Here is a 144179-nt window from a genome sequence, read left to right as displayed (position 1 = left end):
CATGTCAAGTATAATTACACAAACACAATTAATTGCAAATTGGATCAAAATGAAATATGAACACACAAAAAGGCTCTGTATACTTTTGTAAGCAGAGAGGTGCAGGCCAAAGTACAATGATATGTCAGTAATATATGGCCCGTAAACAAATCATGAAGGGATTAAGATACACCTACGCTTTGAATGTTTCAATAAATGCAGTTAGTTAACATTAAACCTTTTGTTACATTTGATTTTTCTCCACAAACTGGGTTCACAGGGAACCAATTATCTTGTCTGATGGAAAAGCAATTGCTTCTGAAAAGAAATTCAAAGGAGGATAACATTTTGGAGGAATTCTCATGGGTTGGTTTCAGGTTTCTGGTGCCTTATCCTTGCTTAGAAGGAGGCTGAGGAGTGTGCATGAGTATCCTGTCTTACATTGTACAACCATCTCTTTAGCATCCTGTAGCATCCTTGGCTTCCCACACTTCAATTAAAGCCCAGGGGAAGACATCATGAGGCAATTCCTCCCATAGCACTTTTTCAGATCAGGAAGCACAGGCAGCCTGAGAGGCTGAGGAGCAATGGAGAGATGTGTAACAGAAAGAACACACACAGCATCTTTGCCTGCCTCTCAGTGATTCGGTAAGCTCAAAAATACCACCAAAATACATTATAAAACACGCTGAGAATAAGGCAGAACAATGGAAGCCTCCTTCATGGAGGAAGAAAACTTTCAGAAAATTGGAGGGCAGATTTTGACTCTCCACCTGTTCCCTGGAGATAGATTCAACACTCCCCGCTGCATCGTGGAGGATGCAAAATGGGAGCTAGGCTGTAAAGAACCAGGGTGACTCCATGTTCTTTTATTCTGTTGGGATATTCATGTTTTATTCTACGGGTTATAGATTGCTGGCTGGTGAGAGACCCAAGAAGGGAGAACTCTGGCACAGAGACCTTGTGACACTGATTGATCTGAAAAGTATATGGCCCTGCTGTCTCCAGGCAAGCTATTTCCAGCCTCAAGGGCATCAACTACTCTGGCCTGAAAGGGAGAGAAGAGTGCTTACAGCTAGGTTGGTGTGAATCACGCCACCTCCTCCTTTGACCCTCCTTTCTGGAGGGAAGTTGGGAGAACACCAGAGTCAGGCCTGGATGTAGTATAAATCTGGGGAGGGCTTTTTGCCTTTGTTCTCATCCTGTCTCAAGGAGATTTCAGGTGTGGTATGGCTTATGACTAAGGGCCCTTACGACCAGTAAGTAGCATAGGCCAGTTAGCATGTTTTTATTTTGTCTGTACATGGGTTTCCAGTTGTTTGATGCATTGTAGATCTCTTTGCATTTTGACTAGTTATTGTATTCTCTTCACACCCCTTTTCCCTCACTTGTGAATAAACAATCCACCTCTAAGACTTATGCTGCTATTTTCTGCCTGGGTCAATGCGGAATCCAGTGTAATTGTGGTTGGTGCTACTAATCCTTGATTGTTCTGGATGCAAGATACTAGGAGAACAAGTTTGGTCTCTACTCCTTGTGCCCATTGCCAGGTCTACCTGGGGATTCCCCCCATACCCAGGTGTGGTGCCAGTTTGGAGGGTGGTGGCAGCAGCATGCCAAGAGTGGTTCAGTGGTATCACATCCCCCTCTGCCTTCCATTACACCTGCCAACATAGTTGATACTGCTGCTGTCACTTGCATGGCAGCACAAAAGAATGGGGGGAAAAACCCTTAGGAAAAAAAGAGAGAAGCTGTACTGCAACCTCTCATACCTGTGAGAAATTGTTGAGTATTTTTCGTGCTGCTGGAGAAATTGTGCAAATGAGGTGCAATTTCTCTGCCCACAATAAGGTGGAGAACTTCAAAAGGCCATTGTGCATAACTCTACTTAAAACTGCTTTCCATAAGCGCAGTTTTCAAAGGGAAATCTCCTTCCAACCCATTTTCATCAGATGCATATTTAGTGCACTAGATTTTGACAGCTGGATCATACTCCCAAATTATTTATAATCCCAAATACCAGCTGTTCTAGACTATGCTCATATTAAGTTATACTGTAACTAGCATTCCCAAGACATCCATATGTATAGTGGCTTATACTTTGGGAAAAATCTTATATAAATCTGTCTTGAAATGCTTTTGTTAGTAACTAGTCAGTTATAGGTCATGGGAAGGTTAGAAAGATATTGGAGGGAGCAATCCTATGTCCACTAGTCAGTGACTAGATGGCCATATGATATCTGGTTTTCCAAGAACTGACCTCAGAGCCCATGCTCCAAGGTCGGTTCCTGGAGAACTGACCTCTGCCCACTTCCACACTGCAGAAAAGCCCCGTGCACCATGCTCACAAGAGGAGCGCAGAGTGGCTAAAATGGGGTGTTCCCGAGGGGCGTTCAAGGGTGGGGAGGGTGGAAATGCCTGTACGATGCATCCAATGTGTTGTATGGCAGCCTCCTCCCCCGCTCTGCCCTCCTGCAGCTAGACAGCCACAATCAGCTGTCTAGCCAAAAATGCAGGACAGGAGAAGCGCAAGGGGAATGATCCCCTCCATACTTCTCCTGCCCTGCATTGGATAGGCAGGTGCCTCTGCATAGGATTGCTCCCTAAGAGCACAATCCTATACATGTCTACTCAGACATAAGCCCCATTGAATTCCAGCTTACTGCCAGATAATACTGCAATCTAAGGAACCAACATATATTAGGAGAGAGGCCATAGCTCACTGGTAGAGCACATATGCCTTCAGAAGGTCCCAGGTTCAGTCCCTGGTGTCTCCTTTCAAAAGATCTGGTGATGTGAAAGACATCTGCTACTACCACTCAGAGTAGACAATACTGGGTTAGATGACTAAATAGTCTTGAAAACAAGACCTGTTTGTAAGATGGATCCAAATTCCTGTCCTGGGACTGGGTTAGTCATACACAAGATCTAACTGGAGGTTAGTTTACTACAATGGTAACTGGAGCAGTGAGACATGAGCAAAAGCAAAGACGGAATAGGATTTAGAGGTGGTGAAGAAGAAAGGACTGCCATCAAGACAGAGCAGGTGTTAGGCGTGGAGATCCAGACTCTATGGAGGAAGCATACAGAGGAAAGGATTCCATCAGAGACTGGGGGAATCAAGCCAAACTGCTGATAGGCAAAAGAGAAAAGCCCTTGGGAACAAGGTTTCTAAACTGGCTATATGGTGGAGTTTGTGATGTAAGATTAAAAGAATATGGCTAAGAAATGTTTAATCCAGCAATTTAAAAGTACAGCACTGAATGGAAAATTCAGCAGACAAACCAGATGCTTCCAGCACTCCCACAAGTTCCATTAAAATAACCCATGTAACATTTTAAGTCTTGAATTGAAAAGGTCAATTTGTCTTATTTGCTTTGCAAGACAATAATCCCTTGTTTCCATTTCCAGAAGAGGAAAAAAAAATTGTGGAAGAAGTTAAATTAAGGCTTCGGTCCCAAACACAATTAGAGATTAGATAGCTGTAGATTATAATATTCCCCAAGGAAAATGTCCTGATCTCAGCTACTCAATCAAATGTCCTGGTTACCTGCCAATTTTCTCTCATCCTGTGCTAAAGTTGTGCCCTGTATGCTACTGATGCATAATATTATAAAGACTCCATTTTGCTCTGCATTCATTCATCAGTGTCAGAATTACTTTACATGTGACAGCCACCTTCAAAAAGCACTGAATCCCATATGTGAGATTATAATGAGCAACACAGCAAGGTTCAAGTGTAATGAAGCAACCCCTCTTTCACAGATGTTAGCTGACAGGCAGCTGAATTATCCTGTCAGCTGTGTCTTGTTCTCGCTCATTATCACCTTTTGGAAGATATGGTACTGAAACATAAGTGAAGAACCTTTTCCTCCTCTGTGATCCAGTACAGGTGGAAAGATCCATACTCTTCTCAATCTATTACTCTCCTCTTCTTAATATATTCAGTCCTCCTGTTCCAACTGTCAGGCTTAATAAGGGCTTTAGGGTGTCTTTTTCCAGGGCAATGTGCTTCTTAATCACTCTTCAGTATTCACAAAGTCACAATCTTCAACTCTGATAGATAATTGCAAAACAGCACCTTGCAGGCGACTCCCACTGGGATCCCATTGGGTCTTCAGCCTTCCATCAGTTTATTATCTTTTTGCCTATCCCAGTTGCAGTTTGAGTAGGATATGAAGGGGTGCAGAATGGCTATGAACATTCACTTACCTTCCATCTGTTCTTATCAGTTGCACCCAGGTTTTCTAGAGGTTTATCACAGAATCATAGAATAGTAGGGTTGGAAGGGGCCTACAAGGCCACTGAGTCCAACTCCCTGCTCAATGCAGAAATCCAAGTCAGAGCATCCCTGACAGATGGCTGTCCAGCCTCCTCTTGAAGGCCTCCAGTGTGGGAGAGCCTAGGTCACTGGTTCCATTGTTGTATTGCTCTAACAGTCAGGAAGTTTTTCCTGATGTTCAGCCGGAATCTCGCTTCCTGTCACTTGAGCCCATTATTCCGTGTCCTGCACTCTGGGATGATTGAGAAGAGATCCTGGCCTTTCTCTCTGTGACAACCTTTCAAGTACTTGAAGAGCGCTATCATATCTCCCCTCAGTCTTCTCTTCTCAAGGCTAAACATGCCCAGTTCTTTCAGTCTTTCTTCACAGGACTTTGTTTCCAGTCCCCTGATCATCTTTGTTGCCCTCCTCTGAACCCTCTCCAGTTTGTCTGCATCCTTCTTAAAGTGTGGTGCCAGAACTGGACACGGTACTCAAGATGAGGCTTAACCAGTGCTGAGTAGAGGGGAACTAGTACTTCCCAGGATTTGGAAGCTATGCTTCTATTAATGCAGCCCAAAATGGCATTTGCCTTTTTTGCAGCCACATCCCATTGTTGGCTCATATTCCACTTGTGATGGACAACAGTTCCAAGATCCTTCCCACTTGTAGTGTTGTTGAGCTACATATCCCCCATCTTGTAACTGTGCATTTGGTTTCTTTTTCCTAGGCACAGAACTTGGCATTTATCCCTGTTAAATGTCATTCTGTTGTTTTCCGCCCAGCACGCCAGTCTATCATGATCACTTTGAATTTTGTTTCTGTCTCCAAAGTATTAGCTATCCCGCCCAATTTTGTGTCATCTGCAAATGTGATCAGCATTCCCTGCACCTCCTCCTCCAAGTCATTAATACAAATGTTGCAGAGCACTGGGCCCAGGACTGAGCCCTGCGGTACCCCACTCGTTACCTCTCCCCAGTTTGAGAAGGTCCCATTGATAAGCACTCTTTGAGTCCGATTCTGTAGCCAACTGTGGATCGTTGTTTCATCTAGCCCACTTTGAGCTAGTTTGCTCATCAGGATATCATGGGGCACTTTGTTGAGAAAAAGTGTGCCTCAACAGTACTTTAGATATTTTGAGATGATCCCGAAAGAGGCATTAATATGATCAATAGCCCAAATGGGATAAGATGGGGCACCCTTCCTGCAACAGCATTACAGAAAGAGAGAGAGGGTGGGGTGAGGGAAAAGGCTTTTTGCCATGTCAAATAAAATACAGATGGTTCATTTGAGCTCTGGCGAAACAATGTGCAAAATATGTAAATAACAAGAAAAATGCATGTGAGACATAGTTCTTCTGTGTGTGTGTGTGTGTGTGTGTGTGTGTGTTGGGGGGGGGCAGGTAACATTCCAAGCAGGAGAGAAAACTTCCTTGTAGTAGTTCTTTCAACTTAAAATATATATATATATTCCCATAACGTGTATTACTGCAGGACAGTGCTCAGCCCTTTAAAATGTACATCAGCCAGGTGAGAATTCTAAGTCATGCAGGGAGTTTTCATAAGTAGAACAGGCTTCCCAGTTCCAGTGTTATATTCCCAGTGCATGGATGTGTGGGGCCAGTGGGCTCATCCCTGCTTTCCCCCTCCCACCATTCTAATCACCTGGGGGTGATAAGGATGCGACAGAGAGGGCTGGGCCAACGGGCGTGCACTGCTCTCCCCGTCATGCGATTCTAATGTAATTGCATCTCATATGTGAACAGGGCTAATATGGAAAAAAAATAACTCACACTGCTCATCACCAGTAATGTCACAAGAACCGTCCAGCACTAGGTGCCCATGATCCTGTGCAGTGCTGGCTCCAGGTTTCTGGGGGCCCTTGGGCAAGACACCCTCAATGCCTCCCCTCTACCTTCTCATTATCATTGTCACCCGCGGCTGCTCCTCTTTCCATCATTGCTTCCACTTGCTTGCTTGCCAGGCAGAGAGCCAGGGAGCAAGGAGGCTGCAGCATCTGCTGCCCCTCCTTCTAACCACCACTGTTGTCCAGGCCAGAGCAAGAGACAGATGAACAAGCAGGGTGCCATGGAGACGAGGAGGAGCAAGGCCAGGGGGTCTCCTCAGCAAGTGCCTGACCATGCCTACCATTGATGCTGCCTCTGCCCCTGTGTAACCACATTCCCTGTAACACTCATAACACAATCAAAATACTTGCTGGAGGGGGGAAATGTCACATTTTTCCAGGAACACAACATCGCATTTAGCTATTTGCCTGCAATAGACACATTTCCTTAATTCTTTGGATTCCTTGGAGATGGTAGCGGGGGGGGGGGTCTTTTTCTTTTTCCCACCTGCTTTCCCAGGTGTAACTACAACATGTGAAGGATCTGATTTGGTTCAGAACACAGTGCACAGGGAAAAGAACCCTTCCCTCCCCAGCCATGATCCTGATCCAAAGCAAACCCCATGCACAGCAGTTACCTTTAGGAAAGCATGTCCCATTAGCATCAATGGGGCATGCTTTCCTAGATGTAACTGCAACACATAGGGGATCCAATTTGGATTGGGACTGCAGTATATGGGGAGGGGGAAAATTAATCCTCCCCATGTGCTATGGTCCAGTCCAAATCAAGGCACCCCTACCTTAGTACTACATTTTTATACATCCAAGAGAGGAGTTTAGGAACATAGCTAGTTCTTCTTCCTGATATGGCACAGGAAGAAGAACTTGAGAGGCTGCAGTAGAGAGTCTCTACAAGTCCGTGTTTGTGTAAAATATCAGTGGTAATACAGTTGCAGTGACCCCTGAAATGCATGTTGGCAATCCCTTTCTCTTCTGGATGACTCTCAGATAGGCTTTCTCTTAACATAGCCCTCAAATGGAAAGTGAAACTAACTACCAGCTGCTTGTAAGGCTGTGTTTCATCAATGTAGCTTGACAATATTCTTTTTGGAGCTTGCTGTTGTTGTTGTTCAGTCGTTAAGTCGTGTCCGACTCTTCATGACCCCATTGACTATAGCACGCCAGGCCTTCTTGTCCTCTGCTCTTTCCCGGAGCGTGCTCAAGTTCATATTCATCGCATCGGTGATGCTATCTAGCCATCTCATCCTCTGCCATCCCCTTCTCCTTTTGCCTTCAATCTTTCCCAGCATCAGGGTCTTTTCCAGTGACTTTTCTCTTCGCATTAGGAGGTGGCCAAAATATTTGAGCTTCAGCTTCAGTATCTGTCCTTCCAATGAGCAGTAAAGGTTGATTTCTGTTAGGATTGACTGATTTGACCTCCTTGCAGTCCAGGGGACTCGTAAGAGTCTTCTCCAGCACCACAGTTTGAAAGCATCAATTCTTCGGCATTCAGCCTTCCTTATAGTCCAGCTCTCACAGCCATACGTTACTACTGGGAAAACCATAGCTTTGATTATATGAATCTTTTTCAGCAAGGTGATGTCTCTGCTTCTTACTATGCTGTCTAGGTTTGCCATAGCTTTCCTCCCAAGGAGCAAGCGTCTTTTAATTTCATGGCTACAGTCACCGTCTGCGCTGATCTTGGAGCCCAAGAAAGTAAAATCTGTCACTGCTTCCATTTCTTCCCCTTCTATATGCCAGGAAGTGATGGGGCCAGATGCCATGATCTTAGTTTTTTGAATGTTGAGTTTCAAACCAGCTTTTGCACTCTCCACTTTGCACTTTCACCCTCAACAAGAGGTTCTTTAGTTCCACTTCGCTTTCTGCAATAAGGGTGGTATCGTCTGCGTATCTGAGGTTGTTGATAATTCTCCCAGCAATCTTAATTCTGACCTGCGATTAATCCAACCTGGCATTTCTCATGATGTACTCTGCATATAAATTAAATGAGCAGGGTGACAATATACAGCCTTGTCATACTCCTTTCCCAATTTTGAACCAATCGGTTGTTCCATGTCCGGTTCTGACTGTTGCTTTTTGACCCTCGTACAGGTTTCTCGGGCGACAGGTAAGGTGGTCTGGTACTCCCATCTCTTTAAGAATTTGCCAGAGTTTGTTGTGATCCACACAATCAAAAGCTTTAGCGTAGTCAATGAAGCAGGAGTAGACATTTTTCTGGAATTCTCTTGCTTTCTCCATGATCCAGCGTATGCTGGCAATTTGATCTCTCGTTCCTCTGCCTCTTCAAAATCCAGCTTGTACTTTTGGTAGTTCTCGGTTCGCATACTGCTGAAGCCTGCTTGTAGGATTTTGAGCATCACCTTGCTGGCATGTGAAATGAGTGCAATTGTATGGTAGTTTGAACACTTTTTGGCATTGCCCTTCTTTGGAATTGGAATGTAAACTGACCTTTTCCAGTCTTGCGGCCACTGTTGAGTGTTCCAAATTTGTTGGCATATTGAATGCAGCACTTTAACAGCATCATCTTTTAGGATTTTAAATAGCTCAGCTGGAATACTGTCATCTCCGCTAGCTTTGTTGTTACTAATGCTTTCTAAGGCCCACTTGACTTTACTCTCTAGGATGTCTGGCTCAAGTTCAGTGAGCGCACTATCATGGCTATCAGGGACATTAAAATCTTTCCTGTATAGTTCTTCTGTTATTCTTTCCACCTCTTCTTAATCTCATCTGCTTCTGTTAGGTCCCTGCCTTCTTTGTCCTTGATCATGCCCGTCTTTGCACAAAACGTTCCCTTGAGATCTCTAATTTGCTTGAAGAGATCTCTAGTCTTTCCCATTCTGTTGTTTTCCTCGATTTCTTTGCATTGTTCATTTAAGAAGGCCTTCTTGTCTCTCCTTGCTATTCTCTGGAACTCTGCATTCAATTGGGTATATCTTCCCCTTTCTCCCTTGCTTTTTGCTTCCCTTCTTTCCTCAGTTATTTGTAAAGCCTCATCAGACAGCCATTTGGCTTTCTTTTCTTGCATGTCTTTTTCTTGGGGATGGATTGAGTTGCTGCCTCCTGAACAATGTTACGGACCTCCGTCCATAGTTCCTCAGGCACTCTGTCTATCAGGTCTAATCCTTTAAATTTATTCCTCACCTCCACTGTAGATTCATAAGGGATATGATTTAGGTCATACCTGAATGGTTCAGTGGTTTTCCCTACGTTCTTCAATTTCAGCCGAAATTTTGCAACAAGAAGCTCATGATCTGAGCCACAGTCAGCTCCAGGTCTTGTTTTGACTGACTGTATAGAGCTTCTCCATCTTTGGCTGCAAAGGACATAATCAATCTGATTTCGATATTGACCATCTGGTGATGTCCATGTGTAGAGTCGTCTCTTGTGCTGTTGGAAAAGAGTGTTTGCTATGATCAGCGTGTTCTCTTGGCAAAACTCTATTAGCTTTTGTCCTGCTTCATTTTGTACACCAAGGCCATGCTTGCCTGTTATCCCAGTGATTTCTTGACTTCCTACTTTAGCATTCCAATCCCCTATGATGAAGAGGACATCTTTTTTTGGTGTTAGTTCTAGAAGGTGTTGGAGGTCTTCATAGAACCAATCAACCTCAGCTTCTTCGGCATCAGTGGTTGGGGCATAGACTTGAATTACTGTGATGTTGAATGGTTTGCCTTGGATTCGTACTGAGATCATTCTATCATTTTTGAGATTGTACCCCAGTACTGCTTTTCCCACCCTTTTGTTGACTATGAGTGCTACTCCATTTTTTCTAAGGGATCCTTGCCCACAGTAGTAGATTCGATGGTCACCTGAATTAAATTCGCCCATGCTTGTCCAATTAATTTCAATGATTCCCAAGATGTTGATGTTCAATCTTGCCATCTCATGTTTGACCACCTCCAGCTTACCTTGATGCATGGATCTTACATTCCAGGTTCCTAAACAATATTGTTCTTTACAGCATCGGACTTTCTTTTCACCACCAGACACATCCACAGCTGAGTGTCCTTTTGGCTTTGGCCCAGCTGCTTCACTCTTTCTGGCGCTACTTGGAAATTCCCTCTGCTCTTCCTCAGTAGAATATTGGACACCTTGTGACCTGAGAGGCTCATCTTCTGGCGTCATGTCTTTTAGCCTTGTGATACGTTCCATGGGGTTTTCTTGTCAAGAATACTGGAGTTAGGGATGTACGAAAGTCACTTACCTTTCCGCGGATTATGTTGATGGTGGGGGGGAGGCGTTCCGTCCCTCCCCCCGGAATCCTGGCCAGCCGAATCCGCTTCACAGGGATTCGGCGGAGCCGCCAGCCGGCTCCGCCAGCAGCTGGACATCTGGCTGCTGGCTAGCAGGGATGCAAATGGCAGCGGCCGTAGCCGCCGCCGTTTGCGTCCCTGCAGTCAGCCATGATAGGCTACGTAAATGTTAACGTAGCCTATCACGTCTGACTTAAAAAACAAGAGCAACGCACATAAGCAAAAGCGTCCGCTACGCTATTTGCGTTCCCCTTATTTTTGCCGTCTTAGTCTATGTAAATCTTGACGTAGACTAAGATGTGCCAAAATAAGGAACTGAAATGGCGGTGGCCGTGGCTGCCGCCATTTGTTTACGCGCGTTGTTGTTCTTGTTTTTTAAGTCAGACGTGATTGGCTACATAGGGATGTACGAAAGGTACTTACCTTTCGGTGATTATGCTGATGGCATGGGGGGAGGCATTCCGTCCCTCCCCCCCAAAAGCCTCGCCGGGGGGGAGGTGCTCCGTTCCTCCCCCCCCCCAGAATCCTGGCCGGCCGGCTGTGCTCTGCAGCGATTCTGCGGAGCCGCCAGCCAGCTCCACCAGCAGCCGGACATCCAGCCGCTGACTAGCAGGGACGCAAATGGTGGCGGCCATAGCTGCCGCCGTTTGCGTCCCTGCAGTCAGCCGTGATAGGCTACGTAAATCTTTATGTAGCCTATCACGGCTGATTAAAAAAAAAAACCCAAAAAACCTGCATATGCAAATGGCGGCGGCCATGGCCGCCACCATTTGCGTTCCTTATTTTGGCACGTCTTAGTCTATGTAAACATTTACGTAGACTAAGATGGCGAAAATAAGGGGAACACAAATAGCGTAGCATCTACGCTATTTGCATTCCCCTTATTTTCACCGTCTTAGTCTACGTAAATGTTTACGTAGACTAAGACGTGCCAAAATAAGGAACGCAAATGTGTTTTGGGTTTTTTTTTAAGTCAGCCGTGATAGGCTACGTAAAGATTTACGTAGCCTATCATGGTGTTTTTTTAAAATCTAGCCGTGATAGGCTACATAAATCTTTACGTAGCCTATCATGTTGTTGTTGTTGTTTTTAAACCTGGAAATGGCGGCGGTGGCAGCCAGTCGGAAGACCGGCTGCTGCAGCCGCCACCGCACCGCCGCCGCAGCCGCCGCAGCCGCCGCCAGGAAGATCTGCCCCAGGTAAGTCCTGTCCCGGGGGGGTGGCGGACCATTCCACCACCGATTTTGGGGGGGCGAATGCTCCGGTATTCGGCCTCCCCGAGATCCATGGCGGAACTTTCCTACATCTCTAAGGCTATGTAAACATTTACGTAGCCTATCATGGTTTTTTTTTTTTTAACCTAGCCGTTATAGGCTACGTAAAAATTTATATAGCCTATCACGTCTTTTTTTTTTTTTTAACTGGAAATGGTGGCGGCGGCTGCTGGTCGGAAGACCGGCTGCCGCAGCCACTGCCGCCGAACCGCCACCGGAGCCACCGCCGGAGCCCCCGCCACCCGGAAGATCCGCCCCAGATAAGTCTTGTCCCGGGGGGTCGAGGGGTGGCAAGCCGTTCTGCCACTGATTTTGGGGGGCCGAATGCACTGGCATTCCGCCTCCCTGAGATCCGTGGCGGAATTCTCTGACATCCCTAATTGGAGTGGGTTGCCATTTCCTTCTCCAGTGGACCACATTTTGTCAGAACTCTCCACCATGACCTGTCCATCTTGTGTGGCCCTGCACAGCATAGCTTATGGCTTCACTGAGTTACACAAGCCCCTTCGTCACAACAAGGCAGTGATTCATCGTATTGCATTGGAAAGGTAACTGCTTCATACAGTGTTCATTCAGCAGCAGAAATCTGTTACTCTGATTAATGGAATATTACAATGCTTTGCAATACGGAAGTGACTGTATAAAGGGAACCCACAATTTGCATCCATTTCTTTCTTTAAATGGTTGTACAGTAAGGAAAAGGGCACCTAGGCCTCTCTGGTTTCTATGCACTGTTCTTGTTGTGAAGAAACAGGTACTTTATGTAGGCATATTGCTGTTGGCAAGATGCAAAAGCTGACATCCAAAGGACTGCTTAGGCCAGGAGTGGGGAAACTTTGGGCAGTACCCAGTGTCATTGACTTAGTACTAATGCAGGGATAGGTAACTTCAGGAGGTCTGGGAGGCATTTTTCCTCTTCCCATCCCCCCAGCAGACTGCACCCTCCCCCCTCACTGTGCCAAAATAATAAATTATACCTGGCACCTATTTTCAAGCTAATTTTGACCCTTTTGGTGCTCTGTAGTAGTTGGGATGGCGTACTAAATGGTCAAAAAGACTTCAAAATGGCTACTCCAGATGCCATTTTGTTTTTTTTAAGAAAATATATAATATTTCTTTACCATTTGGGGGGGCAGCAGGGGTGAGGGGGGCTGCAGCAAGGGTTGCATGCAGCCCATGGGCTGCCTATTGCTCACACTGCACTAGCAAAAGGGATCTCTAACACAATGCCAATTGTGTTAGTGCAACAGGATTCCTGCATTGAGCAGGGGGTTGGACTCGATGGTCTTGTAGGCCCCTTCCAACCCTACTATTCTATGATTCCCAGAAAATCCATTGTACCAGCATACACTATTAGCATTGAGCTAAAGGTTCCCTATGCTAGCACTACATCAATTGCCCAACTGGAGTAGCGGCATTGGCTACTGCCCTTTATCCTATAAAGAGCTGTAGACTGACAGAAAAAGTCAATTGGGGGCCACGGCTGATAAAGGCAGAGCCAGAACCAAATGTGGGCAACATTTCTGCAGCACTGTAGGATTGCATTGTGTTCTCTTTCAATCTCTCTCTGTGGCACTGCATCTCTCTCTCTCTCTCTCTCTCTCTCTCTGCCTGCTACCCCATGTGAAATTAGGCTGAGGTCCACATGGAACAGCCCATGGGCCACCCAGCTTCCCTGTCCCATACTTAGGCTCATGTAAGAGACTTGTGCTAATAGAGTGAGATGTTCCTACTCTCACCTTTGGATAACTGATTACCCCATGCTTCATAAGTTGGTTTTGAAACTGCCTTCCAAAGCAGTTTTCCATATGGCATGAGATTCTGCAGTTGTGGAAAACCTTCGTCTAAAGCCCTGTTGAGCACATACAAAACTATATGCATTGGTTCTTGGCCCATGTATTATAGCTATACCAGGCTTGACTGGATGATTTCAAGATAGCACTAGGGGTGTGCACTGCAAAAAGTTTTTGGTAGTGCTGTGCCAAACATTTCTCCCACATCTTATGGGTGGGGTCTGGGTTTCTTGTGCTTACCTAACTTAGGAGGTGGCCAAAGGGTGTGTACAAGTGTTAAAATAGGTTTTTTTAAAAAAAAATCTCAAGCCTATTATCGCTTTTATCAGACCAGACCAGTAAACCATACTGTCACTATTAAAAGCATCTCTGCTTATGTGGTTTTTGTCCCTGAGGACAAGCCAATAAACTATTATTTGGCATCCTTTAGATCGGGGTTGTTGAGCCTCCATACGTGGCCTACTGTGGGTCCCAATGTGGCCCATGGAGGCTTCCATCCCATGCCCCACACCCTCCCCAGGCACCACCCCCTTCATGGCAGAGGACTCCCCGGTGTTATCTCTTAAGAGAGAGAACATCAGGGTGTGCGGTGTGTGAAGGAGGCACCCAACTTGGCTGGCACATGGAGCTTTTGTTCTTACTCTTGTGGCAGCAACTGTCTACATCTAAACAAGCTATGTCATGGGCATGGTGGAATTTTGTTTTGTCCTACATAAAATGTGTTTGTCTTGTATAAAACCCTGCCAGCACTGGGGTTCAGCTCTTTTCCCTTAACTGCAAGATTGCTAGCCGTGGTCCTGAATCCAAGCCAAGATTTTCTGGGCCAGTACTGGAGTACTGTCCAGGGTCCTGAACCTAATCTGTACCCAACATCTACCTTACTTTGCACCCTCACCTGAGCTGCCACCTCACCAGGACAATGGAATACCCAATGGAGCAGGACACACAATTTTGAATGCACAGCATTGATTGTACATGGCTGCTATAAGTGACAGAAATTTTATCAGTGGTGACTCTATGGTTGTCCTTGGGAGGAGGAAGATATCTTATGTATGAGCTATTTTGTCCCATGAATCTTTTGCCTAAAAAGTAGAGATCTGTACATTCAGATTTGTCCTCCAGTATGAATTCATTAGAGGGACTGGATTTTGTCTTATTCCAGAGGCAAAAAGATTGGGGAGGGGGGAGCTGGGGTAACATCTGACAACTCCTGGACCCTTACATCTCAAGGAGGTTAGAAAAAGGATGGTCCCAGTGATTGGCTTGTTGGCAAGCAGGCCTTGTGGCTTGGCAAGATTTTCCTCATTTCCTCCTTGCCTATTACAAGGCTTTTAAAACTTCAAATAGAGGAAGGACAAAGTGTCTAGCAGAGGGTTCTGTACCCTTCTCCTCCCGCAGGAGCCCTCACACTTTCCCCTTATCTCAAAGAGGAAGCATTCTGGAAGGAGAAAGGCTGTTGACATTTCTCTCAGCTAACAGAGAGGATGGTAGATTTATAACTTCCCTGCATGGGACATTTACACAACATCATTTATTCAGCCACAAGCATCATTCCTGTGTGGAGAAAATGCCATGTAAATAAATGGGCCCTGTTATTTTCTTTTTCTGACAATTATGTTATTAACAGATGGAATGGGGGGTCATTAATCAAATGAAGGAGCAACAAACTTCTCCAGAACAAAATAAGATATGCTCTTGGACACTTTGCTGAAAGTAAATATTAGATGAGAAAAGCAGCCAATCTGTAGTGGCATCCCCACCCCACCCCAATGATCTTGTTTTGCCCATGGAGACAATATAGCAGTAATGGAATAAGACTTAATAGGAAAGGGATGTTTAAAACTGGTTATTTGGTAAATTCCCCTAATTAAGAAAATCACAGACAACATATCCAGAAGCCTTTTCTGTGCTTTTATTACCCTCAAATAAAATGCAATGGGAATTAGTTTTTCTGGAGCAGCACATTCTTCTGACACAAATTTTAAAAGCTCTTTCCTCCAATACTGACAAGTGCTGCAATATCTCCCTTTGAAGCTTTCTGGAAACAAACTAAAGACAGAAATATTGTGAGGTACATAAAACTCATGGCTGCTTCTCACAGTGTGACTTCACTATAAAAGTCACACTACCCTGTTTCAAAATGCATGCAAGCATCCTTAAATGATATTGTACTGGTGTCAGCTCTGAGGCTGCTTTCACAAAACATGGCAAAACCATTATTTGACCATTCATGTAGACTAAGGACGCTCTAGGATTTTGTTCAGTCTGCATTTGGAAATGAAACAACCTGATTTGCACCTTCTAAACTTTTGAATTTTGCGATGCAGTGTTTGGGGGAAAAATGCACCGAAATGTGTATAAAAACTTATATTTAACCTTAAAATGTGTACAAATTTTCATGCATGTCTTTTAAAAATAACAAAAGTGATGTGAAAATGGGACGGAATGGATTTATGAACTAAAACACATGCAAAACTGACATGGCCTGAAAATTGTCTGACCTGTCCCATCCATACTCCACCAATTTCCACTGCTGTCTTCTAGTGCCCATATGAGTTTTGGTAGTATGGAATGGGATTATTTCTTACTATGGCAAAACATACTGGAGTGGAACCATGTCATTATCTCATTCTTGAGCACAAATGTGACATTTAGGATGGCTTCAATTTCTGAATAATATAACATGAATAGAGGTAACTTTCAATGGATTAAGGGCACAATCCCATGGGGATAGTTGGCCACCTCCAAACTCAGAGGTGGCCAACTATCTAATGCAGGCTGGGCAGAGCACAGAGGGGATCCTCTCCTCCATGCTCCGGCCACCCCACATTTGCAGCTAAATGGCTGATTTCAGCTGACTAGCCAGGGCACGTCAGAGCGGGGGAGGGGGGAGGCCAGACGGTGCATAGGAAACATTGTAATGGCACTTCCATGGTCTCCTCCCCTCCCCACCCCCAGGAATGCCCCCTTTTCTCCCATCCATGCTGCTCTTACGAGCATGGAGCTTGGGATGCACTGCACTGCCTAAAAGGTGACAGGGGAGGGGGAGGGGAGTCAGGTTCCCAGAAACCAAAAAATCCTATGGCCGTCTAGATGCTGTCCAGCAGTCATAGGATAGTCCCCTAAGAGAAAGAAGCAATACTGAAACTTTTAAATGACAATAGAAATATTCTCAAAGAAATCAAAAGGAGTTCACAGTAGTTTCAACAAACAGTCAAATCCACACAACCCACCCTAACAGGAAGGCTTGGCTTTGGGTTTAAGTCAATTAGATTCCTTTGATCTCAGTCTAACTTCAGTATTCTGTATTATCAGACTGTAACAATAGCTGAGTTTGAACAAGCGGATGGCTCACAATGGTATATTATCCATCATTAACTGGAATATTTGATGTCTGACTCAAAATATTTTTGTCCTATCACTAAACATTAAATATGTCATATTTCATTTCTTCCTTGACATCTAGCAAAGGTTCTTGGATGTTAAAGTACAATATCACAAACTGAATACAATCAGAATAGAGATTTTAATTTAGATTATGCATTTTATCAAGACTGTTGCAGCACATTATTGCATTGTTTCACACTGCACTGTTATTGCTTGAATCTTTAAACACCAACAGTTCAGAAGGCTGAAGAATAACTGATAAGGTTTAAAAGCAAAATATTTTAGCCTTTTTTTGTTTAACGACAACTTACTGCTAAGTTAGCCTCACTGAAATAATAATTAGGATTGCATATTGAAAGAAAGAAAGAAAGAAAGAAAGAAAGAAAGAAAGACTAGCGTTAGTGTATACTCATTGAAAATCTCTCTGACAAATGCAAAGTTAATGCACAATATTTAGATGAATTAGAAGACATACAGTGAGGAAAGAAAAGGAGTAAAGGGATGTAAGAAAAATTACCTTCCTCCCTCTGCCATTCCCATCCACAAGATCTTGTAGATCTCCAAATGTAAGACATTTTCACACTTCCATATCTCTTTGTGGTGCCTGCTCAGGGTCTTAATTTCCCTTACTATCTCATGTTATAGAACAAGGTTCTGAGGAAGTGAGGTCTGCCTCTGGCCCACAAAAGCTTATTTAATAATACATTTCTTAGTCTTTAAGATGCCACCAAAGTATTCTTTGTTGGTTTTAGAGAACAACGTTAGAGCTACCCCGCTGGACACTGAGGATTATGGAGGAGGTACTAGGCTAGAACTAATCCAAGAGACAGAGAAAATACTGAAGAGCAAGAGAGATCATGGCCTACTTCCTGCCTGCCGAGCATTTCAATTATTTCATCATCCAACAGAACCCCATGAGCCCGGCAGATGGAATTACAAGATAGCTATCATGTGTCAGCAGTTCGAGGAGGGAGATCACCCATACCATTTTGAGGTAGAGTTTAAGGACCATTTTTGTCACATTTCTTTCTCAGTAGAAGACGACTCTCAAATGCTGGGTTCATGGTGTGGGATGGAGGGGGCAGGAATAACAGGCGAATAACCTGTAGCCTCTATCAGTCTGTTCCCAGAGCCCTTGCTAAGGATCCATGAGAAATTCCTTTCCGTTCATTTTGGACCACAGCTTCCGCAGTTCCCATATCCTGGAACCAAATGTCAATGTCAACACAATGTGCATTTGAAGTCTACACATTTCCAAGCATGCAATACAATTCAAGGAACCAAAAAAAAAAAAAAAAGTGTTCAAAACATACATACATTTGAAAAATGTGTACGAACTTCCTTCAATCAATGGGAGAAAAATGCGTACATTTCAAAAATGTGCACAATTCATGCATACATATGGGAAAATGCACACAAAATTACACACAATTTTTCATACAAACAGAAAACAAACAAACCTTACAATCTGTTATGGACATGAGTGGAATTCAGAGAACTTCCACAAGCTCAGGTTTTACTGATTTCCACATCCTTAGCTGTAGCACATCTTTTATCATATGCCACAAATAATGTTTTTTTGTTGGGGCAATCCACCCTAAAATCCAAGCATTAAAAGGCATAAACTTGTCGCACTGACTCATCCTAAAAATTCATTTGGAAATTTAAATATATTATATTAACACATTTCTTCATCAGCACTCTCAGGGGGAATTTTGCCCCCACCATAACATGTCTTGAGAGTATTCACTAAGAGAAATGATGCTTGAAGGAGATTATTACTATACTTTATTCCCCTTAGTGAATACTTTCAATACAAAGGAGATAAAGCCTTCAAAAACAGCATCAATCTGGTTGCTACTAATTGCATTTACAGATTCTGGAAAATGAAAAGAAAAAGAGGGACTAACATTTGTTTTTCAGAGCAGTTGAACAGCTGCATGTCATGGCCATACAAACACCTTCTTATTTTGCAGGAAAGAATGCTCATAAAGGAGTAAACTTGTGTGCAGTTTAATTCAGGGGAGTCATTTGTGGTAAAGAAAGATAGCATCCATAAGATAAGCCAAAATGTTACTGTCAGGTTAAACAACTCCTCGTATGCTTCTTAAAACCACATGAAAATGAGGTGGTAAAGTCACCATCTGAGGACCTTATGCAATAATGTAACTAGGATGGAGCAATAGGGACATCTACTTGGGCAAACTTGGACAATACATTAGAGTTATTAAAATGAAGTTAAAGTATGTAATTCAGCTATTCTTTACTTGTCCTGGTGCTGATTCCCTCTGTGAAGGAATCCTAGGTGTAGATTCTCCTGGTATGATATTACCACCTCAGCAATAAACTAGGAGAGCAATCCTTTGGACCCTAGGCAGCATCGGGGGTGGGGGGTGGGGACAGGATATTTCAGAGTCCTGGATCTGAGCCCAGAGAAAGCACTCCAACCTCTGACCCAGGAGTCTGAGCTCCCCACCCGCTCCCCTGCACAGCCGGTGTGGAGAGAACCAGACTGGTGCCTCTCTGAGGTCGCCAAGGTGACCTTGGACAGAAGGAGGCCATTCTATGATTGGGGAGGGGAGGGGACAGGGGAGGCCATCTTACGAAGAATCCTCCAGCCTCCCCAGCCTCCTTCCCTCCCACCCTGCAGAGCCCCAGCTAGACAGAAGAAAAAGTCCATCTAGCAAAAATGCAGAGTGGGAGGAGCATGGAGGTGAGGATCGCCTCTATGCTCTTCCAATTCTGCATAAGTTGCCTGTTAGCCTCTGAGTTTGGAGGCTGACAGGCATCCTGAAAGGACTGTGCTCTAAGGGAGACTCTATTTAAAAAACAAAACAAAATAAACATATCATGGTATTGCTTTCTATGGAAAAGTCCTTTTCCCCAGCTCATGAAACTCAAGTTATTATATTATCTATTCTCATTCCTGAACTGTTTCCTTAACTTTTAAGACTGTCTTCTTATACCATAGAGAGGGTGGGGAGGCACAAGAAAGTTGATTTTCCTAATCTCAAATTCCTCCGATAATGTGGCATGTTTAAAAGGCCTTTCATTGCCATTTGACCCCACTGCTGACATTTCCCCCCTCTGCACTCAACATATACCTGACAACTTAGGAGAATGCTTTATGTATCTGATAAAGTGAACTCTAGTCATGGAAGTTTACATGAGAATAAATTTGTTAGTCTTTATGGTGCCACAAGACTCTTAGTTGTTTTTGGAAGACTTCAAAACATTTTATCATTCTGTTAGACTAATACCCTAAGATTCAACTCTCTCAATTTTCTCCTTTGGTTCCAGAGCACAGAGAAAGAGCAAGTAAGATTCTCTTTTAAAAATCAAATTGCTTTGAAAGCTTTCCTATTATTTTGGTCTTCATTAAAACCCTACCGAGATTCATTAGCTTCAGGAGCACGTCTTTAAAGTCATAGGGCTAAAAGGCTATTTTCAGTTTATTCTTCCAAGTACTAATGATTTGGCAGATAAGTGAGGTGTATTTGGTTTCTGACATCAAATCTGAAGATATGGTGTGAGGAGATATGAAAATGGGGGCAAAAAGATCCCCACCTGCTTCCCAATTCCCTAAAACATCTATGTTTCTTTTGCTAGCAGACAAGGCTTTGAATGTAACTTCTAATATAAGCTTAAACCATTTTCCTTTTAACTGAAGTCAATACATGGATATCGTGATGTCATCAGTAGTATCTCAACACACACACAGAGAGAGAGAGAGAGAGAGAGAGAGAGAGAGTTTGGGGCTATTTCCCTGAAGTGGATTCATTTTCTTCTTCCTTGGCTTCAAAATCTTTGGGCTCTTCTCTTGAAATGTTTGTTCAGATTTGAACTGTGTGGATTTTCTCAAACATGTAGTGACAGCATCACATGATTATGTGCCTGTTTGACAGAATGTTGGTGTCAGCATCCTATTTATTGATTTTAACAGTTATATATCAACTTTAGGTACAAACAAATAGGACCTGAAAGTTGCAGTGTGGAGTGCTGCTGTTCAGGAATCTAGCATCTTCATTCCATTCCCCCTCCTGCTCTGGTTTTCCATTCCTCCCCCACTACATATGCTAACAGGCAGATAGCATTCAGTGGTCAATGAGCGCACTCAGGCCTCTTTGGGTTTATGGGGTTCATTCATTCATATTTTAATACTGCTTAATAGTCAAAGATCTCTTGGTGGTTCACACAATGCCAGAACATAATATAAAACCTTTAACGTTAAAAATAAAAAAAATTACAACAGTTAAAAACAATTAACAATTAAGGAGGGTCCCCTCCTTAGGGCTTTTTTTCTTAATATTTTTTGTACTTATGCAGAACTGGATTTTTTCCCCCAAACCTGCTGATACTTCCCTATTGTTTAGGGAACTTGTACTTTGGCAACATAAGGAGCAACACTCATAACTTCCACATCAGAAATAGAGTGAATGATATTCCCAGGGTGGCTAATGCTAAAATTATTTCAAACAAGAAAACAGTCAGAAATAATTAGAAGCAGCAGAAGATATTATGAAGCCCAGCAGATGGAATACCAAATTCTTTAAGTCTTTAAAGATCCCCTGGGAGAATATAAAATGTATTCCCCTCTAACTAACAGGACATGAGAACAGGCGTCAGGAGAACATCCAAGTGGGAAAGCATTCCGCAAATGGGGCGCAACAACCAAAATGGCCCTCTCCCTAGTTGCAAACACAGATGGGTGAGAATTTTGTTTAATTTCATTTCTGATAAGAATTTACCAGAATATGAAGAAGTGCTCCATATTCAGCACAAAAAGAGCTTGAGTTTATGGGAGAAACTGAAATGGACAGATTAGTTCATCCAGGTCCTGGGCTTTGAGTGTTGGGGAGAGCACTCTTTTGGCCACTAGACAGTGCCTAGATGGCCATAGGATTTTTTGGTCTCTGGGAACCGAGCTCGGAGCCAGGGCTCCGACCATGGTTCCCAGAAACCACGCTCTCTGCCCCCGCCCCCACCCTGCCCCCTCCACCTTGAACATGGCACAGTTCTTCCTCATCCCTGGGCTCATAAGAGCAGCACAGAGCAGATGAAAAGGGGCGTTCATAGGGCTCATAGGGCTCTTTCTGACAGGCTCTCCATCTCTGACAGCTATATGGCAGGCATACCATACCATGTTCCTCTCCACGCTGGGAATAGCTGTACCTATTGAATTTGGCCAGGGCATATGGGTGAGAATTCCATTTCAGATCATTTTTTATCAGAATTTACCAAAATTTGCAAAGCTCTTCATAGTCGAGAGAGAAAAAACTTGAGATGTTTAAATATTTGAATGTGAAACTGACAGAATTGCCCATGCCAAGTTGCCACCTGCCAAATGCCAGAAGTTAGGAACAGCTGGTCAGGGGTCTCAATGATGTTTATAATAGATGGGCAGATACATATGGAATGATTAGCTGTGTTGTCCGGCATGACTTTATGTGCAAGCATTCTGTGATGCACAGCATCACACAAAGTTATTCTGTTTCTTACACCATGTCCTGTTGGCTGAGCTAAACTGTAATATTTACAGAAGATATAATTGATGAAAAAGGAGTTGGGATAACCAGGCTGTTCTTCACTGGTAGCTCCAATGGCATGAGAAGCCACTTCAGTCCGAATTCCCGTGGCCTATCTCATCTCCACAGTGGCTGGGGAGAGTCTGAATTACTCCAAAATATAATTCCAGTAAGTCACTGCTGCTAAGTGGATTGGGGATGTGCAAGAAGCCGGGGGCTGGAGGACGGAGAACGGTAAACTGTTCCACTAAAAGGGGTATCAAGATATTTGCAATTTTATTTTATTTTTTGTCCAAAGGGGTCAGCATATTTAGGAAATAACTGCATCCCTTCAGGGCAAAAATCAAACCTTAGGAAAGATTTGTTCAGTCCTATTTGAAACAGCATCTTTGTCTAGCAAAGGAAAGACAAAAATAAATTTTTCGAACAGTTGAGGACATTATGGTGGCATTTAAAATACATTTCCCCCTTTTCTGTGAGACCAAAGCTCCACCAGTTCCCTTTTCTCATGCAGCTCAATTGTTCTTTAGCCAGTTGAGAATGGCACCGCGCAAGACAGTTCACGTTCTGTGCGGAAGCAAGAGATGAAGGAAATTAGAGCTGCAGTTTTCTTTAGCTTTTGCTGCTTCTCTCCACTTCCATGCGTTTTGTTACAATGTGCTTAGTAAGTTGATCGAAGGTTTCTCCTCTTCTTCATCTCAAGCTCTAGCTGTGCTGTAAGAGAGCCCCAGGGTGCCTGTCAGTGTCATCTGCTATAGCTGAGGGCCATCAGGTTAGTTTGCATGCTGAAAACAAATTCCAAAGCTGGTGAGACTTCTCTGCAGTATCACGGTGCTGCTAAATGGCAGCCATTGATCACTGAATGGAGCAGGGATGGTTCAAGCTATGAATGAGAGTTCTCTAGTGACTTTTTGAAATATAAACATATATATATATATATATATATATACACACACACACACACACACATGTGTGTGTGTACATATATGTATGTATGTATGTATGTGTATATATATACATACATATACATATGTATGTATGTATATGTATATGTATATGTATATGTGTGTATATATATATGCATGCTTTTGGTGGATGAATGGGGAGGGATGTCAGTTACCCAGAGTTATTAGATTTACTAGATGAATAGCAAAAAAGGGTTACAAACCAAGTAAATTAAAGCTTTTAAATGTGGCATAAAAATAAGCCATTGCATTTTATGTGAGTTACAGCAAAAAACAAAAAAAAAAAGGCGGGGGAGGGAGGGAGGGAGAAGAAAAATAAGGAAAACAATGTTACTGATAACGAGCTATGGACTGAACTGAGTGGCTCACCCCTCACCACCCACCACCCTCTCAATGCTGTTTTCATGCTGGAGCCTCCAACATCCTAAAGGAGTCTCATGCTAGGTTGGGTTTATGTTACTTTTTGTGACCTTTTAATACAGGGGTGGGCAACTAATGGCTTTCCAGATGTTTTTGCCTACAGCTCCTATTAAAGCACCCCTGCTTTAATAGTACATACGTCTTAAAGGCTGTGCTTATACAGCAGGGAGTTTCTTCAACCCTATGATTGGAACCCAGTCAAATATACAAAAGCAAAAAACAAAAAAACAACCCTAATCAGGAAAAACATATGCAACTGGTTATGGGTGTGCTCCAGTCCAGCAATGCCATCTAGAAGTAAGGAAAGCCCAGTGTGTACGCCACACCCATAAATCTAGGCAATGACTGCCTCACCCCCCCCCCCCAAGAAAAAGTCCAGAGCAGGGGTGTTGATCCTCTTTCTATCTGAAGGCTGAATTTCATTTTGGAGAAGCTTTTAGGAACTGTATTCCAGTGGTGCGCAGGACCAAAGGCAAAGGGGAGGGGTCAAAAATACCAAACATACCACCACATTTTAGCTTAAAGCCCTTATTGCCAGCAACTGAGCCTTAGAAGATGCATTTCCACCTTTTAGAATAGGAAAAAGCTTCACAAAAGCTGGAAAAACACCATATAATTGGCCATTGAGGGAAAGGGTGTAGGTCCAGGGAAAAGGAGCATCTAAGGAACCCTGAAGGGCCAGATTGTCCCCAAGGACAGCCAGTTTTGGCCCCTGGCCCTGAGGTTCTGCACACCTGCTCCAGAATCTTAGACTGCAATCCTATGCACAAGTACTTGGGACTCTGGATAAGTCTCACTGAACTCATTGAAAGTCACTCCTCAGTAGATATGCATAGGAGTGTGCTCTTGGAAAGGGTCAGGTAAGGACTGAGCGACTGAACAAAAACAAGAAGGTAAGGAAGTCTAGGTCTCGGAGGTCTTTGTATTCTTTAGTTCCTGACCTTCATCTAGAACTGCATGGGGTATGTGTGGGATGATGATGTGTGGGATTTTAGTCAGATTCAGGACAAGGGAATTACAGTACGAGATTCAGGTGGTACACTTTAACTCGCCATTAAAATATCACAGTATATCATCATCATCTTTCATTTTATTTCTATACCACCCAATAGCCAAGGCTCTCTGAGTGATTCAGAATGATTCACCAACAGTTTTACTAACAGGAATTGCTGCTTGTACCCTGTTCTTCACCCCCATTCCAGCCCTTGTCAGTGTCCTAACCTCCATGAACAGCCTAGTTGCCCTAATGTCCCTTCTTGCTGGTGCTGCCATATCCCCAACTCTACTCTTTAAACTGTGCTGCACATGAATATTCAGAAGTTCTGATTGGGTCTTATTTGAAGTTCATGTAGAACAGGAGTGAGCAATATCTGGCCCTGCAGACATTGTTGGACTGCATCTCCCATCAGCCCTAGCCAGCACAGCCAATGGTGAGGGATGATAGGACTTGTAGTCCAACAACAGCTGGAGGGCTACAAGTTGCCCACCCTTGAAGTAGAACCTCCATTTTGCATACCTAGCATTCACAGACACTGTGGACCTTCTACTATCCCTCCTCAAAACATAAAGCAAAACATAAAGTAAAGTTACATAAAGTAAGTGCAATTTTATATACACTAACCTGGTACTGAGCGCCCTTAAATGCAGTGGAGCTTTCTTCTTAGTAGGCCTGCAGAAGATTACACTGTAATAGAACTAGATGCACATCATGCATAGAGTTGGTTTTATATTTCTTTTTTCATGTATGGATCACTTTTTCATGAAGGACGGACAAATATTCAATTAATGCCAGAGCCTCATGACTCTACTGAAACGTATATTGATTATACATAACTATTATTAGCACTAAAGCCCTGAATTTGGATCCATGAATAGGAGAGTTGTCAAGTTTTATCACTTGGAATATTTTGAGAGTATAATAATACCCTCTCTGTCCAAAACTAAAATCCTCAGACTCATTGCATTTACTGTAATATCAGAAGAAAAAGGGGATTGAGGGGGAGGCTAGTTCAATGTTAAAGGTTCCATTAAAAACACTTCATGTTATTACTGCATTAAATATTCTATTCAATAGATGCACAAAAAAGGAGTTTGAAAAATCAAATTTGAATGATTCAGGTGTCTTGATTAATACATATTTTAGGGATAGCCCAGAACTGAAAGAAAATTGCCATTCAGATTAATGATATTAATCCTACTTGAAAAACCAGAAATTTGATGAGACAATCTAAGTAGGCCAGGGATAAGTAATGTTCTTCTGAGCAGCAATGAATTTCATGAATAACGTACCAAAAATTAGCATTAATCATCTGTGGGAAACTAGTCAAAATAGTTTTAAAGAAGTAAATGCTATAGGATTCTGCAAAATGCATATTACTAAGTGCATTACCAGGGGCCGCGGTGGCTTAGTGGTTAACATGCTGAACTGCAGACTGGAAGGTCAGCAGGACAGCAGTTCGAGACCCGAGTGCCGCGTGACGGAGTGAGCTCCCATCTTCAGTCCCAGCTCCTGCCAACCTAGCAGTTTGAAAGCAAGAAATTGCAAGTAAATAAATAGGTACCACTTCGGCGGGAAAGGTAACAGCGTTCCATGCACCTCGGTGTTCAGTCATGCTGGCCACATGACCATGGAAGCATCTTCGGACAGCGCTGGCTCTTCAGCTTAGGAATGGAGATGAGCACCACACCCTAGAGTCAGACACGACTGGTTGGGGACACCTTTACCTTTTTACCTTTTTAAGTGCATTACAGTGTCCCAGACAGAAGTAAAAAATGGATCAATCCAATCTATTGAATAATAAGGGGGGGTGTCCATTATAATAATGCAATTATGATAAAACTATAGATAAGACATAGGAGTTGAACAAAAAATCGACTTGCAGCTTGTACAGGGTACATGATTTTGGTGTATATATACTTTAATCAAATTGTCTGAAAGTAGCTATCAATACATGTTGAAGAGTAAGCCATCGATACCAGTTGATATGGACAGCAGAGTGCAGGATAAGAATGGACTAATCTTTGACCTTCAGGAAGCAATAGTGCTAATCTACCTGGTTTGGGTAAGGCCTCATCTATGTTGATTTCCTAGCATTGCAAGGTCAGTACATACAGTTCTGCATCTGAGGATCATCTTTGCATGCTAGAGTAGTGAGCACATTCCCAACTGCATGTTGCGACTTGGGTGTTCCAAAGATACGCCCCTATTTAGGATCATTTGAAGCTGCCTTATACTGCGTCAGACCATCGGTCTATCTTGCTCAGTACTGTCTACATGGATTCCCAGCAGCTCTCCAGGTGTTGATGCAGGATTCTTTCACAGCCCTACCTGGAGATGCAAGGGATTGAACCTGGGATGTTCTGCATGCAAAGCAAGTGCTCTACTACTGAGCTTCAGCTCTTCCCCTAGGACACATGAAGGCCTAGGATAGATCCTGGCTATGAAAAGAACTGGGTGGGCACTCTAAATATTTGGAATGTGCATGGGCAGAGCTCCATCCGAATGGCAATCTGTACAAAAAACATGACTTCTAATCTGGGCAGAAGCATTTGTTAGCAGAACTTGAACCTGCTGCTTTGCTTTCTGATTCTGGGATTGTTCCAGAAATACAGTGATGGTGGATGTAGCATCTATCTACCATCTATCGCATGTATATCCTACCTTTCCTGCAGGGAGTTCAAGGTGGCATACATGGTTATCACCCCCCATCTTATCTTCACAACAACCCAGTGAGGGAGGCTGGAAGATAGTGACTGACCCAAAATCATCCAGTAAGTTTCATGACTGACTGGGGATTTAAACCCAGCTTTCCCAGGGACCTAATCCAGCACTCTAACCACTACACTACACAAGCTGTAAGTTGTCACCATATGCAACACTTATCTACTATGTTTGGAAACTTCTGGCTTGCCAAGGAGGTGGTGAAATTGCTGCCCCTTTGACATACAGGAAGTCAAAGCAGATGAATGCATGCCTGGAACAGCCAGCTAGATGTCCCTGAGCCATGGTCGACTAAAACATGCTTGCTCTGAGGTATACTGTAGCTCCTTGGGCCACTCTATCCTCTCCTTGGGTACTCCAAGGCCTTGGGCAAACCAAGGGAATCATAATATTACCACCCTCACCCCTTGGCATGCTTCATCCTCAGAACAGCATACTCTCCAATAGTCCTGATTTCCCTGGGACAGCCTGATGTAATGACTAATATCATAGCTAAATTATAACCATCCACTTGTCCCAGCTTCCCAGCAAATTGGCTGCAAATTCACCCATTACACTACACCACACACTGCCTTGCTTTTTTTATACAACCCAATTGGAGAAATGTCTATGGTTTTGGTGGGAAATCAATGTGCAGAGGTCAGTGTGTGCTCATTTACAATTCAATCTGGATGTGTTATACACAAGAGTAGGAACATAAAAACCATGCTGGATAAGACCAAGGGTTTTGTTCACATAGTGGTCAACCAGCTGCTGGTGGGAAACCCACAAGTAGGACATGAGTGCACCAGCACCCTCCTGCCCATGTTCCTCAGCAACTGGTATACATAGGCATACTGCCTCTGATACTGGAGGTAGCACATAGCCCTCAAGACTAGTAGCCATTGACAGCCTTCTCCAGGAATTTGTCCAATCCCCTTTTAAAACTATCCAAATTTGTGGCTAGGGATGGGCGGATTCCCTACCTGTCATTCTGGCTGGGAATCCGCCCTTGTGGGGAGGCGATCCATTCCTCCCCCTGGAATCTTCTTTGGCCGGCTCTGCCCCGCTGAGATTCCGTGGAGCCATCGGTCGGCTCCAGAGCACCAGAGATAGGACCACCATTGCCATATCACTGGCTGAGGGAGATTGACTGGGGACACAGATGGCATCCAGTACACTATTTGCTGCTGTAAAGGTCTTAGTTTAAGGTAAATGCAGCCACAAATGGAATCCGGCCTCACTGGGTCCATAGAGGAATTCTCCGCCATCCCTATTTGTGGCCATCGTTATATCCTGTGGTAGCGTATTCCATAGTTTGAATATGTGTTGTGTGAAGTAGGGATGTACGAATCCCTTACCTGGTTCCGGTTGGGGCATCCACTGGGAGGAGGAGGCGATCCATTCCTCCCTTCGGAATCCTCGACGGGGGGGGGGGAGGCGATGCGGTCCTCCCCCCCAGAATCCTCCCCGGCTGGCTCCATTCCCCAGCCATGCTGCGGAGCCACTGGCCAGGCCAATCCACAGCGGGGCCTCCAGCCACAGCTGGGCTGATGCGGACGCAAATGGCGTCCTGCGTAGGGGACGCCAATTGTGTCCCTACAGTAGCCCGTGATAGGCTACGTAGGGATGTACGAAACCACTTACCTGTTTTATAAGTGGCATCCACAGTGGGGGGGGAGGCCTCCCTGTGATCCGTGGCAGAATTCTCTGACATCCCTAAGGCTACGTAAATATTTATGTAGCCTATCACGGCTAAAGCAGGGACGCACATGGTGGCCGCTACGCCATTTGCATCACTGCTCTTTGCCGTGATGGGCTACATAAATACTTACATAGCCTATCACGGCTGCCTGCAAGCACGCAAATGGCGGCCGCTACGATGGCTGTCATTTGTGGCTGTAGCTTCCCGGAAGCGGCCGGCCGGGAGACCAACTGGAGCTGCCGCCACCGTCACATCCACCCCAGGTAAGCTCCGTCCCAGGGGGATTCCACGGGGTGGGGGGGAAGCCGTTCCGCCACGGATTCCGGGGGGCTGGATTCTAAAGAATCTGGCCTTACTGGAGTCCATGGCAGAATTCTCTGACATCCCTAGTGTGAAGAAGTATTTCTTTTTATTTGTCCTGAAGGTCCCACCAATCAGCTTCATGGTATGACCCTGGGTACTGGTATTATAAGAGAGGGGAAAAATGTCTCACCATCCACTTTCTCTGCACTGTACCTAATTTTTAACACCTCTGTGCACTAAAGCCCTAGGGAGACCTAGTGCAATTTCCTACAGTACTGGAAGCAGCTTGAGGAACATGGGACTGTGAGCTTAGGAGTGAGCAGAGAAGTGGCCAAGTTTGCCGATGACACCAAATTATTTAGGGTGGTTAAAAGAAAAAGGGATTGTGAAGAGCTCCTAAAGGATCTCTCCAAACTGGGAGAATGGGCATCTAAATGGCACATGCAGTTCAACGTAAGCAATTGTAAAGTGATGCATGTTGGGGCAAAAAAATCCCAACTTCAAGTATAGCCTGAAGGGATCTGAGCTAGTGGTGACTGACCAGGAAAGAGACTTGGGATCGTGGTGGACAGCTTGATGGAGATGTCAACCCAGTGTGCAGCCACTGTAAAAAAGGCAAGCTCCATGGTAGGCATAATTAGAAAAGGAATTGAGAATAAAACTGCCAATATCATACTGCCCCTAAACAAATCTATGCTGCGACCACACTTGGAATACTGTGTACAATTCTGGGCACCACACCTAAAAAAGATATTGTAGAGCTGGAAAAAGTGCAGAAAAGGGCAACTAAAATGATCCAGGGGCTGGAGCATTTCCCCTGTGAGAGAAGGTTACAACAGCTGGGATTGTTTAGCTTGGAAGAAAGGAGGGTAAGGGGAGACATGATAGAGGTATACAGAATTATGCATGGTGTGGAGGATGTGGATAGGGAGACATTTTTATCCCTCTCTCAAAATACTAGAACCCAGGGTCATCCTATGAAGCTGATTGGTGGGAGATTCAGGACAGATAAAAGGAAGTACTTCACATAGCGCATACTTAAACTATGGAACTCACTACCACAAGATGTAGTGATGGCCACCAATTTGGATGGCTTTCAAAGGGGGTTGGACAAATTCCTGGAGAAGGCTATCAATGGCTACTAGTCCTGATGGCTATGTGCTATCTTCAGTACCAGAGGCAATAAGCTATGTACACCAGCTGCTGGGGAACATGGGTGGGAGGGTGCTGTTGCGCTCATGCCCTGCTTGTGGGTTCCCAGCCAACAGCTGATTGGCCACTGTGTGAACAGAATGCTGGACTAGATGGACCCTCGCTCTTATCCAGCATGGCTCTTCTTATGCTCTTATGTTGAGCTCAGAGCTGCTTTGCATATCAGACAAGCCCTGCAGAAGTCCACTTGACTAAATTGTAGGGAGAAGAAGCAACAATGTGGTTTCATTCTTCTTGAATTCTTCTGTTGATTTGGATACTCCTTCCCACCCCCCTTCTCACCCCTGGGACACATCACAGCCTTCCCTTTACATAGGAGAAACCTAAAGGGAATTACAATAGACCATCTCCGTGTAGCATAGCTTTGTTTCACAGAAATTCCTCTCCCTATCCACCCCCAGCTACTGCCACATATCACACTCATGGGGCTTGTTTTCTTTTTAAATGTTTCCGTCTTTCCCCAGTTATCAAACACCAGTCTCCTCTAGCTGTCTCCCACACTCTCCTAATTAGCATTGCAAGCAACCAGGAAAGGTCAAGGTTGGGCAGCCCACAAACCACTTAATGTGGAGTAACCCAAGGTAAATACTTATTTCTAGTTAAAATTATATTTCTAGGTTACACAAGAGGGGCCATAGCTCAGTGGTAGAGCAGATGCTTTGCATGCAGAAGATCCCAGGTTCAATCCTCAGCATCTCTAGGTAGGGCAGGAAAAACTCATGCCTGAAACCTGGGAGAGCTGCTGCCAGTCAGTGTTGGCAATACTGGGCTAGATGGACCAATGGTCTAATTCAGTATAAGGCAGCATTCCATGTTCCTAAGAAGAGAAATATATGCCAAGACAGTGTAAAGGCAGCCATTTTATGAAGGGGTATGTTTACTCCTTTGCCCTATAGTGCAAGTGGTTAAGGGTGGAATCCTATGCATATTTTAGATAGTTTTAAAAAAAAAACAACCCTCGTACAATTCCCAGCATTTCCCCAACCAATTATGCTGGCTGGGGAATGCTGGGAGTTGTACAACTTTTTCTGTCTAAACATGCATAGGATTGCACTGTAAATCAATCAGTTTTGACTTTGCTAAGGGGACCTTTGCCAGGGATTATAGACAGATGAATCTTTCAGTTTCTGTTTCTCTTATATTCAAATATTTAAAATCTCAAGTTTTTTCTGCCCAGTTTATGAAGATATTTGTGGATTTTGATAAGTTCCTAACAAACAGACCAAATGAAATTCTCACCCATCTGCACTCACCAAATTCAATAGGTGCAGCTGTTCCAAGCATGGAGGGAACCATGTTGTACTGGCCTGTCATATAGCTATTAAAGATGAAGCGCCTATCAGAAAAAAAAGAGAGGTGACAACTCTAATTCAGGACCATGAACATGGCTGAAGAAGACACGGCAATCCAAACCCAGACTTTTAAGAACTAAGCACTCAAAGCCCTCTGCCTGATGGACAAATACAACAGGTTCAATTTACATTCATTAAAAAAAACCTCAAGTTCTTTCCCTACTTCTTATTATTATTATTATTATTATTATTATTATTATTATTATTATTGCATTTATACCCCGCCTTTCTTCCTCTTGCGAGGAACCCAAGGCGGCTTACATTATCCTCCTCTTCTCCATTTTATCCTCACAACAACAACCCTGTGAGGTAGGTTGGGCTGAGAGTCTGTGACTGGCCCAAAGTCACCCAGTGAGCTTCCATGGCTGAGTGGGGACTAGAACCCGGATCTCCCAGCTCCCAGTCCAACACTCTTGCCACTACACCACACTGGAATTTTGGTAAGTTCTTATAAATAATAATTAAAAACCTGAATGGAATTCTCACCCATCCTTACAGGGACTGTATTATTTGTGGATGACAGATTAAGAGAGCAATCCTATGCCCTCTAGACAGCTTCTGGGGGACACAGGATATTTCATGTTCTTGGCTCTGAGCTCAGAGCCAGGAAACCATGCTCCCCACCTCCTCCCTCACCCTTTCACAGCCAGTGTGGAGAGAACCACACTGGCTTGCAAACATGAGCTAAGAGTTGCTGAAAGGGGCCATTCTCGGGGGCTGGGAGAGGAGATTAGGGATGTGGGGCTATGAGATATCCCCAGCCGTCCCCAGCCTCGTTCCCCTCCCCGAAGCCTCTGGTAGATAGCAGAAATCACCCGTCTAGCTAAAATGCAGAGCAGGAGGTGCAGCGCACCTCCCTCTCTGCATTGGATACTCATAAACCTCTGAGTTCAGAGGCTTATGAGAACCCAGAGCAGATCAGATTGGATTGCACCCTAAAATTCTCATTGAATCTTCACATCAAGTGGCATGCTTGCTTGCTTGTTTGTTAGATTTTACTATAAGATACACACTCTATGAGCAGTCAAGCTAGACATTTATTGAAGAGCTCAATTTTTCTCAGACTGAGCATTGTCTAAAAAAAAAAAGGGTTAAATTGCTGCTGCTCAAAATTTAGTTTAGGTAACACAGTGCAACCACATTTAACATTGCTTTGATTGAGCTAGCATCAGTTTCAAGTGGGGTTGTTTTTCTTTCCACTCACAAACATAAACTGCAGGAGTTGTCAACAGCAACATAAAAATAATGCTTTTCATTAGATTCCTTCACCCTGCCTTTCACTTGAAAATTGCCTCAACTGAGCACTGTCTGACTACATGCAGATGAAAGGCCTGTACAAATTACAGAAATTGATGAATCTGGGAGTTCATCTGAGGCATTCATTCTTTATCGAAGATGAGAGAGGTGGGAGAATCAAGCACCAATGTTTAAAAATCTCCTTTTAAATCACTGTCAAAAGCAATGCCTGTCTGTTAATTAATTCACTAACAGGTTCCAGTGGCAGTCTGCAATGGACTTCTTCCAGTCTACTCTTGTAAATTAATTGTCCTCTTTGCTGGGAAACTCTTGTGTGCTGCTGCCAGGTCATTCTAGAGAGACTAAACATTGCTGCTGGCACCTGGGATTTCATTTCTCCTGTCTCCTCCTTCCTAGGGCAACAGCGTCTGCTCTTCCCTTAGCAGGCCCAGCTATGGACATGACCAATAGAGCTTCATCTTCTTTGACTATTGTACCATTCAGAGGCATGGAGATATCAGAGCACAGATCCTTGCTCAGAAGTTACTTAAAAGCTGTAACCTGCTGCACCAAAAAGCTGCAGGAGTAAAACAAAAGGCATACCACACAGGTGAGCACACTGCGATTTCTTTCATATATGAATTAGGCCAGGGATGGCCTGCAACTCCCATCAATTCTAGCTAGCACAGCCAATGGTGAGGGATCATGGGAGTTGTAGGCCAAAACATCTGGAAGGCCACAAATTGCCTGCCCTTGTATTAGGCAGATGGTTTATTTTTCTGACATGATAAAATACTAGCAAGCTTTTCTACTTCTCTTCCCTGGGCAGAAAGACCATTTAAAACCACATTGCTGTTATGATGTGACATTGTTTGTGTGACATTGTCAATACACTGAAAGGAAAGCTGTATGACAGTAGAGCAGCATTTGCCACAGCTGGTTACTACCAACATTATTCTTCTTTTATAAAAGTGTCCTACCACAGAGGCTTAATAAAAGATTATCAACCCAGTTAATAAGGACAATACACTGCCCGCTCCACAAGAACCATATTTTTGTTGTTGTTGTTGTTGGTGGTGGTGGTGGTGGTGGTGATGGTGGTGGTGGTGGTGGTGGTGGACTACAGCCTTCCCCAACTTGGTGCCCTTCAGATGGTTTTGTACTACAATTCCCAGCATTCCTGACCATTGTCCTTGCTAGCAAGGGCTGATAGGAGTTGAAATCCAAAACATGTGGGAGATGTCAGGTTGGGGACGGGTGGTCTACATGACAGTGGGCAATGTATTCATGAGAACTAAAAATATCCTAAAATCCCCTCGTAGGCCTTAGATGGTGGTGGTAAGTGTATAATTGTATCTGTTTTTTGTGAGTCTTTTTAGTGTTTCTTCCAAACAGAAAAGTAGAGTACAAATGGTTTGAAAGAAATACATACCTGTAAGAATGAAAGAAAGATATATTTTGAACATGAATCACACTAAGAGGAAATAATCTTCTGAATCAAGCAGAATCAATTAACAGCTGAAAAGAGAATGGAAACATGTTTTTTATTGTTCTTGGAAAAGCAGAAGTAATTATTTTCAGCAGGCGAAGACTCATACTAGACTAATCTTATTATATACTATCTTCATTCTCCTCAGATGGGCCTGAAGGACCTAGGCCCAGTAATAAAGATACAAGATACAGGTATAGTTAACAGGGACTGCAAAAATAATAGCTTATTAAAAGGATTTGTAATGATATGGGTTTTTAACTATTTAACCAACTACCAGTCTCCCTGTGTTAGCCTTGGAGAAAGTATTTGCTTCTTTGCCAGTCCACCCCTTTCCCACTTGGGCACACCCACCCTAGCTTATAGCCCATGAACCATCACACCTTTCTGCTTTCCGCTGGGGTTCCATATGCTGCCCGGTGGAGCTTTTTAGGGTTGTCCGAGGCCTTTTACATTCTGGCCCTAAGGACACTATAGAACCATCTGAGGCCCGCTGTAATGCACTGGCTAGGCGCTTCCAGAATAAAATCTCTTGCATCCGCCAGGACTTAGACTCCAGTATTACTGCAGGTGAATCTGGTGAGGTATCCAGAGCACAGTTTTGTGCAGTTTTCTTGGATGAGTTTCAGTTGGTGCAGCTTGAGGACATGGACAAGGTGCTTGGACAGGTTCATGCAACCACTTCCATATTGGATCCTTGCCCCCTTGGCTAATAAAGAACTAGTTTGGAGGGAACAGCTGGCTGGGCTAGGGAGGTGATCAATGCCTCCTTTAGAGAGGAAGTGGTCCCAAGCTGCCTGAAAGAGGCCATGGTGAGACCACTCTTGAAGAAATCCTCTCTAGGCTTGGAAAACCTTCATAATTATAGACTGGTTGCAAATGTTTCATTCCTGAGCAAGGTCCTTGAGCAAGTGGTTGCCAACCAGCTCCAGACGCTCCTGGATGAGACCGATTATCTGGATCCATTTCAGTTGGGGTTCAAGCCAGGTTTTGGCACAGAAACAGCTTGGTCATTCTGTATGATGACCTATGTCAGGTGGAAGACAAGGGGAGTGTGACCCAGTTGATTCTCCTTGATCTCTTGGTGGCTTTGAATACCATTGACCATGGTATCCTTCTGGGACAGCTCTCTGAGCTGGGAGTGGGAGGCACTGCATTGCAGTGGTTTTACTCCTATTTGGAGGGTCGGCTCTAGAAGGTGGTGCTTGGGGAACACTGCTCAGCCCTGTAGATTGTCCAATATGGGGTTCCATAGGGGTCAGTTTTGTCCCCCATGCTGTTAAACACCTACATGAAACCACTGAGAGCGGTCATCTGGAGTTTTGGAGTGTGTTGTCATCAGCATGCTGCTGACACACAGCTCTATTTTTCCTTTTCATCTTCTTCAGGTGAGGCCATGGATGTGCTGAATCATTTCCTGGCTGTGACAATGGACTGGTTGAGGGCTAATAAACTGAAACTCAATCTAGACAAGATTTATTGGTGGGTGGTTCTGCTGACTGGATGGAGAGTGTTCAACCTGATCTGGATAGGGTTGTACTCTCCCCAAAGGAGCAGGTCCATAGCATGGGGGTCCTCCTAGAGCCATCTATATCACTTGAGGCTCAGGTGTCCTCAGTGGCATGGAGTGCCTTCTACCAGCTTCAGTTTGTGAGCCAGCTACACTCCTATCTGGACAGAGATAACCTTGCTTCAGCTGACTATGTTCTGGTAACCTCCAAGTTAGATTACTTTATGTGGGGCTGCCTTTGAAGATGGTTCGGAAGCTGCAGCTCATGCAAAATGCAGTGGCCAGATTGATAACAGGGACCAGAAGGTCTGAATATATAAGACCAATACTGGCTTGCTTGCACTGGCTGCTTATATGCTTCTGATCTCAATTCAAGGTGCTGGTTTTAACTTATAAAGCTCTACACAGCTTGGGACCACATTACCCAATGGCATGCCTCTCCTGACATGAACCTACCCATACACTATGTTCAGCATCTACAGTCTTCCTCCAAGTGCCTCCTCCAAGGGAAGCTTAGAAGACAGCAATGAGGGAGAGGGCCTTCGCAGTGGTGGCCCTCCATCTGTGGAGCGAGGACTTTGATGTGGTCCATTTGGTGCCAATATTATTATCTTTTCGGTGCCAGGTTAAGATCTATCTCTTTTCCCAGGTCTTTGGCAGGACATGAGTTTTAATCGGTCCTAGATGTGTCTTTAGTTATGACTGACAGTTCAAAGTTGTTTTTAGTTATATGCTGTTTGTGTATACTGTTTGTGTGCTTTTATGTACATGGCTTTTAAACTTTCTATATTGTATTTAATGTTTTAACTTCTGTAAACTGCCCAGAGAGCTTCAGCTATGGGGTGGTATAGAAATGTAAATAATAATAATGATTTTGGCTCCTCACAACCCACACATCCACCTCATGCTGAAGGAGGTCTCATCATATCAGTACACTCTACGCCACTTAGCTTTGGAAGAGTGAGATGGTTAATCCCAAAGGGTTTCCCATTCCTGTTCTTCTTGAGCCTAATAGCCTTGAGAGACAGGTCTGGAGATTTTCCTTTCACCCTTTAAGTCAGGAGTGGGCAACCTGCAGCCCAAGGGTTGCATCCAGCCCATGGTGTAATTTGATGTGGTCTTTGACCCACTTTCAAAAGCCTCCTGCAAGAAATCAGTTCAGACCTCTTGCAAGGCTGATCTGTCCCTCCCCCAGCAGCCTGCTGGGTGGAGAAGAAGAGAAAAGCCCTATTCAGGCATTCCTAAACTGGCTAGACTAAACACATGAGGAGAGGGAGCACACTAGCCTAGCCCTTTCCTCATGCATTTTCTTATGGAGGGCAACTTTCTGAAGAGGATTGCCTTCTGTATCCATGGAGCCTCTCCATCCATGTGATCTTGAACACTGATTTTCTATTGTTTTGGATCATGTGGAAAGCCTCCATGGATACAGGGGCTCTCCTCTGCAGAAAGTCACCCTCCATGAGTAGAGGGCAATGGAAATACATGAGTGGGAGGGACAAGCACACTCCCTCTCTTCATGTGCTTAGTCTAACTGGTTTAGGAATGCCTGAATAGGGCTAGAGAGAGAAAGAGAATGGGGCATCAGAAAGATAGAGAATGGGGGGGGGTCCTCCTGCTTGCCTTTGGCTCCGGTCCTGACCATCACTGACTGCGCAGAGTTCCCAGACCGTCTTCAGAACTTCCTTGTAAACATGGGAAGATCAGGGCTAGCAGGGGCATTTTATCTCTGCACTTAAAGCTGATGGATGCCTGAATAGGGCTCTAAATACCTTGGTATCCTGTATAATTGATAGCTGGGCTGGCAAACCTGTGTGGTCCTCCAGAAGTTGTTGGACTCCAATTCCCATCAGCCTCAGCCAGCATGGTCAGTGATCAGGGATATTGGCAGTTGTAGTCTAACAACATCTGGAGAACCACAGGTCCCCCCACATATGATTTGTAGCATCATTAAATACGTCTTTTCTTATTGGGCAGATTAGAAATGTAATAATTAATAAATAAATAAATAATCGGAACAGGCAATTTCCTATAATAATCAAAACCATTGTTAAGTAGTGACCCAAAGACTACAGAACATAAGACAAGCCATGTTGAATCAGAATAATAGTCCTTCTCATGCTGCTCTGGAGGGTCCTCCATTCCTCCAGAGCAGGGGGGACTCATGGTCATGGGGCTGCAGAGAGAAGGATGTATTGCAAATATTGCACCCCTTCTCCCTTCCTCCAGGGTGAGCAGAACTCTTAGTGCTATTCTTGATCCAACCCATTGTATGTATAGGGCAAGCCCTCTATGTTCTCACGTTTTGAGTACTTTTTGCATAACCAGAGATTTGACTACCATGTTAGAAATGCATCTCTCTCTCTCTCTCTCTCTCTCACGCACACAGAGACAGAGACAGAGAGTCTGATTGTGACTGCACAACTGCTGGGAAGAAGAAAAGTTCAGGTGCGACCTGCTTACAACAATGATGATGTCTCAGCTACATGACACAGTTTCACCCACAATGTGATTCAAAGAGTCATGCAAATTGTTCACGCACAATAGAAACTTCAATCCATCGCTGAAAATAGATTGACCTTGATTCAGATTTTCAAAAGGACAACAAAGCCATGAAAGGTAGAGAAGCAAAATAGAAATGTGGCATACACGTCCCCATAAGGGATGCTGAGTAATTACAGAGTATTGTCACAACAATGGGCCCATACAACAAGACATACAGAATTGGTAAAATTATATCTTTCATTGGACCAACAGGTTGTTTAAAAGGTATAATCCTGTGAAGCTTACATGATTCACTTTCAGTCATAGGTGCTGAGAGCAAAAATAAAATGGATGGAGTAAGTTCTGGCATGTTCTGGCTTGGGTTCTGGATGCCTTGAGAACAAAGGTTTATTTGCAACAGAGCTTGTCCAGACCACCATCCCTGTTCTCTGTGAAAGACTGGTTCTTTTTGAATACAGCTAGTTGGTTCAGTAGTTTCTAACAATCAAACCTACTTAGGCTTACTAGGAAACACTCATAGCCTTACCACATGATTCTTCTGAATGTATGACTCAGCTCTAAGTTAGTGGCCATTATCACATCTTGTAATAATGAATTCCATAAGTTCATTAGGCATTGAGTGAAGAAATAAATTTGTCTGCATTGAGTGTACCGCTGGTTCAATATCCTGAAGTTTTAGGGTCAATCTACATGATATTTCAGCAAATGAATGTTCCCAGAATTTCCATTAATAATATACTAATGCAAATGAGGGGGCACATAAGAGGGATAACTGGTAAGCAGGGAGAGAGAAATGCTAAGCCTGTCCTCCACCTGCTGATCAATAGTTCCCTTTCAAAATATAAAGGGAAACCTACAGTATTTTTCCAAATCAGTCCAAACTGAATTGGACCATTTTCCAAAGTGCTGAATAGGGATTGAAGTCAAATTGTGGGCTTGGTGCACACCTCTCCTGGAAACCATGGAATCCCTGTAGGCCATCTAGCCCAACCCCTTGTTCAGTGCAGGAAATCAGGAGCTGGAGCATCCTCAGCAGATAGCTGTCAAGCCTCTGCTTGAGGACCTCGGGGAGGGAGAGTCCACCACTTCTCTAGGTAATTGGCTCCATTGTAAAACTGTTCTTACCATTAGGACGTTTCTCCTGATGTTCAGTCGGACTCTGCCCTCCTGGAGCTTATATCCATTAGATCTCATCCTTCCCTCTGGGGCAGCAGAGAACAAATCAAAAAGTCTTTGCACTCTTGTATGTGACAGCCCATCAGTTATTTGAGGAGTGCTATCATCATGCCGTCCCATCTTCTCTTCTTCAAGATAAACATACTCAATTCCTTCAACCTTTCCTCACAGGACTTGTTTTCCATCTTGCTGACCATCTTTGTTGCCCTCCCCTGAACCCTTTCCAATTTGTCTATTACTCAGAGTGTAATTTCCAGCCAAAGAAACACCCCTGCAAGGCCTTTTCTCTAGAACAGGCAAGGTTATAGACCCCAAGGCAAGTCTATTTTTTATTTTTATTTTGCTTGGGAAAGGTGGGGCAAGGGGACTTCCAAAGAAAGGAGATGTGCTCTATCCATTTGGGTTTTGCAAGGGTGCCCCTTGAGTGTGCTCTCTCTCTTTGTGTTCTGAATAGAAATGCTCAAAAAGAAGTCTTAAGGACACAATCCTATGTAAGTTTAGACAGAAAAAAGCCCTACAATTCCCAGCAGGCCCCAGCCAGCCATGCTGGCTGAGCCATGCTGGAAGTTTCAGAATGTTTTCTGTCTAAATATGAATAGGACTGTGCCCTAAATGGTTTTTGAGGTGAGCTAGGAAGTGTGAGGGCTCAGACAAAAGCATTTCTTAGTGGTGGTGACTTTTAGAAGTGTGGTTGCTTGGATAGACCAAGGCAACATTGCATTCAAGTCTACTTTCATTTAGCTTCAACTGTGGAAAATCTATTTTAATTCAGGTAATTGGAATATTACTTTCCGGACTGTCAGGAAATCTTTACAATGATCCAAGCCTCTTCTTTGGATTGCTCAGTTTCCCCCAAACTTTCCTCCCCTAGTCCAGACATGATAACAGACTAAGAAGCTTGAACTGACAAATGTATCGGAGCATTATCTACTAATGCACAATGTTCCAAAAAGAACAAGGGTCAGTCCTGGCTTGCACCTTAAAAGGGGGGGGGGAGTTTCACAAGTAGCTATTTCTATGAGATTGCAGGTATACATAGACACAGGAAGCAATAGGGACATGTTATATTTGGAAATGTCCCCAATTTCAAGGGCAATAAAAACCAGACTTCAAAGAACAGATGGATGTGCCAGCACATATTCTTGTCAAAAACAAGCTATTTTGTTTAGTGCAAAGGGAGCTGGTTGAAAGGCATCTGTTTTTAAATGACATTGAGATAGTGCTCCTCTCTTTGAGTAAGAGATAGTGTTCAATCTTCCTGTGAACTCACTCCCAGTTTAGTGAGGTCTTCTTGTAGAACAGGATCACATATAGGCTGCATTTCCTGTGACTTTGCAAGAGGCTATATATCCCAATCCTATGCATATTTATTCAGAGGTGCATCCCACTGTGTTCAATGTGGCTTATGTCCCAGTAAGTGTACATATCTTTATTATTTATTTGAAATATTTATAAGCTGCCTTTTAGGATTAAAAAAACCCCTCCTAAGGTAGCTTCCAATAATGGGTTGGCTTCAGATTGAACCATACTTTGTATAGAGCCATTGAAATCAATGGGATTTACTTAAAACCCATTGATTTCAATGGGTCTTCTCTAAGTATGTCTAACTCTGGAATGAAGAACAGGAAGCTTTAAAAACAATAAAACCATAATGCTAAACATTAAGAGTAGATAAGAAGCGTTAACACTAAAACACATCCAGCCCAGTAAAAGCATTCAGATCCAATTATTATAGCTAAAACCATTTTATAGATTCAACAACATGATAAAATCCTGTTAAAGAGAATGAAATAGAAAACAAGTAAGTCTTTAGGCCTTTTTTTTTTTTTAAGGCTGCAGTGGGGCTTCTGTTGAAAAAAGCTTTCTATCTTGCACTTACCAATCTAATTGTTCTCACAGGCTGCCATGTGAGTGCAGCTTGGATGACAATCTCAAATTGTGGGTAAGGCTGACATGGGTGAAGGTGCTCCTTGAAGGAACTTGGTCTCAGACTGTTTAAGACTTTCAAAGTTAATACCAGCAGTTGAAGTTGGGCCCAGTGCAACGCATGATCAAATTGCCTCAGTCCCACCAGCATTCTGCACCAGATGACATTTCTGAACTGTCTTTAAAGGCAACCCCATGTAGAGCACATTACAGTAGTCCATCCTGGTTGTCACTAATGCATAGATAACTGAGACAGAGTCCCTCCTCTCCACATAGTTCCACAGTTGGCAAAACAGCCTAAACTACTAAAAGCACTCCTGGCCACCACTGCCACCTGAGCTTCTCCAATTAGCACCGAGTCCAGGAGAATGTCTTAGCAGCTCACTTTGTTCTTTAGGGGGAACACAACTCCATCTACAGCCAGCTATAAACCTCCATCCAGAGTATATGGTTTCCCTACCCACAGTACCTCTCTTTTGTCTGGGTTAAGCCTCAGCATGTTCATGTTCATCTACCCCAAAACTGCTTCTAGACAGTGATTCAAGATTTCCACAGCCTCCCTGGGATGAGTAGATGGAAATGACTGGTAGAGCTGAGTATCACCTCCATACAATAATTCAGCCCAAATCTCTGGATGACTTCCATCAGTGATTTCATGTAGATATGAAAAGGTATGGGGGGAAAGATGAAAACACCTTTCCTTGGAAGAGAGAGGAGGATCCCATTCCCAACCAAGAACAACTGCAAGGTGGAAGGAGAGGGAGTCTGCTACTTGCTGCGACCGCTGCTTCTGCCTCTGGGGCTCCTGATCCACCACATCACTGTGAGTGCTGCCTCTTCGCAGGATTAAGGCCCTGACTCCGCAGCTTCTCCCAGGACTGCCACCCCCTCCCAGCCCAATTGTGTCATCTTCCCGGGCTGGGGGCATAAAAGCTAGGCTCCTGCAGGGGCAGGGCAGCCACCAGCAGGACGGCAACCGAAGGTGTGACACCAAAAGGGTTTGCCCCTTCGGAGGAGCCACTTCGGGGGGAACACAAGGGCAAAGGCCTTGTCAACAGAGGGGTAGGGGGTGTTGGGAGGGATGTGCTTCAAAGAAAGAAGGGGAGATGAAAGGACACAGGGAGCAGCTATCACAACTATACAGGGCAGAGGGAGATATGGTGGGGGGAGACAGTTGCATGTTCAGGGGAGCGGGGACCATAACAGGGTCCTGGTTGTCCCCAAGTGATCCCCCAATACAAATAACCTGGATAGCCTTGGCAGCAGTCCCCCTGGATTGAAAACACTGTTGGTGAATGCCAGATCAGTGAATGGTAAGACAGCTGCCATCCAGGAGCTGATCCTGGATGAGCATGCCGACCTGGTATGTGTTACAGAGACCTGGTTGGATGAAGCTGGGGGTGTTAATCTATCTCAGCTTTGTCCCCTAGGGTTTTCTGTAGAACAGCAGGCTAGATCTGGGGGGGGGGGAGTTGCAGTGGTCTATCGTGCTACTATCCCCCTCACCAGGTGCCCTGGCTCACACTCTACTGGGTTTGAGTCTGTATACTCTGTAAAAGCGGGTGCTCAGGACAGAATAGGGATTCGCCCACCCCGCTGCCCAACAGTCTCCCTTCCTGAGCTAGCCGGGGTGATCTCGGTGGCAGTGATGGAGTCCCCTCGGCTTGTTCTGCTGGGAGACTTCAACATCCATGCTGAGGCTGCCCTCTCGGGGGTGGCTCAGGACTTCACGTCCTCCACGATGACCATGGGTCTGTCCCAAGTGGTTTCTGGCCCCACTCATACAGCAGGTCACACTCTAGACCTAGTTTTCTATGCTGAGCAGGATGATGGTGATCTGGGTGTGGAGGAACTTTCTGTTGTTCCGTTGTCATGGACAGATCACTACCTGGTGGGGTTTGGACTCACTGGGACTCAGGGCCTCTGCAGGGGTGGGGGACCAATTAAGCTGGTCCACCCCAGGAGGCTGATGGATCGGGATGGTTTCCTGACAGGTCTTGGGGATTTTCCTGCTGCCTTGGCAGGCGATTCTGTCGAAGCCCTGGCTGATCTCTGGAATAGGGAAATGGCCAGGTGGTGGACACAATCGCTCCTGAGCGTCGCCTCTCATGGAGTGGAGCCAGACCCTGGTTCTCTAGGGAACTGGCGGCGATGAAGCGAATGAGACGGAGACTAGAGCAACGTTGGCAGAAAACTCAAAAGGAGCCCGATCAAACATGGGCTAGAGCTTATTTGAAAGCCTGCTCCATGGCAGTGAGGGCAGCAAAGAAGCCTTTCTTTTCTGCCACCATTGCATCTGCAGGGAGCCGGCCAGCAGAGCTGTTTCGAGTGGCCAGGGGCCTTCTACATCCTGGCCCCTGTGATAAAAATTCTGACCATTTGAGAGCCCGCTGTGAACGATTTGCTCAGCACTTTGCTGATAAAATTGCTCGGATCGGTTCTGACTTGGATGCTGTAGTTGATGCAGACCCTGTGGATGTCACTTTGGCTCCTGCTTGTTCAGTGTTGATGGATTCTTTTCCATTTGTGCAGCCCGAGGATGTAGGCAGGATCCTTAGAGCGGTGAGAGGAACCACATGTATGCTGGATCCTGCGCCTGCTGGCTTATTAAAGAGGCCAGAGGAGGACTGGCTCAGTGGATAACAGAAGTGGTTAATGCCTCTTTGGAACAAGGTACTGTTCCATTAAGCTTAAAAGAGGCGGTTGTGCAGGGAGAAGCCTTCCCTGAATCCCACCATACTAGATAACTATCATCCAGTAGGGCAGGGGGAGAAATCCTCCACAGACCCCAGTGAGTCCGGATTCAAAAGAATCTGGCCCCCTGGAGTCCATGGAGGATTGGAAGACTTACCTCTGCCTCCTGGAGGAATCCTTGACAGACAGATCCTCCCCGCTGGCCAGCCGTTTTATGCAAACGAAGAGAAGGTTGCTGATCTTTCCCTTCATGCTGCATTTGTACAAGTGAAGTGTGACTGATTCAGAAAGAACTTTCCATTATACTGTCTCTTTTTCTTCATGAGTTTCATAACAGAAGTGTGGTGCAGTGGTGAGAATCCAGCCCAAAGTCACCCAGTGAGATAACTAACAGGAGGTTTGCTAATGAGCTGGATGTGGAAATACAAAGCTGAGCTGGGGGCAAGTGGGGTGCTGACATGTGTAGGAGTAAGTTGTATTGAACTCAGTAAGACTTACTTCTGAGTAGACATGCACAGAATTGGTTCTCCTCTCCATTTTAGCCTCACCATGTCACCAACGAGGCTGGAAGTGGAAATAGAAAGCATAGCAGGGGGAATAATACTCGTGCAGGGCTCCACACTGGCATGGTCATTTTAAAAGGTTCTTTCTTTCTTTCTTTCTTTCTTTCTTTCTTTCAACAGCTTTGCTTTAAACAACAAGTGCATCGCTCAGGCACACCTAGGGCAGCCTTGTTTTGGGAAGCCCCGAGGAGGAGAAAGTGTTTGGGCTGAAAGTAAACGGAGATGGAGGATTTCAGTTGAAAAAGAACACCCACAAACAAGGCGGTGAGCACAATTCATTTAAAAAACAAAACAAAAAAACTTACGTATTTATTATTGGAATATACTACCTTGCGTTTTTATTTACAAAAATTTCACGACTCTGTGCGGATGACAAAAAAAAGCCGCATGACTGCTGGCTCCGCAGGACCTCGTGGTACCATTCCGCAGTCGATTCCGTTGCACAGATTGAAGGGAATTCGATCCCATTTCAGTCCGTGGTGGAATTCTCTGACATCCCTAGATAAAGAAACATAAATACAGCAGTCCTTTCCAAATGTGTTTTCCAGTTTACACTGAACATTTGATAGAGAGGAATTAGTCTTGTAAACTGAAGAAATCTGTAAAGGAATCATTGTAATTCTGTTTTAACTGGAAAGTCCCAATATGATTAAATGTGAACAAAGCCAGGAAGTGAGTGTGCCATCTCTCCCCGTTATTTATGGACTGTAGTGATGTAGAGCTGGATTTGTATTTGCAGAAATGATTTCTCTAGGCAGCTTTTTGAAATCGGCAGTTAGCGTCATTAATTATGCAAGCATTTCCATGCAGTTGTTCAGTATTTTGTTTCCAAATTCTCCTGCATGGTAACACTGCCCTCTTGTGGCTTAATTCATTTTGGGAGTTGCCTTTGTTTTGACATAACTGACCCTCTGATTACTGGAACTAAATGACACAGAATAGATCTGAAACTGGATTGTAGTTTCATGTAGGTTCTCTCTGAAACATTCAGTATAATAACACTGTCAGACTCAGAGTACAGGTGAATCAAGCCACACATACAAAAAGGCAGAGATTCAACATCCTGGCAAGAAACAAGAATCTGGGCAAATCCGTCCATGTTCAGAGAGCGTACAGTGCAGAGTTTGTTTTTCAAATGACCACCCCATCAGGTATGATGACCTTTACCACCACATGATCCTGCACAGGAACATGAAACTAGTGTGGGAGGCTGTAGCTGGAAAGCTGGATCTAACCCAAGATACAGAACAGGAGATCATTGTTCTCCGGAGAGCTCCAATTGAATTGAGGGGATGTGGCCTGAGTAATCCCAGCAGCTGTGTGGGCATGAAATTTCAGTCTGTCTCCTGTCTCATAGCAGAGCAGAGCAGAGGAAGCTGCTCCAGCTGGTCTAGGGGCTATACAAGGAAGCAAGCTCCCAGAGAGGGAGCGAACAGAGCGAGCAAACAGGAAGCGCAAATGAGAGTTGGCCAGGGGAGGTGCAGTGGAAAAGGAGACAAAGGCAAAGCAGTGAAGGGGCTGGAGTAAGCCCAGGGGACTGTCCTTTCCATTCTGAGTCAATGTGTGCTCACCATGTGCTCCTGAGAGCTCCAATTGAATGGGGGGGGGGGCTGAGTAATCCCAGCAGCTGTGTGGGCAGGAAGATCCAGTCTGTCTCCTGTCTCCGTCCTAGCTGAGCAGAGCAGAGGAAGCTGCTCCACCTGGTCTAGGGGCTATACAAGGAAGCAAGCTCCCAGAGAGCGAGTGATCAGAGTGAGCAAACAGGGACAGCAAACAGGATTTCAGCAGGGGAGGTCAAGGGGAAGGGCCCCTAACATTTCTTTTTTCATTTGTTTAAAATTTCTTTTTCTTGTAACACACACTTCCATACCAGTGGGACTGTGTTTTTAACCTCCAGTGAATAGAGGACAAAGCACAGGCTATTCCAGTACAATCAGAAAGCTAGAAATATAAAGGTAATAGAGACTGTGGAAGGACAAGACTCTCCAGTGGTGGTGACCTGCAAGGTCTGTGCCATGTTTGTTTTCTTGCCTGAGATCAACATGGCCTACACCTGCAACAAGCAAGTTGATCATGCTGTTGGAAGAAAAAGTAAGAGGACTGGAGCAGCGACTGTCAACCCTCCAGGGAATAAGAGAACATGAAGTGTTCTTGGACAGAATGGTGGAACTACAGCAGCAAAGTGAAGAACAGAAGCTGTTCTTCAACAGCAAACTGAAGCAACAGCAACAACAAACTGAGGCAGAAGAGGAAACTGCTAAGGTGAGGAAAAATGAAGTAGAGGATACTCCTTGGAAAAGGGTGAAAGGAGCAGAAGAACAAGAAGCCACTCTACACCAGTGGAAGCGTTGGAACAATGGAACCATTTCCAGGTACTTGAGGATGAGACTGGAGGACAGCCTGCAGAGGAAGAATTACAGGGGAACCTGCATGAGAGTGAGCAAGAGTCTGAAGGTCACTCAAACAGAGGCAATGAAACCAAGGCCTACAACAACAAGAAGAGTAGTAGTAGTGGGAGACTCATTGCTGCGTGGGATCAAGACCCGACTATGTTGCAAAGACCCACGGACTCACCAGGTATGTTGTCTCCCAGGAGGATGGATTAGAGATTAGACGGAAACTCAAGAATTTTGGGCCCAGATAGTTTTCTCATCTATCCTTCCAGTAGTTAGAAGAGGGACAGAAAGGGAAAGAAAAATACTCCGGGTGAATGACTGGCTATGAAGGTGGTGCCGGCGTGAGAGATTTGTATTCGGGGACCACGGGCTATACTTCCTGGAAGATGGACTGTTGGCAAGGGATAGGTTGCACCTCACAAAGGATGGGAAGAATGTGTTTGGCCACAGCATGAAGAATTTCATCAGGAGGGCTTTAAACTGAATCCTACAGGGAAGGGAGACGTAAAGTTGGGGGTAACAGTGGATGAAGGCTTATGCACCACAATGGAGAGAACAGCTCTAATAGTGCCCAATAATAGTCTTCAGAATCATGTAGAAAGAAAGCCAGACTATAAAGTACATGGTCTTCGATGTCTATATACTAATGCCCAGAGTATGGGAAACAAATAGAACGAACTTGAACTCTAAATACAAGAGGGAAATTATGACTTGATAGGTGTAACTGAGACTTGGTGGGATGACTCTTATGACTGGAATACAGCAATTGAAGGATATAACTTGTTCAAAAAGAATAGGAGGAACAGAAAGGAAGGTGGAGTTGCACTATATGTTAAAAATACATATCTCTGCACAGAGATACAGGAGGATGAGCTTGGTAGCCCCATCAAGAGCATCTGGGTTAAAATACATGGAGCAAAGAATAAAAGGAACATGGTGGCCAGAGTCTACTACTGACCACCCAATCAAAGAGAAGACAAGGATGAAACTTTTGAAAAGCAAATTGCTAATGTTTCAAGGAAGCATGATGTAGTAGTAATGGAGGACTTCAATTTCCCCGATATTTGTTGGAGATAAATTCTGCAAAACATGGCCCCTCCAAGAGATTCCTGAGTTGTGTTTAAGGATGGCGGAGAATTCCACCACAGACTCCAATGAAGCTGGATTCTAAAGAATCTGCCCCCCCCCCAGAGTCTGTGGTGGAACGGACCACTCAGCTCCGCCACCCCGCAAAATTGGCGCCAGCTGGATCCTACCTGCCACTGGCCGGGTCTGGGTCTGTCCACTCACTCCGCTGCTGTCTGCAAATCTTTACGTAGCCTATTATGGCAAAGAGCAGGGACTCAAAAGGCATCCACTAGGCCAGATGCCATTTGCATCTGCAGACCGGCAGTGGACGGAAGTCCGGCAGCGGATGGACCTGGCCGGTGGCTCCACAGACTTGCCGCGGAGCGGAGATAGCCGGGGAGAGCTCCGGGGGGAGGAACGGATTGCCTCCCCGCCCCGTGGACCCCCAGTGGACTCGGGTGAGTGGGGTTTGTACACCCCTACTCGTGTTGTGGATAATTTCCTCCTACAGAAAGTAGAAGGAACTAGAAGATCGGCTATCCTTGACTTGATCCTAACCAACAGAGATGACTTAGTGGATAAAGTAGCAGTTACAGGAACTCTGGGGAAAAGTGACTGTGTTATACTTGAGTTCTTGGTTCTAAGGGAAGCAAAAGCCGAGTGTAGTCAAACGCATGCCCTGGATTTTAGGAAAGCCAATTTTAATAAATTCAGAACAATGATAAGTAAGGTCCCATGACAAGCGACTCTAATGGGAAAAGGAGTCCTAGATGGGTGGGAGTTTTTAAAAAGGAAATTCTAAAGGTACAATTACAAACAATTCCAACAAGAAAAAACGGTGGAAGACAACAGAAGAAGCCCATGTGGCTTCACAAAGTTTAGAGATGACCTGAAAACAAAAAAGGACACACATAGGAAGTGGAAGGAAGGACAAGCTATAAAGGAAGAGTACAGGCAGGTAGCACAGAAGTGCAGGGATGGTGTTGGGAAGGCTAAAGCCGAGAACGAGCTCAGGTTAGCAAGGGATGCTAAAAGCAACAAAACAGCTTTCTTCAGATATGTGCATAGTAAAAGACAGAGGAAAGAAATGGTGGTTCAACTATTAAATAAGGATGGCAAAATGATAAAAGATGACAAGGAAAAGGCATAAGTACTCGATTCCTACTTGGGCAAAGGCGAAATACAGGCTGAAGGGCTTGGGATCGATATGCATATGGTCAAGGAACTCCTAATTACCTTGAATGAGTTCAAATCTCCAGAGCCAGATGAACTGCATCCTAGAGTAATAAAGGAATGGGCAGAAGAACTCTCAGAACCACTGTCTATTACCTTTGAGAAATTATGGAGCACGGGGGAAGTGCCAGATGACTGGAGGAGAGCTAAGGTTGTCCCTATCTTCAAAACGGGCAAAAAGGTGGAACCTGGGAACTACAGACCAGTCAGTCTGACATCAATCCCTGGGAAAATTCTGGGGCAGATTATGAAGCAATCAATCTGTAAGCACCTTGAAAACAATGCAGTAATTACTCAAAGCCAACATGGATTTGTCACGAACAAATCCTGCCAGACAAATCTGGTCTCATTTTTTGATCAGGTCACCTCCCCTGTGAACCGTGGCAATGCGGTGGACATAATATACCTCGACTTCAGCAAAGCTTTCAACAAAGTGCCCCATGATATCCTGATGAGCAAACTAGCTCAAAGTGGGCTAGATGAAACAATGATCCAGTGGATCCACAGTTGGCTACAGAATCTGATTCAAAAAGTGCTTATCTGTGGGATCTTCTCAAACTGGGGAGGGGTAACGAGCAGGGTACCGCAGGGCTCAGTCCTGGGCCCAGTGCTTTTCAACATTTTTATTCATGACTTGGAGGAGGAGGTGCAGGGAACGCTGATCAAATTTGCAGATGACACGAAATTGGGAGGGATAGCTAATACCTTGGAAGACAGAAACAAAATTCAAAGTGATCTGGATAGACTGGAGCGCTGGGCAGAAAACAACAGAATGACATTTAATAGGGATAGTTCTGCAAGTTCTGCACCTAGGGAAAAGAAACCAAATGCACAGTTACAAGATAGGGGATACTTGGCTCAACAACACTACAGGTGAGAAGGATCTTGGAATTGTTGTAGAACACAAGCTGAATATGAACCAACAATGTGATGTTGCTGCAAAAAAAGGCAAATGCAATTTGGGGCTGCATTAATAGAAGCATAGCTTCCAAATCCCACGAAGTACTAGTTCCCCTCTACTCAGCACTGGTTAGGCCTCAACTGGAGTACTGTGTCCAGTTCTGGGCACCACACTTTAAGAAGGATGCAGACAAACTGGAGAGGTTTCAGAGGAGGGCAACAAAGATGATCAGGGGACTGGAAACAAAGCCCTATGAGAGACAAAAAGAACTGGGCATGTTTAGCCTTGAGAAGACTGAGGGGAGATATGATAGCGCTGTTCAAGTACTTGAAAGATTGTCCCAGAGAGGAAGGCCAGGATCTCTTCTTGATCATCCCAGAATGCAGGACACAGAATAATGGGTTCAAGTTAGAGGAGGCCAGATTCTGGCTGAACATCAGGAAAAACTTCCTGACAGTCAGAGCAATATGACAATGGAACCAATTGCCTAGGGAGGTAGTGGGCTCTCCCACAGTGGAGGCATTCAAGACGAGGCTGGACAGCCATCTGTCAGGGATGCTCTGACTTTAGGGGTGTATGAAACCCCACTTACCTGGCTCTGCCAGGTTCCGCAGGTGGGGGGTGGCGATCTGTTCTTCCCCCCGGAATCCTCTCCGGGGGGGGAGGCGATCCATTCCTCCCCCCGCCCGGAATCCTGCCCAGCCAGCTCCGCTCGGTGGCCAGGCCGCAGAGCCACCAGCCAGGCCAACCCGCAGTGGGGCCTCCAGCCGCTGCCGGGCTGGTGCGGAACCAAATGGCGTCTTGAGTAGGGGACGCCATTTGCGTCCCTATGGTAGCCCTTGATAGGCTACGTAAATATTTATCACGGCTAAAGCAGGGACGCAAATAGTGTCCTCTACTTAGGATGCCATTTGCGTCCGCACCAGCCCGGCAGCAGCCAGAGCCGGTGCCGGAGCCGGTGCCACCACTGGAGCCGCCGCCAGGTAGGCTCCATTTCGTGGGGCTTTCATGGGGTGGAGGGGCGGAGGAATCCGTGGTGGAATGGAGTTCCACTGGAATTTGGCCCCCCTGGGATCCGTGGCAGAATTCTCTAACATCCCTATCTGACTTGGATTCCTGCATTGAGCAGGGGGTTGGACTCGACGGTCTTATAGGCCCCTTCCAACCCTATTATTCCATGATTCTATGAATCCTGTCCCAGAATTGGAGGCTCGCTCGCTCTTTCTTTTTTTCTTTCTTTCTTTCTTTCTTTCTTTCTTTCTATCATTGGCAATTTCAGAGCTTTTTAGAAACAAAATGTCTGAAAGCAAGTGCTCTGAAGTGCAACAAGAGCTTATTTATATTTGATCATGTACATAGCACTCTTTATATTTATATATTAATACAAATTAGAGTTATGGCTAACAATGTTTATTTTCCCACTCTTCTTCCAGGGAGCCCAGGGTCATTAATCCTCACAACAGCCTAGTAAGGTAGGGTAGGTTGAGAAATAGTCCAAGGCAACCCAGCAAAGTTCATGGTGAATGGAAAATGGAAACTGAGACTCCCAGGTCATAGGCCAACACTGTCCCATATTGTACTTTGTAAAAACATGTATAGAAGAATCTCTGCACCTCTTCCGTAGTTTGTTTTTACCTTCAGCTACTTGACAATAATCTTGGGGCATAGCAGAACTGGGCTACTGTTTCCTTTTTACCCAGAGAGGACAGGTCCATAAAACTAGTATTTATTATGGTTTGTATCCAACCTTGACCATCCACCACTGGAACAGCTGCAGAAACCATTGGCAGAAGAGTTTTCCACTCCCCCTTGCACCCAGCATGGCCCCAAAACCACTCTACAGCAGGTCCCCAATGTGGCACCTGCAGGCACCTCCAACGGTGCCTGTGAATGAGTCCCCAACATGGTTCACCAATTAAATTTCCAGTATCTCTTCAGTACGGGAGGGGGAATCCTTCAGAAAAGTCTCTAGAAGTTTTTCCCTTGATAAAGAACTATGTTGAAATGTGTTGGGAATTGTTGCAGCTGTTCATTTTTTTTATTTTGGTTTCCAGCCTTACAGCTGTTTTTTCTGGTCCCTATTGGTATTGTCCCCAACATGGTGCCCATGGGCACCTGATTTTTTTTAAGAATTCCATTTTTTTTTAATATACATACATGGAATTGTATGAAATGCAAACAACTTCCTAGCAATTATACATGGGCTGCAACAGAAGTGGACCAAATATCTAAATATGTATCCATTTGAAGGTGACATCTATATGCCACCCTTTCAAATACTGAAAGCATTGTAAGGTACTCAAACCATTGCATTATAGGAGATGACTGTTTATCATTCCAGTCTTGTAGTATCAGTCAAAAGCATGCAGAGAATCCATTAACACTGACCATTTGTTAATTTCCATGAAGCAGGTAAAGAATTTAAAAGTGTGTGTACATCAGTGAATACTAAAGACTGTTCCAATACAACACTTATCTGTGCAATAACCTCCCTGCAAAAAGAAACATCTACTGAACATTGCCAAAATGTATGTTTAAAGGACACATTAGCTGCATTGCCCTGCCAGCAATTAGCTGCATCAGACAATCCCCTATTAAGGAGACTTTGCAAAGCAATAAACACAAAATGTTTTTGCAGAGTAAGACACAGCCAGAGATCCACAGATACAGAAGTTAGACACCAAAGCAGTAATCCACTGATTAGGCGTTTTGCGGTGGTACCCACAGCAGTATCTCAAATTCCCAAATGAGCCCATGGGTCCAAAATGGTTGGGGACCCCTGCTCTAGAGGGTTGGGGGACCCACTGGAGCAGATTTGGGAGGCATGTGGGGAGCTGCACAGGGGAAGAAAGCAAGGGAAAGTCCACCCACACAACACTGCATGTACAATGTCACAAAGAATAAGCAACATTGTTTCTCAGCAGCACAAACTGTGGAGACTCCAGCACCACCCTTGAGACAACACTGGCTAGCTGTTTGGAAGTGTCAGCTGGTCCAGAATATTGTGGTCAGACTGTTGACCGAGGTCAGTACAGGAACATGACTCCCTTGGTACAAGTTCATTGGCTTTTGGTCTGTTTCCAGGCACAATTCAAAGTGCTGGGTATGGCTGATAAAGTAGGGCTGTGCAAGGACTACCTGTTCTGATTCGGAAGCTGCTTCAGGGCTTCCAAGATGGGCCCAATTCAGCTCAGGCTGATTCAGGGGGGCCCTGACCCACCTCGGTTTACAAAGCCAAAGCAGGATTCAGACATCTAAATCCCGCTTCATCCCCCCCGCCTCTAACACGCCGCCCAGCCCCCAGCTCCTTGCCTGGGCCCTTGTTCCATGGGGGGCACCACCGACATGGGAGCTGCCGCTGCCACTGCTGCTGGTGCCACTGGGGAAGCCACTGCCGGGGAAAATGCTGCCCATCGCAGCCCACCAACTGCCGACAAGCACGAGGGAAGGAGTCACCCTCCAACTGCACTCTCTCTGTTCCTTGGAAAGAGGGGAGGGTGCCCGGTTGGAGGCTGGCTCCTGCCAATGAGGGTGGGCTGCTGCTGCCAGCTCCTAGGCCCTCTAGACATGCACTGGCAGCTGTCTTGTTCCGCAGAATAGGGGGAGCCATTTTTCCCTGTTTTGCACCATGGCTGTGCCCATGAGTGGCAGATCCATGGCAGATTTTTCTAGTTCACTCCACAGAGGCAGATATGTGCTGTGATTGGAAGGTGGCTTTCTGGGTCTCCCCTTAGAAATCATGAAAACATGAGGATGCCTTTTTGATTTTATGGATCCTTGTTTTACCCAGTCCCCATAGCACGCGCTTTCTTCTCAGCTTCATTCTGCCAAAGGAAAGTGGGAAGGGTAGGGATGTCAGAGAATTCCGCCATGGATCTCAGTGAAGCCGAATGCCAGTGCATTTGGCCCCCGAAATCCGTGGCAGAATGAAGTCCCCTGCCCCACCAACCCACGAAAGTCGCGCGAAATGGAGCACTTACCTGGTGCCGTTCGTGCTGCTTTACAAATGGTGACCACCATTCGCTTCCCCATTTAGGCTGTGATAGGCTACGTAAATACTTACATAGCCTATCATGGCTAACACAGGGACACCATTTGCGTCCCTGCAGACGCCGTGATCATGGCAAAAAAAGGAACGCAAATGGCGGCCGCCATAGCCGCAGCCATTTGCTTTCCTGGTTATTTGCCGTGATAGGCTATGTAAATATTTACGTAGCCTATCACGACCAAAAACATAAACACAAATGGCAGCCGCTGTAGCTGCCACCATTTGCGTCTGCAGGCTCCAGACGCCTGTGAACGCACCTGGCTGGCGGCTCTGCAGAGTTGCCGCAGAGCGAAGCCAGCCAGGTTAGGATTTCACGAATCACCGCGATTTGCGAAATCCCACCGCAAATCACCCCTGCGAAAAGGTAAGTGACTTTCGTACATCCCTAGGGAAGGGTTAAGGCTTCCTCTGCCATACCTGGCAGAGACTGGGTCTGTTGCTCCCAGTGGCTAGGATTGGAGCAGAGAGAGAAAATGCCATGGAGCTTCCCTCTCAGCTCCCGTCCCATCCTGCTGCTGTTGCTGCCGCCACCACCATCATTGCACACAATGGCAGCTTATCAGGGCAGCGGGAGGCTGCTCAATTATCAGGCAGTTTGTGCACCCCAATGGATCGTCTTGTGCCTCCCCTGGGGTGCATGTACCCCACTTTGGAGACCACTGCTCTAACCAAATAATGTTCAGACAGTCCTGTCTGCTCCAATAACACCACCTCTCTCACAATGAGCAAATGGAGACTGACTCACAGCAAAGCTCACCCCCTTCTCTCCCCTTTCCTTGCCTTTCCCGGTGGCCGGATCTCCCTGAAATTGATACATTTGGTGCCTCTGCATCCTCTTGCCTCCCCCCCCCCGACCTCCTCCTGCCCCTCCGTGTGATCTTTTAGAAGTTGATACATTTTGGAGACAGCCTGTCTAGGCTGCTCAGAAGCATAAGAAGAGCTCCTAATATACAAGGCAGATGAGGTGCTTCATGGAGGAGCCTCTTTGCTTTGGAGTGCCTCAGTGCTGGTCTGATCTGCTTTGTATCATGACAAGGTACCTCTGAATCAGCCTGCTTTGCCTCGTTACTTGGGCTTCGTACCGAAGCAGTGCACAGCCCTACCATAAAGCTCTGTAAGGCTTAGGACAAGACTATCTGAATACAAGATACAATACAAGCCTGACTGGGTTTTAGGATCTTTGAGGGAGACACTTCTGTCGATACCACTGCCATCAGAGGCACATTTTGTGGGGATGTAAGAGGCGGTCTTCTCAGTGGGTGCTCCCAGAAACTCGGAAGTCCCTGCCAAGGGAGGCTAGGCTGCCCCCCTTTCTTTTGTCCTTCCACCAGCAAAAAATATATTTTTATTCAGACAGCTCTTTGGCCTATAGGTGGTCTTTTGATGAATGGGTTTTTAATTGGTTGGTGCCGTTTATTTCTTTTATTGTTCCATTTTAATTATTTTTATGTTTTAATTATGATTTCCTTCTTAATCTGGATTTTATTGTTACCTGCTTTGAGCGCCATTTTTTGGTGGAAAGGTGGGATAGAAATTATGTAAGTAATAGGTAAATACATACACTTTCCTACTAGGACAATATCTGTATAGGAAATCTGATTCATCACATAGCATTGTGACTTCATCCCATTCATTGTATGATGTGGGATCATGGATGTGATCTGATCCTGACAGTTTAGACTGGAGAATATTTAATGCACATATTATGTTATACCCTTTACTCAGCTTCAAATCAATTCTTGCAGCAGGAATGGCTTTAATGTTACTATGAAAAACATGAAAGGACCACAAGCAGGTGAGCATACCACCACTCGTCTCAGATAAGCTCAGGAAAGCTTCAAGCTATTTCCAACCCCTCCCTCATAATTCCTCCCTTTCTGAGCCAATCTGAGACCCTTAAAAGCAACTTCCTGAAAAAAAAAAAGTCATGCCACCAGCTAATGCTCTTAGCATTGCCCTAGAGGTCACTTATGTTAGTGCTATTGACTTCGATACTGGTTATTAGTGATACTACAATGACAGTATTCTTATTTTGTATGGAAGATCAAACAGCTCTTTATTTTTTATTAATCTTTTTATTGTAGTTTTAACAAAACAAATCATGAAGAGAAAAAGAAAAAAGAAAAGAAAAAGTAGACAAGAAATTTCCTGCATAAAAATATCAGTGTTCCATTAAATACAACATTCTAAAAAAGACAAAAGATTATGTGTAAGCTTCAAGAAAAGCAGACCAAATAATCCATATACTTATCCATTTGCGAGTGAATAAATTCAAATGTTGATAGCATTGTTAGGTCTTTAATCTACTGCATTATAGGAGGTGAACATTTGTCTTTCCGATGTTGTAATATCAGTCTTTTTGCTGTCAAAAGGACTAGGAAAATCCATTTGTGCTGACTGAAACTGATAAATAGTTTAGGAGGACATGTACATCGTTCACTATTAAAGAGTGTTCCAGTACAAAGTTTGTCTGTATTATGACCTCCTCCCCAAAATAGGCAACTATTGGGCATTGACAAAAACATAAGGATAAAAAGAAGCATTAGGTGTATTACATCTCCAACACTTATGTGAATTAGACAAACCCTTATTAAAAAGATGTTGTGGAGTCCAATAAAACTGAAACAAGATTTTTTTTGCTAAACAAGGCATAGCCTAAGATCCATAGATACTTCAGGTACAGACGCTAAAGCAATGATCTACTGATTAGGCAAAATGGGGCGATCCAATTCTCTATTCTGTTCCTGTCTTAAACCCCAAGTATCATATTTATTAACTGATAACATGCATTTATATACATGGATCATGGGGTCAATATGACTGATCAGCCACTATAAGTGTTTACAATAACAATGGAGACTCTGAAGCTGTAAAAGCAGCACGATCAAATCTAGATTCCAACAAGCATTGCAACTGCAATTCAACTGTAATGGGTAAATCACACTTAGCATGCAAATCAGAAAATGACAGAAACTCATCGTCCAAACCCCAATAATTGAGCTAGGGTAAGAACCAGGGTTTTGTGTCCACCACAAAAACATTTTGTTTCTCATTTTAAAATCTGGATTTCCCCATAAAGTCAATTGAGCATGAGAAAAATGAATCAAACTGTAATTGATGTGATATTATACTCCACACCTCTCTAACAGCTAGAATTGTGGGAGAGGTTTGTCTATTCCAATATGCTGAGAACCTAATGCCATCCATTAGGAAAAAAGGTCCAAACAGGATTCCTGAACTGACTAGGGTGGAAAATCTAATTGGACTGGAAAAGGCCAGAATTTAGTACAGGTCAACAAATAGGTCCAATGGTATAAAGTAAGGTCTAGAAAGCCAAACCCACCTTTCTAAATTGGAAATTGCATCCTTTTCAGAGATATTCATGGTGGAGAGGAATCCCCCCAAACTTTATGAAACAAAGGATTGAGTTTTTGGAAATATTTCCCAGGTATAGGTAATCCCACATATAACATAAACAATCAGAAGTATGATATTCATCTTCAGTGTGTTAACTTTACTCCACTTATTCAGCTTTAATGATGCCCATCTATCTATATCTCATGCAATCTCATTAATACACCTATTCAGATTTAGTATAATCAATTGGGATATATCTCTGGGAATAAGTATTTCCAAATAGGTAATAAAATCTGGCTAAAAGATATGATGCCGGAAGATGAGCCCCTCAGGTCGGAAGGTGTCCAATAGACTACTGGGGAAGAGCAGAGGGAATTTCCAAGGAGCGCCAAAAAGAGTGAAGCGGCTGGGCCAAAGCCAAAAGGACACTCAGCTGTGGATGTGTCTGGTGGTGAAAAGAAAGTCTGATGATGTAAAGAACAATATTGTTTAGGAACATGGAATGTAAGATCAATGAATCAAGATAAGCTGGAGGTGGTCAAACATGAGATGGCAAGATTGAACATCGACATCTTGGGAATCAGCGAACTAAAATGGACAAACATGGGTGAATTTAATGCAGGTGCCCATCATATCTACTACTGTGGCCAAGAATCCCTTAGAAGAAATGGAGTAGCACTCATAGTCAACAAAAGGGTGGGAAAAGCAGTACTGGGGTACAATCTCAAAAATGATAGAATGATCTCAGTACGAATCCAAGGCAAACCATTCAACATCACAGTAATTCAAGTCTATGCCTCAACCACTGAGCCCGAAGAAGCTGAGGTTGATCGGTTCTATGAAGACCTACAACATCTTCTAGAACTAACACCAAAAAAAGATGTCCTTTTCATCATAGGGGATTGGAATGCTAAAGTAGGAAGTCAAGAAATCACCGGGATAACAGGCAAGCATGGCCTTGGTGTACAAAATGAAGCAGGACAAAGGCTAATAGAGTTTTGCCAAGAGAACATGCTGATCATAGCAAACACTCTTTTCCAACAGCACAAGAGGCGACTCTACACATGGACATCACCAGATGGTCAATATTGAAATCAGATAGATTATGTCCTTTGCAGCCAAAGATGGAGAAGCTCTATACAGTCAGTCAAAACAAGACCTGGAGCTGACAGTGGCTCAGATCATGAGCTTCTTCTTGCAAAATTTCGGCTTAAACTGAAGTAGGGAAAACCACTAAACCATTCAGGTATGACCTAAATCATATCCCTGATGAATATACAGTGGAGGTGAGGAATAGATTTCAGGGATTAGACCTGATAGACAGAGTGCCTGAGGAACTATGGACAGAGGTCCGTAACATTGTTCAGGAGGCAGCAACGAAATCCATCCCAAAGAAAAAGAAATGCAAGAAAGCCAAGTGGCTGTCTGATGAGGCTTTACAAGTAGCTGAGGAAAGAAGGGAAGTGAAAAGCAAGGGAGAAAGGGGAAGATATATCCAACTGAATGCAGAGTTCCAGAGAATAGCAAGGAGAGACAAGAAGGCCTTCTTAAATGAACAATGCAAAGAAATCGAGGAAAACAATAGAATGGGAAAGACTAGAGATCTTTCCAGGAAAACCGGAGTTATCAAGGGAACGTTTTGGGCAAAGACGGGAAAGATCTTAATGTCCCTGATAGCCATAATAGTGTGGTCACTGAACTTGAGCCGGACATCCTCGAGGTGAAGTCAAGTGGGCCTTAGGAAGCATTGCTAACAACAAAGCTAGTGGAGATGACAGTATTCCAGCTGAGCTATTTAAAATCCTAAAAGATGATGCTGTTAAAGTGCTGCACTCAATATGCCAACAAATTTGGAACACTCAACAGTGGTCACAAGACTGGAAAAGGTCAGTTTACATTCCAATTCCAAATAAGGGCAATGCCAAAGAGTGTTCAAACTACTGTATAATTGTGCTCATTTCACATGCCAGCAAGGTGATGCTCAAAATCCTACAAGCTGGGCTTCAGCAGTATGTGAACCGAGAACTACCGGAAGTACAAGCGGGGTTTTGAAGAGGCGGAGGAACTAGAGATCAAATCACCAATATTCGCTGGATCATGGAAAAAGCAAGAGAATTCCAGAAAAATGTCTATTTCTGCTTCATTGACTACACTAAAGCCTTTGATTGTGTGGATCACAACAAACTGCAGTAAATCCTTGAAGAGATTGGAGTACCAGACCACCTTACCTGTCTCCTTAGAAACCTGTACGTGGGTCAAGAAGCAAAAGTAAGAACCAGACATGGAACAACGGATTGGTTCAAAATTGGGAAAGGAGTACGACAGCGCTGTATATTGTTGCCCTGCTTATTTAACTTATATGCAGAGTACATCATGAGAAACACCAGGTTAGATGAATCACAGGTCAGAATTAAGATTGCCGGGAGAATTATCAACAACCTCAGATACGCAGACGATACCACCCTAATGGCAGAAAGCGAAGAGGATCTAAAGAGCCTCTTGTTGAGGGTGAAAGTGGAGAGTGCAAAAGCTGGTTTGAAACTCAACATTACAAAAACGAAGATCATGGCATCTGGCCCCATCACTTCCTGGCATATAGAAGGGGAAGAAATGGAAGCAGTGACAGATTTTACTTTCTTGGGCTCCAAGATCACCGCAGATGGTGACTGTAGCCATGAAATTAAAAGACGCTTGCTCCTTGGGAGGAAAGCTATATGGCAAACCTAGACAGCATAGTAAGAAGCAGAGACATCACCTTGCCCACAAAGATTCGTATAATCAAAGCTATGGTTGTCCCAGTAGCAATGTATGGCTGTGAGAGCTGGACTATAAGGAAGGCTGAGCACCAAAGAATCAATGCCTTTGAACTGTGGTGCTAGAGAAGACTCTTACGAGTCCCCTGGACTGCAAGGAGGTCAAATCAGTCAATCCTAAAGGAAATCAACCCTGACTGCTCATTGGAAGGACAGATGCTAAAGCTGAAGCTCACATATTTTGGCCACCTAATGTGAAGAGAAAAGTCACTGGAAAAGACCCTGATGCTGGGAAAGATTGAAGGCAAAAGGAGAAGGGGACGGCAGAGGATGAGATGGCTAGATAGCATCACCGATGCAATGAATATGAACTTGAGCACACTCCGGGAGAGAGCGGAGGACAGGAAGGCCTGACGTGCTATGGTCCATGGGGTCACGAAGAGTCAGACACGACTTAACAACTGAACAACAACAACAATAAAATCTGGGCACCATTGAAATTGCCTACTAGCCAACACACTAGAAGATGTATTATTTCTAACCGGCATTCAGACTTTGACCAGTTAACTGAATAACCGGACAGATCACCAAAGTTATTAATTTAATCAAAGCTAGAACAGTTGACTGGAGTTTTGAAATAAAAAAGGTCATCAGCATAAAGAGTAATTGTAAATGCTAAACCAGCATGCACAAAACTGTGAATACTACTATTCTGTCTAATTGTACATGCCAGGGATTCCAAACACAAAGCTAGTATCAATGTGGAAAGTGGACATCCTTGTCTAGTACCTCACCCAAGCAGGACAAAAGCTGAAAACCAACCGTTAGTCATAACTCTAGCTCTTGGAGTTGGATATAACATTTTAACCCATTTTAAAAATTTACCAGAAAACCAAAATTACTCAATGTAGCAAGCATAAATTTCCAATAGGTTTTGTCAAAGGCCTTTTCAGCATCCAACGAGACAATGGCCATCTGATCAGTTCTTTCTGAATGTAAATCTATGAGATCGACCACTAGCCTCAAATTATCAGCCCCCTATCCATTTTTAATGAATCCCACCTGGTCTGGCTGGACATGTGTTGTAATAAAATATTTTAATATCAACCTTTATTAACGAAATAGGTTGACAGCACTGTATGATCCTTTCCAGGCTTAGAAATAACTGTAATAAAAGCATAATTTAGCAACGCGCCGCGGTGGCTTAGTGGTTACGACGCTGAACTGCAGACCGGAAGGTCGGCAGGACAGCAGTTCGAGACCTGAGTGCCATGTGACAGAGTGAGCTCCTGTCTTCAGTCCCAGCTTCTGCCAACCTAGCAGTTCGAAAGCAAGAAATTGCAAGTAGATAAATAGGTACCGCTTTGGCAGGAAAGGTAACAGCATTCCATGCACCTTCGTGTTCAGTCATGCTGGCCACATGACCACGGAAACATCTTTGGACAGCGCTGGCTCTTCGGCTTAGAAATGGAGATGAGCACCACACCCTAGAGTCGGACACGACTGGCTGGGGACACCTTTACCTTTTTAAAGAGAACTCGATGCCAATATATATTTATAAAGATGGTAAAGCTCTGGGGGTAAAAGGCTAGAAAATGTTTTATACCACTCAACTGGGAACCCATACGGACCAGGAAATTTACCAGGGGTCATATTCATAATTGCTTTTGTAATTTCTTCCAGTCTCAACGGTGCCATATGATGTTGCCTTTGTGGGAGATTAACTTGAGCAAAAAAAAAAAGCATTCATATCCTGCTCTGATATCTTGCTATCCTTATTATACAAATCCATATAAAACCCTAAAAATTGTGAATTTATATTTATGAGTTAAGTATGTATTCTATTACTCTCAACTTTTGGTGGAAATGACATTTTGATGCTTTTGACATTTAAGACGATGTGTCAAAATCTTACTGGAATGTTCCCCATTTTCCCAATATGCCTGTTGCAAACAGGTTAAGGCGAATTCTGCCTGCTGCAAAAGATTATTCACCTCATGTTTAACATTCTGCAACTCCTGATACAATTGCACTGTTGGGGAAAGGGCAAACTGCGTTATAAGAGATTTCAACTTATTATTTAAAAACACGTATTGCATTTTTCTTTCTTTAATTCTTATAGGAAGCGTAGGCAATAGTTCACCCCCTTATAAAATCTTTACAGGCTTCCTATTCAATGGCATAGGAATCCACTCATTGATATTAAAATATTTGGACAATTCAGCAGAAAGCTGAGATTTAAACATCTCATCATTCAGAAGAGAAACACTGAGATGCAAGAGACCGGGAGGCCTAGGCAAATCTGTGAATTGTAACTCCAAACATACTGGGGTATGGTCTGAAACTACTAATGTATCAATCTTACTAGCATTTATTTGCTGCAGCAAGGAAGTAGAGACCAAAAAATAGTAAAAATATGATGTACAGGTGAAATAAAAGGTATAATCTCCATCACCCAGATGCAAAGTTCTCCAAACATCATCAGACCAAGTTCAACCATATAAGCTTGGAGCGCAAGTCTCATCACCATTTGGCTGTTAGGGGCAGGCATGTTCCTATCCAGCATGGGATATAAGATCTGCCCATAATCAAACAGCTCTTTAGACTAGCTGTCCAGCCTGGCTAGATCAATTTTTTTTGCAGAGACAACAGGAGGTAGAATACAGCAGACCCATCTGCCGTTGGTTCTTCAAACAGCAGCATAAAGAACCTGCAGCATCTTAACAATTACAACCCATTTCTTAAAAGATCCCCATTTTTCCCCAAATCCCTTCCCACTGTTCTTTAAATCAAACCACCTCTAGAACTTGGTACAGTGCTGACTCCTTACCCTGCTTGTCCACATATCCCTCATTACTAATGTAAAACATGCTGCAAGTGCTTGGACTTAAACTTTAAAATGTGAGAGGAACATTCAAAAGAATGAGTTGTAAACATGTCTACTCAGAAGTAAGTTTCATTAAGTTCAATGGGGCTTATGCCCATGAAAGTGGATACGGGACTGCAGCCTGACATGACCTCCCCTGTGGCTTAGCAATATGTAAGTGAAAGTGACAACAGTTACCCAACCAATTATCATTATCTACTGACATTACCAGTGTGGCAGCGAAACTAACCATGGGGAAGCAGCTACCATACCATCAGTAATTTTAAGAACAGGCCATGTAGCTTCAATTCACAGTGCCTGTGGCTTTTTATTACTGTGTTAATAGTCCTTGTGTGATGTAGCAACAGGCTATTCTGTTTCTGTTCGACAAGTACACGCAGCAACACAAAGTAGCATTGATATAACGTAGATGTTCAATATTCCCCCCAAATTTGAGTGCTTCCAATCCCAAGCATATCACTTAAATGTTTTAAGGGAGCAATCCTATGGCCGCTAGATGCTAGACAGCGGCTAGACGGCGATAGGATAGGTCGGTTCTTGGGAACTGACCTTGGAGCACGGGCTCCGAGGTCAGTTCCCTGAGAACCGACCTCCACCCTCTCCTGTGCTGCATTGTAGGCAGTGTGGATTGGCCCTGCGATCATAGCGTGAAGCAGCGAAAACAGTGAGTTCCTTGGGGCGGGCGGAAGTGCCTCTCTGATGCTTCCTATGCATCGTCCGGCCTCTGCCCCCTGCTCTGACTTCCCGTGGCTGGACAGCCGAAATCAGCTGTTTAGCTGCGAATGCAGGGTGGCTGAAGTGGGGAGGAGAAGATCCCCTCTGCACTGCTCCTGCCCTGCATTGGGTAGATGGTCGCCTCTGAGTTCAGAGGTGGCCGCTTATCTTGATAGGATTGTGCCCTAAATGAGCAATCTCCAAACTGGAGTAGTGTTTCTTAGCAGCAGCAGCACCCCAATACACACACAGCCAAATGGAAACAATAATGGCGTATTTAGTCAGCACAAATTCACCAGACATTTTATTAGAATTATGACAAAAGGTTTAAGTTTAATTCATTTTGCATTTTATGTGTTTATTTTAAAAGTAAATATAAATCCAACAATGTGAAATAAACTCACAAACACAAAAGAAACATTGCTTGTGACTCAAAAAATTACATAATGAATATTCATAACTCATCTACTGTCTATCTGAACAACAGTACAAGAGAATCGGGAAAATGTATGAAGTCAAAAGATGAAATTCCAAGATGAAAAGATACACCTTGAATTTCAGAATGCCTAAAAACTTCATTCCATCTAATAAAATAAAATAGATGTGCTATAGTCAATGCTTCCCAGAGATGAACCTTCAGAATTACTGCAGTAGTTTTACTATATAGAAAATTCTCTATTTGTCAGTTTAAGTTCCTGTGAAACAAGGCTGGCACACTTGTTTTCAGCAACAAGTGTATTTATTCATTAGCATAAATTTGCAGAAACCAGCTCAACATACTGGTTAACAAACCAGAAGAAATGTTTTTTATGGATATTAATTTTTGATAATCACCAAGACAAAAAGTTTTAATTCGCAAATAAGCATGAAATCCAACTTGCAAGTACAACCATTTATTTTTATAGATTGTGTCCAATAAGGTATTTATAATATTGTAATCTGGAGCTCACAGAACATGACAGTTCAATAGGTGTAATTTCACTGGTTTTCATCTATGAGTTATCAGGTTGTGAGAACATATAAAATGCATCCTGATTTTATTTTGCTTTAAGAATTTTCATTGTGTAATGATATAATCACAGTAGGAAATTGTGCAGGAATTTTCTTCATAAGGAATGCTTTTGATTGGGCCCTAACAGATCAGGTGTCCTTAACAACAGCAGTTTTTACAGCATATCTTGAGCTCTATTTTATCTCACTGATATTTTACACTAAGTATTAAAATTATAAAGCTAGTGAAAATTAAGATACTCCATCATGCAAAAAGAAAAATAACCCATTCAATCCAAGTAATTAAATAACCAAAAAATGGAAGAAGAAACAATATAGTCAAGCAATGTCAGTCCAATAAGTTTGCACTTTTACTATTAATTTCCAAAAGGAAGAGTATCAAAAGCAAATGTAGGAAGCACACACCTTACCTTATCTGAGATAAATAAGGTACAGAATCCACTTAAAAGTGCACCTCTGAACAAATCCTTTAAAATTCTACTGTTACAGCTATGCAAATAGGCAATACAAGGTCATCTCTTCACATGTCCTACTCTATAAAATAGTAAATATAGTACTTGAAACCTAAATTACAATCTTTTATATATATGAAATATGCTTTCTGTACCATGAACTTTAAAAAGAAGCTAAATACTTTTTCATAAATGCTGGAAAATTGAGAATTTTTTAATGACGATCATAGGCTGGTGTTAAAGTAATAGGGTTATAGTACATTTTAAAGAAAAATGTTATAATCAATAAAACGTTTTCTTAAGGCTCTGAGAAAGAAGCAGTCACTTTTCTTGAGATCTTTTGGCAAGAGTTAAAGAAGGACATGTAGCAGGGCTGTCTAACATGTCTGAACTTGAATGTTCATATTTCATTAAAGCCAGATCATTCATTGTCTACACACAGTTATTGCACTCATGTATTCCTTGGAATACATCACATAGTAACGATGACTGCAATATAGCTATGGTAAAATAAAGGGTTCCAATTCAATATGAGATGAAAAATACCTGCATGTTCAAAAATGTTCCTAATGCAGACAGTGCTTATTGATGTCTGAATGTAGTTATTAAATTATTCACACATATAAAATTTCACTAACCCTCATCGATACAAATTTGTCAGGGACCAAAAAGATTTTATCATGCAAACTCTTAATTAGTGATGTATACTGCTTTGGAATATATATCTATCAGAGTTAAAAGAGCATTTTTCCAAAGATAACAAAAATGGATTTAAAAGAGGTGTCTACTGCTGAGTGAAAGTCCTTGTAGCAAAGTTAAGACAAGTTATGTTTCATTTCATCACTGCACTTAAGTCTTGCTGAAAGACTACTAGTATTTGTCCATGTATTTCTTAGTAAATGCTACATTTCAAGAACAGTGGAACTATCCAGTAGGCATTATCACTTCTACTTAAAACAAGTTATTTTTCTCTGTAGTATGTCAAGTAGGCTTTTAGAGATTCAGGGAGCGGTAGATTCATAACTTTTTCTCGCAATAGATTTCGCGGGGGTTCTTCTGGTTTCAAGGCTTCACTATGATCTTTATCATCCTCTTCTTTGTTATCTTCTTCCATCTTTTCATCTTCTTCACTATCTAGAGGCTGAGGAATGAGTTGATTGCCTACAAACACATAGGTATTAATCCTGCGCCTACGGCACCTTCTGCGTTTACGTTTTGGTGGGGGCTTCTGAGTAATACCCTCGGCTTGCATCTCATCATTTATATAGTTTCTAAGAGTGCGCCTAATATAGATCCGAGCCAAGTCCTGTAGATTCCTAACAGCACAGGGGGCTAAAAAGAAAAGAAAATTAGGATTGCCCTCTACGTCAAAAAATGAATCAACATGAACTGTACTGTGAAAATGATGTGAAAAGTCCAGAAAGATCGCAAACGTTAAGCATTACTAAGATTAATGGGTTCATCCCGGATTTAGTCTGAATAAACCTACTAAAATCGATGGAACAGATTCCAGATTTAGTCATACTTCAAGTATGACTAAATCTGGAACCAACCCACTATTACTGTTAAGAGCTAAAAGAATGTCATACTATGAAATACATTTGCATTTCAGGCTGAAAATCAATTATATGGGCTGGGATCCAATTAACATGGAACTAGTTTACAGGCCTGATAATGCTTTATTTTTCCTTGAATTTTTCCTTTTTCCTTGAGGCTCCACTGCCTCATGCTACAAAGCAAGCCAGTTTTGAAATGGGACTCTGAACAGCAGTTTAAGATATGGCATGAGGTCTACTCTACCTGTTAATGGCGGGGCCAAAGATACCATATGGCATTCCTTGACTAGCCTTTGGATCCCAGCCTTTGAATGTGGAGTATCTGAACAGTCACACAATATCAATTTTAAAAACATAACACATAATATATAATACATAAAAGTAACTTGTGCAACTATCTCCAACTACATTTGACAGAATCACAAGTAATTCTATCAAAGGAGGAGGTCCATGGAGTTATTTTGTAGTTCCGTCCAGCAGCAATTTTCCCCCCTATATATTTATAAACCAGAATCATGTCAAACATATCTTTAATAGAATGCCTGTAAGGCATAGACACAACAGAATTCTCCAATTCTCTTCTTGGTGTCATATCAATAATTTTTATAATCTTATCATGCCGCATCAAAAAAGGTCTGGGGAGACAGAAAGATGAACTACAGTAAAACTGTTTTTAAAAATGCGTGAGATTTGTCATTAATCACTAAGGGTTTTTCTACATGAGGCTGTTAATCAGCCTTAATTTGTTATATTTACTTTTGGTTTTGTTGCAGAATTGACATCCAACCACTATATAACCTCTAGGTGGCACTGTGTTATAACGGAATAGCACAAATATACACAAGAGGGAATCGTGCTTTCTTTTGCTTTCACAATTAAATGATGCGTTTTCCCTGCTCTAAAAAAACTTGCCAAAAGTGCTGGTTAGACACAGAAACAAAACTGGAGGGGTCACGGCATCACCTAAAGGACCCATAAACAACAGTGAGTAGGGAATGATGAGTACACGATAAATGCCTCATGTAGGAAAGTCCTAAAACCATCATCCCTGCCACTAATCAGTTTGTATTTTCATTTTGAAGTTTTTGTATATTCCTTGTTGTCCAATACAGAAAGTAGACTAAGATAGTAAAAATTGCTTTAGAACTTTCTTTCTAATGAAATAATTGGAAATGCTACTCATCTAGAAACTCATTTTATATGTCATCAATCCTTTCAAAGAAATTCCTCCTTCTTGAAGCCCCAAGGCAAGTTAGGCTGGTACATACTACAGAATAGATACTCAGAAGCATGTGAGTAAACCATCTTCTAGATTTTAGATTCATCTGTGCAGGAAGAAGAGGCTTTAAAGTTCCTGGAATTCATCTTGAAATTATTATGCGTTTGCTACTATATCCAGCATGGAGACAGAACAATTATCTCAATTCACACCTATCAGCATAGACCTTTTCTCACCAAGCAGCTGTCATTGTAGAACAAACCACCAGGGAATGCTGCTGCTGTTCCAGTTGGCCCGGAGTGAACTAGGGATGGACGAAAGTCCCTTACCCGGTCCCGCAGCTTGCTTCGCGGTGGGGGGGAGGCGCTCCGTCCCTCCCTGAAATTCTGGCCGGGGGGGGCGCCCCATCCCTCCGGCCGCGAAACCTCTTCTCCTGCCGGGACACAAATGGCGGCGGCCGTAGCCGCTGCCGTTTGCGTCCCTGCAGTCAGCCGTGATAGGCTACGTAAATGTTTACGTAGCCTATCACAGCTGACTTTGGAAAAAAAAAAAAAGGGCGTACGCAAATGGCGGCGCCCATGGGCGCCGCCATTTGCATTCCTTATTTGGGCACGTGTAGTCTACGTAAATGTCTACGTAGACTACACGTGCCCAAATAAGGAACGCAAATGGCGGCGCCCATGGGCGCCACCATTTGCGTACGCGCTTCCCCCCCCCCCCCAAAGTCAGCCGTGATAGGCTACGTAAACATTTACGTAGCCTATCACGGTGTTTTTTTAAAATCTAGCCGTGATAGGCTACGTAAATCTTTACGTAGCCTATCACGTTTGTTGTTGTTGTTGTTGTTTTTTACTTGGAAATGGCGGCGGCGGCAGCCGGTCGGAAGACCGTCCGCCGCCAAACCGCCGCCAAGAGCCGCTGCTGCCAGGGACATTCGCACAAGGTAAGTCCCATCCCGGGGGGGGGCGGACCGTTTCTCCACCAATTTCGGGGGGCCGAATGCGTTGGCATTTGGCCTCCCGGAGATTCGTGGAGAAATTCTCCGACATCCCTAGAGGAAAGTGGCTGGCTAGGAAATGTAAGCAGGTAGGCAGAACAGAGATTTTACAACACAGCAGTATCTAGATTGCACTGTGCCATACACTAAATGACATTCAAGTAGCTGTCTAAGAGAGTAATCCTATGGCCCCTAGACAGTGTTGGGGGCGGGGCATAGGATAGTTTGGATCCCTGGATCTGAGGTCAGAGACAGAACTCTCCGCCCCTGTGCCCTCGCAGCTGGTGCGGAGAGAAGCACGCTGGCTGCCTCTCCGAGGTCTCAAAGGTGACCTCTGAGGAAAGGGAAATGGGGTGTGCTGGTGGGTGGGGAAGGGATGGCTGACAGCATATCCATAGGCCTCCCCAGCCACATTCCCTCCCCAATGCCAGAGCTAGATGGGTGGAAAAAAAAATCTAGTGAAAATACAGACCTGCAGAGGTGAAGATTGCCTCTGCCACACCTCCCATAGATTTGCACCCTAAGTTTTTATTCAGTTCACGCATAAAATTTTCTTCATTTAGGAACCAGCATTTTTATTGTTGTTCTGGCTTCCCTACAACTCTTGTCAATATACCATCCATTCATATTTAAAGATGGAGGTAACAATGACAAAATGGCATCCATATATGTTTCTAATGGCAAGTTTGGATTGGAATCATGGCAGCCTCATCAACCAGTTTGGTTCAGCTTCAGGGGGAAAAACTCCTGTATAGATGCTTTTTGAGCTGGAAAGGCCCTTCCAACTCATAAAAGGAAGTCTCAAATTTCCTCCTCTAACCTCAGCCCTCAGTGTCACATCTAATGTCATTTTGAGCACCATTTGAGCACCGGGGGGTGGGGGAGAGGGGATATTAATTTAAAAAATACATTCATTCCATGAGTATTTGACTCAATTTTATGAGCAGAACTCCACTTGCGATTTTTAGGCTCCAACCCTTCCTCAATTGATCAGCCACATTTTTACTGGTATTCTGTTTTTAAAAGCTCATAATATGGTGTTTTATTCTTTTTATCTTTTATTGTTCACCATTCAGGAATCTGTTTTGATGTGGAGTAGTATATAAATGTTGTAAATAAATAAAATGTGCAGAGGTGCCATTACTGTTGACATCAAAGAGGAGCCATCAGAACTGATTCCCCCCCCTCCCCCCAAGCAACATGTTCATATATCCTTAAGAATATTGACACAAGTACCATTTGTAGCAAACAGTAGCTGTGCTACAAGGGAAAGGCACAATAAATGCTACTTACGCAGCCCAACAGTATCATTTTTGCTGATGTCACTCTTGCTTGGTTGCACAAGTGGAGCAAATGAAACAGCAAGGATGTTTTTGCTTTCCCAAGTATTCTGTCCAGTTCTCAGGATTTGGGTTAGCTGCATGGAATCATTGAAGATTCATGACACAAAAGTAATTAAATACATGGTTTCATCTACGCCTATACACATTCTGCATATACTGGCCTCACAGAGACATCATAAACTATATTTTATTTTTACATGAATGAGTTTGTGAGTCTTGGTCCACTGCCACTTTTTTCTGTCTAAACATGCAAAGGATTGATTGTATCCTTAAGGAAAAAAAGACGTAATCATTGCAGAATGCCCTTTCAACTGTTAACCAACTTGGCCCACTCTGAGAGTTTCACCACCCCCTTCTCCAGCGCAACTGCAAGGAAATCAGAAGATTTCACTTATGTTTTTATTTTTTTACTAGCCACAGTTTGTTACATCCAAACCTGGATAAACTGTGGTTAGTCTTAACTATGGTTTACAGAAACAAGCCAACTTCAAACCTTGGCTTATGAACCCAGCTTGTTTCAATAAACCATACTTAAGATTAATCATAGTTTAGGGTTTGGCGGCATTGCTAAACTGGTGACCTGGAAACAGAAATTAATGCTTCCAATCTCCTTGTAGCCACTCTGGATGGGGTGGGGTGTTTAAGTCTGAGGCTTGCAGAGGCTCGTTCATGTCACAGTAAAACCAGTTTATCATTATGTCTGAACAAGGTCACAAGCTGTATTCGAAGAATTATATCTTGCTTAGTAAGACATGAACTTTCGTCTGTGCACACACACCAGTCCCTTTGCTTCTCCACTGCACAAGCAATCAAAGCAAGAAGTCTTTAATTAGAAACAGGTTGCTTACCTGCAACTATAGTTCTTCTAGTGCTCATTGGTATAGTCACGTATATGGATTCTACACTGAACTTCATTTTGGACATTTCTAGAACTAGGCCCCATTACTGCTCTCAGTGTGCCTGCTCAAGGGGACATGGCTCCTGTCTTCCCACTCGGTTCGTAATGGACAACATGCAGCATCTTATATAAGGATGCATTGAGAGAGAAAAGGCAATACTAGCAGCAATACTATGCAGCAGCTCCAGAGAAGATCGGGAAGGTGGGAAAGCTCACTTGCACTGAAGTCTCCCTGGCCAAGATATAGGGAGTAAGTGTAGGTGTAGTGCCACAGCCAGGGAAACACTGGGAGCGGGGCATGCTAAATAAAGGGATATCCTCACCATTATCTCTTATTACTGATAGGAGATAACAGTGGGATTCTTCTCCACACTAGCTTCCCCAAACTCTCAATGGGGCAGGGCCTGCAGAAGGAGCCCAAGCCTCAGCTGGCTGGATTAGGCCTGTGAGCCAGAGGTTCCCCATTGCTATGTGAACGATAGTGAGCACGCAATGATCAGTGGTGATGGTTTCCACGCTTCTGAGAATTCCTGCAACCATGTCTCAAAGATATCAGTGGGCAGGTGTCCCATGTGATGACAACGCAGAAGTCAATGCTGATATTTGGAGGGCTCTGACACCTTATGCCAGTTGACAACCAAAACTGTGCTAAGAAACGTTTTGGCAAAATATAAAGCTGCCTGTACTTCTGGCAAGTATGACGTAGTGCAGCTGGATTATGTCCTCTTCCAAGAACTGAACTGACCTAATGGAGACTGCTATCCAATCTCTGTCTCCAAGAGTCATCTGATGAGCTGTACTGCAGAGCCTTTGCACTCTGTCCAGACTGTCATCTTCCTTCTCACTAAAGAGCCCTGCCCCATCTAAAAGGTTTTCAATTCTGGTTCTGGCCTTCTGTGTGACCCCAAAAGAGCATAACTAGGAATGTCTCAAGAAAGCTACTCTATCCACCATTGCCTTCAGCCCATTATTGGCCATGTGTCTCAACATACTGATTTGTTTTGCCAAGAAGAAGTTTCCTAGTGGAAAAACCCTAGCACGTTTCCTCTTACTGGTAACTGTTCAAAGATAATGACACATTATCCCATAAGAACTGTTGGTATCTAGACAGGCATGCTTGGTAGTTGGTGATGGAAAGCAACAATGCAGCCACAAAGTAAAATTTTTGCTCCAACATATCCCTCTACTTTTATGTTTGGTCGTTGAAGAATGGGTCCACTACTTGGTGGTCTCAATAACAATAGAGTTGGGTGAACGGTGTTTGAACAGAAAGTTGGAGCCTACCTTGCAGAATAGGTTTTCAGTGTTTTCAATATAGAGGACATGATGGAAGATTTTGCCCATAATTCCTTGGCCACATGCAGTAAAGTAGCATAGAAACTGCTACTGGAGCAAAGTTGTCAGCCTGAACTAACTAAAGGATTAGGTCCTTGACGAGAGATGAAGGTTGCTGAATTTCAAGACTCACTCAATACCCTGGCCATTCAGAAAAGTTGTTCGGCATATAGCTGAGTGTCCTCAGTGGGAGACATAGAATTCTGACCACCAATATACACGTCAGGAGATGAGATGGCAAAGACTGCAGAGGACATAGACTCTGAGTTGGATAAGTTGTTCTCAGCTCTTGACAATAGGATCACTCTTGTATCCAATCACTTTGCTATTCTGTATTTTATTGCTGTAAGCCGCCTTGGGAGGGCTTCTGCCATGAAAGGTGGCCAAGAAATATTTTAAATAAAATAAACAGAAGAGGCCTCAGACCTAGAAGAAGTCATCTATACTGGGTCTGACGCTGCTGGTACAAAAGCAGATATGGACAAGAGTAACGGTACTGGGGCAGACATTGACAGGACCAGAGATACGAAGGGGAAAGGCATAGCCTCCAGCACTGTTAAGGCTGAGACCAAAGGAACTGTGATACTCAAAACCAAGGACACCAACATTGAGGACGTGGTAGTATAACCAGTACTATAGGCAGGGCCAACATAACTGCAGGGGTGAGAACAGTGGAGGAGATAGCGGCCTGCACAAAAGTCCATGTAACTGCCATTGCAGCAATGTGTGCAGATACTGACTCCCCTGTTGATTCAGGAGGTTCTGAAATCATAAGCTGTTATGGGGTAGTGGCAATCATGGTCCTTGTAGTATGCTGAAGTATGACAGGTTAGTCTCATAATGCCACGAGTCTTCCCAAAGGGTATAGGAAGGGAAGTAACAATCCCAGCAAGATGGGAACCTAGAGCACTAGTATCAAATTGAGTCCCTCTTAATCAAATCCCATAAGCATGATAGTCCTATTCCCTAGCTGACCATGACCTTGGTGAAGTCTGCCTGGGCTCAAGAGAGCATCATGCATAGTTTAATATCCTCCTTATTTTGGTTTGGACAAAATGGGAAATTATGATAATTTAAACACTTCCTGGTTTGAAGCAAGTACTGAAGGGGCTATATACACAGGCAACAAGCTCATCCATATCTTGGCTGATATATGCTTCTCCAAATGGGGCCACTGCCTAGTACCTTTCAGCTTACAGAAAAACAGAGAAATATACTTAAAAACTGGGGAAACGGGGAGCTTACATTTATTATACCACATTCAAATATAATTCACGATTCCCAGTTTCCTTTTAGAAACACTTTTTGTATTCTGAAAAATAAGAGTGCATCCTTGCTAACTTTGAAAAAATTGGCACGTTCACATTAATATGTAGTGTTGATGTGAACAAAGACAACCCAGCTGCTATTACGATGTTTTAGTACAGTTAAATCTGATGCGTGTAAATGCATGAATAGCCTAGGACAATGAGTTTTTAAATACATATGTTAATATGCATTTAGAAGCACCAAAAAGTGAAAATATACATAATCTGATCAATACAAAGGGTTCATACTGTTAATTAGGAGTGCACAAATAAGCTTGGCAGGGCTTCACTTGCCAAAGATAGAATTGTAAGACCAAAGTATGGCAATATTCATGGTTTTTTTTTTAAAAAAAAAATCAATACTTGAGTATATATCAAAGACCTGTTACATTAGCAGTACCCATCCGATTTTCCTTGCAATCCTCTGGGTAGGTCAGCAGTACAGCGATTTATTTTGATAACTCTTGCTTCAGTCCAGTGTTCATTCCCCTCCCCCTCAAAAAAGATAGCTATCAACCATTACTGAAAAACAGCGGTATGATGTAAACCTCTCAATTTAGGAAACATTAATACTATGCTAGGATATAATAATACAACAAGCTGTTTGGTTTTATTGAGAAGAATCTATAAAGCAATTATGTGGCATTTAATTAATGAAAATGCTTACTATAAAGGCACTTTGTTTACTTATTGGGCAAGGCAGGTTTCTTAGGGATACTGTCAGATTGAGCAAGTCATGTTTCAGTGTACCTAAACTTCCCCATCCGTAAAATGGAGATAATTATACTCACCGTAGAAAAGCTCTTTGACATCTATGAATGAAAAATAAGTACTAAGTATTAAGTATACTAGGGTTCAGAGGAGGGCAACAAAGATGATCAGAGGACTGGAAACAAAGCCCTATGAAGAGAGACTGAAAGAACTGGGCATGTTTAGCCTTGAGAAGAGAAGATTGAGGGGAGACATGATAGCACTCTTCAAGTACTTGAAAGGCTGTCACAGAGAAGAAGGCCAGGATTTCTTCTAGATCATCCCAGAGTGCAGGACACGGAATAATGGGCTCAAGTTACAGGAAGCAAGATTCCGGCTGAACATCAGGAAAAACTTCCTGACTGTTAGAGCAATATGACAATGGAACCAATTACTTAGGGAGGTGGTGGGCTCTCCCACACTGGAGGCATTCAAGACGAGGCTGGACAGCCATTTGTCAGGGATGCTCTGACTTGGATTCCTGCATTGAGCAGGGGGTTGGACTCGGCCTTGTAGGCCCCTTCCAACCCTATTATTCTATGATTCTGTGATTCTATTATTGTATCACTAAAAAATTCATGTTTTTCAAAACATTGTGTCGTTGATTGAAAAGGGCAGAGAAAGAAAATGTCTCAGTTTCTCTGTACATTGAGCAATAGACTCAGCTTTCTATGTAGTCTGCTGTTTGTGTGAATTTTGGGGGGCCAATTCCCAAGATATTGTTGTGGCTGAATTACTTTTAGGCTAGATCTCTTGGCACTTCTAACAACTGAATTATGGGCAGAATCTAATGGGGCACTTACGCCCCTGCCAATTCTCTTACAACCCCACCAATTCCACTGTGCAAGCTGCCCCCAACACTTGTGCAGTGTTGATTTAGCACTTCTGGAGCAACCTGAAATGAACAGAAACACTCGTTTTTGGAAAGAGGTAGGTTGACAGAGCTCCCATAACGAAACATTAAATTCCACTGCGTAAGCAGGTGAGTCCCGCTTGTGCAACAGCATCGGTGGGACCCACCACTGGCAGAAGGGAATTGGTAGGGCAGAAGGGAATCAGCAGGGGCAGAAGTGCCCTACTGGACTCTGCCCAATGAAATCATGTGAGACTTCTCATGTAATTTCCCTATCCCATGAATTGTATTCTTCGAAGGTTACCAGACCAGTTTGGGATCCAATTACAGGAAGCTGCTGTTACACTGTTCGATAACTAAAGTTACTGAAGGCCCAGTTTATAAGTTAAACAGTGTTTTTTAAACTTACTTCTTTTTTATGGCCAAGCATTCTAAGAAGAAGTGTTAGGACAGATGGGTGCAGTCACTGCTATCTTCCTTATTCCTGTTATTTTGGGGCCTTGCTTCTGATGTACACATGGGGACAGAGACCAGAAGCATTGGAAATAAGATGGTGGTGGCAGCGGCAGCAACTGTAGCTATCTCGCTCAGCACTTCTGTTTACAGCACTGGGCTGAGAGAGTACTGGGGTGGCCAGAGTTAAATTCAGCACAGCTGCCTTTCCCCTCTGCTGGCCACCACCTGTGCTCATCTGCCCCCTAGTCAAGTTTGAGGAGATCCTGGGACTGAAGAGCACCTTGCCCAGGCTCTGTCAACCCTGCTGCCAGCCCTGTACTTAAGAAATTATCTGTATAAATAAAGATGAACATAAAATACAAAACAATATAGTAATACTGAAATCAAAGAAACTCTATCCTTAACTTGGCTGAATTTCAGCATGATGATGCCTTGATAGCTAGAAAAGTTCATTAAGAACAGGGATAGGCAACTTATTTGGGGGTAGGAAAGAGGTGGTCCACTACTTAAACCCTGTCCCGTAAGCCTATTTTTGGTGGCATGCCCCAGCCACTCAGTTTCTGTGGCACAACAAGTTATTTAACCAGGGGAAGGACTAGCCAAGTGTAAAATATAAAAAAAAACTACTCAAAATTCACTGTGAAAGGGTCAGAGGAACTACCCCCCCCCCAAAAAAAAACTATAATGTGCAAAACTGGGAATATTTCTGGAGATCACAGGAAACCATATATGGCCTATGGTTCTCTGCTTTAAGGTTTACAAAATACCTTTGTATTCACTGTACTGAGGCAACTGACAACAGGAAAACAGCTAAGAATAATATTACCTAGATAGAACTGTTACTTAAACACATGGTAAGAAAAACACATTTCAGTCACCTGATCTTCTATCGGCATAACCAGAATGCCTCCAATTTTCAATAAGATTTTCATATAGTTTTCATGGTCTTTTTGGACACCGGCTCCACAGTAAATCCGGTCATATTGATGGCTGTCCGATGCTATTTGCAAGCAGTTGCCAACAACGAAGGCAGGTTCACAGAACTCAAATCTGGGGATAAATGAACAGTTCATGTATAAAGGTATCACATTAGAAAAGCACTAAATTTTCAACTCTAAATGTTTACTGAAGTAACACTGAATTCAGTGGAGCAAATTTGCAATTAAACATGCAGCTTAAACACATAATTTCACACTTCGTATCTTTTCAATAGCAAAAACAGCTTAAGTGCAGTTGAATGTGCGGTGTGCTGGTTGGAGTGCTGGACTAGGACTTGGGAGATTCGGGTTCTAGTGCCCACTTGGCCACAAAGCTCACTGGCTGACTTTGGGCCAGTCACTGACTCTCAGCCTAATGTACCTCACAGGTTTGTTGTGAGGATAAAATGTAGGAGGAGGACCATGTAAGCAGCCTTGGGGTCCTTGAAAGAAGAAAAAGGCAGGATAGAAATGTAATAAATACATACATAATAAAAATATACTTAAGCAACTGAAGGTGAGTAATTTTAAACAAAAAGCAAATCTCTATCACAAGATTTAGAATTCTTATTTCACAAAGGACAACCCATTCAATGGTCTGGGTGGTGACTATTTATAAAATTCACAATAGCTATAAGAGGTCCAAAACATTTGCAACCATACTGTCCCCTCTCCCTCAGTTTTGAAAACAGTTTAAAACATTTATAGTGATTGTATTAAAAATAGCGTTTCAAGATTGCTTTTAAAAGATATATAGAAGCCTAGAAGCAAGAGAATTCAAATCTCCATACCTAGGAAACACTCTGTCAGACCTAAATGATGTAGTATAGCCAAATCTGTGGAAACTTACAATGCTCATATTGCTCACGTTGGAAGCCACAGAAGCTTTTTTCATGAATCACTGCAGAGTCTCGTATCTACTAAAACATTTATCTAAGATCCATGATAATTCAAAACTACTTATGTATCTACTCATGTCTAGTAGATACATAGACTTGGTATTTCCAATATTAGTATTAGAAAATAGGTGTGATAGCTAGACAGTACCTTTATCTTCCAAAAATAATGAGAAGTCAGAATGTTGGGGAGAGAAAGAGACCAATTATTGTAATGAATGGCATTTGTTTCATATACTGCAATTGCATTATCTAGGAAATATACAGAATAGATAAATCTACCATGAACACAATCCAGAGTTGAGCATTTTACATTTCATTCATTTCTTTGGGCTTAAGTTTCTGAAATTTGTTGATGCTACAAAGCAATCTTAAGTGGAAAATATGGACAACCTTGCCAATAAAAAACTTTAAGTATTGATATAATACAGATCTTCTTGGAAATTTCCCAGTTCTATGTGCTGAGTCAAATTAGCTTTGCCACTGAGAACTCGGATGTCCCTTTTCTGTTCCATCCAGAACAGCCCATAAACAGCTTTTCAGATAATCACACAATATAAGGGAAGCTGCCTTGTCTTTTCTTTAATGGTTTCTTAAGAATGACCAAAAAAAAACAACCCAACAACCCTGTCTCTAGTTTTTACTCTGCTGTGTGTTTTTATTTAATGATGGTGATTAATTCTGATGCTGCCCCTGGCTATTGTTTTACTTGGTGTTCTTTTTATTTTAGTTTATGTTTTACTTTGTCACTCTTTTGTGAACCGCCCAGAGCGCTTCGGCTATTGGGCGGTATAGAAATTAAATAAATAATTTTTTATCGCTCAGCTCTGCTTTTAGTTGTAACAACTAGGACCTGCCACAAAATGATGGAATGCTCCTTCCTGTTCAGGTTTCCAGCACTCCATTCTATCACCCTCCACCCATCTCCCCCCACCCCCAACAGCATTCAGTCAGTCAGCATTTTGCATCCACTGAGCATGCTCAGCCCACATGGAGCAGTATTTTGTTCCCCACACCAAAAGTTTCCCCTTCCAGAAAATCTGCTGTACTTCTGCACAGCTTTGGCTTCTTCCAAGCCTGCTGGTGTCTCCCTCTTGTGTATGGATGGGGCAGTTTGGCTACATAAGAACTGGCTCTCAGAGAACTGAGTTCACTATTAGTGTGTATATATGTTTTTATACTGTTTATTGTTTTAGCTCCATTAGCTGCTTTAAAATTAAGGAAAGGTGGGATATAAATGTTTTAAACAATAAACTTTAAAAGGCATAAACCGCTGGTTGCCACCAAATAGCATTATTATTTAGAACTTAATTTGATAAAAAATAACCAATTTTCACATGACTAATTTGTTACCACAGATCTCTTCCATGTAGGAAATTGTTTGTAGTCCACTGTGCACAACATTTCACAGTGCTTTGTGTATATATGATGAAAATACTTGTTTGACCACAGGCTTCCACAATATAGTGAAATTATTGTAGTTCTGACCATCAATCTTAAAAACGGACTTTACCTAAAGGTATGGCTAACAGCTTTCTATACATGAAAATTACAACAGAATATTGGAAGTCTAACTCAAATGCAGAGTTCAGAATAGGCAACCTTTTTAGTACCCAATTTCAAAGAATATTTACTACTGACACGTTGGTGAGAAGAGTTTGTGAACTCTAATGTTAATTATGGAAATCCCATAGTTTTACCACAATAGCCTTTGTGAATCAAAACCAGTCCTTTTCTAAATATCTAATAGGATTTATATTGACCAGTTCTGTGTCTTGTGAAATAAAACAATGTATAAATTAGGCAAATAATGAGTACTTAAGAGTTAGGGTATGTGCAAAAGTAAGTGAACTCCTGGTTGCATCAGCTCAATTAAATGAATAATTAGAATCAGGGGTTTAAGTAATTAGGTAGATCTTCAGGGGTGAGTTTGTAGGTCCCACCCTACAGAAGGATCAGAAACTTCGTGAGTTTGGTCTTCACCATAAGGTTGTATGGAAACATGTCATACCACGATCAAAAGACATCTCTGAGGACCTCAGAAAAGTAGTTATTGCTGCTCATCAGTCTAGAAAGGGTTACAAACCCATTTCAAAAGATTAGAGGCTCCACCAATCCACTGTCAGACAGATAGTCTACAAATGGAGAAGGTTCAAGACCACAGTCTCTTTCCCTAGGAGTGGTCAAATTGTTCACTCCAAGAACAAACTAGCACATCATCCAGGAAGTCAAAAAGAACTCCAGAGTTACATCCAAGGATCTGCAGGCCACTCTCGCCTTGGTTATTGTGAGTGTTCATGACTCAACGATCAGAAAAAGACTGAACAAGAATGGTGTTCATGGGAGGATAGCCAGGAGGAAACCATTGCTCTCTAAAATGAACATTGCTGCCCATCTGAATTTCACTAAAGATCACATAGGTGATCCCTAAGACTTCTGGAACAATGTTCTCTGGACAGGCAAGTCAAAGGTAGAACTTTTTGGCCTCAATGAGAAATGTTATGTTTGGCAAAAAAACAAACGCGGAGTTCGAACAGAAGAACCTCATCTCAACCGTCAAGCATGGTGGTGGGAATGCGATGGTTTGGGCTGGCTTTACTCCATCACGACCTGGACAGCCTGCCATCATTGACACAACCATGAATTTTGCACTGTATCAGATCTAGAGGAGAATCTCAGGCTATCCATCTGTGAGCTGAAGCTGAACCGAAAGTGGGTCATGAGACAAGACAATGATCCTAACATACAAGCACATCTACAAAAGAATGGCTGTGGACAAAGAAATTCTGTGTTTTAGAATGGCCTAGTCAAAGTCCAGACCTAAACCCCATCGAAATGTTGTGGCAGGACCTGAAGTGAGCCGTTCATGCAAGGAAGCCCTCAAATGTCACTGAACTGAACCAGTTCTGAAAGGAGGAATGATCCAAAATTCCTCAAAACCAATGTCAGAGACTGTCCAACAGTTACAGGAAGCACTTACTTGAAGTCATTGCTGCTGCTCAAGGAAGTGTCATCAGGTACTGAATCTAAAGTCTCACATACTTTTTCACACATGGATATTGAATGTTGAATCAGTTGTGGATAAATAAATGTTGAAAAAGCATCATGGTTGTGAGTCGGTTGTTTTATCAGGTTATCTGTTGTTCTTTACCTAGGATTATGGGGTTAGATTAAGATCTAATAATATTTTAGGTTGGAAATATAAATGTGACAATCCTAAGGGGTTCACAAACGTTTTCTTGCCACTGGAGAAGGAGTGAAAAGACAAAAAAACCTCTTCTAGGTAACATATTTGGGGTGGGGGGGTGGGGAGTAAGTCTATTTAGCCACCTACAACTGCTTTACACTGAGATGGGTTGCTCACTCACTGCCTGCTGAGATCAGGGAATGTCACGTGTTGGGGAAATGTAAAATCTCCGCCCCATAAGAAACCTCTGCATCAGGGCCTTTGTGTGTGTGGGGGGGGGATTAGGGAAAGCTTACCTCCACAGAGAGTAATCCTGTGCCAGACTGTTTCCTTGTGGCAAATAGCAGTAAGGAAAGAGTCATTTATGCCCTGCTCTAAAGCTAATGGCTAATGAGTGTGGCAGGGCAACCCGAGTGGCAGGGCAACCCGAGTTCTGATGGGCAACAAAGCCAAGGGACACATGAGGTCTGCAGGTTGCCCATATATGATTGAACACATGACACTATGGGCTCCAAACCCATTTTAATAATATTGATGCTCTGCCTAAACAAAAGAAGACTTTCTACACATGTAACAATTAGGAAATAAGAATTTTTCTCCTTTGAACCAGGCTTTATACAAGTCAAAATTCTATAGCATGCAGAAGAGTAAGGGTTTTGTGAACTGCCTAGAGGCCTTTGGCTCTGGGGCGGTATAGAAATGTAATCAATCAATCAATCAATCAAGATGTCGTCATAAAAGCAGGTGTTGTCATTAGGGGCACACTGGATCTTAGTATTCCTGCTCAAAGAAAAGTTTACATACATTAATTGTAGTGTATGATTAAACATACTTGTAAGTATTCTGAACAAGATGAATGTACTTTCATCAAATGAAAAGGCAATCACACTATTGGTGCTAGAATGCTTTATATATCGGTCATTTAATTAAAATTACAATAGTCTTTGTATTGCTATACTTCCTGGTTTTAAACAAGGAAATGGTGTTTGTAAGAGAAAATAACCTGCACAGTTGTCTTCTGTTCAATCTAGTAGTAGTATTGTTGTATTATAGAGTAGTAACGTTCCATTTAGAAACTAGTACATACTTGTCTTCTGTTCAAGTAAAGTACTATTGTTGCATTGTGTCATAGCAATGTTCTGTGAGAAACTTGTAAATGCTTCTGTTCAAGTAAAGTAATAGCATTGTTATATTATTTTTATTCTGTATGCCACCTTGGGAAGACTATGGTCTGTAAAGGCAGCTAAGAAATGGATTAAATAGATAAAATAGCAATTATTACTAATTTACAAGGTTTACATATTGTTTGATATCCAACAAAATATCCAAGCGGTGAATTAAAAGGGGAGAAAAAAAAATAATTGAAATAAAGAATTAAAACTTTTAAAATTACATTGTGCCAATAAAGCAGTAGCTGGTCAGTCAGGGAAGGCTTATTTAAATAAATAATATCTTCAGCAGGTGCCAAAAACGAAACGATGTTGGTGCTGTCTGACATCAGCAGGCAGGGAGTTCCATAGAGAGGGAGCCAATATATGAAAGGACTCCGAACAGACTGCAGATCCATGCGGAACCACCAGGAATGCCTCATCTGATGATCCCAGTGACTGGGCAGATTGGTTAAGGGAGAAAGCATTGTCTCAAATATCCTGGTCCCAATGATTCAAGTCACAATGCATTCCTGCATGCATTCATACACTGTAATACTTCTGTTGACTGAGGAGATTCATCATTTGGACAAAACTTCCTTTTTCTCAAGGCATAATTCCACTAGCTGGATTGCTCCTACGTAATATTTCAATTTTGAATTTACGTAATGTATGCTTTATAGTTTCTTCATTAATTCTACTATGCCTCTGAGCATCAGGGTACATATTTCTTCATTTTAACCCCACCACCACCACCAAAAACTGAATTAATGATTCCAGTATGATCTTCTAGGTCACCATGATGTAAATATATAGTCTTCCTCCATGGGATCTTCAGATAAATTCAAAGGGAACACCAAAGCTGTTCAGATTAAAGCAACATGAAAAACATTCCAGAGGGAATACTCTTTTGCTGAAGTTGTTTAAAAAAGTAAATATGTGACAATTCAGCTTCCATTTTGTAGAACACCAGAACTTCTTTTCCTAGCCTTCACTGTTGTCAGAACTAAAATGCATTGCTGGGAGATTGATGAGAGTAAGATGGCTTTCTTCCCTATTGATATAATCGACTAAAAAGGCTATCTTAACCATAAGACTTATCCCAGTAGTAGTAGTAGTACTACAATTCTCGTCACTTACCATTGCAGATATTTCTTTAGAAGAATGGTGATAGTTTCATATGGCCCAGAGATGTACTGTTGATTTTCTTGCACAGTAGAGATCATATCAGCTTGTGCACTTGGGAGTTTTGGTAGGCTGCTAGCAGATAGGCAACCTAGCATTGCCCCGTTGCTCTCCCTCCAAGACGGATATTCTACATCTAGAAGCTGACTGGGAGCAGAAAAGACAACACATTCCCCTTCAATAAACAGGTGAAGAGGGGGCCTGCCAGTGCTACATCTGTGCATTACATTCTTAAGGATCCTTCCATCTTAAAAATTGGAAATGCGACACGTCAGTTAAAGAAAAATACTGCTTATTAAGTCTGAAAGTCAGGGCAACACAACTACCAAAATGTATGAAGTATTTCTCCAAAGTGCAGTCCAGATTCAACATAACTTTCTGTTTTTGCTGCTTGAAACAACATTTTCTATTGAAATCAAATAAAAAAGAAACTTTGGCCTTTTGTGTTTTTCCAAGTGTTGTCTCCATTCAGGAGAACTAAATATTTGAAGAAACAGATTGGTATACCATGGAGACAAACAATTACTAGAATCGCCATATGAGAATGACCTCCTACTGAGGATAAATATAAATATATTTTGAAGGATATGCATCACTAGGAAGGTATAAGTGCTGTTAACTTTATTCTCAGATCAAGGAAGTATTGACCTAATTGTCAGAGAAAGACAAAATATAACATTCATTTGTGTACACAAATATTTGGCATAGAACATTCAAGGCATATCAACAGGCCAAGCTACTCCTATAGAAGAAATCTAATCATGTTTGCCAAGTAAAAACTAAAGAGCTGTCATAACTCAATTTGTCCTATAAGATATGTATGCTTTTTGCATGTAAACTTGATCATTATGCTCCTCTAAGCAGCAGAAGTATGGCTATACAACTAACCATATTCACAATGCACTTGTGTAAGGAAGGTGGTGTGCATATTAAATTGTGCAGTATTTGTTGATTAGTAGGTTACTAATTCTGTCTTGACGACTGGGCTAGACAATAATTTGACTGCAGTCCTTACAGACACCATGGTGATTTCCTCTGAAATGTTTTTGTTCTAATCCAGATTACCAATAAAGGCAAAGAAACACACAGATATTTTGGTTTTTTGCAGAAACAGTCCACTTCCCATCTGGACTCTACACAAAATATCAACACCACAGAGAAATGTTTAGTCATATACTTGTTAATTTCTGGATAGTTTTTATGCAAAACAATATTTAGAATATTATAAATGTATAATGCTTAGGATTCAGGCTGAAGCTACCAAATCATTACAAATTGATACAAAAATAAGCCACAGAAAGCAGCAATTGTTAAGAGTCAGACTACAAATGAACATTTGTGCTGACCAGGTGAAATGTTACAAATGCTAAAAAGCTCTTCTGCCACCACATTCTTCTCAGATTATATCAAGTACATTTGGCAGGAACACAAGGGAAGGGCCTTCTCGATGGCTGTTCTCAGGCTCTGGAACTCTGCCAAGGGAAGCCATGTTAGCTTCACCAAAAGGCAAATACATTTTTATTCAGACTGGCTTTTGGCATTTCAGCTGATTTGCTGCTGAAGTGGGTTTTAACCTGGTGGGCGCTATCATCCTTTCCTACTGATGTGTTTTTATTTCATGAGTTTTAATGTTTTAATTAAAACTTTGTATTTTATTGTTACCCAGCTTTAGTGCTATTTTTAGTGGAAAGACAGGATACAAATTTCATTAATAAAATAAGCAAGTTAGGTGCTCGGTGGCACTGCTTTGTAGTGGTTCAACTCCTATTACATTTGCTGTTCTTTAAAAAAATAAGTGGCATCCCCTTCCACTGGAATTACTCTTTTGGATGTTGTAAGGATCAATCTTGTCTGCCATTTTCTTTAGTGGTATATCAAATCAATCAGGAAGATAGTATATACACTTGGCATGTGGTATCACGAGTAGGCTGATGACACACAGCTCTATTTTTTTATTCTTCTCTGATCCAAGAGTTGTGGTGAGGTCTCTGAATAGCTATTTGGAGCTGTTAGGAGCTGTCAGCTAGCAAACAGAAACTAAATCCAGTTGAGGCAGATGTTGATGGCTGGGGAGCCAGGTAAATTGGAAGATGGATGCTTTTCTATATGAGGTCACATGACTTCAGAAGGCTCAGGATTGCAAATGTGGAGCAGTCCTTGATAAACAGGCAGAAGCCATGGCGAGGAGTGCTTTCTACCAGCTTCAGTTAGTTCACCAGTTACACTCCTTAATAGAAAACTGCATCTTGGATACCATCGTGTATACCTTATTTATATTACTGCAATGTGGCTACATGAAGCAGTCCTCTGTAATTACACTTCACCTCTAGGAAGGAAGGTCCAAAAGGTGCCCATGAGTCTCTGTCCCGTCCCTTTTGACTTTGCCTTTAAAAAGACATAAATGGTTTAAGGCCAGGAGACTTGAAGGATTGTCACTCCCTATATCAGCCTTCTCCAACCTGGTGCCCTCCAGATGCTTAGGACTTCAAAATAAGGGCTTTTGCTGCTCTTTATGATCCTACCCATTCCCTTTTACAGCTTTCTCTGTTGAAGTACCAGGGTTATGGAACGGCCGTAACTTGAGAGACTGGGCCTGTTCAGACGTCACACTAAGCCATGATGGTTGGAGAATTTCCGGTAACCATGATGGCTTGGCGTGTGGGGGGAGAAAACCATGTTCCGCATGGTTACTAAGCCACCCCCACCAACCCTGCAAAAGGATTAAGGGGCCCTGGGGAGGCTTATTGTGTTGTCTGGCAGGCTCCCCAGTGGTTTAAATGGGCTCCAGAGGACTTCCAGGCCACCAGCTAGAGCGTCCACCATTGCGGGCAACACCCTAGCTGCCATGGACTTTCTCTATGGTTGTGCGGCCATTGGGGATGCTGGAGCAGCCACCAAAAGCCCATTCGTGCTGCAGAGGACATTGGGATGTGTGCTAACCAATCGGTAAGTTCACCAGGTAACTACAGAGGGGTGGGTTCTAGCTGAATCACATGGTGCTGCATGGCTCCCAGTCATGTGATGGGCCTGTCTGTCATGGTTTCGCTAACCCACCTCTCCATACTTACCCTAACCACCCTCCCTTTGTGCATGTGTAAATAGGTCCACTGTCTTGCCTAGCTTCACTAAGAATCTTTAGCCACCAGGTGTATACTGCTTTTTATTTTGGGAAGCATTTGGCTTGTCATCTGTTTGATTTTTTCAGTCTCCAAGCTCATTTACTGGCTGTAATGTGGTTCAATTATTTTACACTGCTAGGAGTTTAGTGTTTTTTCTTTGTATTTAAAAAATATTGTATGCTACCCAGAATGCTTCTAATACAAAAATCCCATAATTAAATAAAACACGTTTTTAAAAGCCGGAAAAGAACTGTTTTTATTTTTCCAAGATTTTAATGAGTGTTTTTCAACTCATTCCCACCCCCAATTCTTTAACTGCTGTTTTTATACATATTTGTTTTCAGTTTTGCTTATTGGTTTTATTGTTAATAATGCAGCTTATAAGAATTTGTAATGTAGTTTTGGGAGTCTTAAGTGGTAGAAAAGTGGGATACACGCTGAAGTCATTTTTAGTAGGACACACACCTCAAATAAGATTCATGCCTTTCAGTGGGTATAAAAGCTATTATATGCAATACTTATATTTAATGGGTACTAGTCTTGATGGCTATATGCTACTTCCAGTACCAGAGGCAGCGAGCCTATGTACACCAGTTGCTGGGGAACATGGGTGGGAGGGTGCTGCTGTGCTCGTGTCCTGCTTGTGGGTTCCTGGTCAACAGCTGTTTGGCCACTGTGCGAAGAGAATGCTGGACTAGATGGACCCTTGGTCTGATCCAGCATGGCTCTTATGTTCTTATGTAGGTCCCCTAAGTCTTGTCATATAATAATAATTAAACTTGGTTGCAGATGAAAGGATGAGAACTCTGGATGTCAACATCCTTTACGTCAGACACAGGTCAGGAAGGCTTAAATAGCTTATGAAGATGAACTTCACTTCACTCTGAAGTAGGCATATGTTACTATTTAGAAGCCTGAAAATAATTATAGTCACCACTCTAGTGACTGCTTTCAACTAAAAATTAGCTGGAATCTAGTGCTTCCAGATGAACAACTCCTAGTGTTACCAATCTGAAGACACTGCACAGCTATTCTGTCTTGTTTCTTTAATGGACTGTCTGCAGTAAGATAAAAGATGGAAGAAGCAGTGGGAAAACACACGAGGGTTACAAGTGGAGGATGACAATGTCTGGACACTCCATACGATTCTGTGAATGACGCAGGGTGATTGCACAATACAAGCCTCATCTGGAAGCACACCCAAATATGACTGCTTCTGAATAATTCTTGCTGATGTCAAAATACAAAAATATTCTACTCTTGCAGCTCCAAAATGACAGAAGTGGACTGTATGGTTTCAAGGCAGAGGAAATATATGCTAATGGTATTACTCAAAGCAGACTGAGCAATCATATCAGTAACAGATTTTAGGCACTTTAGAAAAATACTAGAACTGGTCTGTGGAACCTGGGGCTTGGTTGCATATCAACACTCAGCTGGTGTACAATGAAATCATGCATTTGCACTTGTGTAAGTGAGCCCTAGGTGCCATTCAATGTGTAATATGGAATTTTGGGCACTCAGTTACAAAAGGTTATGACCAAGAATAGCGTATCTGAAAAGGCAAGTAGGCAGATGTTAATGCACTGCCCAACTAGATATCAGCAGTTAACAAACTTGAAATATGTGCCGATAGGGATAGACGGGCATCCCCACTCATCTGGGTTCTCCAGGCGCCCACCAAGCCCCCGCTTGCGCGCCCCTAGACCCGCACTTGTCTAGCTGCCTGTGCTCACCCAGGACCTGTCTGCGAGCACCATTTTGCAAAAAAATGGTGGTCGCAGATATGCGCACAGCTAGTGTTATGCAAAATGGTACCGTGAATGACCCATATATGCAAGATTACAGGTGTAAATGGCCCATTCATGACACCATTTTGTGTAAAGACTAGATGTGCACATATTCGCGACCATCAATTTTTCGCAAAATGGTGATCTTGGCACTCATGGATGCGTCTTGGGTGAATGCAGCCTGCTCAGCAAGCGCAGGAGGGGGTCCAGTGGGGGCAGGGGCTTGGTGGGCATGGCTTGGGGGCAAGGGAATCCGCTGGACTCCCAGACCCTATTGGGCACCCGCGCCATCCCTATGTGCTGAGATGCAGTTGTAAAACAGTTACAGTGCTAAATGCTGGATACACAAAATCTGAATGGCATAGTGTTGGCCTTTTCATTCTAGCCAACAAATGACCCAAATATGAAAAAGAGCAGAGACACAGATACTATTGAAAATACATCTTTATTCCACTACTAATGGTTAAAATATAGTCCAATTTGAAACTCAGTGATATTTAGAAGTAACCCCATTATTCTTATCTTACACTTTGAATAGACAATGCAGTCCATCCCCAGCATGTGGAAATGAGCTTGTGCAGGACTGGATTGGGGAGGGATATGGTAGGAGATTGAAGGATCTGCTCAAACAACACCAAACACAATGAGGCTATGGCACATATTTATGTCAGTAACAGAATACGTCAAAGGATAGGCCAGGATTACTGATAATGCAATTGCAGTAAAGCCGCCACTTGTCCAAATGAACTTTATACAATTCAAACTGAGATACACATTTCGATGAATTTTGAAGACTTCTCACTTTAAAATAGCACTGCAAACTTTTCATTGTGGTTGCAATAATGGACACTGTAAGCTTTTCTTGTCTGTTTTTTTTTAAAAGAACAAAACCTTTGTACATACATTTTACCACCACCAAAAAGCAATATTTTTTTTACCACAAAATAGCCAAGCAGTAAATATACTTACTTATCAAAACTACCACTATATTTTATGAAGCTCTCCAGTTTTTCCTTGGCATAGTCCACCACATCTGAATGAAGTTCTATTCCATGATTTATTCCAAAAGGCCCTGTAAATTAAGAATCAGCAGCAATTTAAGTCTCCCTGAATCAATGTGTACCTTGTACATGAAAATGGACATCAGATATGAATGCTAAGGAACATTAAGACAGTATCTGGGAAGTGGAGAAGTGGGTAGCACTTGGTACATGTGCTTCAGTTTCTTGTGAATCAGTAGGAGATAATGGGGGAGAGTTAAGATACATATAGACAAGGGGGCAAGGTATTCACAGGGCCCAGGAATGAGTTGTAAAAAGAGTTCCTCATCTCTTCAAGAACTGTATCTTAGTACATATAGAGATAAACTGAAGAACCCAGCAGGTAGCACCTGTCTGTCTGGTACCAGAAACCAGAGAGATGAGAGATTACACTGAAGCCATGGCTGTGCTTTTTAAGCTTCAAAGACGCTTAGATTGGGGATTTCTTTTTCATTAAAATGACCCCCTTTCCTCTTTTTGCAGCCACAGCCATATTTTCATGTGGTCCTAGGGAGGTGAGGCAAAAGGAGAAGGGGACGGCAGAGGATGAGATGGCTAGATAGCATCACTGATGCAATGAATATGGACTTGAGCACGCTCCAGGGAGAGCGCAGGACAGGAAGGCCTGGCGTGCTATCGTCCATGGGGTCACAAAGAGTTGGACACGACTGAACAACTGAACAACAACGAAGGAAGGTGAACTTGTACTGCAAAAAATAAAAATATATCCCGCTTGCAGCGGGGAGGACAATCACTAAGTTCACCCTTCTTCATACCCCTACTTGTACCTTCCTGAACTTTACAGCCTTTGAAAAGGACGGCAAAGCTGGGGGACTTTTTAAGCATTAATTAGAGCCTAGTAAGTCACAGGTTCACGTGAGTGTGTGTGTGTGGGGGGGGCGCGCTATCAACCCAAACCTAGCTGCAACATAGATGGGGCAAATTTTCCTTATTTTATCTAGGATAGAATCATAGAATAGTAGGGTTGGAAGGGGCCTACAAGGCCATCGAGTCCACCCCCTGCTCAATGCAGGAATCCAAATCAGAGCATCCCTGACACATGGCTGTCCAGCCTCGTCTTGAATGCCTCCAGTGTGGGAGAGCCCACCACCTCCCTAGGTAATTGGTAACATTGTCATATTGCTCTAACAGTCAGGAAGCTTTTCCTGATGTTCAGCCGGAATCTGGCTTCCTGTCACTTGAGCCCATTATTCCGTGTTCTGCACTCTGGGATGATCAAGAAGAGATCCTGGCCTTCCTCTCTGGGACAACCTTGCAAGTCCTTGAACAGTGCTATCATATCTCCCCTCAGTCTTCTCTTCTCGAGGCTAAACATGCCCAGTTCTTTCAGTCTCTCCTCACAGGGCTTTGTTTCCAGTCCCCTGTTCATCTTTGTTGCCCTCCTCTGAACTCTCTCCAGTTTGTCTGCATCCTTCTTAAAGTGAGGTGCCCAGAACTGGACACAGTACTCCAGATGAGGCCCAACCAGTGCTGAGAAGAGGGGAACTAGTACTTTCTGGGATTTGGAAGCTATGCTTCTGTTAATGCAGCCCAAAATAGCATTTGCCTGTTTTGCAGCAACATCACATTGTTGGCCCATATTCAGCTTGTGTTCTACAACAATTCCAAGATCCTTCTCGCTTGTCGTGTTGTTGAGCCACATATTCCCCATCTTATAACTGTGCATTTAGTTTCTTTTTCCTAGGTGCAGAACTTGGTATTTATCCCTGTTAAATGTCATTCTGTTGTTTTCTGCCCAGTGCTCCAGTCTATCATGATCACTTTGAATTTTGTTTCTGTCTCCAAAGTATTAGCTACCCCGCCCAATTTTGTGTCATCTGCAAATCGGATTAGCATTCCCTGCACCTCCTCCTCCAAATCATTAATAAACGTGTTGAACAGCACTGGGCCCAGGACTGAGCCCTGCAGTACCCCGCTCATTACCTCTCCCCAGTTTGAGAAGGTCCCATTGATAAGCACTCTTTGAGTCTGATTCTGTAGCCAACTGAGGATCCACCAGATCGTTGTTCCATCTAGCCCACTTTGAGCTAGTTTGCTCATCAGGATATCATGGGGCACTATGTTGAAAGCTTTGCTGAAGTCGAGGTATATTATGTCCACCGCATTGCCACGGTCCACAGGGGAGGTTGCCTGATCAAAAAATGAGATCAGATTCGTCTCACAGGATTTGTTCTTGACAAATCCATGTTGGCTTCCAGTAGTCACTGCGTTGTTTTCAAGATGCTTACAGATGGATTCCTTTATCATCTGCTCCAGAATTTTCCCAGGGATTGATGTCAGACTGACTGGTACGTAGTTCCCAGGTTCCTCCTTTTTACGCTTTTTGAAGATAGGGACAACATTAGCCCTCCACCAGTCATCTGGCACTTCAGCCGTCCTCCATGATTTCTCAAAGAGAATAGACAGTGGTTCTGAGAGTTCTTCTGCCAATTCCTTTATTACTCTAGGGTGCAGTTCATCTGGCCCTGAAGATTTGAACTCAAAGTAATTAGGTGTTCCTTGACCATATGCATATCGATCTCAAGCTGCAATCCTGCCCCTTCAGCCTACACTTCGCCTTTGCCAGGGGGGTCATAGACCCTCTTTTGGGAGAAGACTGAGGCAAAGTAGGAGTTGAGCACCTCTGCCTTTTCTTTGTCATCTGTTAACGTTTTGCCATCCTTATTTAATAGCTGAACAACCATTTCTTTCCTCTGTCTTTTACTATGCACATAGCTGAAGAAAGCCTTTTTGTTGCTTTTAGCATCCCTCGCTAACCTCAGCTCGTTCTCAGCTTTAGCCTTCCTGGTGCCATCCCTGCAATTCTGTGCTACCTGCCTGTACTCTTCCTTTGTTGCTTGGCCTTCTTTCCACTTCCTATATGTATCCTTTTTGGTTTTCAGGTCATCTCTAAGCTTTTTGTGAGGCCATATTGGCTTCTTCTGTTGTCTTCCACCTTTTCTTCTTGTTGGAATTGTTTGTAATTGTGCCTTGAGAATTTCCTTTTTTAAAAGCTCCCAGCCATATGGGACTCCTTTTCTCGTTAGCATCGTTTGCCATGGGACCTTACTGATCATTGTTCTGAGTTTATTAAAATCAGCTTTCCTAAAATCCAGGGTACACGTTTGACTACACTCGGCTTTTGCTTCCCTTAGAACCAAGAACTCAAGTACAACATGGTCACTTTCCCCCAGAGTTCCTGTAACTGCTACTTTATCTACTAAGTCATCTCTGTTGTTTAGGATCAAGTCAAGGATAGCCGATCCTCTAGCTCCTTCCTCTACTTTCTGTAGGAGGAAGTTATCCGCCACACAAGTCAGGAGTTTCCTGGAGGGGCCATGTTTTGCAGAATTTGTCTCCCAATAAATATCGGGGAAATTGACGTCCCCCATTATTTCTACATCATGCTTCCTTGAAACACTGGCTATTTGCTTTTCAAAAGTTTCATCCTCGTCTTCTCCTTGATTGGGTGGCAAATAGTAGACTCCGACCACCAGGTTCCTTTTATTCTTTGCTCCATTTATTTTGATCCAGATGCTCTCAATGGGGCTACCAAGCTCATCCTCCTGTATTTTTGTGCAAAGATATGTATTTTTCACATACAGTGCAACCCCACCTCCCTTTCTGTTCCTCCTGTTCTTTTTGAACAAGTTATATCCTTCATGCCAAAAAATGACGTGAAATCAAAAGTGTTTTGTACATATTACCTTGAAATGCTTGCTGAAAGTGAGGAGGGAGGACAGACTATATTCTTTCTTTACAGATAGTATAATTAAGGGATAGTTACATTATTCACATATTTTGCCTCCCTATATAATGAGTAGTGATTTTCACAATCACACAGCAGTATCTTTTGCAGCACTGAGGTTATGGCTGTATTTGAATGCAGCTTTCTTCATTTAAAAAAAAATCAAAATGGGACTGAATGTGAGGGGAAGATAATGGTTTGTGTGAACTGGCCCTCTGTGCACCAGGAAATGCTGATTCACTGTCAAAGCAACATTTACTGGAAGACATGTTTACAAATGCCCTTTTAGGAAAAAAACAATTTATAAAAGCTGTCAATACATGAATTGTTCAAAATATTCCCAATTGTGGAGCTGTTTAGAGATTTAAAAACTTGCTTTAGAAGGGGTTTTGGAATCAAGCTGTTACGGCACTTCTAGGAAAGGCATTTACAACTATCAGGTACCTGGGTCAGTGCATCTGATACCTGCAAGCCATATGGGAACTGTGCTGATACCTGTACTGATCACTGCTAGTGCATATAAACTAGCAGGACAGCAGAGGTGGCACAGTTGCCAAGCCAGCCACCATAGGCCAAACCTCCACACGAGCAAATACTCCAGTTTTGAAAACTTCCTGTTCAGCTTCCTGTGTTGGTGATACAGTTCACTGGAGAAGCTGCCATCATTTGTGTCACTGCCTCTATTACAAGGACCTATGGAAACGGCAATTCTCCACTGCTACCAAAGAAATAACTGATGGATTGAAAAAGTGTCAGAGATGCTTAGGAAAGACAATAGAACATTTTCCAGTGGGATCTGCAACAAAATGTTGCAGCGTGGAGTGCTCTTGTTCAGAATTCCAGCCATTCTACTCTATATTCCCCCAGTTTTCCATCCCCACCCCATCATTCAGCTTTCCATGGCCACTGAGCACACACAGTTCTCAGTGAACTATTTTGGAGTGTCCACACTTAAAAGTTTTATTCTAAAGATTGTCTGTACTTCTGCAAACCTTACAGTTCTCCAAAAGCTGTTGACAACTCCTTCTCATGAATGGATGGTGCCATTTTGGCTATAGAAGTAACGGCACTCACTGTCTGAACATCAGAAATAGGAGTTATTTACTTGTACAAAGTTATAAACCTCCTTCTCTGGACAATTTAAACAACCTGAAGATAAACACTGACCAAGCAAGCTAGCAGCTAATTCACTGGAATTTGGTCTACGCTGCATTGAGCAGGGAAACATTTCACTCCCCACAAGAGGGAGCTGTGACTCTGCTGTTTACTCTAGCATGAATAATAATATCCACTTTTTTCAAGTTTTATGCTATCTACTAACACTATATTGTTGAAAAATTTAAGAACCGTACATTTTGCAAGTTATCATTTTTATGACTAAAAATATTTTGAAAGCATTATTCAGAACCAAACTGCACAAGATACAAGATCCCTCTACACTACGGGTAGGCAACTTGTGGCCATCCAGATGTTTTGGTCTACAACTCCCATAAGCACTAGCCAGCATTGTCAATGGCAAAGAATTATAGGAGTTGTAAGCCAATACATCTAGAGGGCCAAAAGTTGCCCACCCCGTCTTACATTTTTATTTCTGATTAAAAGCAGCTGCAGGGCCTTCCAACTTGGATCAGGACTAAGGTGCTAGGTAAGGGAGGTATAATGTGCATCTACCTATATCCCACCTCTCCCTGAACTGAAATTAGCTCCACTGGGGAAAATACAGGGACAGTGAGCACAGAAACTGGGTTATATCATATCCAGCAATGCTGTCCAAATCCAATCGTTCCACCCACTGCTACTTTTAACTAGAAGCATCAAGAGATCCAAATACAAATCTCCCACATCTTGTTTAGATCAGCTGAAAGTGACAGTGCATCAAATGAAATATTTAGCTCTCATTTTGAAATAACAAGACAGACATAAGACACAACTCAAAAGTAACTATCAGTTTTAGATCAGATGGAGGATTATTTTTAAAATATTTGAATAATTTATGCTTGAACAACACTGGAAAGTCTCCTGCTAAAACTCTACTGAGTGAGAGTTACACAAGAACACAATTGTAAAACTGAGATTACCTATCAATTGTGTCTACTATCTATCAAACATTTAGGTTTAATAATTTTAAAAACATTACCTAATATTAATCCCACCATTGTGCTTAAATAGCCGGTTCCACTACCCAGATTAAGAAAAGACAATCCTGGCTGAAGTTTCAATGCTTCCATGACTTCAGAATAAATGCAAGGTGCTGATAAATGTATATTTCCATGCTTCCAAGCCAAGTCTTTATATGCATTATCCCTATAGCCTTCTAGATAGTAATCACCACGATCAATAGCTCTGAAAGCTTGCTCCACTCTTTCAGTGCGAATATATTGTGCTTCTTTCAAGTTATCAATTAAATCATCATTGTCTTCTCCTGCGCTCACAGCTCCGCCCATGATGATTTTCTGTAACAATTCAATTAACTTCGGCAATACATTGGCAGGTACTTCTTTGAGTTTCTGTGCAGAAGAAGATCCAATTCTGTCTGGTTCAATGCTGCTTTGCAAGAGAATCCTAGAAGATTTTTAAGAGGACATGCTTTTATTTTCACAGGCCTTAAATATCTAATTTAATGCAGAGATCACTCGGTAGGAAAAGTTAATAGTATTCATTTGTGCCTAATATTCTGGTTAATAAAAATGTTGAATCAACCCAAATGTTCGGTGTACACCACAAGTTCTGAGAGTTTGTAACCATGAGCCTTACTAGGTCAAAGTAATCCATATCAGCCTCCCCAATTGGAACTAGGTCAAAACAAAGTCAGGCTGGAAATGTGCATTTGATCCTCAGATGGAAACAGGCCTATCAAAAGAAAAGAGCAGATCCATAGGTCAATTCTCCATTAAGGAAGATGCGATGACAGCAAAGAAAGTAAAAAAGAAAGAGTTTCTCCAGTGTTCCAGTAGCAACATTCAGCACAAGGTATGACTATAGCAGGTCTTATGTTATTCTTACTGAAATAGGGAAGCACAAGTTGGAATTCAGCCTCTTGTCTAAATCAATACACCCTCTAGTCTTTGAGGAAAGCATAGCATAAGCCAAAATTGAAATGTATTCTATAGTAATTTTTAAACCTGTGATCAGTATTAAAAGTTTTAGTGGGGTACAACAGTAAAAGGGTAGCATTAAGCCATGGACTGCCCTGGCATAAGCATCTTGCACAACTTCATGATAAGGAAAAAGCAAAAGGATACAGCAAGCGTCCAATTCTGTGGCAAGGCAAGAAGAGGAGGGGTTGCACCGATTAACAAGCCCAGAAACTCTGGTTGCATTAGAGAAAACTTTAAAATTAACCATTGTCTATTCCAGCCAAAGTTAAGCACAAAGTCCCTGCTCTCTGTTTTCAATGGGAGAGTTAACATGTGAGAAGACCACAGCATGAGCCTTTGTTTGGGCATTTGTGGATACTAAGCAAGAATGTTTTTGACACCACCTTCCCCAAGCACTTTCTGCCTTACCTGTTTTGTTTTACAAACAAACAAACAAACAAACAAACATACATACATACATACATATATATATATATATATATATATCTCAAAGATAACTGTGTTGAACATAAGCAAAATTCCAAAATCTTTATCAGTGTAAGGTATTTTGGTTGGCATAATAAACTTATTACACTGAGAATACATTCAGGATGCTGACTGGTGTCCTTTCTTCTCAATTTTTAGGAGCATGGAGCGGAGGGCACTGACAAGGGATGAGGGAGGATGGCGAGATTGTGAGGAGTGGGAGGGGTTTTTGTCGCTCTTGCCAGGCAGCTTTCTAGCCATTCCCAACTGCCACAATAATGTTGCCATGCCAGGTTTGGATGTCACAACAAGCCACCCTGAACAGCCAAAGAACCATCCATGGATTCGCAGGGTGGCTTGCTCATGGAAAACAATGAAAAACCACTCCAGGTTTGGATGTCATGACAAGCTACCCTGAAATAACCCACAATGACAACCCACCATGGCTTACCATGTCATGCAAACCAAGTCAGTAACTGCCCCAAGATCACCAAGCAAGCTTTGTAGGTGGAGTGGGGATTTGAACCCGGGCCTCCCTGATCCTAGCCTGATATCATCCAGGATAACATGCCAGCTCTTAACAAACCCGTGGCTTAAGCCTCAATAAGAATATCCTTGATTCCTTTCAACTCACACAGCCCCAACCCCTTGCATAGGTAGTTCTCCCAGGTCCCGTGGCTGCTGTTTTATCTTACCACTGGCCCACTGGAGTAGTTGCTAGATATCTTCCATAGCTTTTCCCTTGCCTATTACCTAGCCTTTCCGTATCTCTCAATCAAATCAGTCTGGGTTTTGGCTTAAAAAACATTCAGTGTTCATTCACTAAGGTAGTTCTGAGAAAAGAAAAGCTCTCTTCTGCTATAGCTTCCTACAAAATGATGCTAAGGTAAGGTGCCACAGATAAAACGACAAGTGAAGATACACCAAACAAAATCCACAGTTAACTTTTAAGAATGAGGGGCATAATTTTCTCTATTTCTGACTCACCTTCTCAATAGCTACATATTACATATAAAGCAACAAAGATAGCCTTGCTGGTCCATGAGTAAAACATCCCAAATCTAGGGGAAATTATCCAAAATCCACAGTTAGGCAAAAATTATGTAAACATAAAGACCAGCTGTAACTCAGATCTGAGCTCAGGGGCCTGTGTAACTCAGGGCAAGAAGCAGATCTGAGTTACATCTGGCCTTTATGCTTTCAGAAATGGGGGTCAGCCACTGCTTCTTTGTCCAGAAGGTTAGGTGTTAATCTGATACCTGCACGACACTTACCAGTGCCTCATTCAGACTGTAATCACCATTTTATCTCCATTTTGGAACTTAGCCTATTCTGCAGAACTCATGGCCACAAGATCTAGCCTTTTCAGTGTCTTCCCCCATGATCTGTCTCTTGTACTACCTAGTCTGATGAAGAATTCTGGAGAACTCGAATGCTTGCACAATTTATGGCATTTGGTTGCCCCTGGTCTTTGGATTTTGGATGTATTACATACAATAACCAAGCCATTACACACACACATATAATCCATTATTCACATTTAAGGGTTTAATTTGCTGTACAAATTCAGCTAAGATAATTAGACCAGTGTTTCCATTAATAGGAGGAGGGATATACCCACAAAATGTAAGAAGAGTCCTAATAAATAATCCACCTACTCCAGCATCCCATTTTCAATAGTGGCTAGCCAGATGTTTCCAGCAAGTCCACAGGCAAGACATGAACGAGGAAACACCACCACCACCCTTCCCTGGCAACTGTTATTCAGATATATACTTCCTCTAAGGGAGATGGCTCCATTTTGCTATTATGGTTAACAGCCACTGATAGACCAATACCCCATGAATTTGTCTAATTACTCTTTAAATCCATATAACCCAATGACAATACCATTTTTGGCAGCAAATTCTAAAATCAAATTATTAGTGCTGGGCAAAAGTATCTGGCCCAACAATTTTTATCACTTTCAGGGTAAAATTGGGCTTTGAAATTTTTTGCTATCTTTGGGTTTTGGGAGAATGTTAGATAAGGAATCAAAGGGCTTCACAGTCTCTCCTTTACTAAAAACAAAACTAGGTTTGCCACTGCTTCAAGCAATGGCAGAGCTGCAATAAGCAACAGCCCAGAAGCATTCCTCATTGTTAACAGAATGGCCCAATGAAAATGACGCTATGTCATGATGTAGCTTCATTCCCAGAATCTAGTTTCCTGATGTTGCTGAGGGAAGTTTCCCAGAGAACTGGCTAGTGGTTGTACAAAGGTCCTGTAATCAGGAGGTGACAAAGGCTATCAATATGATTGCTTCTAGACATACTTGGACAAACGGCAGAATTATATTGGCTCCTTGGTATTCTGAGGAGAGTGACGAAACAACGTTGATGACTAGAACGCAGATGGACTAAGACTCAAAGTGAATATAACCAAACACAGATTAGAGCCCATTTTAGGGCCTAATCTGCAGCTGTGATTGTGGCACAAAAAAAAGAAGCTTATTTCCCCACCACTACTGCAGCTGCATGTCAGCTAACAGAGCTCTTTTGGTTGGCCAGTAGCTTACTTAGTACATGCCAATAGGTCAGCAGTAGGAACCTTCAAAGGCACATTGTCAATTTAGCCATGGCACAATATGGTCCTGATGTTATAGATACATTTCAGCTTATGCAACTTGAGGATGTCGACAAGCTGTTTGGAAGACCGAGGCCTACCATTTGCTTTTTAGATCCTTGCCCCTGCTACCTAGTGAAGTTTGCCAGGGCTGGGCTTACAACATGGATATCAAAAGTGGCCAATGCTCATTAAGGGATGGGGTAGATCCAACAATCCTGAAGGAGGCAGTAGCAAAACCACTGTTGAAGAAACTCAGATCTCCGTAATATTACTTATAATACAACAATGAGAGCCTTGCTGGTCCATGAGTAAAACATCAAAACTTGGGGGGGCGTGGGGAGATGATCCAAAATCCAGTTAGGCAGAAATTATTAAAACATAAAGTCTGGCTGTAGCTCAGATCTGAGCTCAGGGACCTGTGTATCTCTGCCAGGGCAATGGTACTGAAACCTGACGAAAGGCACTGGAGAACCAATAGTGTCACTCGCCTCACCTCTATTCCCTGGGATAAATCATCCATCAGGGCGACCAAGGCAGTTTCCTTCCTAAACTCGAGCCGCAAGCCAGACTGGACAGATCTAAATAATTAGTGTCTACAAACCTGCTTCAAGCTGACATAAGCCAATGTGGTGTAGAGGTTAGAGTGCTGGACTGGGACTCGGGAGATCCAGGTTTTGGTTCCCACTTGGTCATGAAACTCACTGGGTGACTTTGGGCCAGTCACTGACTCAGCCTAACCTATCTCACAGGTTTGTTTTGAGGATAAAATGGAGAGGAGGAGGATCATGTAAGTCACTTTGGGTTCCTTGCAGGAAGAAAAAGGCAGTATATAAATGTAATAATACTACCCACTCCAAGATCTTGTTCAAAAATGGTAGATTTGAAATTGGACGATAATTTTCTATAGCCAGGGGATATAACTCAGATCTGCCTCTACAGACCTCAATAATAATTCCCACCCCTGCCAAAGTCATTTGTGTTTGGAATGGACTTAGTCCCTGAACAAGGAAAGATAGATTTCAGACATGTAGAGATCTGAACATCCCGCACAAACATGGCAACAGCAGCATTTTGTAACTGCTGAAGTTTCTGAACTCTGCTGAAAAGCAGCTCCGTGTGGAGGACATGACATTAGCCAGTATGAAATTAGTACAACAAGGAATGGCTGCAGCCAGTTCTTTATAATTAAGGAAAGGATGAAGCCATCTTGTAACTGATAAAACTGCTTCCTCCCCACAGATTTTCCCTGAGCATGCAGGAGTAAGGCTGAATCCAAAAGCACTCCCGAGACTGCAAATCCAGTCCTTGAGTTGGGCTATGATCCCACCAAGAATGACCATTACAGTAGAGAAAGCCACAAATCTTACTGTTACTTTCCCTTGTCATAGACTACATAAAAGCAGTCATGTAACTGGGCAGGGCAGAGCTAAGTCCTCCTCCGTTAAGAGCACATAGCATTTGATAAACCTGTAATCTTACAGGACTTCAGACAACTTTTCCCTGTACCAAATACCAATTTAAATAAGACTGTGATAGCCATAAATGCTAAGATTTTATTAATCTCTGAGCCATTTCTGGCATGGAAAAATCCTGCAGCATCTTCACTGGGGCATTTCTTCAAAGACCAGTGGTGCTTAGTGGGCTGACCAAATGGAGCCACAATATGGCAAAAAGCAGAGAAAACGCAAAGGATATGTTTGATATATAATGATGGTAACTTATTATAAATCACTTATTATTGTTAAAATCGCTTATTTCTGTATGGTAGATGTTACACCATTTGCATTCCCAAAGTTTGCTAATCACCTCTTATCAACTGAGACTCTGTGTTTTCAGTATTGTTATGTCTATATTCTTTCTATCCTTGCTACACAGCCTTTTTTGCAATTAATTGTATTGTTACCCCACCTGGTTGTACTTTGAAGACACATTGGTCCAATGTCTATTTGAGACCTTGTGCTTCTACTTAGCACAGCAAGTTTTGTTTGGTCTACATGTACCTACATTTTCAATATATATCAAACACATTCTTGAGTTTTCTCAGCTTTTTGCTATATTGTGGGTCCACTGATCCATTTGGTGCTCCTTATTGAGGGCTCTCCTCCTTCTTGCTTTAGGCTTAATGGGCTGAAACACTGCCAGCACTGACACTATCAGCACCATTTCCCAGCAATCCTTGGGAAGTGACATTACCCAGGAAACATCAGAACTTAGTGAACTATTGAGACAGCAGGCTCTCAGAACAAAATGGAAGAATGCCCTAAGGATCTCTCCTTCTAGGACGTCTCCTTTGGCTTTGGGAAGGGCACCTTCCAACATTTTCAGCCTGCTATCTAGAACTGCCCAGCCAAGTGACTACAAAAGGAAATGCTGTTTTTGTTGGGCAGAAGTAGTGGGAAGAGAACTGACTCTCAAACATCTTGGTTAGGAATCAACAGGCCAAAAAAGTTGCTATTACTTCTAAGGAACTTAACTTGAACAGTGTTTAAAAGGTTACAGCTTTAAATATAATCAAATCCTATATGCTTTCGCCTCTTTTTAATCATTTCTGTAATTATCAATAATTCACCAAAGCCCAAATTTGTACTAAACTAGCCACTTAGTGAAACAAAAAGGGAAACACTTACCTATAAAAAATATACTCTAGGGAAAAGCCATCTGGACCTACCTTTTCTTGGCTGTATTTTTTCTGCAAGTTATCTTCCCCACAGAATTACTGTAAAATAATAAAAGGCGTTATGAAAAAAAAAGTCTGCCAATCCAGCTGATATATACACACAGAAGATTGCCAACAACATAGCCATACAAATCAGACAGGGCTGATTTAAACCTCCAAGAATGAAGATGGATTTAAAATCAACCTTCCAACCCTTAATTCATATATTTCTTGAAAAGTCATGCACACTAATTGGTTGCTATAACAATTAACACACATTGGTTTGCAAGTATTGGCAATATATTTTTTACAACCCAGGAACATAACCTAAAACACTGATTATGCAGCCCACATGTCTTTCAAACGAGTTTATACCTGTTTAGGTGAGTACTTGTAAAATGAAGGATTTGTTTGGTTCTCATTACACATATATAAGAACACTTAGCAAGGTCATAACTTGAAGACTAAGTGGTCAGAATTCCCTAAAGCAAGGGCTGGTAGTTACTGGGCAGAACAGCATTTATCTGTGAGATGGAAGCTAAATGTTCATGCTGTTTGGTTGGACTTTAAGTAGCCACAATTTGTACAGTAAGCAATATAATAATCTGACCTATTATATCATATTGATAATGCTGGGCCTCAAGTCACATTTTTGTGCTGCCAGATTTTTCTTTTACATAGGTAAACAGGCTTTAACTTAATAAGTTGAATCCAGTGCTAGCACAAATAGAAGAAACACTTGCTTCCTTGTTCACAGCTTCCCACTATAGTGCCCTGTGCCCTTTGCAAAGCTTCTCCTGAGGCTTGGATGACTCTCAGTAAAGGTCTAGGAAGAGAGACTGGCCACGGTCACCACCTGTGACCACAGAATTTGCTTTATTTTAAGCGCATACAGCCATGACTGTGTACTAACCATTAACTAACTGTTTACCTAATTGCTGCATACACCCCAGGATATACCTGTTCAGCTAGCTGCCTATCTTTTGTATACAAATTATAACACTTTGCTAGCACCTATTCCATTTTGAAATTCTAAAAGAGCAAGGTTTCATACAACACAACAGAATACAATGACTTGTGAAACCCTAACATATACAAAGGTGCAACTTTGCACAACTTAGGAAGTAATTTTGTAGTAGACCTTTAGGAAAAAAGTACTTGTCACTAGTCTATGGATTGCTTCACTTCAGTTCAACCTACAATGATACTCCAGACCACTTACTTGTTGAACATAACACATTTGGAGGGTAATATTAATCATGTGCCTTGCTAGAAAGACAGCAATACTGAAGCAAGTATCTATCTATGAAAAGGAAACCACTGACAGCAACAGTTGTAACCTGATATATCACATGAACAGCCGAATGAAAATACCAGAGTTTAGTAAACTACTAGAAAGTGACTAGTATTTGATAGAAGTACACAGATCAAATTAGGTAAAGTTTAATTATATTATTGCTATTAAAATGTACCCAAAATAATATCCCAAGTAGAGATGTAAAGGCCTAGAAAAAAACCCAGAAAAAATTGGGGGAAACCCCCCATTTTTTTTTCTTGAGGACAGCCCCCCCCCCCCCGAAATGGAAAAATTGAACAGCTTTAGATTATGAAATATTTTCTTTTAGAACTTAAGACAAAGTATTTATATATTGTTACCCAGCATTTATGCCCCCAAAATGATTTCTAAAAGCTAGACTTTTATAGAAAGACTAGAGATGTAAAATGTCTAGAAATAATGAAGCCTGGGGGAGGGGGGATGTTTTATAATCCTCTCTGTAAGATTCCCAACATAGGTAGGTAGGTAGGTAGGTATGTATGTATGTATGTATTTATTTATTTATTTATTGCATTTATACCCCGCCTTTCTCCCTCTCGCAAGGAACTCAAGGCGGCTTACATTCTCCTACTCCTCACCGTTGTATCCTCACAACAACAACCCTGTGAGGTAGGTTGGGCTGAGAGTCTGTGACTGGCCCAAAGTCACCCAGTGAGCTTCCATGGCCAAGTGGGGACTAGAACCCGGATCTCCCGGCTCCCAGTCCGTCACTCTCACCACTACACTACACTGGCTCTCTTTAATTCCTTATTAAAATTATTGATCTGAAGTATATTTTACTGACAGACATTTATGCTCAGTTTCCCCAACATGTGCACAGAATCACCTTTGTGCATTCTTGACAGTAAATGTGCATTCTTGACAGCTTGGGTTTTGTTTTGTAGAGTCCTGTGTTTCTGATGCTGTAGCAGTCATTTAATGTAGTTCTAATCTATTCAGACAATACACATTTACTAAATGAGTTCACTTTTAAAAGTTTTAAAATATGTTAATTTTATGAGCTAAATAAGTTATACCTAAGTTATAACTTTAAGAACAGAAGGTTTAGGAACTTTAGGAACAGAAAGACAGTTTTATGTTCATAAAGCAGCTCTCCCCAACCTGGTGCCCTCTGGATGTTTTGAACTACAGTGCCCAGCATTCCTGAGCATTGGCCATGATGCCTGAGGCTGACAGGAACTGAAGTCCAAAGTATCTGGAAGGCACCAGGTTGGGGAAGGCGGTCTTAAAGCAACAAACTGACTTTAGATCTGTAAAGAGCACCAAAAAAGAGTATCGCTTATTTTTCAATTTTTCCCAAAATGTACATTCCACAACCCCACGGAAAAAAAAAAATTCTTCCCCATGGCCTCAAAATTTCTGGAAATTTTACATCTCTAATCCCAAGTAGTAAATATGGCTTAGCACTTGAAAACGGGTAGCTGACTCTTAAGTTGCTTCACTTTATTGAAGGAGAACAGCTGTTGAAGGGAGGGGGAAAGTAGGTCATGTAAAGGCTATCATCTACGTGACCTTAAATCACCATTATCCATATTTAGGCCAAGGCTGCAGTTTGTAAAAATGTATTCATATTACCATTTGGAATTTAAAAGCCAACCTTTGCTTTACAATTTAAAACTGCAATTACCAGTATGACTCTCAGAAATGTATATGTACATATATAACTTAGAAGCAAAATTCCCTTTGTAAAAATAAAAATCCACATATAAACGACATCTTTTTTTTAATTACTGGGGTCATTCTTCACACCAAACAGTCACATGCCTGCATAATAAGTATCTTTTCCCTTGTGGGGTTAAAAACAGCTTGGGGTATTTACAGTAGGCATATGCACCACTTCCGCCTGAATAAGGAATGTTAGAGAATTCCGCCACGGACTCCAATGAGGCCGGATTCTAAAGAATCCGGTCCCTCGGAGTCCATGGTGGAACGGACCACCCACCTCCGCCACCCCATGAAGCTTCCCCGGAATGGATCCTACCTGCCACCGGCCGGGTCCGGTCCGTCCGCTGCCGGTCTGCGGAAGAAAATGGCATCTGGCATAGCAGACGCCATTTGCGTCCCTGCTCTTTGCCGTGATAGGCTACGCAAATCTTTACATAGCCTATCACAGAAAAGAGAGGGGACGCAAATGGCATCTGCTACGCCGGATGCCATTTGTGTCCGCAGACTGGCAACAGACGGAAGTTCAGCTGCAGATGGACCTGGCCGGCGGCTCCGCAGACTCATCACGGAGCAGAACCAGCTGGGGAGGATTCTGGGGGGAGGGACGGATTGCCTCCCCCCCCGCCGCAGACCCCCCCCAGCGGATTGGTGAGTGGGTTTTGTACACCTCTAGTCTGAATCCCGAAGTGAAGTGGGCTACTTCGGAGGTGCCTTGGCACAATCTGAAGTGGATCAGAACAGCACTGAGATGTCCTGAAGCACCTCAGTCTGCCTCATAGATTCAGAGCTATTCTGATGCCTTCTGATCAGCCCAGACAGCCTGTCTTCAAAATGTTTCAACTTGCTGAAATGTATCAGCAGTCTCGGATCAGTAACAGTGGTTGGGGGTGGGTGGTGGAGACACTGGATATATTGGAGAAAAAAGGCTGCATTTGCTGTGTGTGTGTGTGTGTGTGTGTGTGTGTGTGAGAGAGAGAGAGAGAGAGAGAGAGAGAGAGAGAGAGAGGTGGAGCTCTGAAGTTATTTGGCTAGATTTGTGGTGTGTTTGTTGGACCCTTTCTCACACAGCCCTTCTCAACTATTCCCTTGCTTTCTTCTAGGTTATTTATTTAAAACCCAAAAACATTTAGTACCTTTTGGCTTGTTGTTTGGCTCCCCCACCCCCACCGCCCTTCTGAATTCTTCAACCATCAGAAAAGCCTGTATTTGCTCATTGCAAGAGAGAGATATGATGGGAGAGAGTTTTTATTTGGCTAGATCTAGAAAGTACTTAGTTTGAGTTTCCTCCTTTCCTTGCCTGGTTCTTTGTCTATCTCCCCCCACCCCCACCTTTCTAATATGTTTTAAATTTCATTCTTTTCTTGTTTATTTAAAAACAAAACAAAAAAGTAAAAAGTACTTCCGTTTTTCTTGCCTTGTCTTGCTCTTTAGCTTCTCCACCCCAGCTTTCTCAATTCTTGAGTTTTCTCTTACTTTCTGTCTACACTTTAAATAAATAAATAAATTGCAGTATTTTCTTTTCCTTGTTCTTGGCTCCCCTCCCCTCCACACACACACACACACACACACCCTGCCCTTCTCAATTCCTGTATTCCTCCCCTTCCCATTTTTTATCTCTTTTCCCTAAAAAAAAATAAAAATAAAACCCTCTTCTGTTAGGATTATAGTCTCCCCCCCACACACACACACCCCTTTGCTTGTAGGTAGTTCAGTGTTTCCTTTTCTTTTGCTCGTGTGTGTGTGTGTGCGCGCGCACTTAATGTTGTGGACAAGTAAACAGTGTATGGCAAAGCACTACACAGTCCACATTTAAAAAAACAGTGGGCGAAGCACTACACACCATATATTATTTAATTTTTATACTACACTGTATGGCAAAGGAAGCCCGCTGTGAGGAATCTTTGGGGTCTTGGCGGGACCGGGGTGGGCGAGGTGCTGGTAGGACCAGCAGCAATGGTAGCCAAGCTGGGTTGCCCCCAGTCCAGACAGCGCATCCTGGTGAAGGGCAGCAGGTTTGCAGTGCCCAGAGACCACTGTCTGAGGAGGCTGGTGCAGGCAGCACAGTAGCACTCTTGCCAAAGGAGCAGCATCTCCTTCTGTAGTGGAAGAGGGAAGCCCGCTGATGGATCTTATGTCTATGTAATATCTATTCCCAGGTAATGTGTATTCTATTCAGCTAAACAGAGTCCGAGGTCATCCACTGCGAAGCTGAATAGGAAAGTAGTACTAGGGGAGAGGGGTTATTTGCACTTCAAAAAAACCTACAGCAGAGACTATGGATAGTGACCTCCTCCTCGCTTAAACACCTAACTTCCCTGATTATCCCTTTATGCCCTTTGGTTTGAATTTCTGAGAACAACACATTTTTTCTGTGCCAGCACAACAATTACTGGGCCAAGCTGTCTGCGCTTTGGCAAGTGGGATCCCCTCCATGGGGGCTGAGAGGTCTCCAAATGTCATGCATTTGTCATGAAAACTGAGAAGATTTTGGTCTTTTCTATTTTCCAGTGCAAGTTAATGGGAAAACATCATATCAGAATGATTTGGATATCAAATCTCGCTTCAGATCTGAATCCAAAGCAAAGCGGATGGGATCCAAATCAATCCGAAGTGAAGAGGGGCAGCTTTGGAATGTCCAAAGCAGCATCCAAACTGATGTGGGGGGTCCATGCAGAGCCCTAATTTTCAGTGGAAAAACTGCCTGAGGGGAAGAAGTTAATAAGGCTCTCACCACAACTCCACCTTAAACTGCAGCCTTAGTGCCTCCAATTCTGTAAAACAAAAAAGCTTATAAAAAGAATTATAACTACATTCAATGTACAGTTCTACCCCCAACCCCGTCCCCACAAACATACTGAAGTTTGGCTTCATGTTTTTGATTTTCCTGGTGCTTGCACAGAATCACTTAAAAGACTGAAGTGACCCAAAGAAACCGCCTCAGGGTGAAGGGACAGAATTTCATTTTCAGAAAATAAAAATGTGTAAATATTTTGCTTGATGAAAATCCCCATGATGGTAAAAAGAGGGCCATCTACATGACAATGGAAGGAGAAGTGAATCAGAGAATTCTCCGCATTTTCAGGAAATCAGCTTTGGTCTGTCAGGGACTAACGAAGCTAGGTAAGTGGAGTATACCATACCTAAACCCCCGCTTTACATGGGACACAAAGCATTTGAAATCAATGTCCTTCCAGGTTGGGTGGGCGGAGTAGAATTGAACATCCTCAACCTGGCAGGGGCAGCTCTATCTATCTATCTATCTATCTATCTATCTATCTAATTTCTATACTGCCCAATAGCCAAAGGTCTCTGGGTGGTTAACAAAAAATTAAAACCATGGGGCACAGCATAAAACAATATAAAAAAATGAAAGCTTAAAACCACAATGTAATAGTACAACCAGAATAAAACCTAGCAGCAATGCAAAGATTTAAAATAGATTTAAAACATCAAAGCTAAAAGATTAAGTAGCTAAAATGCTGGGAAAATAAAAAGGTGGCGCCGGAAGGAATACAATGTAGGTGCCAGGCGAACCTCTCTAGGGAGCTTATTCCACAGCCAGGGTGCCACAGAAGAAAAGGCCCTCCTCCTGGTAGCCACCCGCCTCACTTCCTTTGGCAGGGGCTCATGGAGAAGGACCCATGAAGATGATCTTAGGGTCCGGGCAGGCACATATGGGAGGAGGTGATCCTTCAGATAACCTGGCCCCAAGCCATTAAGGGCTTTGAATGTTAATACCAGCACTCTGAATCAGGCCCGGAAATGGACTGGCAGCCAGTGCAGCTGGAAAAGTACTGGCATAATATGAGCTCATTGGCCAGTCCCTGTTAACAATCTTGCTGCCATATTTTGGACTAGCTGAAGTTTCCAGACTGTTTTCAAAGGCATTGCAATAATCCAGACAAGAGCTTATCAGAGCATGGATAACTGTAGCTAGACTATCTCTGTCCAGATAAGGGTGTAGATGGTATACCACCCTAAGCTGATAAAAAGTGCTCTATGCCATTGAGTTCACCTTTGCTTCAAGTGACAGTTCTGGGTCCAAGAGCACCCCCAAACTACGAACCTGATTCTTTAGGGGGAGGGCAACCCCCTCTATAACAGGTTGAACATCACCTAGCTGGGACAACGAACCACCCATTAACAGTACCTCCATCTTGTCTGGATTGCATTTCAGTTTACTGGTCCTCATCCAGTCCACTACCATGCCTAGGCACTGATTCAGAACAATCACTGCCTCACCTGGGTTTGATGAGAAAGTGAGGTAGAGCTGGGTGTCATCTACATATTGATGACACCTCAGCCAACACCTCCAGACAACCTCCCCCAGAGGTTTCATGTAGATGTTCAACAGCATGGGGGATAAAACAGAGCCCTCTGGAGCCCCATGGCATAATTGCCAAGGCACAGAGCAATAATCCCCCAGCACCACCTTCTGGAATTGGCCATCCAAGTAGGAGAAGAACCACTGCTGTGCAGTGACTCCAACTCCCAACCCGGACATCCTATCCAGAAGGATACCATGGCTGATGGTATTGAAAGCCGCTGAGAGGTTCAGGAGAATCAACAGGGTCACACTCCCCCTGTCCCTCTCCAGCAGAGGTCATCCCACAGGGTGACCAAGGCAGTTTCCAGTCCATAACTGGACCTGAAGCTTGACTGAAATGTATCTAGATAATCCGTTTCATTCAAGAGTGCCCGGAGTTGTCCTGAAACCACCTGCTCAAGCACCTTACCCAAGAAGGGGATGTTGGCCACCAGCCTATAGTTTTTAACATTCTCCAGGTCCAGGTCAGGCTTTTTCAGGAGTGGCCCGATTACAGCCTCTTTTAAAGAGGCCGGCACCAATGAGAGAGGCTTGTTTGCTGCCCTGCCCAGGCTCCCTATTACTACATTATTATGAATGGATAGTAACTAATCCATAGTTCTGAAGGCTAGAAACAGAGCTGTAGCACTTTTATGAATGACAAAAGGCAGGTTAGATACTCGCTAGGGATGTTGGAGAATTCCGCCACAGACCCCAATGAGGCCAGATTCCAAGAATCCGGCCCCTTTGGGGCCCATGGCGGAACGGAGCACTCACCTCCGCCTCCCCAGAATCCGTCCGGGTCGGCTCCCTCCGCTCCAGCCCCCCTTTCTTCTCTGGCCACTTCTCCCTGCCAGCAATGACAGGCTTCTCTGCTCCCATGATCTCGATAACATGGTAGATCACTATTGAGATAAAGCCCTAATGCACATTTGTTTAATGCCAAAGGATAGAGTATAAGCTCCCTGTTCACTCATTTCTCCATGAGGAACCCAAAATCCCAAATTATCCAGTATACCATCTGAAGGCTCCCCATGAGAGCATCCCACCACCCCAATTTCACCCCATTCCAGCAAACTGCCACAGAGTTATAGCTCCCACCCCCCCTTCCCCATTATGTACATTTTTTCATTAAGAAGCCAAAATCCAGGATTATCCAGTGCAAGCATCTGGAGGTTCCACATGAGAGCACCCCACCACCCCAATTTTGCCCCATTCCAGCAAACTTTCACCAAGTTATAGCTTCAGAGAAGCGAAGTAATGCAAGTATCAGAGAAGCAGTGAAGTAACGCACAGATCAGCCAAGTGCCAAAGTATGGCAAACATCAGAGTAGCAGAGGAACATGACATCAGAGAAGCAAATTAACACATCAGAGAAGTGAAGTAACACAGACATCAAAGAAGCTAAGTAAGCAAACATGAAGGACTCCAAGTAACACAAACATCAGAGAAACGCGTAACAATGGCTCTCAATGGGGAAATGGAGGCTACTTACTCCCACTGGCGAAAAGGAAGTGAAGTGTAATCCTGAAGGATTGAAAGAGTGCAACAGCACTTTGATGAGTCGGAAAGGCAGGAAAGTTACTCTAGTTATGCCAATGAGGAAATGAGGATAGTATGCCAATGAGGAAATGAGTGAATGGGGGGAAGGGGCAGCCCCACCCCTTGACCACATCACTGCCAGGTCACAGAGGTACACTGCGGAGGAATTAATGCGGAGGAGCATGGCACACTGCAGCAGAACTGCCTGGAAGCCACTTTAACTGGGGAAAAAGAGTAAAATGACTTTCCAATAATGCAGCTTTTCAAGACGGAAGCTGCTGGTTGGCAGTGCACTGGCCACAACATCATGTGCCACAAATGATCTCAAATCGCTCCCAATCCGTAGAAAATCCCCCATGAAGACAACCTCAAAGATGCGCTTTTTTTAAAGATCATAATATGGACAACTCCATATTTCATAAAAACAAAAACAAAATCAATATTTGTTGTGAAAAAATTATGAAATGTGTATGGAAGTGTTCCTATTTCTTATTTTCATTTGACTGACAAATGAAGCTCACTTGTCAAAATGATTGGATGGCACTATCAATACTGGCCCTAATCCAGAGATTCATGCATACAGCAGTAAACTGCACAATCCTAGCCTCCTAAGAGACGACTGGTGAAATCAGCGTTGACAGTGCTAGTCACTCTTTAGAAGAGAAAGAGACCTCATGTTTACACAGAAGGAGCTGAGAAAGGCAAGGAAATGTATTTAAGTCCCCAGTCAACCTCAAACAGAGAGGAATGAGAGCTAATGTGCTGTTGCGGATAACAGAGCGATGGGGCAGTCACAGGTTCCAAATTCCACTCATCCAAGAAGCTCAGTGAGAGACTTTGGACCAATCACTCACTCTCAGCCTAACCTACTTCACAGGATTGTTATGAGGATAAGAGAAAGGGGATACATGCTACCTTGAGGTCCTTTAAGTTAAGGACCGGGGCAGCGGGGGGGGGGGGACTGTAACAGGAAATACATAAAACAGTTGATCAGTGCTGAACAAGCCAGGCCAGGAGCTCTGAGCACATCCAGTTCTGAGAGCAACTATTTTTACTTCATTTGTAAATGTATGAGTCTCCTTTTGGCCACTTGCTACTGCCTTTATAACAAATAAAGTATCCTTGCTACTCTATCCAGTGAACATCGACAAAGAATAAATCCACTTAATGACTGACTTGGCCATTTGCAGCCCATAAAGATTAACTCGCTAGCTTTGTGAAATGTACATGAACTTTTGGCTGATGCTAGAAGCTTTACTTCAGCCTGTGGCAAGTACGTTTTCAGCCTTATTCAAAATAATAGACAGATGAACCTGCTATAAGCAGGAAGCCATTACCTCAGACTGAAGGGGTGGTGGTGGGTGTCATGAGGATCAGGATAAAGCAAATGACCCTAGTTGAAGCTGGGGCCCTGCTAACCTAACTTTTCAAACAGAAAGCAAAGAAGTCTACACAGAATTAATCAGCATTCCCTTGCCCTAAAAATTCAACTTTGTCTACTACTGAATGCTGATGAAATGGGGATTCTAATCTGCATTAAATAACCTCACGTATAGAATCAGTAGAAGATAGTTGTTCTTCATATTCCCTAATTTGTTCTTATACACATGGCATCACAAGGTGGCCAGCCTGCAGAATATGTGCTGTAAGTGAAGCCCTGAAGCAAAAGACAAAGCAGCTTGGATATTCTGCTGAGCAGGTGAGTTGTGCCTTACCAACTGGCCATGCTTTGCATTGCTACCTGCTGCTGTTTGGTTATTTCTGCTGCTAGGGAGAATGCTGAGATCACTGGCAACAGCGGAGACTCACCCCCAGGCTGACTGATGATTTGAGCCAGCAGTGCTTTATTCCTGGGGAAGGTCTTTATATGCTGGTCTGACACAGGGTGGAAGAGCCCCTAGTAGTGGCAACAGCAAGGAAGAAGGGGGGGGGGATTCACCCTTTGGGGATAGTGCAAGGGCACTTCGAACAGCTGTGGATGACTGGTTTGGGGAGTCTGTGTTGGGGTTGTTTGCCTTAGAGCTTGATCATGTACCTGGGGGAGAGGATAAGGGGCCAAGTGGGGAGATCAAGGGGGTTCTAATTAATATGGCTATGAGTATGGGGAGGAATGGCATTGGGAGGAGGGCTAGCCAGTTCAGGGGAACACAGCTCAGACAGTTCATGGCTGTGCTGTGCTCTGGCCCTCCTCCCACCCAGAGATTTGGTGGTTGCCCTAATAACCTGCCCAGATGCTGCTTTTAAATGCCAGATAGGTTCACAATAAGCTCTTCCTCATGCATGATTTAATAGTGGATGAGGCGGCCAATAGGGGATGTATAACCAAAACATGAATGGGTGAGCAAGGGGGAGTTCATCTCTCTGAGTTGTGCCCACCAGGGTAGTTGGTTCAGAATCAGGCTAGACTTGAGGGCCACGGAAGAGGGGTTGCTGTGGTCTATGAAAATTCTCTCTCCAGCCTCTGTCTGTCTCTCTCACTACTAGTCTGGAATGTTTGCATCTTGTGTTGGGCCAGCAGGACAGATTAGAGGTTTTGTTGGTCTACATCCCAGTAGTCTCCCTATTGATGGAGGTGGTCTCGGATGTGGTGTTGAGAACCTGCAGACAGTTGATTCTGGGAGATGTCAACATTCACACTGAGGGAGCTTTGTATGGGGTAGATCAGGAGTTTGTAGCCTCAATGGAAAACCATGGGATTTTACCAACACAGTCTCTGGGGGAGTTTTAACTAGTATGACTGCTTCTCCTCTTAAAGCCCTAGTCCATCTGTGGAATGCAGAAATGCCATGGACAGTTGACATGATTACTCCTGAATGTCCTTTCTGGAATAGTAGAACTCAGAGCTCCATGGCATACCCTGAAGCTCAAAGTGATGAAGCAGTGTGGGAGACAGCTTGAGCGTAGATGGAGGAAAACTCCTAATGGATGCAACTGAACATTGGTGTCTGCCTATGTTTAAGACCATTGGTGGTGAATGTGGCCAGGAAACTTTACTTCTCCTCCTCTATTTCATCCTCTGTATGTTATCCAGAGCAGCTTGTCAGGGTTGTTTGGGGCTTATTATATGCTGGCCCTAAGGAGATTGTGGAATCATCAGATACCCACTGTGACAAGTTTGCGAGGCATTTCCAAAATAAAATATCTTGCATCTGCCAGGGTTCAGACGTTTCGTCTGAACCCTGGCAGTTCATGCAATCACTTCCATATTGCCTCTCAGGACTTATTAAAGCTGGCAAGGGAACAGCAAGCTGGGCCAGGGAAGTAATTAATGCCTTATTGTGAGAGGGAACAGTCCTAGCCTGCTTAGAACAGTCGGCAGTTAAGTCCGCTCCTGAAGAAATCCTCCCTGGTCCTGGAAGATCTTATCAACTTTAGGCTGAAGGCAAATATTCCTTTCCAGGGCGAAGTCCTTGAGCAGGTGGTTGCCAACCAGCTCCAGAAGCTCTTAGATGAGTCTGATTAATTGGATCTATTTCAGTCAGAGTTCAGGCCAGGTTTTGTCATGGAAATAGCACTGGTCTGTATGATGGCCTATATAGGGGGAGTATGGCCTTATTGAGATTCTTCTTGATGTCTTAGCAGCTTTTAATACCATCTACTATCATATCCTTCTGAGGCAACTGTCTGAGGTCGATAAGTGGATTGCATTGCAGTGTTTTCGCTCTTATTGGAATAACTGGTTTCAGGGGTGCTTGGGTGATATTGCTCAGACCTGTGGATTCTCCAGTATGGGGTTCTGAAGTGGTTGGTTTTGTCTTGCGTGCTATTTAACACGTACATGAAACCGTTTAGTGGGGTCATCTAGAATTTTGGAGTGTGTTGTCAGCAGTATGCCAATGACACAGCAGCTCCTATTTCTCCTTTTCATCATCATCAGGTGATGCTGTGAATGTGCTAGATCAATGTCTGGCTGTGGCAATGGACTAGATGAGGGCTAATAAACTGAAACGCAATCCAGACAAGACTGATATGCTGTTAGTGGATGGTTCTGACTGGAAGAATGATGTTCGGCTTGTTCTTCAAGGGCAGTGCAACACCATCCAGGAGTAGGTTTGAAGCTTGGTGGTTCTCCTGGAGTTGTCACTGTCACTTGAGGCTTAGGTGGCCTCGGTGGCATAGAGTGCCTTCTTCCAGCTTTGACTGGTGGTTTAGCTATGACCCTATCTAGACAGGGATAATCTCGTTTCAATAGTCTATGCTCTGGACTACTTACACTGACTGCCTATATCTTTAAGAGCCCAATTCAAGGTGCTGATTTTAACCTATAAAGTCTTATATGGTTTGGGACTGCAATAACTGATGGAGCACCTCTTCCAGTATGAAAGACCCATACCCTACAATCAACATCTGAGGCCCTCCTCCAGGAGCCTTCTCCAAGGGATTTTCAAAGGATGGCAACACGGAGAAAACCATTTCGGTGGTGGCTCTCTGAATATAGAATTCTCTCCCCAGTGAGGCCTGCCCGGTATCAACATTGTCATCTTTTTGGTTAAGAGTTTTTTCTGTTCCAAAGCAACTGATGGCACATGATGGACTCTTTAATGCAATGGCTGAATTGTTCATGGTAGACACTGATGTTTAATTGTTCACAAAAACACAACCATCCCATAAAACAACAGTTGTAGGTGTTTTGAATTTTCTATTTTTAATTTCATTAAGTCAACTTGAGTCTTTTTTTTTTTTTTTTTAAGAAAAGAGTCTAACAAATCTTAATGGCTCAGGTGAACCTCCTGGCCTGAAAATGGCATATAGTCCAGGTGTGCATTACTGCCTGCCTGTCTTGCATGGCTCAGTAGGCTAGAACTAAAACTACAGAATAGCATATTCTTCATATTTACTATACTGCACATTAGATTGGCACTCTCTCATACAGTAGACAGGCAACTGCTACCACTCCGCTATAAAACTTCCCTGGGTAGTGTTGGCAGCTAACTACAATTTTTTTCTTCCTATTAAGAGGTAAATATGTTGATATGGTTTTATACAATTCATCGCCATTTGTTGAATATTTAGTCTCAAAATTCTTGATCAAAGGGTTTTATATTTTGTAATGAATGCTGATATACTGACTGCTGAAAAAATCTGTCCTACCAGGAAAAAAAATGGTCCAAAGTATACCTAATGTCCTTCATTTTCTAGCACTCTGTTGTACCCCTTCCTGAATCTTCGAATGCATTTGGTTATCTAGCTACAGCTGTCTGCTGGCTTTTATACAGAACAGACATTTTTTCTCCCTCAAAGTACAATACACAGTGAAAATTCTGTTACCAAATACCTAAACTGAGAAATGTAATGAATGTGATTCTATGTCAAATAAATATATGTGCCCAAAGGCACAATCCTATCTAGATAGGTGGCTGCCTCTGAACTCGGAGGCGACCGCCTATCCAAAGCAAGGCAGGAGAAGTACAGAGGGGATCATTCCCTCCACGCTCCTCCTGCCTTGCTTTTTCGGCTAGATAGCCAATTGCGGCTGTCTAGCCGTGGGAGGATGGGGCAGGGAAGGAGGCTGCTGTAAGACACATAGGATGTGTCATACAGGCAACTACGCTCGCCCCACCACGCCCCCAGCCATGCCCCTTTCTGGCCGTTTCATGCTCCTCTTGCGAGCGCGGAGGACAGCGCTGTTCCACGCTGCCTCTGAGGCAACGCGGAAATGGGACGAGGTCGGTTCTCCAGGACTGACCTCGGAGCATGGGCTCCAAGGTTGGTTCCCAGAAAACACCATATCCTATGGCCATCTAACCGCTGCCTAGCGGCCATTGGATTGCTCCCTCTGTATACTTTCTTTAAATGAAAAAAGAACTTGTGCCCACTTCAGCATTTTTCAGAATACCAAGTATTTCAAAATGAAGCTGTTATGATTCCCAGTCTCCCTAGGTAAAACACATGTACAGTATGTGGCTGCATTAAGCCGCTAGTCCATGCTGCAGCCTTCACTGCCAGGAATATAGCTCTCCCATCTCCAGTATAAAACAACTCATTAAACACAATTAATAATGCCAATGTCATGTGTCTGAGTACTTTTTTTCCCTACTAAGTTCTCTCTCAAAAGATTGCTATATCTGGGGGGGGGGGTATCTCCACGATAACAGAAGGAGAAGCCAATGGTGGCTTATCTGGATTTTTCAAGGAGCCGGCTTTGGTCCACGCAGGGCTCCACAAACAAGTGCACCAGACCATCCTAAGTCCCTTCACAGGAACATACTTCCAGGTGGGGTGGGGGGATTGGAATGAATATCATCAGACTGGCAGGGGCTGATCAACCAAAGCGAGTCTCCCCATCACTCCAATGCAAGAGGCTTCCCGTCCTTCCTTACAGCTGACAAAGCTGCGAATGATCAAAGCTTTGAAACATTGCATTACTCCAAAGCAAACATTAAAGAAACACAGGTGCAGATTTCTTTCCCCGATGAAGCTCCCGATGCTGCAAGCAATCAAAGCTTTGCATTAATTACTCCCTTACAGCCGAGAAAGCAGCTTCAACATAGCACTTCACAGAGTTAACCCTCTGAATACTTGAAGCACCGTGGCTCCAACCAGCCCCCTTTCTAATCCCCTTTCTCCTTTCCACTGAAGCTCCCAATGCTGCAAAGGATCGAAGCTGCAAATTACTTCCAAAAAGCAAGGAAGCAAACATCAAAGACACGCAGCTTCAACATTAAGACTCCTAAATGTGTTATTTCAGTGCATGGGAATCCCAGTAACTTCTGGAGTGCGCATTTCGGGAACAAGCCTCATTGACCATAATGGGAGTTACTTCTGAGTATACACACATATGTTTGTGCTGGGAAACACAGGGACAGGAAACCAGCCCCCTTTCTAAGCCGATGCAGCACAGGGTCGAAGGTGCAAATGAGTTACTTCCCAATGGAAATAAACCAAACAATGGAGAATTGCAGCTTCGAGACAGCACTTTACAGCCTGTAGGGGATTAGTGTTTTAAAATGTGCCATTTCGATTGAGAGGGATCTCTGTAAATGCTGAAGTACGCATTCAGGGAACAAGCCTCGTTGACCACAATAGGAGTTACTTCTGAGTAGATACTAATTGGTTTGTGCTGGGAAACACAGGGACAGGAAACACCCCTTAACTGGGGCCACAGTGAAAAACACACCGCTGGGCTGGGCTACCATATCCAAGGTAAATGCAGTGGTTGGGGCACACAATAACTATACCACAGATCATCCAATTTATGGAAAAGAATCAGAATTAAAGTAGTCTCAGGAAATCCGTTTTTTACGTGAAAAGCTCCAGGTTGGCTGCAGGATGGCCACGACATCATGTGCACTGAATGACCGTGAAATGGAGCCAACTCATAGCAAATCGACCCTGGAGACACCCCCCAGGTCATGACCCCAAGGGCACTTGTGGTTATAGTCCCACTGGGGGCGGGGCGGGGGAATGTAAGCAGAAGTGTTTTCATAACTGGACCTGTCCTTTCTGAATCAGTGCACTATTGGGAAATCTTCTTGTTTTGTTGGAATTACCAAAGGCTAGTTTAGGGCATCTTCAGTAAAACTGCATTGGTAATCTCAATGCAACTGATCATGTAAGCAGTATTATAGATACTTCCAAGATACTGGATAGATGAAGGGGAAGCATATTATGTTTTCCACTTCAAAGTGATCTAATGCACCTTCCTGTAGCTTGCCAAGACTACTAGGGTGATTACTTTAGGATCCAAGTCAACCACCCAAGATTTCTATATACAATTAACTCTATAATTAATTGTATAATTTTGTATACAGGCACGTCTATAGTGAACTCAACATAAAGTTGTTAAAAGACCCAAGAGTGTTAAGATGCTGCAATTTAGCAGTCATAATTAAGTTTGGAAGTTGGCCGATGAGTAACACCTTATTAAGCAAAGTAACAGTTTGCATGACTTAACATTTCTCTGCTGAATGAGACTATACCAACAGATTAGGGATGTCAGAGAAATTTGCTGCGGATTGGGACCACTTACCTCTGCTCCAGGAGGACTGGAGGCAGAACGGCACTTGGCTGCTTCTTCCAGCCAGAGCAGTTCGCCTTTAAAAAAAAGTCTTAAAAAAAAAAAAGGCCATGAGGGGGGGATGTGCCCACAGACTTATACGCAAATAGAGTCATGAATCTCGTGTATAAGTCTATGTGTCCATAGGCTTATACGCAAGATTCACTGCTCTATGTTGCGTATAAGTCTATGGGCACATGCGATCAGCAGGATGTGCCCACAGACTTATACACAAAATAGAGCGGTGAATCTTTCGTATAAGCCTACAGACACATAGACTTATATGCAAGACTCATGACTCTATTTGCATATAGGTCTATGGGCACATCCCCCCCCCCATCGCCATTTTCTTAAAAAAAAAAAAAAGATAGTTTTTTTAAAGGCAATCGGCAGGGACAGGGAGGAGGCGAATGGGTCTGGCTGGCAGGAGGGAAGGTAAGCGCCCCCAAGCCAGTCCCTTGCCCCCGGAATCCAAGCAGAGCGTAACTGCTCTTGAGGATTCTGGGGGGGGGGGAATGGATCACCTCCCCCCCAAGGATTCCCCACCGGAACAGACGGTGGGGAATCTGTACACCCCCACTTCTTCACCTTCAAGGGCTGGATATCTCCAGTCAAGCTGAATGGGGCCAAAGGACCAACCCTGTCAACAGCAGCAACCATTCTCAGCAGCCTTGTTTCAGATAATCTGTGCTTATGTGCTCCCACCCCATTGCTGAAGAACACTGAGGGCCTGTTCTCCTCCTGATGGTAGGCAACCATTCCATCAAGAAACTGAAAGGGGACGTGCCTGTTGCCTGAAAGAAAAGCAGCACTTTGCATGCTGCTTTTAAAACTGCTACTCATGTTCCCCTGAGCTCGGGCTGGTTCAGCATCAGCACACGAGATGTTGTTTCTCTCTCAGCTGTGAAGAACTCTTCCTACTGTGCAAAAGAAAACTGCCTTCAATGCTTCTGCAAGAACACAAGGCCATTTGGGATGATCATTTCCAGGCATGAACTGGTAAGAGAAGATATGATGTGTTCTTTTTGGCCTGGCCAAAAGCAATTTAATTGGGAGAGAAGATGACAGGAGCTGGGTGCAGCTTGTGGGCTCAACAAATACATAAATACGTACAATTTTATCAAACATCCTATCACAAACCAACATTAAGATTGTAGAATTTGTTTACGGAATTGTTCAAAGTACATGGCTGCACAATATTGGACAGTTCTGGAAATTACAGTGGTTAGACATTAGTTCAGAAGATCTGTACAACTAGCCAATTTCAATCAATATACTTGAACATGACGTAAGGTTTGTTTCTGGCTAATTACTGTATCATGAGAAAATGCAAGTGAGGTTAAGTCTAAAAATATAAGATGACCACGTCCCTGACAGTTGAAACTTTATCCTCTAGGTATGTATTTAACACATTTTAAACCTTTATTCCTCCTCCCTCATAAAAAAAGAACGTTATCAACTCTTGCCCCTTCTGTCTGTAAAAAAAAAGGCCATCTTGTCTAAAGCCATCCAAAGATCTGCAAATACCATCATGAGGAATAGTTAAATGAAACTCAGCAAGATAGTAAACAACTGCACTAAAATTAGGATTGGGCTTTAAATTAAGCATCTTATTATCAAGTTATGCCTGCTGGGCAGCGATAGGATTGCTACTAAATTCCCTGCACCAATAGAATATTATGCCAGTGTGGTGTATTAACACCAGTGTACTGTTACTGCCATGCCAGCAGTACACAATGCTGACAAAATTGCTATCCTAGCTGTTGGCCTTGGTTCTTGTACAAGGAATATATGTGAAGGTTGAGACATGGCAGTGAAAGAGCAAACCTTTCTGGGATCCTTTGCTAACTGAAAGCCAGCATAACATCATGCCAAGACAGGTGATGCAAGTTAAAACAGTCCCACTGAATTCAATGGAGGTTCTCAGTAGACTGCACCTACTGCCTTATCTTCTACCAGCCACATAATATAAAAGGTCTCCAATCAGTTTTGATTATTCACCTAGGTTGTACAAATGCTGTAGTTGCAAGCCAGTATGTTTAATTATTATAACAAGTTAGCATGCATGCATGATGTTCTAGAGATGTCCTACAAGGCTCTGGCATCTTGAGGTCATTGGGTAAGTCACTCAGCCTGAGTTCAGACTTCCATTAATATTTTCCCAAATAACCTGCTGCCACCATCTACCAATTTACAGAGAGCAGTAGGATTTTCTTTTATATATTCAACAGTGTATTTCAAAAGCCTGAATGTGAGGTCAAATATGTTATTCCTAGATTCCACCCAGACCAGAACACAGGTAGTTAAATCAGAAAACATATATTACTTTATAGAGCTCAACATTCAGAACAAATACTCATTTGATAAATAAGAAATAATGGCTCTAATAATTTAACGTAACTCCCTTCTGTAACAGCATTCCTGACCACCAGTCTTTTACCTATGCCTTCTTCCCAACCGCCTGCCCCGCACCTGATCCCATACTATTCTCTAATTCCTCTTTCACATGACATTCTCCACCTGTCACTCTCTCTGATTCTGCCTGCCATCCTAGCACAGTCCCCTACTGTCAATCATTCTTCCACTCCTTCTGTTGCAGCACACTTGTTCAGAAGGAGTATGAATTTCAAAATGAGAAATTTGATTTAAGTCATTTAAATTGGTCTGTTCCCCATCCTTATGCTGATTACAACAATAAATTAAATGAATTCACCTTGCACTGTTCTAATGAGGTTTAGGTGGTATTAGAAATGCTTCCCCCACCCACTCTCCTTAGCTGTTATCAAGACAGCACACAAAGAAGGAGTCCAACGGCTTCTCCACACCACACTGTGCCAAGATGCTCCAACCACTCACTTTCCTCTCCCAATTCTCATGCACACAAAAATATCTAATGGGGTGATGAACCATGCCCTCCATAAACTGGAGGGAAGATATGAGTAACAAGGTTTGGTGGATGACCAGGGAATACTGATAACGAAAGAATATGGAAGGTATGGCTAGATCAGATGAAGGGGACTGAAAAGACATCTTGGAGCCCAGCTGAGAAAGATAGTAGGGATAGAGAAGAAAATCATTTGGTTTGCATTATAATGAGATCCAACCTAATATTGCACTTTTGAACCAACACACAACCTATAAGTTACCCTTCAAAATTCCTGCTTCTCTAATTTTTGCAATGGAGTTCCCCCAATGAAAACTTGCATACAAAAATGTATTAGGGAAAGGTAAACACAAAAAAAGCACATATTAGTGGTGAACATTCAAATATAGATTATGGAAATAACTTGAAAAAAATTATGTTGGGCAAAATTGCATACAAAAATGCATATATAAGGAGAAATATGGACAAAACTGTATGTGAATTTTCATGCAATCATTTAAAAAAGGAATTCTCAAAGTTCAGGATGAATTGAAGATTAAAAATATTTACAAAGTTCAGGTTGAACCAAACTTAAGATTGGAAAAATTGAGGAACTGAGGAAATTAACTTGACAGATTCATCCACCCCTAGCAGGTAACTACAGATGGACCTTGCCTCAGTTACCCATGCACTAGCAACATCTAGACTGGACTACTGAAATGTGCTCTACATCAGGCTGCCTTTGAAGTAGGGATCGCCCGAAATCCGTGGCGGAACGGCCTGCCACCCCCTGCAGATTCCCCCCGGGACGAAGATTACCTGGGGCGGATGTTCCGGACAGCGGCGGCTCCAGCAGCAGCTGCTCTTTCGACCGGCTGCCACAGCCACCATTTGCATTCTGGTCTTTGCCATGATAGGCTATGTAAATACTTACATAGCCTATCACACCAAGCAAAGCCAAAAAAACTGGCATACAAAAATGGCGGCAGCTACGGCGGCCGCCATTTGCATTCCTTATTTTTCGCCGTAATAGCCTACGTAAACATTTGAGTAGGCTGAAACGGCAAAAAATAGGGAACGCAAATGGCGGCTGCCGTAGCCGCCGCCATTTGCGTACGCTGTTTTTTGGTTTTTTGCCCAGCCATGATAGACTATGTAAATACTTACGTAGCCTATCACGGCAGCCTGCCTGGATGCAAATGGCAGCCGCTACGGCGGCCACCATTTGCATCCGCAGCAGCCCATCCACAGCCGGAACTCCAGCTGCAGACAGCCCTGGCTGGCTGCTCCGCGGAGCCGCTGCGGAGCGGAGCCGGCCGGGCAGGATTCTTGGGGGGAGGACCAGATCGCCTCCCCGCCGGGTCAAGGATTTCGGGGGGAGGGACGGAGCACCTCCCCCACCACCACGAATCAATTCCACGAAAAGGTAAGTGACTTTCGTACATCCCTACTTTGAAGTGCAGAAACTTCAGCTGGTACAGAATGCAGCCATCCGAGTGTTGGTGGGGGCAAGGAAATTTGGTCATATAATGCCTATACTGCATGGTTACTGTGTGTTTCCAACCCCAATTTAAAGTGCTGTTTTTCACCATTAAAGCCTTAAACAGTTTGGGACCAAATTACTTGAAGGACCGCCTTCACCCATATCAGCCTGCCTGCACTTTAAGGTCAGTAAGAGTGACCCTTCTCATTTGCCTACCTATGAGAGCAGTTAGGCAGGCATCCACACAAGAGAGGAGGCCTGTTCAGCAGTGGCCCCACTCCTCTGGAATAAATTGTTATCTGCCAGGCCACATCATTGCAAGCTTTTAAGGCAGCCTGGAAACTTATTACTTTACTCTGGTCTTCCCCTGATTATGTATTATCGGACAGGTTTGTAGTTAGTTGTCTGTTGTAAGCTTTACTTTATGCTAGTGCTTGATTTTTTAAAGAATGTTTCCTGCTATTGATTTTTTAACTGTGTTTTTACTGTTTTTATTGCTGCACCAATTTTTATTATGTGTTTTATTGTACACCACCTTGGCCCTGAAAGGCAGCCAAGAAATATTTTAAATAAATGAAATAAAAACCTGAGTGAGACTATTATTACTTACACCACTCAGCTGGATTAGCTACAGCAATTGCTCAGATGTCTGCATCTTTCTAGTCCTTCCTCTTAGAAGCCATGATCAGGGAATGAACCCAATACCTCTTGTCTGCTCTTCCTATGCTTTTCCACTGAGCTACACCCGCCACACATAGGCTGGCACTGAAAGGGGCCCCTGTCTGTTGATCCCCCATGTATGGGGCTAAGGAGTGAAAGATGTACCAGAAGTATCAAAGGTCCCCCAACATGACCTCTTGTGTCTGTGACTGCAGTTAGAATGCTGTGGACCAGGAAGCCCAAATTCTAACCCATTGCTAACCTCTTTTCCTTCTAAAATTGTTGCCAGCAAGATAGAAATATGGCCCCCAAGGCAAAGCCTATTTTCTTGGGTGAGAATTAAACACCCACTCTCCTGTTTCTCATTGCAATTTTCTTCCCTACTGAATTACCAGGCAGGCTACATGGTTACCTCCTGTGAGTTTGTTGTAGCACGTGTTGTCCCTTGTCCCAGTGGGCTTACTTTCCTCTCCCTTTAAAAAGCCTGTTCCCTTCACACAGATACTATTATTACTGAGATGGCAGTCCCTCCTTTGGGTGCCTGAGATTTTCCCTGTGGAAAAAGTGGCTGTTAGTAGGCCAATGCAGCTTGAGCTCCTAGACAATTTGAATACCTGCGTAAGGAAAATCCTGGTGTGTACTACCATTCACCTCGGCACTGGGCTATCGCTAGCTGTGTTGGAGGAGGTGCTGTGGACTGTATGACTTAGTACAGTCTGGGTTCTATGGTGGACCTACCAGGAACACCATGATAAGTGTTAATTAGGGCTTCCCATACAGATGTGGGGGTCATAATCAGGAATGTGGTACTGACTGGTGGGTGGCAACAGTTTCTAGGTACTTCAGAATGGCTCTCACTGCTACATTGCTTCTTTTTCCTTGCTGTTAGAAGAGCATTTGGTCTCCAGTAGTTACACATACACTACTGTAAACACTTGTGTAGCAGCAACCATATTAAATTGGCCAGGCCTTGTGTATTCATATACAACTGTTATAGGGTGCTACAGATGTAGGAGGAGGAGATGACTCTCCCTGCTGGTGGATCCCTTCTTTCCAAGGGCTCCCCGCAAAATTATTACAGCAGGCTGCCACCAGTCAGGTTAAACATCCAAACACACCCTAGTCTGTTCAGTCACTTAGGGAGCACACCTTACTATCGCTACCTATCCTGGCTATAAGGCTGCCTGAACACAAGAGGCTGCATGGAATCCCGATTGTCATGAAAAGAAGCAATTGCTCATGCAGGCCCCTGCTACGTTTCACTATGCCTGGGGGGAGAGGGGCAGCCCATATATGCTTGCATTTCTCTTTACACACAGTAAAAAGATATCAAGGCTGTTTTTTTGCAGGACAAATGTGTAGGGGACAAAACTGTCATCTCTCATCCTACCATATAGCAGGTATTTACTGAGATACCCTCCACGTATAGTACTATTCCTGCAGCAGAAAATGTTAGCACAGACTGAATTCAGTTTTTTTTAAAGGTGAATCATCCACAGTGTAGTCAATGTAATCACCAGCTACTCTATTTTTAAAATAGTAACTCACTAGGGATTTAGACTTAACATAATTTAAACTTTCTATCATACCAACATGATCACCACATTAGTTTATAGTACATCCAAAAAGGCTGGACGTGCCTAAAACATTTAAAAGAATTCAGATAAGGGTTGTTCAATGTATAAATAGAGAGATATGGAAGACAATGATCTTGTCACTGTTATTCATGCTTTGCAGACTTGCAAATTGGATTAATGAAGTCTACATGAAATTACCTTTGGAAGTGGCCTGGAAACTCCACCTGTTAAAGTATTTGGCTGCTGATCTACTCACAGCTTGCCTCCATACCCATGCTGCTGCTCTTAGCCTTGTAAAGCCATAAATGGTCTAGGTCTGTGCATATGAAGAATACCTTCTCCTGTATGAGTTTCCCTTGGTTTTAAAAATCTGCCAACTAAGTCCTGTTCTTGGTACCATCAATTGTAGATGCTGCCTCAACAAGGAGCAAAGTATTTTGTGTGGTGACCCATTCTTTGGAATCCCCTTGGAAGTTCGGCAAGAAAAACTAACCTTTTTCAGAGATCAGACAAACAAGTCATTCTTGCTCTTTTGTTGTTTTGTCATTTTGCTTTGCTTATTGTGATGCACTGCTGTGATGTACTTGTTGCTCCTGTTCACTGGTTTTTGGATTTACCTTGTCAAAATTAAGTTGTTGTAGGTATGAGTTGTTTTTACATTTCTTTTGATTTGTAAACTGACTTGGGGACCATTACAACTGAAAAGTGCTCTATATAACAAATAACTGTCTAAACAAGCAGAGGATTGATTGCATCTTTAGAAAATTTCTATTTAAAATACAGTTTAGTGCAATATTCAGTTGAGGCACAGAAGCAAGAAATTGCTTAAATGAAACACTTAAACTACAGAGGAAGGAAACAAAAGGGGAAGCTATATAAAGAACAGAACAGCTACTTCAACACATGGTTCCCTTTATCATTAAAAATGCATATTAATTCAGGTAATGTGTAGTGGCTAAGGGCTATTCACACATAACAGCAAATTGTGGATTAATTAACACACAATTTGCTGTTGTGCATCCACCACATTTTTCATATGCAACCTCTGACTGGACCAACCAGAGGTTGCTCCAAACATTATAGGTTAATCATGGGTTAAACAAGCCATAGTTAACCTAAGAACAAACCATGTGGATTGTTTAATTCACAATTAACCCATTGTGTCTGGGTTTGGATGTCACGGAGCAACTTCCAATCAGGACAATTGGTGGTCACATATGCAAGATGGCAGCAGCATATGCTGCAGCAAATTGTGGATTGATTAACCCATGATTTGCCGCCATTATGTGACCACCGGGTTCATGAGTTGGATGTCCACAGTTAACATCTCACTTCAGCCACAAATTCATTAGCTGGCCTTAGGCATGCTACTACTGTCCCAACACTACCCCCTCCCCATTTGCAATATGGGGCAACACTACTAGCCCATCTCACAGGGTCTTGTAAGGATTATTGAAAACACCGGAAACACTTTATATAAATACTATGTATTCTTGACTGTTAAAGGAGAAGGGTAATGTTTTGAATCATCAGTATTAAGAAAAATAATTTCTTCAAACTGGAGCCCATTTTGCTTAATCAGGATATAGCTCGTCTTAATTGTAATCTCTTCCAAGTAAAGAAGCTGTACTTATGCATATGTAGTACCTGGGAACCTAATCTCAGCTCTCCTTATACTATACTGCTTCTACAGTTAATAAAGTACCAACTACTCCTATACAAGTTAGATATGGACAGTATGATACATACTGCATCATTAGCAATACTGCTAATGCTGTGTAGAATGAATAAATGGTGACTGGATGACTGCCACTGAAAACTTGTGTATTTAAACTAGAGATGTAAAATTTCTAGAAATGTTGAAGCCATGAGGGAAAAGTCCCCCTCCCTGCCAGAGAGAATACTCTGCTTCAATTGCCAGTTGTCTTGAGACTGCTGACCAGTGCTTGCTTTCTTCTACCCTCCCCATTCCTTTTTCTTTTTGTATCGTATCTATTAGATTGTGAACCTGCAGGCAGAAGTTGTCCTAGCTTTTAATTTCTGCTTAGAAAAGTCAGGCATTCTATGTGGCTAAATTAATAATGAATAATTTATGACATTTTGATATGAATACCCTTATTTTATTCAAATAATTACAAAAATACCCAGTGTTAGAGATGTTGCACTCTAATTATGCAGTTCTATACATGTCTTTTCAGAAGTCCTACTGCGTTCAATGTGGCTTAATCCCAAGAAAGCGAGCACACACTTATCAAGGAGTAAGTCCCATTGACCTCAATGGGACTTACTTCCCAGTAGATGTGCATAGGATAACACTGTATGGATAAATATCTTAGTTTTTGCCAGTTGGGAAAATGGCAGGGGGGGGGGGACCAAAAATAGAAACCACCCACAGTGTAGTAAACATTTTATTAAATGAGGTTAAACAGAACGTAGGCTTCAGTATCATTAAGCAGTAACAGAACACATATTTCTAGAGAATAAACTTGGCAAATAAAATATTCCCATAATTAAGGAGAAGTAATAAACATGGATATACATCAACACTTTATACTACCACTGAAGAGTTCAATAGCATCATCATACAAGTAACAGCCCAATCCCAGGCATACTATTCAGAAGTCAGTCCTGCTGAGTTCAGTGTGTCTTACTTCCAGGCATGCATTCATAGGATTGGGCTAGCAATATAAATAGATCACTACTTTTGTCTATTTATTAGATTTATATCCCATTCCTTCCTAGTAAATAATTTATCCTTGAAAATACTATAATTCACGTTTTAATTAGAAAAATAACCAGTGTCTGGAAGTTCCATTACTTCTTACCCTGAGCTTTCGCCAAGCTTTAGAGACATCAGAAAAAGGAAGGTTTGTACTAATTGAAACAAACTTCTCATCTCTTTTCATAGTTTGTTTTAGAGAGAAAGACAGAGGAATCTGAACCATGAGAAGCAAAAGGAACCCGGCTGTGTTACAAAGGCTACACTGCAGCACCCAGAAAAGTTCAGCATTCTGCAAAAGTTAAATTACTTTCCAACATCAAGACTGTTTGTTTAGTAACTTAGTCAACAGAGCAACAGTAATAACTAACATTACTATCATTTTTGGATCTTGGATTTACGTTTGCCACAGTGTGAATAAGCTTTGTAATGTTATTTTAAAACACTGCTGTAAAAACATTTCACTCATTTCTCTGAAATAGAAGATAATTCATAGGAGGTCCCCCCCACCACATAATTCTTCCAGAAGTGTCCCATTTTTCTATTTCAGGCCTCTAGGAAAAGTTTATCCCTGAATATTTATGAGTGTTTTCCTACTTCCAGGGCCTTCTTGCCTCTTATCCTTCCAGAACAGGATAAAGCAGCTGTTCATTAACGCATGTTTCTCTGGCCTTACCTTAAGTACCAACAGCTAATGTGGGCAGGTGCTAGCATTGGAAGTAACAGCATGATCAGGGCAGCCCCACATGATGACATAATGTATGACGAATGGGGCCTCAGTAAAATTAGGAACTGGGCTTAATTTGTCCTACATTGACCAGAACAATTTTACTTTGGGACCAAATCCCACAATTTTGCTAATAGGCACTCCACTTCCAAGAATTTGGGGTAGAGGAAAAAAAGGGGGGTTGCACTAAACATTTAACATGTATCGGATGAAATGGGAAAACCTGTTGAATGGCTTATTCTCTTGCTTAAGAGTAACAAACCGATTTGCATCCATCAAATGTCAGCATTGTGTGCCAGGGTCGACTCCCTCCCCGCAATCATGCATAAAACTATAATGGGTTTTTAAATAGGCCAGAGGAGGACACTGGTCTTTGATCACACATTCACTCCCTTTCTTCCCATTTAATATTCCTTGCTTTGCTTTCCCCTCTGGATCAACAACAGGGTCCTGTTCTTTGTTATACCTGCCAAAGAGATGACAAAACCCAGGCCCTGCTGTTCGTCGCATTTGTAACAAATACGCCCTCCAAATTTAAATCCCCCTCTCCTTCTCCCCCCCCCACAGTCCCAGTGTGCACACAACTGCGCACACAAAGGTGTCTCCTGTGAGATGAGGAAGAAGAAATGCACTAAACCCTCAAGTCAAGGCAGAGAAGCAAACACAGGCAAGCCTCTCTACAGAGGGAGGCGCCCTGGTTCTTCCTTCCTTCCAGCTAGCCAGCCAAAAGAGTGACAAGAACAAACAGCGAGTGGCTCCTCTGCAGTCAGCCCCATGTGTCCCCCCCCCCCCCGACCCCCTTACAGCCTCCGATGCAGAGCCTTCAGTGTAAACAGAAGGAAAACGTGACAAGCTCTTAAGGAGGAGGAGCCGTGCTGGGCTGTTGCAACACACACAGCAGAGTGCCTTGTGGCACCTTCAAGACTTCTCTGTTATGGCGTACACTTTCGTGGCCCGCTTCGTCAGAGGTATTCGAGCCAAATGTGATTTTGGGTATTTCGGGGAGAGAGTAGAGGGGCGACTGTGGGAGCGAATTTTGTGGTAGGAGGGTTTGGGGGACGACGACGCGAAGGAAGTTGTGTAATAATAAATGCAATAAATATTTCTCGCCCTTCGCCCCCGCCCCTCTCCATGCCTAACCTTGTGACAGGGAGACTCGGGCGCTCTCCGTCTCTTTGTTGTTGTGTGGCTCATTTGGTCTCCTTCCTCTTTGGCACCTCTTCAAAACGAAGCCAGCTGGCGGCCAAAAAGCACAGCAAGAAACGAGCAGGCGGCGGCTCCACCAACTTGTTTATCCTTTTATAGTCCCGGCTACGCGGCAAGCCAAAAGGGCCGCCTGGTTAAAAAGCTGGAGGTGTGGGCGCAGAAGGGATATTCTTCCTCTCTCTCCTCCCGCTTCCCCCGCCCGCCCGGTCTCGGGACCCTAAATAAAACGATAACACTCCTACTTCCTGATCTAAAACAAACCACCGTCCCAAACACCTCGCCGTGCGGCTTGGGAGGCGGGGAGGGATTTATTGCGCAGGAAAGGAGGAAGCACCTGAAGTCACTCGCGCCCCCTCACCCTCCGCACACACGGGGCCTGTGTCAAGAAGAGCAGACGTAGCAAGCACTCCGAAGTAGGAGCCGAGGACGACAAGGGGGAAGGGGGAAGGGATGCGGGGCGGGGCGGGGCGGGGCGGGGCGGGGCCCACGAACAGCTGGGCTCGCGCTTCTCAACGGCCTTCGGAGAGCCACCGTCACCGGCCGCGGGACGCTGCGCTCGAGCCCCGCTGCCGCGCGACGACGGCGCCGTAAGAGCCTCGCGCCTCGACCGCCCGTTACCGCTGCCCCCCTCCATCGCTCCTCAGCAACTGCCCCCCCACCCCCCCACGAGGCACTCACCCTTCCGCGGTGTCCTCTGAATCCCGCCGGCGAAGGGGAAGCGGGGGCAGCTTTGGAGGAGGGGGCGTATGTGAAAGTGAAGCGGGTCCAAGCAGCGCGAAAAAGCGGGGGGGGGGAGAGAGAGAGAGACGAATGTCTGGGGCTCCCCTCCAGCGGGGGAAAGGGGTTGTTTTCAGACGGCGCGGCCGACTGAGAAGAGAGGAAGACGGTTCTCTTCAGGGGTGAGATGACCCCCTCTTCCTCCCCCCCTACACACGCTGTCGCTGGCTCCGACTGTTTGTGTTGGTGCGAGCGCCGCTAAGAGGAGCGGGGGAGGGGAAAGGAACCAAACAGCTGAGAGGATGTAAACACTGGGGCCACGTGACCGCGCCACAGACGGGAAAGGGGGGAGCAGCTCCGCCTCCCGTCCTTCGCACTGGGCCGTTGAAACTACGTTGGCACAGAGGCTCCGCCCCGCAACCCAGCGGCCAATGGAGAGAGAAGAGGACGGCGGCCGATCCGCGGCCCTCAAACTAGGCGGCCAATAGCAGTTCCTGATTCGTGGGTATTTGGGTAATTGAGCCGTTCTGGCAGGCTGTGTGCCGCTTTTCCCGACTGATGGGGAGTCGGAGTGCAGCGGGTTGAGAAGAACGGTGGACTTTTTTTTTCATAGGGCCGCGAAGTTAACTACCTTTAGGGAAGGTTTATTTTAACGTTGGCCCAACACAAAGGGATTGCATTTTTGTTTTTTTCTTACCTTACTTCTAAAACCATCAGCCAAGCGAGGGGTGTTTTACCTTTTGCTACCACGTTTTTGTGTTCCTCTAGTCCATGCATTAACAGCAAGCTTCCCTAAGCTTGGGAATATACACAAGGTGGTTAGGGCAGTCCTCTTTTTCTGGCCCTCCACCTATGCCTTTAATGGCAGCCTAACATGCAAAAGATAGGCAGGTAAAGCTTTTCCCATCTCTTTATCTCCAAGCCAGGAAAAAAACGTCATCAGCTTCATTTATGTATGTAGTGCTGCTGTTAGAAGGACAGGAGCAAGGAAAGCTAAGAAGGTTGGAAATTTAACTGGCATCACATATACATATATTCTTTTTCTGCATATTAATCTAGAATGGCTACCACTTCCTTCGTTCATACTTACGGTCATCAACAACATCTAAGATCATATGTTATTTGTACAACTGAACTTAAAGTATAGAACAGATGTCTATAGAATATAAGTCTATTAAATTTATTAATCGCCCATCTGACTGGTCACCCAGCCACCCTGGGCGATGCACAACACACCGTAAAACAATTTAAAACAATAAATTTTATTGTCTATACTCATTTCTTACTCTGATTTTGAACACAAAGGCGTGTGAAGTGGAGGCTGGATTAATTGTTCTGTTAGGTAAAATACAGAGTATAACCCCAGTCAAACTAGGACTCCACACCACCACTTGTAACATAGTTATCTGGAAGTTCTCTCATGCATGGTGTATTCCCTACTTCATGTGCCTGGAGGGTTTTCAAAATCTTGTCAGGTCTAGGTGAGAAAGCAGCACTTTTTAGGTGGACGGATGATGGGGCTGTCTTCCTCCAGCTAATTTTGTACAGCTAATTCCTAATTTTATACAGAGCACAATGCATGCACAGTTCACCACAGCTTCCAATTCCTTCCATATATTACTTTCTTCCCTGCATGCAAGCATATTAGTAATGTGCAGACTGATAAACTACTGCAAAAAAGCACTGCTGTCAACTGGAGGTCAAAAAAGAACTGCTGTCAAAATTACTGGCATTTTGAAATACGTGTTTATTTCCAGATATACAGGTTGAGCATAGCTAGAGGCATAGCTAAAACATGCCAACAGAATCCACTGTTCCCACATCCGATCTCTAGGAAGACAGGCAACAACCTAAGATGCTTGCAAAACCCAACCTCACTGCTCTGTCTCCTCTCCTGTCTGACTCAAACTGTAAGTCCATTGGCCTTTTCACACAGACACTTAGGGAAGAGGTGGGAGGAAGATATGCCTTCCGAACATTCCCAAAATTACCTTGTCTCAAAAACCAATTGGCTAACTATTTAGTTCCCAAGGCAACATATTGCCTCCATTGGGGGGGGGGGGGATGCTGATTTAAACAGGAAAAAAAATCCTGCAACATGCTGGCTGGGGAATGTTGGGAGCTGTAGGGCTTTTTCTGTCTAAACATGCTTAGGATTGCACTCTTAGGTTGTAATCCTATAGCAAACTCCACTGAAAATAGTGGGACTTACGTCTGAGTAAACATGCATAGGATTGCACTGTTAATGTTTTCAGTTGGGGGGGGTTGCTGTGTTTATACTAGTCAACAACTGTAATAAAGCTTTGATTTGTTTGGATCGCCCGTAGTTTACCTAGGAAAGGAATGTGCTAGGCCAGACCTCGCCAGCAGGTTTGACTACTTTAGCAGTACTTCTCTTTCCAACCCCCTGCCAGGATTCTTTTCTCCCACCCCCGCATCAGCTTCAGAACGTATGATTTCATCAAGATTATTTTTGTATAGTGTTTTACCAATGCTCATATGCACTTGTATGCATTGGTGAAATGCTACAATAAGGAACCCTTATGTAATTATACATACATATGATTATATCAATATTACTGCAGGGGTGGGGGGTTGCCAATGTGCAGGAGTGCATGTGTGCATCAATAAAAGTACAAAAACATGTCTTGATGGAATCATACCTACAAGCACATCAAGATTTCCCCCCTTTTTGCAGTGTTTTATCAATGCACACTTGCATACTGGTAAGAAAGACTTAAAGAAACTAAAGAAACAGAAAGCTGCAAAAAGCTGTGTATGCTCCTAGTTAAATGAGCATTCAAACATACTGGGCAGAGCAAACCCAAGAAACAATAAATGCACAGAATGTGAGATACTATTTCATCCCTAATGGTAACTAATGTAATGGTAATAATCATGTATTTTCTTCTTTACGATTTCCTCTCAGGGCTGTTTTAATTGAAGAGGCACCAATACTGTTGTTAAATAAATACATAAAGGAGAAAAAAGCCATATTCACTTTGGTATTCCTTTAGGCCCATTGTGAGGCAATAACAATGGGGTAACAATAGTAGCAACAAGAGGCTTTGGGAGATGACTCTTTACATCTCAGGTGATCACTTTTACATCCCTTGTTCCTCCAAAAGCCTTTCCTGCCAAGAGTTCCAGGAGCCTGGAACTGCTGATCCCATCTGCCCAATGAAGCCTACAAGAGTCAAGGAATCTCCTATTCAAGGAACAGTCCAGATCAAACTGTAATGAAAACTTTAGAATTTAAGGGCACAGTACTACTGGGATTCCTTTCAGCCTCCAAACTTGGATGCTGATGGGAATCATATACAGAGCAGGAGGAGCACAGAGACAATCTTCGCCTCCCCACTCTCCCCACTCTGTATTTCAGCTAGACGGCCATTTTTGCCTGTCTAGCTGAGGTGTCGGGGAGGGAAGGAGACGGGGGATAGCTTGTATCCCCACTTTCCCAGTCCCTTTCCCTTCCTGCCCACCAGTGCGCCCTCTTTCCCTTCCCTCGGAGGTCACCTTTGCAACCTCGGAGAGGCAGCTGGCACGGCTCTCTCCACACCAGCTGCAAGGGTGAGGGGGTGGGGAGCTTGGACTCCTGGGTCCTAGGTTGGAGCAGTGTCTCTGACCTCAAATCCAGGAATCTGAAGTATCCTATGGCCCCCGGATGCTGCCTAGGAGCCACAGGATTGTTCTCTAAGAAGTTTTTATTATTGCCCAGTTTTACTATGTAAACTGCATTAAGATTTTGATGCTTTTTTGTTGATGATAATGATGACAGATGGTATATAAATGTTCTGAATAACAAATGCTAAAATAAAACATAAGAGTTGGTGTGATCACGGCGACAGGTATCACTTCCTGGTGGTAATTTGCTTGTGGGGAGTGGCTGAAGAACGATCCACTATAGTCATGTAAATCACTGCCAGGAATCAGCATCTGTTGACATGCTTGTTCTGGCTAATACCTTACTTTCTCCATGTGGCTTCATCCACAGGGCTATTCCTTGAGAACTGGCCCATTGGCACTCTCTAATAAATGGCTGAGTACTTATGCAGCTGAATTCTTATCTTCAGTCATACCCTATTTTAAACACTTTGACAGTGAATCACACCACGCTTGAGATCTTTTATTTCATCTGCCCTTAACTTCCCAGGCCAAGCCTCTCACAGATTATCTTTGTTCTGTTCCTTACTTTTTATTTCTATTTATTCCATTACTATTTTGTTTCTATACTATTACTATTTTATTTCTATATTATTACTGTTTTATTTCTATACTGTACTAAATACTATTAGTATTTTATTTCTGTGTTAGCACTGTGCTTACTCCTGTCTGGATCATTTTGTTTTGATCGGTGCTCTGAGCCAAGCCACCCCATTCCTTCACTTTGTTTCCATGGTCTGCTGTGGCTAGCAGGGCTGGCTTCAGGTTTCTGAGAGCCCTTAGGTGAGACACCCTCAACACCCCTCTCCATCAGTGAGTTTATCTTCTCACTGCAATTGTCACCAGCTGCTACTGTTCCTCATCTTTTTCATCATTGCTATTGCTTGCTTGACAAGCAGAGAGCCAGTAAGTAGGCAGTGGCATCTACCGCTCCTCCTTCTCACCACCCCCATTGTCTGGGTCACAGCAAGAAGCAGCTGAACAAGCAGGTTGCAATGGTGAAGAGGAGCAGTTAGGAGCATATTTTAGGAGTGTGCTCAATTTCAGTGAGCATGCTTGGTAACTGCAGAGAAGCAGATTCTGACAGGCAGGAGCAAGTCTTAACATAATGATAGTGCTGTGATCTCACTAGTAGCCTAAAGGTATTTGCAACCTTTCTTTGTGCTCACAAGGAGCCAAATAACCTGCTTTTCAAGAGGTTGGACGTAGGGCATTTAAACAGCTGCTTCATAACAGGTAAAGAAGGAGCTGCTGTTTATTCTTAATGTCCAATCTGACTAGAAGATAGCAAGGGGTGGAGGTAAGCTTCTTTGTAATCCATAGATAAATCACACAGCTGATCACACAAGAAGTAAAGTTAACGGTGTTGGCCATAAGAAAAATGCCATAATCCATATTAGGGCCACTGATTTATTATTTATTAACAACATTTATATACCGCTCCACATCTAAACAGATTCTGGAGTGGTGAACAATAACAGATAAAAAGAATAAAACGCCATATTAAAAATGTTTTAAAGCAGAATATCAATAAAGCCATGGCTGGTCAATCAAGGAAGGCTTCTTGAAATAAAGATGTCTTCAGGAAGCACCGAAAACAGCACAGTGGCTTGTTGTAGGGGTTATGGGGTGGTTTGGAAGCCACTCTTGCCACACATCTCACCAGATTTGGACGGCACGGCAACCCATGCCAAGGCAAGGGTAATTAGGGAAATGGCAGGCACGTGAATGGCACATGCGGGGTGGGGAAAAGAAGCCACGATGGCTTCTTTTCCTCCACTGATCATCCCCGGTCACAGTCTTGAGGTGCTTCCCAACAAGGTTTTTATTTTGTCAGTGCCCTGCCTCTTTCACAGAATTTTACAGGAGCTCCAGATGACACCCCTTCATGGATCACTGCCTTGTTGTGGCGAAGGGGCTTGCGTAACTCAGTGAAGCCATAAGCTATGCTGTGCAGGGCCACCCAAGATGGACAGGTCATGGCAGAGAGTTCTGACAAAATGTGGTCCACTGGAGAAGGAAATGGCAACCCACTCCAGTATTCTTGCCAAGAAAACCCCATGGAACGTATCACAAGGCTAAAAGAGATGACGTCGGAAGATGAGCCCCTCAGGTCGGAAGGTGTCCAGTATACTACTGGGGAAGAGCAGAGGGTATTTCCAAGTAGCGCCAGAAAGAGTGAAGTGGCTGGGCCAAAGCCGAAAGGACACTCAGCTGTGGATGTGTCTGGTGGTGAAAAGAAAATCCGATGCTGTAAAGAACAATATTGTTTAGGAACCTGGAATGTTAGGTCAATGAATCAAGGTAAGCTGGAGGTTGTCAAACATGAGATGGCAAGATTGAACATCGACATCTTGGGAATCAGCGAACTAAAATGGACAGGAATGGGCGAATTTAATTCAGGTGACCATCATATCTACTATTGTGGCCAAGAATCCCTTAGAAGAAATGGAGTAGCACTCATAGTCAACAAAAGGGTGGGAAAAGCAGTACTGGGGTATAATCTTAAAAATGGTAGAATGATCTCAATACGAATCCAAGGCAAACCATTCAACATCACAGTAATTCAAGTCTACGCCCCAACCACTGATGCCGAAGAAGCTGAGGTTGATCGGTTCTATGAAGACCTCCAACACCTTCTAGAACTAACACCAAAAAAAGATGTCCTCTTCATCATAGGGGACTGCAATGCTAAAGTAGGAAGTCAAGAAATCACCGGGATAACAGGCAGGCATGGCCTTGGTGTACAAAATGAAGCAGGACAAAAGCTAATAGAGTTTTGCCAAGAGAACACGCTGATCATAGCAAACACTCTTTTCCAACAGCACAAGAGGCGACTCTACACATGGACATCACCAGATGGTCAATATCGAAATCAGATTGATTATGTCCTTTGCAGCCAAAGATGGAGAAGCTCCATACAGTCAGTCAAAACAAGACCTGGAGCTGACTGTGGCTCAGATCATGAGCTGCTTCTTGCAAAATTTCGGCTGAAATTGAAGAACGTAGGGAAAACCACTAAACCATTCAGGTATGACCTAAATCATATCCCTTATGAATATACAGTGGAGGAGAGGAATAGATTTCAGGGATTAGACCTGATAGACAGAGTCCCTGAGGAACTATGGACGGAGGTCCGTAACATTGTTCAGGAGGCAGCAACGAAATCCATCCCAAAGAAAAAGAAATGCAAGAAAGCCAAGTGGCTGTCTGATGAGGCTTTACAAGTAGCTGAGGAAAGAAGGGAAGCAAAAAGCAAGGGAGAAAGGGGAAGATATATCCAACTGAATGCAGAGTTCCAGAGAATAGCAAAGAGAGACAAGAAGGCCTTCTTAAATGAACAATGCAAGGAAATCGAGGAAAACAACAGAATGGGAAAGACTAGAGATCTCTTCAAGAAAATTGGAGATCTCAAGGGAACGTTTTGTGCAAAGACGGGCATGATAAAGGACAAAGAAGGCAGGGACCTCACAGAAGCAGATGAGATTAAGAAGAGGTGGAAAGAATACACAGAAGAACTATACAGGAAAGATCTTATTGTTCTTGATAGCCATGATAGTAATGTCCTTGATAGCCATGATAGTGCGGTCACTGAACTTGAGCCGGACATCCTCAAGAGTGAAGTCAAGTGGGCCTTAAGAAGCATTAGTAACAACAAAGCTAGCAGAGATGACAGTATTCCAGCTGAGCTATTTAAAATCCTAAAAGATGATGCTGTTGAAGTGCTGCATTCAATATGCCAACAAATTTGGAACACTCAGCAATGGCCGCAAGACTGGAAAAGGTCAGTTTACATTCCAATGCCAAAGAAGGGAAACGCCAAAGAGTGTTCAAACTACCGCACAATTGCGCTCATTTCACATGCCAGCAAGGTGATGCTCAAAATCCTACAAGCTAGGCTTCAGCAGTATGCGAACCGAGAACTACCAGAAGTACATGCTGGGTTTCGAAGAGGCAGAGGAACTAGAGATCAAATCGCCAACATCATGGAGAAAGCAAGGGAATTCCAGAAAAACGTCTATTTCTGCTTCATTGACTACGCTAAAGCCTTTGATTGTGTGGATCACAACAAACTGTGGCAAATTCTTAAAGTGATGGGAGTACCAGACCACCTTACCTGTCTCCTGAGAAACCTGTACGAGGGTCAAGAAGCAACAGTAAGAACCAGACATGGAACAACCGAGTGGTCCAAAATTGGGAAAGGAGTACAACAAGGCTGCATATTGTCACCCTGCTTATTTAACTTATATGCAGAGTACATCATGAGAAATGCCGGGTTGGATGAATCAGAGGTCGGAATTAAGATTGCTGGGAGAATTATCAACAACCTCCGATATGCAGACGATACCACCCTAATGGCAGAAAGTGAAGAGGATCTAAAGAGCCTCTTGTTGAGGGTGAAAGAGGAGAGTGCAAAAGCTGGTTTGAAACTCAACATTAAAAAAACTAAGATCATGGCATCTGGCCCTATCACTTCCTGGCATATAGAAGGGGAAGAAATGGAAGCAGTGACAGATTTTACTTTCTTGGGCTCCAAGATCACCGCAGACGGTGACTGTAGCCATGAAATTAAAAGACGCTTGCTCCTTGGGAGGAAAGCTATGGCAAACCTAGACAGCATAGTAAGAAGCAGAGACATCACCTTGCCAACAAAGGTCCGTCTAATCAAAGCTATGGTTTTCCCAGTAGTAATGTATGGCTGTGAGAGCTGGACTGTAAGGAAGGCTGAGCACCGAAGAATTGATGCTTTCGAACTGTGGTGCTGGAGAAGACTCTTACGAGTCCCCTGGACTGCAAGGAGGTCAAATCAGTCAATCCTAAAGGAAATCAACCCTGAGTGCTCATTGGAAGGACAGATACTGAAGCTGAAGCTCAAATATTTTGGCCACCTAATGTGAAGAGAAAACTCTCTGGAAAAGACCCTGATGCTGGGAAAGACTGAAGGCAAAAGGAGAAGAGGACGGCAGAGTATGAGATGGCTAGATAGCATCACCGATGCAATGAATATGAACCTGAGCACACTCCGGGAGAGTGCGCAAGACAGGAAGGCCTGGCGTGCTATGGTCCATGGGGTCACGGAGAGTCGGACACGACTGAACGACTGAACAACAAAACCAGATGACAATGTCTTCTACTCATAACCCTCCCATGTTTTCCCACTGCTTCTTCTGTTTTTTTCCTTACCACAGAAAATCTTTTAAGGAGAGAAAAGTGGAATAACTGCACAATGCCTTCTGAGTGGTAGCGCTAGGAGCCCTCCACCTGGAAGCACTTTTAAGATGGAATGTGGAAGGAGGCTGCAGGCATTCAAATTAGGCTGTCTAGGCGCTGTGTTGGTTTCAGGTTGCCCCAGGGCTATCCCTAGGACTGTAGGAATGAATGAATGAATGAATAATGTTTTCTTCCCATTTTGGGAAAGGTATTCTACAGTAATCTATTATCAATACATTATGAAAAACCCGGGCACCCAGCATGGGATATTGGGCCAGACCACTGGAATGGGGAAGGAGGGATGCTGCTAGGTCTAAGAGTTCAGAAGTAAAATCTACCAATATTAAATACCAGCTTTTCCTAAAGGAAGAGCAGTTACCAGATTTGGCAAGTCACCTGAAATAGAACTATTTGGTTTAACTGGGTTGAGATTAAACTAAAAGGTTTCCGTGTACTATTGTTGTTCATTGAATCACTTATAATATGTTTCTTAATGTCACTGGGCTAATGTAGAGATAATATTTTGCTTTAATTATCAGGATAACATAATGTTTAAAAGGTGTACACTTGGACATCTTTTCCATGCTATGATATTGGAAAATTAGGTAGTAACAACTAGAAGAGGTTCCAGCCAGCAAACATTTTTGTGTTTATAAAAAAAAGTATCTCCAAGTGACAAAACATGGACTAACGTATGTCAACTTGGCAAGGGAAGGAGGAGGCAGGTGCTCCCCATGACCCAATGGAGTGCCTTTTCCCACCAGGAAACCCCATTACCAATCTCAGAATCTCCAGTAGAAAAATACATTCCAGTGGGGCTTGAGGAGTACTTGCCACCCCTGCTTTCCCCTGCCTTCTACTAGGGAAAATTACTGGCTCTTGGGGCAGAGAAAGAGGGGAGATGGGATAGTGGGTGCTTTTTGAGCATTCTCCCAGTTTTCTGCAAGCACTCATATTGAACTCTTGCAAAAAGTTTAAGTCTTTGCAAGCATTTGATTGAAATGCTCACCAAAGCTTGATCCCTTTCGGAATGAGCAGTGGGATGCTCATGACAGCTGCATACATGATTGCTTTAGCAGGTACATATTACAGATTTTTCATGCATTTGTTATGTGCATTGTAACATTGTGAGGTACAATTTCTTTCTTATGTACACCCTTAATACATTTAGTACAGCTCTCTGCAGTGCTTATTTGCAATGCATATGAATCTGCTTCACAAATTACAGTGTACAAGTGGGCGTACCCTAAATCTCTACCATGTGCATGCTAAAACCTCAATCAGCCCTGAGGCAAGATTTCAAGAAACTAAAGTGATGTGTCAGACCATAGCATAAACCAGACAACAGCACCCTTTATTGTCCTTCACAGAATTCCCTCTGAGATAGAACCTCAGAGTTCTAATACAATACAGCTATAAATCCTCAAGACACCTTTGAATAACATTATACAATTATTAAACCTGATTCTTCATAAACACTATGCTGAGATTTTTCCAAAGTGAATAATTGTTCCAGTAGCATCTTTCTAATCATATATGGGTCATGAAATCCTAAGTGGAAAACCAAATACGCATTTTTTTATATTTAATATTTCAAAGGTTTTGCTTAGTTGAACAAAACAGATCGGCTAACTTCTGCATTTCTAGCTTGTATGCATTTAGGTCTAGGATAAATTAATATATATATAAACATCACATGAATCCTCTTTTGTTCCCTTAAACTGAATAAAAACTGCCTACTTTTGCAGTGGAGCATTTTTTCCCAGGATGGCCACTCTCCATCTGATCTTGCAGTGCAGCTATCGACATTATAGGAGAAAGAGCTAGTATGATCCAGTGGTTAGTGTTTTGGATTAAGACATGGAAGCTCCATGTTCAAACTCCCACTCAGCCACAAAGCTCACTGGGCAACATTGGGTCTGTCACTATCTCTCAGCCTAAGTCTACCTCACAAGGTTGTTGTGAACATAAAGGTCAGAGGAGGGGATGTATATGCCACACTAAGCTCTTTGGAGAAAGGTTGGGATTAAAAATGTAATACCTAAAAGTAAATAAATGGCATCTTATGTATTAATAACAAACCTATTATATATACCCAGACAACATTTAAGATCTTCAGAGGATCTTGCTGGTCATGCCTAAATGAATGGAATGTCACTATGAAGAACCTCGATGGCAGGCCTTTTCTGTAGTGGCACCCACCCTCTGGAAAACCCTCCGTCATGCAGTTCAGGAGGCAGAAAATGTAATACCTTTAAAAGTCTCCTGAAAACACACCTTTTCATGTAGGCTTTTCCTGGCCTGTAACTGCTGCTAAGTTTTAGTTTGGTTTTAGATGGTACTTTCAAACTTTTAAAAGTGTTAAGTTGTATTTTGTGGTTTTAATTGTGAACTGCCCAGAGAGCCTCAGCTATTGGGAACTATAAAAATGTAATAAATAAATAAAAGTGCCTATGCTTATGTAGCCAAAGCAGCTATCAATTCATTATGTTGGATGTTGCCTTGTTAGTTTTTAGAGCAATCAAAGCAACATATTTATACAAATTGGTAAAATGCAAATTACTATAGAGAAGTATCATGTGGCTAGTTCAAAATTACGACAGTTCACTCCCAGGAAATGCTTCTTCTGTCAAACACAAAAATAGATTAAGGTGCAATCCTATCGAGGTAGACATCAGCTTCGAAACTCAGAAGCTAATGCCTATCCAATGAAGGTCAGGTGGAGCACAAAGAGATCCTCTCATCCACGCTCCACCCAGCCTGCATTCTTGGCTAGATGTGCAATTTCATACATCTAGCCAGGGCTTCAGAGAGGGGACAGGAACAGGCCTGGAGACCCCATAGGAAGCAACATAATGGGACTTTCACAGTCTTCTCCTCCTTGACCCCAGGAACACCCCCTTTTCACCCTCTCTGCACTTCGTTTTACAAGCATGGAGCGGCAGCCACCGCGGTTCTCCCCTTGCAGACTATAAGGGGGATGGGACAGGGGGTGAGGTTTTCTGGTTCCGAGCTCCAAGCACTGTCTATAAGCTTGGAGCCAGTAAACCAAAAAATCCTATGGCCCTTTAGAGAGTATCTACTGGCCACAGCATCACTCTTCCCATCTAACTCTCTCATTATTTAAGCAGCTACAGTAAAAAGTGTAAATACTTTGAACCAGAGGTACTATGACTGATATGTTACTCTCAGTGTACTACTCAGAATGTTTCAGGTAAACTTCTGGTTTGAAAAAGTGACTTTGTAAAAAGTCCTCCAAATCAAGCAGATGTGCTTCCTGTGTGATTTAGTGAAAAACTAAGGTTGCTCTGCCTTCCAGCTCTACTAAAACACCACCATTTATTTCCAAGTTGTGCAACGTCAACAGAATTGCTGAATTCCAATTACAAAGCACTTGTGCAAACTCAGACACTTTTTCAGCTATGACCCTTTTTTGCTTTTGAAGCAAAACCAAAAGATATCAGGCTGTAACCAATGTGAGGCCGAAGAATAATTTGTTCCAGGAAGTGGTGTGAACTGCAAACATGAGGCCGGAAAAATAAAGTCTTTGAATTTTTCCACTAAGTCCTCCACAGCATCATCACTTATAACATGACGAATGTGATGGCCATGCAGGTGTGATGCATTTCTTGACTACCAGCCATGGTTAGCAGCAAACAAGGATAACCCAGTTACCCTGGTGCAGGCGCTATGATGCTGCATCTGACAGAAAACTATAACAGTCTAGACTGACTGATCACTTACCTGAGTAGGCCAATATAGGTCTCTACACAGGTGCAGCATTACAGCACCTACAGAAGGCAAACTGGTCTTTTACCCATTGCTCAGCAATGCTGGCTGCTGCATAGATTCCCTTGTTCCAACTGATGTTCTGTGTCTGCAGACAAAAAGGGCAGGATGCCCCCCACCCCCATATCACCAACTGCTCCTCATGTTGTTTTTCCTACAGGTTGATATAAGG

At 43.2% G+C, this 144179-nt stretch overlaps 1 protein-coding gene and 1 pseudogene across 11 annotated transcripts; one reads left to right on the top strand and one right to left on the bottom strand.

Moving 5' to 3' along the window:
- Positions 1 to 42500: 42500 nt before the first annotated feature.
- Positions 42501 to 44480, top strand: LOC146346981 (uncharacterized; annotated as a pseudogene).
- A 16284-nt stretch (positions 44481 to 60764) lies between these two features.
- PCMTD1 (protein-L-isoaspartate (D-aspartate) O-methyltransferase domain containing 1) lies at positions 60765 to 131577 on the bottom strand. Of its 11 annotated transcripts, none has more exons than XM_084849579.1 (8): positions 130559 to 131577; positions 102557 to 102604; positions 96473 to 96568; positions 95856 to 96280; positions 89900 to 90002; positions 77507 to 77678; positions 70980 to 71103; positions 60765 to 67246 (listed from the first exon to the last, which is right to left on the bottom strand). In XM_084849579.1, the coding sequence occupies exons 4-8, from the start codon at positions 96160 to 96162 to the stop codon at positions 66876 to 66878; spliced, it is 1077 nt and encodes a 358-aa protein (XP_084705705.1). In that variant the 5' UTR covers positions 96163 to 96280; positions 96473 to 96568; positions 102557 to 102604; positions 130559 to 131577; the 3' UTR covers positions 60765 to 66875. The 11 variants fall into 11 exon arrangements, with proteins under 11 accessions (XP_084705705.1, XP_084705708.1, XP_084705709.1 ...); XM_084849582.1 differs by having other exon boundaries at positions 131303 to 131577; XM_084849583.1 differs by lacking the exon at positions 96473 to 96568 and having other exon boundaries at positions 102516 to 102604; positions 131303 to 131577.
- Between the last annotated feature and the right edge of the window lie 12602 nt (positions 131578 to 144179).

The sequence above is a fragment of the Heloderma suspectum genome, chromosome 4 (genome assembly GCF_057233095.1).
Source record: "Heloderma suspectum isolate Gila_16-S chromosome 4, 16-S_ref, whole genome shotgun sequence".
In the NCBI taxonomy this organism is placed as follows: Eukaryota; Metazoa; Chordata; class Lepidosauria; order Squamata; family Helodermatidae; genus Heloderma; species Heloderma suspectum.
Note: the sequence above shows the minus strand (reverse complement) of the source record. Positions and strands in the feature narration are given on the sequence as shown.

Excerpts from the sequence above, each read along its gene's own strand:
- PCMTD1 (XM_084849579.1), bottom strand. The coding sequence starts at position 96,162 with ATGGGCGGAGCTGTGAGCGCAGGAGAAGACAATGATGATTTAATTGAT. Across the intron at positions 77,679-89,899 it reads TATAGTGGTAGTTTTGATAA|ATTTGAGTTCTGTGAACCTG; the intron begins GTAAGTATATTT and ends ATTTATCCCCAG. Across the intron at positions 67,247-70,979 it reads AAATGATACTGTTGGGCTGC|CCCCCTGTGCTGTTAGGAAT; the intron begins GTAAGTAGCATT and ends TTTTCTTTTTAG.